Genomic DNA, 144179 nt, shown 5'->3' with positions numbered 1-144179 from the left:
ATCCACTACTATAAAAATCCACTCCAGGCCAGGCGTGGTGGCTCACACCTGTAATCCCAGCACTTTGGGAGGCTAAGACAGGAGGATCACTAGAGTCCAGGAGTTTGAGACCAGCCTGGGCAACATAATGACACCCCTTCTCTACAAAAAAAAAAAAAAAAAAAAAAAAAGAAGACGAAGAACATTAGCCAATGTGGTGGTGTGCACCTGTGGCCTCAACTATTTGGGAAGCTGAGGTGGGAGGATTGCTTGAGCCTGGAAGGTTGAGGCTGTAGTGAACTGTGATCACACCACTGTACTCCAGCCTGGGCAACAGAGCAAGACCCTGTCTCAATGAATAATAAATATTCTGGCCAGATGTGTTGACTCACACGTGTAATACCAGCACTTTGGGAAGCCAAGATGAGTGGATCACTTAAGGTCAGGAGTTTGAGACCAGCCTGGCCAACATGGTTAAACCCCCGACTCTACTAAAAATACAAAAATTAGCTGGGCGGGATGGCGTGTGCCTGTAGTCCCAGCTACTCGGGAGGCTGAGGCACGAGAATTGTTTGAACACTTGAACCAGGGAGGCAGAGGTTGCAGTGAGCCAAGATCATGCCATTGCACTCCAGCCTGGGTGACAGAGTGAGACTCTGTCTCAAAAATAAATAAATAAACAAACAAAAATTAGCTGGTCGTGGTGGTGCACACCTGTAATCCCAACTAGTCAAGAGGCTGTGGCAGGAAAATCACTTGAACCCGAGAAACGGAGGTTGCAGTGAGCCTAGATCGCACCATTGCACTCCAGCCTGGGCAACAGAGTAATACTCTGTCTCCAAAATAAAAAATAAAATAAATAAATATCTGGGGGAAGAATGTTCTAGAGAGAAAAGAACAAACGCAAAGGCCCTGAGGGAGGAGTGTGCTGGAGTTTCCAAAGAAGCCATTTGCCTGGAACAGAGAGAGCAAGAAATGAAAGTTATTCAACAAGAAAGCTCAGGGAGGTAGTAAGGGTCCAGACCTTACACGGCCTAACAAACCACTGTGGCAAATGGTATTGTCCGAAGACAGCCACGACGCCCACTCCCAGTCCATAAGCTTATCTTTGACACTTCTCCAATCAAGAAGTGAGGTCCCTGTCCCCTCCACCTTTAACCAAATAGACTTCTGTGACTGTTTTGACCAACTGAGTATGGTGGAAGTGGTATTATGTGACTTCCAAGGCTAAGTCATAAAAGACAAAGCAGCTTCTGATTTGTTCACTAGGACACTCATTTTGGAAGCCTACAGCTGCCACATGGGGAATCTGACTGCCCCGAGGCCAAGAGGCTGTAAGGAAGTCCCGATTAACCCACATGGAGAAACCACTTAGGGACTTCCTGAGATGACATGGAGAGAGCAGTGCTTTATTCCCTGGGTGTCCCAACTCTAGCCATCTGACTGCACTTGCATGAGATACCTCAAGCCAAAACTATCCAGCTGAGCCCTTCTGAAGTTCCTGAGCCACAGAAGCCATGGGAGAAAATAAAGTGATCGTGGTGGTTTCAAGTAATAATGCAAGTGAGAGAGGATGATGACTTGGGCTTGCATGGTATAGGTGATGAGAATTAGTTGGATTCTGAATACAAATATTCATTTTCTAGAAATAATCTCAAACTTTTAGAAAAGTTGCAAATACAGTACAAAGATTCTTTTTTTCTGAGCCATTTGAGATGCCGCATCATTCTTGAATATTTTCATATATGTTTCCTACAATGACATATTTGCATAACCACAATATAACTTTTAAAATAAGAAAAAATCACATGACTAACATTTAATCAGATCTTATTCAATTTCCCCAAATGTTCCACTAATGTTCTTTATAACAGAAGTTATGAAATCATACAGTAAATTTTAGTTGTGTGATTTTCAAAATCACACATTGCATTCAGTTTCCATGTCTTTATTCTCTTTCAGTTCTCTTTCAAGCTGGAGTAATTCCTTAGTCTTTCCTTGACTTTTATGACCTTGACACTCTTTGTTCATTGTTTTTGTTTTTTTTTTTTTTAACTTCCCATACTATACCGACGTAATGACCTTCACACTCTTGAAGATTATAGGAAGGTTATGTTGTAGAACACCGTCTCTTTATCTGATGTTTTCTCATGATTATATTCAGCTTATTCATCTTTGGTAGAGAAAATTACAGAAGTAGTGCTGTGATTTTGTTATGTTCCATCAGATGGCATATGATTTTAACGTGTTGTATTATTGATGATGCTAACTTTGATCACCTAGTTAAGGTGGTGTCTGCAGGATCTCTCCACTGTAAAGTTACTCTTTTTCCATTTGTAATTAACAGGTATTCTAGGCCCAGCACAGTGGCTCACGCCCGTAATCCCAGCACTTTGGGGGACTGAGGAGGGAGGATTGCTCGAGCTTAGGAGTTTAAGACCAGCTGGGTAACAATTCAAAAAGATTAGCTGGGCATGGTGGCCCAGCCTATATTCTTAGCCTCTCAGGGAGTGGGTTGAGAGGGGTGCTGAGGTGGGAAGATCACTTGAGCCCAGGAGGTTGAGGCTGCAGTGAGCTGTGATCGTACCACTGCATTACAGCCTGGGCAACGGAGTAAGACCCTGTCTTTAAAAAAAAAAAAAAAAAAGTATTCTGTGAGAGGGTAGTTGAATTCAGACTTTGTAAATACCTCGTCTTTCATCAAACTTCTAATTTACTCACTATCTTACATTTATTTATATGGTTTCCTATTTTATTAAACAGGTTGTAAGCCCTTGTCATTATTACTTATTTTGATGTTCAAATCATTTAAGATTTGGCTAATGGCATCTCCTTCATGTCAGCTAGCATCTGTGTCCTTTTGGCATGTCCCCATTACTCTTTGTGCACTTCTTTACTTTCTAGCATAAGAAGGTCCAGGTTCATCTTGTACTTCTAGACCCAGCAACACATTGAGATGGCTGAGATCAACCATTTCTCCCAGAATCCCTGGTTCCCTTTAGTGGAATATGGAATTTAGAAACTCAGGCCTGTGCATTCAGTGTGCTCATTACTATTAATGTGTTGCTGCTTTAAGGCCCTCTCAGAGGACAGAGCTAAGGAACATGTAAATATGTTTGTATTCATTTACATATACGTTTACATCTACATTTATTTCTATGTTTATCTATGTATTATTGAAGCCATGAGTTTACACTGATACCTTCAATTCTGATCTAACATTCTAGGATTCATTTTCATTTTTTCCCTTCCATCCTTCACTACAATCCTAGTCTGGTCTTCTCCTCATACATTGAAGCCACTAATTTTTATTTTATTTTATTTTATTTTTTTAGAGACAGAGTCTTACTCTGTCACCCAGGCTGGAGAGCAGTGGCGTGAGCATACCTCACTGCAGCCTCTACCTCCTGGGCTCACGTGATCCTCCTGCTTCAGCCTCCCAAGTAGCTGGAACTAGAGGCACATGACATCACTCCCAAATAATATTTGTTTGTTTATTTATTTATTTATTTATTTATTATTTTTAGTAGAGACAGGGTCTTGCTGTGTTGCCCGAGTTGGTCTCAAATACCTGGGCTCGAGGGATCCTCCCACCTCAGCTTCTCAAATATTGGGATTACAGGTGTGAACCGCTACATTCAGTCTTCTTTTATTCTTATCTACCTAACACACAGTCACACATTGCTTCTGGATTTTGAGTTAGTGTCTCTAACAGACTCTCATGTCCTTCATGTATCCATATTTATGATCAATCACCCTGTGTATACCCAACCTTCCATCACCACAGCCTACCCTTTCTCCATGCAGATGTCCTCCTCACCCTACTTGGGTTACAGAATTCCCTGCCGACCACTCATCAGCCCGATATGTAGACACTCTTATCTGGCTGGGGCTCTGACACTCTGCTGGACCAGACCACCCCCTCCACAGACATCCTTCTCACCCCTTCTGGGCTCTGATCACAGACCAGGCTGCTTATCGCTATGAGCATTCTACTCACCCTGTGCAGACTCCAAAACCCTGAGCCACACTGTACTGCCCTCTATGTGGAGACATCTTCCTCACTCCAGTCAGACTCTGGTACTTGTGCCGGGCAGCTCTCCTCTGCAGATGCCCTCTTCTTGCATATATTTTAAATGTAGACCATACAGGAGTCCCTGGTGGATTCGATGGATTAAAGTGAAGGATAAAAAGAGATTTCTCCTGAGCTACTGGGAGAATAGAATTGTCATTAACTGAGATTGGGAAGACTATAAGAAAGACAGGTGTGGGTGAAAATATTAGAGTTGTTTTGGAATAAGTCAACTTCAAGATGCCTGCTGGACATCCAGGCAGAGAAAATAAGGAAGCAGGCAGATGTATAAATTTTGACCACAGGGTAGAGGTCCAGGCTGGAGATATAAATTTGAGAGTTGTCAATATGTTTAAATTTATGAGATGGTACAAGCTCACTAGGGAGCAACTTTAGATAGAGAGGAGAAGTCTGAAATCTGAGTTCTGAGGTTCTCCAACATTTTGAGGTTGGAAGATACGGAAGAAACATTGAAAAAGCTTGAAAGAGAGGGAGAGGCCAATTAAGAAGAAAATTGGGTGAGTATGATGTCATGGAAGTCAATTGAAGAAAGTGTTTCAAGAAGAATATGATTAAATGAGTCAAATTCTGCTGATAGGTAGAACTAAGAACTGATTGAAAATTACTTCTAGGCTGGGCACAGTGGCTCATGCCTGTAATCCCAGTACTTTGGGAGGCCAAGGCGGGCAGATCACGAGGTCAGGAGTTTGAGACCAGCCTGGCCAGTATGGTGAAACTCCGTCTCCACTAAAAATACAAAAAATTAGCCAGGCATGGTGGCGCCTGCCTGTAGTCCCAGCTACTTGGGAGGCTGAGGCAGGATAATCACTTGAACCCAGCAGACGGAGGTTGCAGTGAGCCGAGATCGTGCCACTGTACTCCAACCTGGGTGACAGAATAAGACTCCATCTCAAAAAAAAAAAAAAGAAAATTACTTCTAGTTGTCCAAAAACCCCTTATGAAATAAATTACATTTCATTTACAATTTATAGATTTAAAAAATGAGGATAATTTTGCCGCAAATTCCATAACTATTCAGCAGCTAAATTAGTGATTTCAAAATGTACTGGATGCATACAGGAAATGCTTTCTCTGAGGAGAAACTTCTGGGAGTAGAATTCAAATTATCCAGACAAGGGTGTTAAAGAAAAAAGAAAGATAAGGTCTAGACAAAAGTCAAGGAACAGAACAGAGAAGGTCGAACTCAGATACTACAATGTCATATCTGTTAACACTTTGTAAAAGAAACAGAAGAGGGAGCCTTAGAGCTAAGACAATTGTATTAGGACGTTCACTTGGAAGGATAAATAAGAATATCTGAGAAAGCCCTAAGAAAGACGGACAATGAGGAAGCCTGTAGAATAAGAAGATAATATTGACACATATCTTAGTCTATTCTGTGCTGCTATAACAAAATATTGAGACTGGATACTTTATAATGAAAAAGAAACATATTGGCTCACAGTTCTGTAGGCTGAGAAGTCCAAAATCCAAGTGCTAGCATCTGGTGGGAGAGAGAGAGAAAGAGACCATGCCCGAAAGCCCTTCATTAAGGCACTAAACCCACTCAGGAGGGTGCAGCCCCATGGCCCAAATACTTCCCAAAGATCCCACCTCCCAACACTGTCTCAATGGCATAAATTTCAACATAAATTTTGATGGGGATAAATGTTCAAACCCATGGCAGAACATGAATAAAACAGAATAGAAAAGCCAAAAATTTTTTAAAAATAAGAAAACTGAAAAATAAACAATGGCATCAGGAAGTCTAATAAGTGGTAAAGATGCCATCTCAAATCAACAGAGAAAAAGACCTTCTTAATAAATAGTCATATGATAAATGGGTAGCCAGTGGAAGAAGATACAATCTGTCTTAGTCTGTTTTCTGTTGCTATAACTGAATACCTCAGACTGGGTAATTTATAAAGAAAATAAGTTTGTTTAGCTCATGATTCTGGGGCCTGGGAAGTCTAAGAGCAGGGTGCCGGCATCTGGTAAGGGCCTTCCTACTACATCATAATATGACAGAGGGCATCACATGGCAAGAGAGGAAGAGCATGTCAACCTCTCAGGTCTCTCTTCTTCTTATAAAGCCACCAGTCCCATTATGGAGGCCCTACCCTGATGACTTTATCTAATCCTAATTACCTCCCAAAAGCCCCACATGCAAATGCCACCAATCTATAAATTTGGGAGTTACATTTCCAACACATGAAATTAGAAGGGCATGTTCAAACCGGAGCACCACCATATCTGTTTTTCCACTGTAAGATAAATTCCAATGGATCAAATATCTAATTTTTTGAAAGAAGTAAAGCTATATAAATGCTAGAAGAAAATATGATGAAATTTTTCTATAATCAAGAAATTGGGAAAACTTTTCTAACTCTTAATTCAATATCCAGATGCAATAAAGGAAAAGACCAAAATTTGAAGTATACAAAACAACATTTTCACATAGCAAAAGACATCATAAGCAAAATGAAAAGATAAATGACAAACCGGGATATGATTTCCAATGTATGTCATAGGCAATGGGTGAATGTCCAGTGATGTGTTCTTCCCAGGGGTGGGGGTCAGGAGGGTGTTATCGCATTTGCCAATTTCCATGGAGTAAATACTCCCACCATAGCCAATGATAACTTGCCAATGTAACATCAGCTGCACTAATGCTACATCAGCGGGACTGCAAAATTCCTAAAAATTTAACAGTCAGCACTTGCAAGCTGGCACTAGCCAGCTTCAGCACACTGCTGCAAATATTCCTAATATATGATGGGCTTCTAAAGATGGAAAAGGGAAGGAAACCCATCCTATGGAAGATAGGCAAGAGATCCAAACACTTCGCAGTTCACACACATACGCACAAAATGAAAATAAAGGACCTTTAAATATATGAAAAGATGTCAAATCTTACTACCCGTAAAATAAATGCAAATTAAAACTAAAATGAGATACCATTTTTCAAGTATCAGATTGGGAAACATCTCAAAGGTCGACAATATAATGTGTTTACAAGGCGGTGAGGAAGGAGGCACTCATATTTTGCTGGTGGGAATGCAAAAAATGGTACCATCTATAAGGAGGGTGTCAGCCTTAAGAATGAAACTGAGGTAAAATTAGTATAAATCAAAAGTTTATTTGGGCCAAATTCGAGTACTTTAATCTGGGAAATACATGTTCAAGTTGCCCTGAAATATATGCTCCAATTAGCAGAAGTTACAAGTGGGTTTCCAAAGGCAAAAACGGGGTGGTTCCTAAATTGAACATGAACTATTGGTTGGCTATACATTGTTTTTTATATCACTAATGCCAAGAACATGAATATAATGGGTGAGGGTCACATAGTGCAATTTATGATAGAATTTTAGGTAATTCATCAGCTAGTCTGGAAACTACAAGGAAGGAAAGAAAAAACTAAATGCCTTTAAGCAGGCCGGGTGCAGTGGCTCGTGCCTGTAATCCCAGTACTTGGGGAGGCTGAGGCAGATGGATCACTTGAAGGCAGGAGTTTGAGACTAGCCCGGCCAACAAGGTGAAACCCCATCTCTACTAAAAAATACAAAAATTAACCAGGTGTGGTGGTGTGCACCTGTAATTCCAGCTACTTGAGAGTCTGAGGCACAAGAATTGCTTAAACCCAGAAGGCAAAGGTTACAGTGAGCTGAGATAGTGTCACTGCACTCCAGTCTGGGTGACAGAGCAAGACTCCGTATCTAGAAAAAAAGAAAGAGAGAGAGAGAAAGAGAAAGAAAAGAAAGAAAGAAAGAAAGAAAGAAAGAAAAGAAAGAAAGAAAGAAAGAAAGAAAGAAAGAAAGAAAGAAAGAAAGAAAGAAAGAAAGAAAGAAAGAAAGAAAGAAAGAAAGAAAGAAAGAAAGAAAGAAAGAAAGAAAGAAAGAAAGAAAGAAAGAAAGAAAGAAAGAAAGAAAGAAAAAAAGAAAGAGAAAAAAGAAAAGAGAGAGAAAGAGAGGCCGGGCGCGGTGGCTCAAGCCTGTAATCCCAGCACTTTGGGAGGCCGAGACAGGCGGATCACGAGGTCAGGAGATCGAGACCATCCTGGCTAACACGGTGAAACCCCGTCTCTACTAAAAAATACAAAAAACTAGCCGGGCGAGGTGGCGGGCGCCTGTAGTCCCAGCTACTCGGGAGGCTGAGGCAGGAGAATGGTCTAAACCCGGGAGGCGGAGCTTGCAGTGAGCTGAGATCCGGCCACTGCACCCCAGCCTGGGCGACAGAGCAAGACTCTGTCTCAAAAAAAAAAAAAAAGAAAAAAGAAAAGAGAGAGAAAGAGAAAGAAAAGAAAAGAGAGAGAAAGAAAGAAAGAGAAAAATAAATTGCCTTTAAGCAGCTGCCCTGGTGAGGGAGAGGATGACACCTGGGAAGGGGGCGGGGGCAGGCCTGTGATTGAAGACTCATTCTTTTTTTTTTTTTTTTTTTTCTTTTCAAGACAGAGTCTCACTGTGTCACCCAGGCTGGAGTGCACAGGTGCGATCTTGGCTCACTGTAACCTCCGCCGCCCGGGTTCAAGTGATTCTCCTACCTCAGCCTCCAGAGTAGCTGGGATACAGGCACCTGCCACCACACCCGGCTAATTTTTGTATTTTTAGTGAAGACAGAGGTTTCACCATGTTGGCCAGGCTAGTCTTGAACTCCTGACCTCAGGTGATCCACGTGCCTTGGCCTCCCAAAGTGCTGAGATTACAGGCATGAGCCACCATGCCCAGCCTGGTGCAATGGCGCGATCTCGGCTCACTGCAACCTCCGCCTCCTGGCCTAATAAATTTTGCATACCTCACATTCTTCAGACTGCTCTGAGCTACTTTTCTTTCTCAAGGGAAATTTGGCAATATCTAGCAAAATTTTATATACCATTTGTCAATTGATCCATCTATCTCAAAAATACAAAAAGACATATACAGAAAGTTATTCAGTAAGCACTACTTTTAATAGTAAGAGACCAGAAACATCCCCAAAGTTCATTCAGCACAGAATGATTGAATAAACTAAGATTTACTAACATAGTAAAATATGCATTTGTAGAACCCATAAGAAGTATCTCTGTGGCATGATAGCCACTGAATAAAGTAGGGTGGCAAAAAATGAAGGTAATATCCTACCATTTAACTAAAGAGAGAAGAGGATATGAATATATCCTTATATTCACATTTTTTAAAACAGAAGAACAAGCTAGGCAACGTGGCTCATAGCTATAATTCCAGCATTCTGGGAGGCTGAGGTAGGTGGATCACCTGAGCTCACGAGTTGGAGACCAGCCTGGGCAGCATGGTGAAACCCCGTCTCTACCAAAAATACAAAAATTAGCCAGGCATGATGGTGTTCATCTGTAGTCCCAGCTACTCAGGAGGGCGAAGTGGGAGGATGGTTTGAGCCCAGGAGGCAGAGAAATAGAAAAATAAAATGAAAATGAACAGCAAAAAACCCTGATTACCAGGCCGGGCACAGTGGCTCACGCCTGTAATCCCAGCACTTTGGGAGGCTGAGGCAGGCGGATCACCTGAGATTGAGAGTTTGAGACCAGCCTGACCAACATGGAGAAACCCCATCTCTACTAAAAATACAAAAGTAGCCAGGCATGGTGGTGCATGCCTGTAATCCCAGCTACTCAGGAGGCTAAGGCAGGAGAATCGCCTGAACCCAGGAAGTAGAGGTAGCAGTGAACCAAGATCGCACCATTGCACTCCAACCTGGGCAACAAGAGCAAAACTCCATCTCAAAAAACCAAAAACAAACAAACAAACAAAAACCCTGATTACCTCTAGGAGGAGAAGGGAATAGAGCTGAGGCACAGGGATGGAGGCCATGTGTCTCTGAAGATTTCACTTTGTTAATTGCGCAACAAGGTTTCCTCCCTCCTTCCCTTCCCTTCCCTTCCCTTCCTTCCTTCCTTCCTTCCTTCCTTCCTTCCTTCCTTCCTTCCTTCCTTCCTTCCTTCCTTCCTTCCTTCCTTCCTTCCTCTCTCTCTCTTCCTTGCCTGCTTTCATCTCTTTCTCTTTTTCTTTTTCTCTTTCTCTTTCTTTCCCTTCCTCCCTCCCTCCGTTCCTTTCTTTTTCTTTCTTTTTTTTTCTTTTTTTTTTTTTTTTTTTTTTTTTTTTTTTTTTTTGAGAAAGGGTCTCGTTCTGTCACCCAGGCTGGAGTACAGTAGTGCAATCTTGGCTCACTACAGCCTCCACTTCCTGGGCTCAAGTGATCCTCCCACCTCAGCCTCCTGAGTAGCTGGGATTATAGGCACGCACCACCATGCCTGGCTAATTTTTGTATATTTTGTAGAGAAGGAGTCTCACTATGTTGCCTAGGCTAGTCCCAAACTCCTGAGGTCAAGCAATCCACCCCCTTTGGCTTCCCAAAGTGCTGGGATTACAGGTACGAGCCACCTCGTCCGGCCCATTTTCTAAAACATTTTAAAAAGCAACTCCTGAAAGTCAAAGACAAAATAAAACAAATGAACCTGGTTGTGTAATGACTGGTTCTATTTTTATAAATTGTGACTGCTCTCTGATTAGCTCATAGAAATCTAAGTACAGGTAGTAGCTTCCTTTGGAATGGAGGTAACTCATGTTCTGAAGTTTTTTCTCTTGGAATTTTCTACAAATCTCACATATCTATTTTTGGCATTCCTGACATGTCAAATACCGTAACGTTGGCCATACAGCATACTTCCTTGGTTAGTTTCTCTTAGCCTGAGGCATTGCTTGTCCTCTGATATAAAACATCCCCCACCGTAGCACTGACTTCCCTCCAGAAATGAGACATCACTTTATCCTAATAATGTCCCTTTAATTCTGAGGCTGTGGTCCATCCAGGGCATTTCTATCCCAGATCCCAGGTATAATGTGTTAACAGAAAAAAACAAGCTGTAAAAGATTTTAAAGAGGTTTAATCTGAGCTAATATGTGTGACCATGGCCCCTAGAAATACAGTCTCAAAGCAGTCCTGAGGAAGTGAGCCCAAGGTAGTCAGTTATAGTTTGGTTTTAGACATTTCAAGGAGACAGGGGTTACAGGCAAAGACAAACCAATACATGGAAGATACATATTGGTTTGGCCGGAAAAGGTGAGATATCTTGAAGCAGAAGCTTACAGGTCGTAGGCGGACTCAGATATTCTTTAATTTGCAATTGGGCTGGGCACAGTGGCTCATGCTTATAATCCCAGCACTTTGGGAGGCCAAAGCAGGAGGATGGCTTGAGCCCAGGAGTTCAAGACCAGCCTGGGCAATCTAGTGAGACTCCATCTCTACAAAAAATTAAAAAATTAGATTAGTGTGGTGACATGTGCCTGTAGTCCCATCTACTCGGGAGGCTGAAATGGGAGGATCACTTGAGCCTAGGAGGTCAAGGCTGCAGTGATCATACCACTGCACTCTAGTCTAGGTAATGAAATGACCCCTGTCTCAAAAAAAAGAAAAAAGAAAGAAAAAGAAAAAGAAAAATCGGAATTGGTTGAAGGAGTAAAGGTTTGTCTAAAAATTTGAAGTCCACAGAAAGGAACATTTAAGTCAAGATAAGAAAGTCTAGGTCAGAGTGACCTGCAGGGGTTTGTGACTTAACGTCGGGCATAGCCTCAGGTCTTGTTTATAATTTGGTATCTTATTCTCACAGAGTCCCTCTCGTTAAGTCTCATGATCTCTATTTTAACACAAATGCTGAGCATTTGTTTTGTCTAAACTGCAAAAGCAAGGGAGTATAATGAGGCATGCCTGACCTCCCATCCTGTCATGGCCAGGGACTCAGTTTTTCAGATTTCTCTTGGCCAAGAAAGGGTCCAATCCATCAGTTGGGGAGCTTAGGATTTTATTTTTAGTTTACAAAGGTAATCATTTACTCCCATGAGGGTAATCATCCTCCTTGAAATTCAAGGGTTTCCTGGATCACAGGATCTGCAGTTACACACAGCTGAGTTTGGCTTTCACAGGCTGAGTGACCTTGAGCAAAATAATTAACCTATTTTAACTTCACCAGCCTATCTTTATGAAACAGGGGAATGATAATACCTACTCTATGGGGTTGTTGCAAGATTTAAATAAGATTATATACGTGTCAAAGGACAAAATTACAGCAAATTTAAAGATCGCAGCTGGTTTTATTTGTGATTCTAGACTTGGACAACACTTCTTTCTATAAAATAGAATAAGTGTTCCCAGGAGCTGAGAAGGGGCTGGCTTACAGACAGGGTAAGGTGAAGAAAGCAGAGGCAAAGAACGGTGTGTACCAGGCATTGCAAAGCTGCTTTCCTGTGGGGTGGAGATAGAACAATAGAAAAAGAACGGGTTAGTTAACATCAGGTTACTGCAGGCTACTTCTTTTAGGTAGGAATTAAAGCAGAAGGCACTTCATTATCCTGCCAATTGAAGACTGGCCTATTTGGAAAATCAGCTGTTATCTCTTCGGATTTCTAGGAAAGTCAGATAACAACTTAGTTTGGGTTTGGTGACATGGATGTGGAACTTCAGCATTTGGTTTTTAGTCTGGTCTGCTGGGGCCTAGTGCAGAAACAGTCTAAAACAATGACCTCTTATGTTTTTTATTTAGCATGTGTAAAATGCTAGGTACATATTGGTTGCTCCCTCTCTTTTTTTTGCTCTGCTTATCTTGTCTTCTCTCCTTTCTTCCCACCTTCTTTTCAATGTGGTAACAAGTGTTATTTAAAAAAAAAGCAAAGGATAATCTAAATCTGCAGACAATTTTTAAAAATATGAGTATCTCTTTTCAGTCAATATTTGCAACTTCCACCTCATTAAATATTCTCTCACAGCAGAATAAGGTGGCAAAGAAATGAAGTGCAAATTAGCCTAAGGTAGCTGCCTCCTCATCCTGGTTTCATCACTGATTAGCTCTACGGACCTAGGTGAGCACTTGACCTTTCTGATCCACGCTTTTCTCAACAGCACAATGAAGATCATGCCTGTCACAGAGGGGCAGTGAGGTTCCTGTTGCTGGCATGCCCTATCATTATGTAAATAGAGGGCCTGTCTACAAATAATCTCCTCAGGCAAATTGCGTAATTTGACATTGAAGTTATCCTTCTCTTTACCTCTCTCCCCCATCTTCGGCTCCAGGTTTTAAAGACTGCTATTAAAAGACAAATACGTTAGCACATTAAGATATTATCACCTAGCAATAACTTTTTAAAAGTTAATTAATCATATTAGTCATAGCAGACAGCAGAGTCACTATGCTTTGGGCACAGGGAGGTTGGGACTTGGATGGGATTGTAAAGGAATCCGGAATACTTTGGCTCTCGGCTCATGATGCTCTCAAAGAAAACTGTATAGAAAATGGGGGAAGGAGCCTCCAGACAAACCCTGCCCTCTCTGCAGTTTTGTTTCGGGCTTGTAATTCACTTTTCCTGAGAATGTCATGGAATCTGTGGATAAGCAGGTGAAAAACCACTCTTATCAAGTGTGGAGGGAAAAGAAAAGGTTTTGTTTGTTTGTTTGTTTTGAGACAGTCTTGCTCTGTCACCCACGTCAGTGCAAACACGGCTCACTGCAGCCTCAACCCCCTGGGCTCAAGTGATTGATTGTCTCACCTCAGTCTCTCCAGTACCTGGGACCACAGGTGCATGATACCACACCCAGCTAATTTCTAATTTGGTAGCAGTGGCGTCTTGACGTGTTGCCCAGGCTGGTCTCGAACTCCTGAGTTCAAACAGTCTGCCTGCCTTGGGCTCCCAAAGCGTTGGGATTACAGGCGAGAGCCACTGAAAAAAGATACATTTTTTATCAGAGAAATCTGAACCCCTTTACATTATCAGGCCCAGAGAGGCATTGGGATGTAACTGTAGTCACATCTCACTCCTTCTCGAGCTAAATAATGATCTCTTGAAGTCTCTTGCTATGCAGACTCTAAACTAACTGATGCCAATTAGCCATAAAATGCCATACACCCTACAGTTCAACAAAGTCTAGCCAATCACAAACCACTGTTATTTCTGTAAACCAATGAGAATTCCTAATGATCAACTTCGTAAGCGCCCCCTCTCCTGATTCGTCTTATATTCTTTAAAAATTTGAGGCTCTCTTTTTTTTTCTTGGGTGCACTCCCCAAGGCAACTTGAAAGTGTGTCCCAGGCTGCAGTTCTCAACCTTGACCCCAATAAACTCGCTATAGCAATTTTGCCTCAGCTTCTTCCTTTCAGGTCGACACAAGCATTAATTGGCAAGAAGAAAGAAAGAGAGAGAGAGAGAGAAAGAAAGAGAGAGAGAGAAAGAAAGAAAAGTGACTCTGTTAGAAGCTAGGCTGTGTGCAGTGGCTCACGCCTGTAATCCCAGCACTTTGGGAGGCCGAGGCAGGTGGATCACTTGAGGTCAGGAGTTCGAGACCAGCCTGGCCAACATGGTAAAACCCCATCTCTACTAAAAATACAAAAATTAGCTGGGCATGGTGGCGGACACCTGTAATCCCAGCTACTCGGGAGGCTGAGGAAGGAGAATCACTTGAACTCAGGAGGTGGAGGTTGTAGTGAGCCAAGATCACGCCATTGCACTCCAGCCTGGGCAACAAGAGTGAAACGCAAAAAAAAAAAAAAAAAAAAAAAAAAAAAAAAAAAAATGCATCTGGCCTAAATATCTCAGCTGGAGTCTCCTGCAGGAAAGACCCACTGTGACTAATGGAGCCCCGAAGTGGGGATAGAAGGTCGTGGTTGAGAATTCTAAGTTGCTGTGAAGATGCCAGGCCCAGTTGGAGATCAAATTGAGGGGAGGGTGGCACAAATAGAACCAGGAGGAAAGTCATAAAACGACGGACAGGGAGGGGACCTGAAATAGGAGTTAAGCCTGGTGATGCCTGGGTCTCGGACCCCACCCTGGATGAAGGCTGCCTCCAGCGTGTGTTGCAGTTCCTGAGTTGCACAGAAGGGGGCGCCATTCCTGTATTATTTCTCCCAACCTAAATCCGGTAATGCAGCTCTTAGTTGTACCTATCTTAAAAGCTTTCTGCAGTGTTTTTGTTGTTGTTGTTGTTGTTGTTGTTGTTGTTTTGAGACGGAGTCTCACTCTGTCACCCAGGCTGGAGTGCAGTGGCACGATCTGGGCTCACTGCCTTAGCCTCCCAAGTAGATGGGATTACAGGTGCCTGCCACCACGCTCGGCTAATTTTTGCGTTTTTAGTAGGGACGGGGTTTCAACATGTTGGCCAGGCTGGTCTTGAACTCCTGACCTCAGGTGATCCACTCGCCACCGCCTCCCAAAGTGCTGAGATTACAGGCGTGAGCCACTGCGCCCGACACATTTTACAGTTTTGAGAGCACTATCTCATTTCATCCTTGGACCAACCAAGCAATGATTAGGGGTAGGCCCTGTTATCCTTGTTCTACAGATAGAAAACTGAGAGACAGCCAGCTTAAGCGACAGTGTCAGACAATTTGGTAATTCGTTTGGTTCCTGACCAGTGCTTTTCCCACTCTGCTGTCTAGCATAAAACAGGGTTGTCAAGGACAACTGGGAAATGAACACAGACCCCAGAGCTCCCTGACAAAATGAAAGAAGACACACTCCTTTATCCACTCCATACGATAGATGGCCTTGGGTATGCTGCTGCTCTCAGGAGGTTTGGAGATCAAACTGAGTCTGCTCCTAGGTTCCAAACGCAATTAAATTTAGCTTTGTTGGGTCATTCTGTGGTCAGGCTGTAAGTTCAGCTTGGTAAAGGGGAAGGAAGAGAATAAGCAGAAGCTGTGGGTTGGGCACCTGTCCTTTTGCCTGCTCAGTGCCTCTCTTCTTGTGGACGTAAAGACACCCATGTAAGCCCTCGTGGCTACAAGCTGGGAAAACTATAAAATGATTGCCTTTTCAAAATTTTTTAATTGACAAATAAAAATTGTATATATTTATGGTGACCCACATGATATTTGATATACATCTACATTGCGGAATGGCTAAATCAATCTAATTAACATATACATTACCTCACATTTCTTTTTTGTGTGGTGAGAACACTTAAAATTCACTCTTAGCAATGTTCTAGTATACAATACATTGTTACTAACTACAGTCTCCTCTCTTGAACTTCTTCCTCCTGTGACATGAGCCACTATGCCTGGCCTCCTCTTTCCCTTTGTTTCTCTTGTTATTTTCTTTTTTTGAGACAGGGTCTCGCCGTGTCACCCAGGCTGGAGTGCAGTGGTGCGATCTCAGCTCCCTGCAACCTCCACCTCCCAGGTTCAAGCGATTCTCCTGCCTCAGCCTCCCAAGTAACTGGGATTAGGGGTAAGCCACCGCGCCCAGCCTCCCTTTTGTGTCTCTTTTACTTTTCCTTGACCCCCTGCCTCCAACCCTGTCCTTCCCTTAGAAAATGACATCTGATCACCCAAGCCGGATGTCCTGCACCCTCAGCATTGCTGCCAAGAGAGATCTTCCTAAAATGCAGATCTGCTCAAGTCATTCGCCTGCTTAAAAGTTTCTGTATTCCCTGGATCTGTGGGGAGAAAGATAGCTTGGCATTCCAGGCCCTTTGTTTTCCCTTTTTTTTTTTTTTTTTTTTTTTTTTTGAGACAGAGTCTTGCTCTGTCTCCCAGGCTGGAGCACAGTGGTGCAATCTCGACTCACTGCAACCTCTGCTTCCCGGATTCAAGCAATTCTCCTGCCTCAGCCTCCTGAGTAGCTGGGATTACAGGTGCCCACCACCACACCTGGCTAATTTTTGTATTTCTAGTAGAGACAGGATTTTGCCATATGGGACAGGCTGGTCTCGAAACTCCTGACCTCAAGGTAATCCTCCTGCGTTGGCCTCCCAAAGTGTTGGGATAACAGATGTGAGCCACTGTCCCCAGCCCCAGGCCCTTCATTTTCTGACACTCTGCCACATTCTCCTTCCTTCCAGCCTCCCACACTGCTCACAGGGCCCATGGAGTTTCATGCCCTCTTACCTTCCATAGTTTATGCCCTATGTCTGATTCTCCTGCTCCCCTTCTTCATCTCACCAACTTTGATTCATCTAGAGTCTCGCCTTCTGGGAAGCTTGCTCTATTCTTTTCCTTAATCTGATTAGGCATCCCTTCTCTGTGTCCCTAGCGGACCCTGTTCATACTTTGTGGCATTTGCCAAATTACACTGCAATAACAATTCCAGACTGCAAATTCCAGTCTACTTCTCCATCTTTAGTTCCTTTCAACATGTGATTTGTGAACTCCTTGTTTCAGAATCACTTGGGGAGTTTAAACACAAGATCCTGGGACATACCCCAGACCCACCAACTCCGAATCTTTGCAGGGCAGAGCCTAGGAGTCTGCATTTTAAAACTTTCTCAGTCAGGGCAATGGCTCATGCCTGCAATCCCAGCACTTTGGGAGGCTAATATGGGCAGACTGTTGAGCCCAGTGGTTCAACACCAATGTGGGCAACATGACGAAACCCTGTCTCTACAAAACAAAAATTAGGCGTGGTGGCTCCCGCCTGTGGTCCCAGCTACCTGGGAGGCTGAGGCAGGAGGATTACCTGAGCCCACGAGGTCAAGGCTGCAGTGAACCAAGATTGCACCACTGCACTCCAACCTGAGCAAGGTCAAGTTTAAGAACTACCACACTAGACATGAAGTGGCTATATATTCTTAGACCTTTAGCATCTACCATAAGCACACAGAGAATGGATTCTGAATGAAAGAGTCTAGAGCTTGAAAGGGAACTGAAATTTAAAAATAAAAAGTGTGAAATGATGGCTGGGCGCGATGGCTCATGCTTGTAATCTCAGCACTTTGGGAGGCTGAGGTGGGCGGATCACGAGGTCAGGAAATCCGGACCACCCTGGCTAACACGGTGAAACTCCGTCTCTACTAAAAATACAAAAAATTAGCCGGGCGTGGCGGCACGCGCCTGTAATCCCAGATACTCAGGAGGCTGAGGCAGGAGAATCGCTTGAATCTGGGAGGCGGTGGTTGCAGCGAGCCGAGATCGCGCCACTGCACTCCAGCCTGGGAGACAGAGGGAAACTCCGTCTCAAAAAAAAAAAAAAAAAAAAAAAAAAAAAAAAAAAAAAAGCGTGAAATGAGCAGCATAACGTTGGAATGTAAGGTGAATATTTCCTGCTAAGATTCCAGTTGCCATCAGGCGGCGCTGTGTCAACACAAATGCTTTTACCTGAAGGGAGGAGGAAGAAGTTTGGTTGATTTACTGGAATTCAAGCCTCAAATACTGCATAATTGAATTTATTTTTTCTTACTCAGTTTGTCTGCAATTGTCCCACTTGTGTGAATACATTAATCTTTTTTTTTTTTTTTTTTTCTTTTTCACCTAGCCCAGAACAAATCTGAGTAAATTGATTTATTAAGGTATGAAGCCTTAGACAAGAAAAGCTGGGGCAGGAGGCTGGTGGCAGCAGAGAGCTGGGCAGGTAATGAAGGAGAGGAGAAGGAAATTAGCAATGACCCTTATTTCCATCTTCAGTGAGGAAAAGCTGCTCCCTGCCAGCACTGCCTGTTGTGAAATTACCCAAGCATTCAAATGAATATGTCATTTCAGTGAGAGGGTGGAGCCATCCTGTAATTTCTGTTAGTCATCCAGTTTCCTTTACAGGTTGTTAAGTGCCTCATGAGTAACCTTTGAATGTCGTTTCTCTAACAAACCAGTCTGAAAGCCTGAATCTTTCTTCTGGGCTGAGTACTTTATTCTTCTGAGGTGTGGGAAGTGAGGCACAGCAAAGGCCTGGGGCCCTGCACACAACTCCTTCTCCTCCTCCTCCCTCCCCCTCCCTACAGGGCATCCCTGTGTACAGAACTGATAGAGCTGGCCTGGCCACTGGGCAGACTATCAGGCCAGGCCAGAACTGGAGGCTGAGTCGGTTTCCTCCTGGCAGGACAGAGCTTTCAGCCAGAGACCTTCTAGGAGGGAGGCAGGGGGAGGGTTTGCAGTCTTCCCAACTCTGGGTAAACAGAGAAGTGTGGTGGACAGGAAAAAGGACCTGTACTCCCAGCATAGGCCCAATCTCACTGAAGAGGCGCTCTTTAAAGGCATCACACAATTTAAGAACAATGCATAGTCGAAATAACTATTAATTTCTGAATGACCAAGTATAAGTGAAATGGAAGTGCTTAAAAGTAATGAGAGAGAAGTTACAGTTCCTCTTTTCCTTCCTTGAAAACTCAAGTGCAAAAGTCATCAGGGGCGGGGTCAAGCAAGATAGGCAGCTATGAGTAGGGTGGAGGTGAGCTGTGGTGGCCAGAACCTGACCAGGATCAGAAAGCATACATTTAGGGGCAAGTCCAGGCCAGGGTGTCAGAGCAGTGAGGGGTGCCCCAGCAGAGAGGCAGTCTGCCACGGGATGTTGGAGTCCCGGTGGGGAGAGAAAGGTATCTCCAAGGATGTGTATGTAAATATATAATATTAAGGATAATGGGAGCAAAGTTTCTCGCTCTTGGAGAAGAGAGTTAACAAATCATTCCTGTAATCCCACCACATTAAGAGGCTGAGGTGGAAGGACTGTTTGAGACCAGGAGTTTCAGACCAGCCTGGTCAACATAGTGAGATCCCATCTCTACAGAAATGAAAAAAAGTTAGCCAGGTGTGGTGGCATGCACCTGTATGCCATCTCAAGGAAAGAGGCTGAGGTGTGAGGATCACTTGAGCCCAGGAGATTGAGGCTGCACTACAGCCTGGGTAACTGAGCAACAGCCCATCTCAAAAAAATAAACTATGGACAGAAAACTCGAATGAAATCTGTGTTGGGTTGGAATGAGAAGTATTGGTATGAAGTCATGGTTTTCAATAAACAAACTAATAAGATCTATATTTTATTACATATGTAGAGAAATATAAGTGTAAATGCATGTATGATTGTGTGTATGTGTATAATGTGTATACATACATCCTTATATTCCCTACTTCTGTGCCCTGAGAGGGCCTGAGGTCAATGATGCCCAATACTGGTTTCTATTTATTTTATTTTTTAAAAATAGAGATTGAGTCAGGCTGGGCATGGTGGCTCACGTCTGTAATCCCAGCACTTTGGGAAGCCAAGGTGGGCAGATCACGAGGTCAGGAGTTTGAGACCAGCCTGGCTAACATGGTGAAACCCAGTCTCTACTAAAAATACAAAAAATTAGCCGGGAGTGCTGGCGCATGCCTGTAATCCTAGCTACTCAGGAAGCTGAAGCAGGAGAATCACTTGAACCCAGGAGGTGGAGGTTGCAGTGAGTGGAGATCATGCCATTGCACTCCAGCCTGGGCTACAAAGCAAGACTCCGTCTCAAAAAAAAAAAAAAAAAGAGATGGAGTCTTGCTATGTTGGCCAAGTTGGTCTTGAACTCCTGGCCTCAAGCGATCCTCCATCTCAGACTCCCAAAGTGCTGGGATTACAGGCATAAGCCACTGTGCCTGGTCCCAATTCTGGTTTCTGTTTCTATTTTGTTTGTTTGTTTGCTTTTTGAGAAGGAGTCTTACTTTGTCTCCAGGCTGGAGTGCAGTGGCGCGATCTCGGCTCACTGCAAGCTCCACCTCCCAGATTCAAGCGATTCTCCTGCCTTAGCCTCCCGAGTAGCTGGGACTACAGGCACGCACCACCACGCCCAGCTAATTTTTGTATTTGTAGTAAAGACGAGGTTTCATCCTGTTGGCCAGGATGGTCTTGATCCCTTGACCTCGTGATCTGCCCGCCTTGGCCTCCCAAAGTGCTGGGATTACAGGCATGAGCCACCGTGCCCAGTCAGGGTTTCTGGTTTTTGGTTGTGTGGGCTTTTTTTTTTTTTTTTTTTTTTTTTTTTTTTTGCGACAGAGTCTCACTCTCCTGCCTCAGCCTCCCGAGTAGCTGGGATTACAAGTGCCCACCACCATGCCTGGCTAATTTTTGTATTTTTAGTAGAGACAGTGTTTCACCACATTGGCCAGGCTGGTCTCGAACTCCTGACCTCAGGTGTTCCACCCACCTCCGCTTCCCAAAGTGCTGGGATTACAGGCATGAGCCACCATGCCTGGCCCCAGTCCTGCTTTCTAAATATCATTCTTCACTTACAGGAACCAAGACCCCTTAAGAGAACTGGTTGATTCTAGGAGTTAATAAATGAAAAGTAAAAGATGAGTCTGGGATAGCTTCTGGTGTCAGAAAGTAAGAAAGTGCTCAAAGAAGGACACTGAAACCAGCCTGAAATTTCCTGCTGGCCAAATCTGAGACAATCTGAACATCAAACTTAATAATGATAGTAATATAACCCATTGATAGTAATATACCCATTGAATAATTTATAGTTCATGAGTCCCTATTAATATAAAGTGATATAAAGATTAATTTTGAAGAGGAATGGAAAATTTACATATTCTCAAAGTTCTTCCTTACAAAACATCTATTTGTTACAAAGGATAAAAGAGTAACTTTACAGCCAAGAAGCACAGTAGATGCCACCTTAATGAAATGATCAAAGTTAACGTCATTAGTGATAGGACATATTGAAGTGTGAATCCAATGAGAAGAACACACGACTTCTTTTGTATTTCTGTCAAAGATACATAACCTGAATTTAATCATTAGAAAGCATGAGACAGACCCAAGTTGAGAGATATTTTATAAAACAATTAGTCTGTAACTGCAAAAGAGTCAAGAAAATCACAAGAGTCAAGAAAAAAACTGAGGAAATGTTCTCAGTTGAAGGAGACTAAAAGAGCTATGACAAATAAATGTAATGCATGATTCTGAACTGCACTTATTTGCTACAAAGACACTACTGGGACAGTTAGTGAAACCTGAATGAGTTTGAGAATTATACTGTAACAGTGTATCAGTGTTAATTTCCTGATTTTGGTAGGAAGAATGTCCTTGTTTATAAGAGAATGCTAAAGTATTTAGGGGCCACCAACACCATGTTGGCAACTTATTCTCAAACAGATGAGGAGAAAAAAGTCTTTTGCTCTATGGTTTCAAATTTTCTATAAATTGGATATTGTTTGGAGTAAAAATACACCGTTAAGAAAATAAAGAGGAAGAAAGAGTAGGCCATTGGTTGGATGGGAGTTGAAGAAGCATGGAGAGGTGAGACTTGAGTTTGTCAGAAAGGAGCAGAAGCATTTCCGGTGTCAGGGGAGCACCCTGGGAAGAAGCCCTAAAAGAGGAAGAAGAATGGCAGGAATTGGGAGGAAAGTTACCCCTGCTCACCTGGCACAAATGGCTTGTGTTAGAAAGAGGCCAACCATGTAATTTATCATGCAGACGAAGGCACTTTTGATAATGAAAGAGAGCACTATTAATAATTACATGTGGTCTTCAGTGTGACCTCTTAAGAAAAAACAATATAGGCCGGGCGCGGTGGCTCAAGCCTGTAATCCCAGCACTTTGGGAGGCCGAGACGGGCGGATCACGAGGTCAGGAGATCGAGACCATCCTGGCTAACACAATGAAACCCCGTCTCCACTAAAAATACAAAAAAATTAGCCGGGCGTGGTGGCGGCGCCTGTAGTCCCAGCTACTCGGGAGGCTGAGGCAGGAGAATGGCGGGAACCCGGGAGGCGGAGCTTGCAGTGAGTGGAGATCGCGCCACTGCACTCCAGCCTGGGCGACAGAGCGAGACTCCGCCTCAAAAAAAAAAAAAAAAAAAAAAAAAAAGAAAAGAAAAAACAATATATAAAGAGAAAATAAAACTACTTTTAAAAATTACATTTTGACATGAGCACATGACTATTTGGAGAACTGCCCTTAGCAAACTGGGATGTGTGACTCCAGCTAGAATTCAACAAGAGATCAGGTCATTTAGGGGAAATGGAACCAAACTGTAGAAGTTTGAAAATGGTCTTGCCTTCTGATCAGTAGTGAATAAATACATAAATAAAATAAAAATGGCCAAACAGCATGAGCTTTTGTATGTTCTCCTCTTTACTTGACCTCACAGTGGCATTTGGTACAATCATTTTCATGTACTCTTTTCTTGTCTTCAGTGACCCCATATTCTCCAAGTTTTCCTCCCCTTACCCTGGCATTTCTCAGTTTTCTTCACCTATCTATATCCATCTTCCCCTATTCAATCTCAGATGGTTTAGTTCTCCAGGGATCCATTCTGGACCCTCTTCTCTCTTGTCTCTATAATCTTTACCTATTGGTTTTAAAAAAATTATTTATTTATTTTTGTGTTACGTTTACTGGTTTGATTTTTTTTTAATAGAGAACTAGCTCTAATGGTTTGCTTAATTAATTAATTAATTAATTTATAGAGAACAGGTTTCACCATCTTGCTCAGGCTGGTCTTGAACTCCTGAGCTCAAGCAATCCCCCTGTCTCAGCCTCCCAAAGTGCTGGGATTACAGGTGTGAGCCACCACACTTGGCCCTACTACCCTTTGATTTAATGTTCTGTGCTGATTCCCAAATATGTGTCTCAAACCTCTCTCTCATCTGACTGCCTAGCTCCAACATTTTACTGCCTACTTGACAGTGACATTTGGAGGAGTCATAGGTTTCTCAAAGTTAGCATATCAAAACTAGAGCTAGTGAGTTATTGGGGTGGTTGGGGTAGGGCATTGCCCACTATCTAATCCCTCTGCGGTTCTGCAGTGGGTCTAATGTATTTCACTTTAGACTCTTTCATCTTGGGCCCTAATATACTCTCATCTCAGAGGGTGTTGAGGTAGTTAGTCTGCATCCTCAGGTATGATGGTTAATTTTATGTGTCAACTTGACTGGACAACAGGGTGCCCAGATAGTTGGTCAAATATTATCCTGAATGTTTTGGAGAGGGTGTTTTTGGATGAGGTTAACATTTACATTGGGTGTACTGAATAAAACAGATTGCTCATTCTAACATGGGTGGGTCTCATCCAATTAGTTGAAGGCATGAATAGAACCAAAGGCTGACCTTCTCCCAAGTAAGGGGATTCCTTTTTCTGACTACCTTCAAACTAGAACATTAGCTTTTTTCTGCCTTTGACTCGAACTGAAGCATTTGTTCTTCCTGGTAAGTGAGTCTGCCAGCCTTTGAACAGGCACTACATCATCACTTCTCCTGGTTCTCAGGCCTTAGGACTCACACTGGAATTAAACCATTTGCTCTTCTGGATCTCCAGCTTGTTGACTCAGCCTCCAGATATTGGGACTTGCCACCCTCTAGATATTGGGAATTGCATGAGCCAGTTTCTTATGATACATCATATATATTTAAAATATATTTATTATAATCACACACACACACATCCTGTTGGTTCTTTTTCTGAAGGACCCTGACTGATACACTCAGTTCTCTGGTTATAGCAGGGAGCATGGTTTGTCGGAGTCTTGTTGGGGACACACAGGTCACTGATGAAGGCTGATTCACTTTCTCAATACAGGAGACCTGCTCTGGAAGGCGCTGGTCAGGCAGTGGACAGTCAAGTCCCAGATCATCCCAGGAATCATTTTACACTTGGCAATAACTCTTTGATATCCACAGAATTGGCCCATGAGGTTGGGGTGACTCAGAGGAGGTCAGGAAGTAAGCTGTCCTAGTGATGATTGAGGTAAGGAGTCCAAAGGCCAAAGTGTTCATCTTGGGTGGAGTTGGAAGTGTGGTTGCAACAAGAGTGGTGTTGGGTCTTGGTGACCTGCTCCCAGTCAGAGTAGCAGTCAAGAGCATTCTCCCAGGTACCTCCTGTGAGCAGCTTTGTTGCCCTCATGATGAAGGGTCAGACCATAGCTACCTCTGGATGGTGTCAGTGACTAGGGTGGAAGGCACAAAGTAGGAGTGCCTCAGGTGGCAGATGTTCCTGTCTTTGTCCAATGTCTCCTGTCCCAACCCAAGAGAAAGGGCTGCTCTGGACCTGAGGGAGCTGACTCTGTAAGCAGGGGAGCCGAGCTGTCTCTCCTAGCTCCAGATAGCTCTGATGTTCTCTGGCTGGACTGAGCACTTGGCCTCAGAGAATGAGTTTTGCCTGATCTGGGCAGCCTGAGTAATAATGGTAGCAGTGCAGGGAGTAATCTCTCTGTCCAGGAAGTTGAGGGCCTCGCCATGGTGCCTGAGGTGAGAGTAGCCAGCCTGGGACAGGTTCTAGGGGCCACACAACACGTCACAGTCAGGGAGGCAGATCTGCTTCAGCTTGTCCAGGGAGGGCCACCTAGGGGGGTGGGAGGAAAGTCATCCAGCCAGAAGCCCTATTCCCATGGGCAGGCCCTGACCAACAACACTAGACAGGACAGGGTGCCAGGACTCAGCCTCAATATGGCTGTGGACCAGGAGGGGCTGACTTTGCCTCTCTCTGCTCGTAGCAGGGAGAGCAACTTCTCCAGATGTGAGTCAGACCTACCTCTTCCTGTTCGACAGAGCATTGGATGGAGAGGGGTATGGCAATGCTTCCTTTTGGATGAAATTGCTTCCAAGGGACTTCTTAGAATCCCACCCTTCGAACTATGGAAGATGGGGGCTCCCCTCTTTCCATTCCACAGGCAGTCATAAGAGAGGGTGGCCCTGCTAAACTAGGACATCTTCAGGAGAAATCCCCTTCTCCTGTCCCTCCTGCCCAATAATCTGGGGAGGTATTTTGGTCACACCTCTTCCTGCTCTGGAGGGTTGGAACCTCCTGTAAAGCAGCAGAAGACAAATTCGATAGGCCAAGGTCAAAGCTTCTCTAAACGGGGTCCCCAGCTGGGATAAGGATCAACCACTGGCTGCTCAGAGGATTGGGTTCTCTCTGGGAGAGCTGGGCTTAAAGGGAGGGACCGCGGGAACATGCTTCCTTGTGGCCACTACTATCCTTGTGATGCCAGAGCTGGTTCTGCTCCTTATATGGTTGGTTACGTCCAAAAATGGAGCCCTTGATTTTATTTTGTTTTTTATTTTTTTGAGATGGAGTCTCACTCAGTCGCCCATGCTGGAGTGCAGTGGCACAGTCTTGGCTCACTGCAACATCTGCCTCCAACCTCTGCCTCTGGCTGAGGCAGGAGAATTACTGAAGTCCAGATTCAAGTGATTCTCCTGCCTCAGCCTCCCAAGTAGCTGGGTCTACAGGCATGCACCACCACACCTGGCTAATTTTTGTATTTTTAGTAGAGACAGGTTCACCATGTTGGCCAGGCTGGTCTCGAACTCCTAACCTCAGGGTGATCCACCTACCTTGGCCTCCCAAAGTGCTGGGATTACAGGCATAAGCCACTGCACCCTGCGCGGCCTTTGATTATAATTCCCAAATTTCTTCTTCTATTATATTTCTCATCTCAGTAACTAGCACCACCATCTACCCAATTGTTCAAACCAGAAAGCAGGACATGGTCTTTGATTCAGCTTTTTTCCTTACTACCCTCTTGTATCAGATCCATGAGCCAGTTCTATCACTTCTACTTCTTAACTACATCTCTAACATGACCATGTCCCTTCCTCTCCATTGCCATCACCATGATCCAGGCCATTGTCATCTGCTGCTCAGACACAGACAATGGTAGGGTTCTTTTTATTTTTCTCCCCATGTCCTCTTTCAACTCCCTCTAATCTGCACCTCACACAGCAGCCAGAGTAGATAGACTGTCTCTGTGATTCTTGGGCACAGCGCTCTGTTGATGTGCTTCAGAGCACTTGTCACAAGTTAAATATTTATTTTGTTGCTTTTGTTGTTGTTGTTCAATTTTTTTATCTGTCTCCCTCACTAGACTGTAGCACCACGAGGCAGGGAATCTTGTCTGTTAAGGTCACCATTGTATCCTTCCTGCCTAGCACAGTGCCTGGCACAGAGTAGTTAAATCAATAGTTTTTGGGTGAATGGCATTAGGCCAAAGAGTTTTGATTTGAGTCACTAAACAATTTGGAGCTAACACACATTGTGAAGAAAAAAAGGACTGAAAACATAAGGTTACTTTAGAAAGAATAACAAAGGCAGCTGGATGAAGATTAATTCTGGTTCTCCTTTATTAATAGCTTCCCAGTTGATAGGGCCTAAGGTTGTGGCATGAAATTTCAAAGGGAGGGCTGGAATCCTATAGAGGGTTTAAAGAAAGAATCAACAGAATTGCTATCTTCTTTGGCCAGGTGCAGTGTCTCATGCCTGTTATCCCAGCACTTTGGGAGGCTGAGGCGGGTAGATCACTTGCGGTCAGGAGTTTGAGACCATCCTGGCCAACATGGCGGAAACCCGTCTCTACTAAAACAAAATACAAAAAATTAGCCAGGCGTGGTGGTGGGCGCCTGTAGTTCCAGCTACTCAGGAGGCTGAGGCAGGAGAATAGCGTGAACCCAGGAGGCGGAGCTTGCAGTGAGCCGAGATCGCGCCACTGCACTCCAGCCTGGGTGACAGAGCAAGACTCTGTCTCAAAAAAAAAAAAATTAGTTGGGCATGGTGTTGCACGCCTGTAGCCCCAGCTACTCAGGAGGCTGAGGCAAGAGAATCACTTGAACCAGGGAGACAGAAGTTGCACTGAGCCGAGATCACACCATTGCACTCCAACCTGGGTGACAGAGCGAGACTCTGTCTGCCTCCCCCCCCCGAAAAAAAGAATTGCTATCTTCTTTAATATGACTTGTTTATTTATTTCAGAGACAAGGTCTTGCTCTGCCACCCAGGTTGGAGTGCAATGGCACGATCATAACTTACTACTACATCCAACTCCTGCGCTCAAGTTATCCTCCTGTCTCAGTCTCTCAAGTTCCTGGGACTACAGGCGCACACTGCCATTTCCTGCTAATTTGTAATTTTTTTTTTTTTGTAGAGATGGGGGTCTTGCTATGTTGCCCAGGCTGGTCTCCAACTCCTGGTTTCAAGTGATCCTCCTGCCTTGGCCTCCCAAAGTGCTGGGATTACAGGTATAAGCCACCACACCAGGCCCTTGAATATGTTGATAAGAAGAGAGAGAGAGGCATTGATGTTGTGAGTCTGGTGGGCCAGAAAAATAGCATTTCCTGTCCTTCCAAAAAACGGCATGACTGGGAAGAACCTCAAATTTGAGTGGAAGATGAACTCAGTTTTTAAACATGTTGAGTTTGAAATGACCGTAAATATTTTCTATGGGCTGCTGAAAAAAGCCTAGCTGGAAACCTTTTTTGACATTTTGGTCAGCGATGAAACAATCATGGAGTTTATCATTCTTGATTTCTTTGTTTGTAAGTTCAAGAAATTAACATAGATTCTATAATTCTAGCAGAAAGAAGAGAGTTAAATTTCTAAGAATTCTAAATTCTGTTCAACAGAATTTAAGAACACAACCAAAGTAATTTTCAACCTAGTTTAAAAAATTTTTATTTTTAGAAATGGGGCCCCACAGTGTTGCCCAGGCTGGAGTGTAGCAGCTACTCACAGGTATGACCACAGTGCATTACAGCATTGAATTCCTGGGCTCAAGCAACCCTACTGCTCCTGCCTCCTGAGTAGTTGATATTACAGGTTTGTGCCACTGCACCTGGCTCCATTATTATTATTATTTTTACATCAAACATGACAATTAATAAGTATACCATTTTCTATTGGATAATACAAAGAATTTATTGTAAGAGTATCTGCCCTGATTTAATTTCTACTTTTGTATATTTTTCTGTGTTCTCTAAACTTTCTATGATTATGTAGTATTTTTATAAATCAGGAAAAAATAGGACACTTTTTTTTTTAAGAAAAAGAAAAGACTCACTGTGTCAATTTCTGAGTATTTTTGGGTTAAGCTTTTGCCCTACATACACTAAACATATGTAAGCACCGAAGCTACAAAACGTTCCCAGAAATCCCTGGAAATTTCCCTCTAAGAAGTACACACATGTTGATATTTCCTGGAATTCATTGCAGCTGGTTTCCCTTTTCTGGTTTCAGACAGCTTTGGTCCCAAAACTAATTCGGCTGGAATTAATAAGCCCATTGTTCCAATACTTCTCCCTGAAGGGAAAATTCAGAGAATTGTCCTTTTTTTGATTATTACAGTTCCAGACCTAAATATTAGCCACTCTTCTTGATGCGGCTTTGATTTCTTAGACAACTGTCACATGAAAGGTGTTTTTTATGGGTTTGCTTTACTGTGCTAGGGCTTCCATTTTACCAGCAACCAGTTTGGGACGTGGTGGAGTTGGGGGCAGGACAAGGAAGGGAAGTAGAGAACAGCAGAGACCTTTTTTTTTTTTTTTTTGAGATGGAGTCTCACTCTGTCGCCCAGGCTGGAGTGCAGTGGCGCAATCTCGGGCTCGCTGCAACCTCCGCCTCCCGGGTCCAAACGATTCTCCTGCCTCAGCCTCCCAAGTAGCTGGGTTTACAGGCACCCGCCACCACGCCTGGCTAATTTTTTTGTATTTTTAGTAGAGACGGGGTTTCACCGTGTTAGCCAGGATGGTCTCTATCTCCTGACCTCATTATCCATCCGCCTCAGACTCCCAAAGTGCTGATATTAGAGGCATGAGCCAACACGCCCGGCCTCACAGAGCTTTTTTTTTTTTTTTTTTTTTTTTTTTAATCGGACTGAAGAATGGTCTACCAGACTTACAGGTGGACCCCAGGTCAATGACTGGGAAAGACAATGATCTGGAATGACATGGAGGAATAGCATACAAAACCAGGTATATTTCACTAGGATGAGAAGGTGGCGTATTAGGGCTTTATAGCATGAGGGGTTAAGTTTGCTCCCATAATCAATGCATTGCAATATGAGGAAGAAAGAAGTCAACTTGCTATGCAGAAAAACATATTTAAACAGAGATATCAGGAAATGGAGCACAATTCCTCGTGTGCCATAAGCTGTCAATCTGTGGGGGTTTACAATAAGACCCTAGAAGACCACGCTCTGGGTATGGTGTATAGGGGAGCTGTGTGTTGGATAGAGTACTGGGCTTGGTCATCTCCAAGATCCTTCAAGCCCTGAAAACCTATGATTTCATGAATAATTAACAACATAATTGACCTGTAAGCTGATATTAATTCCATAGATCATACATGTTTTTCTCTCAGTTACAGAGTAATAGTTTGGAACTTCTGTGCTGTTTCAAAGATAATACTTTTCCAATGTCTTCAATTGCATCAAAATCTGGGGTCTCCATAATATAGAGCCAAATTAAAGACTCTTCACTTTATTAGTCAAGATAGGCTAGGTTATGTTACACTACCAACCAACCACCAAATTTCAGTAGCTTGAAACAACCTCGGTTCCTTTCTCACTCTGGCTGCTTGTCCTTGGGGAGTTGGTTGTTGCAACATAGTAGTTCCTACTCCAAGACCCAGGCTGATGGAGTAGCTAACTGGAAAAATACTGGTTGCCATGACAAAGGAAAAGAGGAGCTTCAGCATGAAAGTGACACAAGTAACTTCTGCTCACATTTCATTGGTCAAAGCAAAACACATAGTCACACCTAAAATCGGACAGGCAACGTAGTGCATAAGCCTTATTTAAAAGGGCAAATAAAAATACTTATATTATAAATAGCATATAATTTATAATTTTTAAAAATTTAGATGTGAGCCTGGTGCGGTGGCTCACATCTGTAATCCCAGCACTTTGGGAGACTGAGGTGGGCGGATGACTTGAGGTCAGGAGTTTGAAACCAGCCTGGCCAACATGGTGACACCCCATCTCTACTAAAAATACTAAAAATACAAAAAAAAATTAGCCAGACATGGTGGCAGGCGCCTGTAATCCCAGCTACTTGGGAGGCTGAGGCAGGAGAATTACTTAAACCCAGGAGGCGGAAGTTGCAGTGTGCTGAGATCGCGCCACTACACTCCAGCCTGGGCAACAGAGCAACACTCCGTCTCAAATAAAAAGAAAAAAAAAGAGAGAGAGAGAAAAAAACTTAGATGTGAGCAGAACTTTTGAAATGCATCATGGGGCTTGAAAACGATTTGGTCTTTCTCCTCTTAAGTTGTTTCAGTATTACTGCAGTTAGAGGACAAAAGTCCCCAGAGGAAGATGTAGTCCTAACTCAATGTAAGGAAAAGGCATACTTCTGAGATGGACACTAACAAGAATCCATGTATCACGGACCGGGTTGGGTTTCTAATACAGAGATTTGCAACAGGTATGGATTCCAGATGTGTGGAAATATTAAAGGTCTTCTCTTTGGGGTGGTGAGGCAGAGTCGTGGGGTGCTCAGACTCTTGAGCCTACTGTCTTTGGTCATGAGCATCCTCACCCTTCTACCCCAGAGTGCATACAAATATTATTATATTATCTGTGTGGTTGAGAAGCACTGGCCAGAGCAACGGTTTCTATATTCTTCAGACTGATGCTGATCTGTGAACAAGTCTTCACTAGCCTAGAGAAAAATAATAAAAATGTGAACATGTAGTGAGGTTTGCATAAATCTAAATGTATTCAATTCAAAGGGCTGTATTGTACTTTGAAACTATGTCCTTTTTCTTGAGAGAAAAAGTTTTCAGTCAATGAAAAATACACAGAAATCTTGTTTATCACTTGTCAGATTGGCAGCATATGAATGTTAAACAATATACTTTTTTAGTGAGATTGTGGAAAAAGAGGTAATTTCCTATTTTTTAGTGAGACTGTGGAAAAAGAGGTAATTTCCTATGTTGCAGGTGAGAATGCAAAATGATTTGACCTGTACTGTGATGGTTTATTTTGTGTGTCAGCTTGACTGGGTTAATGGATGCCCAGATAACATTATTGGCCAGGCACGGTGGCTCACGCCAGGCATAGTGGCCAGTACTTCGGGATGCTGAGGCAGGCGGATTGCTTGAGCTCAGCAGTTTGAGACCAGCCTGGACAACATGGTGAAACCTCATCTCTACAAAAAATATATATATATATATATTGATAGCTGGGCATAGTGACACATGCCTGTAGACCCAGGAGGTCGAGGCAGCAGTGAGCTGAGATTCTGCCACTGCACTCCAGCATGGGCAACACAGCAAGACCCTGTCTCTACAACAGCAGCATTATTTACGTGTGTCTGTGAGAATGTTTCCAGAAGAGACTAATGTTTGAATTAGTAGACTAAGTAAAGAACATCTCCCTCACCAATGTGGGTGGGCCTCATCCAATGTGCTGAGGACCCAAATAGAACAAAAGGTGACAGGAAAGACACATTTGATCTTTCACTCCTTTAGTTAGGATAACCATCTTCTCCTGCCCTCAGACCTCGGAGCCTACGGCTGTCAAACCTTCAGACTCGGACTAAATTACACCATTGGTTTTTCTGGGACTTTAGCTTGCAGATGGCTTATGGTGGAGGAAGCCATCAAACAAGGAAAGGAATGACCGACCTGAATTCAAAGCTCCCAGGCATGCCATGCCAAGCACATGTGTAAAGTTTTAAAAAATCTAAGAAGACATCCTTCTTTTCTCTCACTCACAGTGCAGTTGTTGAGTCCTCTGAACAGACATTTAATGTGCCATGAGGTGAGGTACAGTGGCTCATGCCTGTAATCTCGGCTACTTGGGAGGCTGAGGCAGGAGGACTGCTTGAGGCCAGGACTTTGAGACCAGCCTGGGCAATATAACAAGATCCGTCTCCAAAAAAATATAACAAGAATTAGCTATGCATGATGGCGTGCGCCTATAGTACAAGCTACTTGGGATCGCTTGAGCCCAGGAGTTTGAGGCTGCAGTGAGTTATCATTATGCCACTGCATTCCAGCCTGGGTGACAGAGCAAGACCCCAGCTCTAAATAAATAAATAAATAAAATTTAGCACAAGCTCAGAGAAGCAGTGGTCTTGCTATATCTAGTCTCCCTAGACAGCACGGAAGAGAAAGGCACTAATAAAATACGCTCAGGACAAAATTTAATCTTATATACTTTATATAAGATCACTGACTTTTATTATCAGTATAACTAATTATCAATATGATACTCTTATTTTGAACATAGCTTTCTTTTGAACATTATTTTGAACTTTATTTTGAACATTCTGTCTTTATTTTGAACTTTCTTTTTTTTTTTTTGAACTTACCTTCTTTTAATCTTTCTTTCTTTGAACACTTTTTCTTTCTTTATTTTGAACTTTCTTTCCTTCTTTTTTTATTTGCCTCAGACTCCCAGGTAGATTACAGGCACCTCCCACCACGCCCGGATAATTGTTGTATTTTTTGTAAGAGACACGGTCTCGCTATGTTGGCCAGGCAGGTCTCGAACTCCTGACCTCAGGTATCTCCCAAAGTGTTGAGAATACAGTTGTGAGCCACCACACCTGGCCTGGCTTTCTTTAAATAGAGAAATATGTCTAAGCCCGGAGGATACTCAGAAGGGTCTTGAAATCCGAAACACGAAAAGGAAAACACATCACTTTCAGCCAGGCATGGTGGCTCACTCCTGTAATCCCAGCACTTTGGGAGGCCGAGGCAGGCAGATCACTTAAGGTCAGGAGTTCGAGACCAGCCTTGCCAATATGGTGAAACTCTGTCTCTACTAAAACAAAAACAAAAACAAAAATTAGCCAGGCATGGTGGCACGTTGCTATAATCCCAACTACTCTAGAGACTGAGGCAGAAGAACTGCTTGAACCCGGGAAAGCAGAGGTTGCAGTGAGCTGAGATTGCACTGCTACACTCCAGCCTCAGTGATGGAGTGAGACTCTGCCTCAAAAAAAAAAAAGGAAAGAAAAAGACATACCTTGCAAATCGCCATGAACATATGTGACAATGACGGTAGGACTTTTATTTTTTATTTTTTATTTTTTTTAGAGACGGAGTCTCACTCTGTCACCCAGGCTGGAGTGCAGTGGCAGGATCTTGGCTCACTGCAAGCTTCACCTCCCGGGTTCACGCCCAGCTAATTTTTTCTATTTTTAAGTAGAGACGGGGTTTCACCGCGTTAGCCAGGATGGTTTCAATCATCCTCATGATCCGCCCGCCTCGGCCTCCCAAAGTGCTGGGATTACAGGTGTGAGCCATCGCGCCTGGCTAGGACTTTTATTTCTAAGGTTGCCAGCTGTGTGGAGGAACCAAAACAATTTCAAACATGTGAATGTTAAACAATATACTTTTTTAGTGAGATTGTGGAAAAAGAGGTAATTTCCTATGTTGTAGGTGAGAATGCAAAATGATTTGACCCGTATTATGATGGTTTATTTTTTGTGTCAGCTTGACTGGGTTAATGGATGCCCAGATAACATTATTGGCCAGGCATGGTGGCTCATGCCCGTAATCCTAGCACTTTGGGACGCTGAGGCAGGCAGATTGCTTGAGCTCAGGAGTTTGAGACCAGCCTAGACAACATGGTGAAACCTCCTCTCTACAAAAAATACAAAAAAAAAAAAAAAAAAATTATTAATAGCTGGGCATAGTGACACATGCCTGTAGTCCCAGGTACTCGGGAGGTTGAGGTGGGAGAATTGCTTGATCCTTTCTTGAAAAGGTAATCCTTTCTCTTTTCTTGAAAATAGGAACTTCTTGACGTAAAGTATATCTAGCATTTGTTCTTTCTTTTTTCCATTATAGTAATGATAAAATATGTAATTTAATACCACATATGTATAAGTCAAATCCAGGATTTCTGTGGCAGTATCAAATGCAGCAAATTTTAAATATGGAAAGCAACCCCATGGTAATGATTTACATCATTAAAGTTTCATTTACTTATTCAATAAATATTTATGTAGCATTTCTTATGTTCCAGTATTAGGCTAGGTATTGTTTTTCTTATTTTATTTTTTAACTTTCAAATCACATTTTTTTTTAAATTGAGATAAAATTCACACAACAGGCTAAGTGTGGTGGCTCACACCTGTAATCCCAGCACTTTGGGAGGCCAAGATGGGCGGATTACTTGAGGTCAGGAGTTTGACACCAGCCTAGCCAACATGGCAAAAAGCACGTCTCTACTAAAAAAAACGTAAAAATTAGCCAGGCACGGTGGTGCATGCCTACAGTCCCACTACTCAGCAGGGTGAGACAGGAGAATCACTTGAACCAGGGAGGTGGAGGTTGCAGTGGGCCAAGATCCCCCTGCTGCACTCCAGCGTGGGTGACAAAAGTGAGACTCCATCTCAAAAAAAAAAAAAAAAAAAAAAATTCACACAACATATAATTCACAATTTTAAACATTTCAAAGTATACAATGGAGTGGAGTTTGTTTTGTTTTTTTCCTAATCCTCAGATGCTGGGATTTTGTTTGTTTGTTTGTTTTTGTGTAGTCACAATGTTGTGCAACAAGGATTACTTTCTTAATTCCAGAACATTTTTGTTACTCCAAAATGAAACTTTGTTGCTCCAATTTCCTCTACACCTACCCCCTGGAATCTTTATAGATATGCCTATTCTGTATTGTTCATATAAATACAATCATTTAATATGTGGCCTTTTGTGTCTGGCTTCTTTCAACTGGTATAATGTTTTCAAGGTCCATCTGTATTGTAGGTATATTAATACTTCATTGTTTTTATGACTGATCTCATTATATGTATATATTACATTTTATTTATCCATTCCTTAGTTTATGGGTATTTGGGTTGTTTCTGCTTTTTGAATGTTATAAATAAGGCTGCTATGAACATTATTGTGTAAGATTTTTTGAGAACGTATGTTTTTTCAAGCTTCTTGGTGTACACCTTAGGAGCAGACTTGCTGGGTCATTTGAAAATTCTAATTTTTACCTTTTAAGAACTGCCATATTTTTTCCAGGGGGCTACACCATTTTACATTTCCTCCAACGATGCATAAAGGTTCCAATTTCTCCATATCATCACCAATGCTTGTTGTTGTTGTTTTTTCTTTCTTTTTTTGAGATGGAGTCTCTCTCTGTCATACAGGCTAGAGTGCAGTGGCACAATCTCAGCTCACTGCAATCTCTGCCTCCCAGGTTCAAGCAATTCTCCTGGTAGTGGTTATAGCATGTCTTGGGTAAGACCCAGTGCTGTGCTGCCTTCAGGTCTGAACCAGCACAGTACCTGTGGTGGGAGAAAGTAAGGGAAGAGAACAAGATTCTCAGCTTGGTAATCCAAAGAATTCTTCCAGATCTTATCCAAAATCATCAGGGTGGTACCTCTACAAGTCTGCAAGAACCATAGCATTACTGGGCTTGGGGTGCCTTCTAATTCGGACATGGCTTAGATCACAACACCCAAGTCCTTTTGATTTTTTTTTTTTTTTTTTTTTTGAGATGGAGTCTTGATCTGTCGCCCAGGCTGGAGTGCAGTGGCATGATCTCAGCTCACTGCAACCTCTGCCTCCTGGGTTCAAGCGATTGAACTCAGCTTCTGGAGTAGCTGGGATTACAAGCATGTGCCACCATGCCCAGCTAATTTTTGTAGTTTTAGTAGAGACAGAGTTTCGCCATGTTGGCCAGGCTGGTCTCAAACTCCTGACCTCAGGTGATCCACCCGCCTCGGCCTCCCAAAGTGTTGGGATTACAGGCGTAAGCCACCGCACCCAGCCCCAAGTCCTCTTGAATACCTGGAAAACCTTCCAAAGAAAGACAAGTACAGCTGGGCACGGTGGCTCTCGCCTGTAATCCCAGCACTGTGGGAGGCCGAGGCGGGTAGATCACCTGAGGTCGGGAGTTCAAGACCAACCTGACCAACATGGAGAAACCCTGTCTTTACTAAAAATACAAAATTGGCCAGGCATGGTGGCACATGCCTATAATCCCAGCTACTAGGGAGGCTGAGGCAGGAGAATTGCTTGAACCTGGGAGGTGCAGTTGCGGTGAGCCGAGATCGTGCCATTGCACTCCAGCCTGGGCAACAAGAGTGAAACTTCGTCTCAAACAAACAAACAAACAAACAAAACAAGTACAAACAAGCCCAGACTATGAAGACTACAATAAACACTTAACTCCTCAATGCCCAGACACAGACGAATATCCACTAGCAACAAGACCATCCAATAAAACATGACTTCACTAAGTGAGCTAAATAAGGTACCAGGGGCCAATCCTGGAGATACGGCATTCCTTTTCACACAGAGACTTCAAAATACCTGTTTTGAGGAAACACAAAGAAATTCAAAATAACACAGAGAAGGAATTCAGAATTCTATCAGATGAATTTTAAAAAGAGATTGAAAATAATTAAAAAGTATCAAGCAGAAATTCTGGAGTTAAAAAAATGCACTTGACACACCATAGAACGCATCACTCTTTTTTTCTTTGAGACAGAGCCTTACTCTGTCGCCCAGGCTGGAGTGTAGTGGCTGTGATCTCAGCTCACTGCAACCTCCACCTCCTGGGTTCAAATGATTCTCCTGCCTCAGCCTCCTGAGTAGCTGGGATTATAGGCATGTGCCACTACACCTGGCTAATTTTTGTATTTTTGGTAGAGATGGAGTTTCACTATGTTGGCCAGGGTGGTCTCGAACTCCTGACCTCAGGTGATCTACCCGCCTTGGCCTCCTAAAGTCCTGGGATTACAGGTGTGAGTCACTGTGCCCAGCCACATCAGACTTTTAATAGCAGAATAGATCAAGCAGAAAAAAGAATTAGTGAGCTTGAAGGCAGGCTATTTGAAAATACATAGAGAAGACAAAAGAAAAAAGAATAAAAAACAATGAGGCACGTCTACAGGATCTAGAAAATAGCCTCAACAGGGCAAATCTAAGAGTTATTGGCCTTAAAGAGGAGACAGAGAAAGAGATAGGGGTAGAAAGTGTATTCAAAGGGATAATAACAGAGAACTTCCCAAACCTACAGAAAGATATCAGTATCAAAGTACAAGAAGGTTATAGAACACCCGGCAGACTTAACCCAAAGAAGACTACCTCAAGGCATTTTATCACACTCTCAAAGGTCAAAGATAAAGAAAGGATCCTAAAAGCAGCAAAAGAAAATAAACAAATAACAAAGAATGGAGCTCCAATACATCTGGCAACAGACTTTTCAGTGGAAACTTTACAGGCCAGGAGACAATGGTATGACATACTTAAAGTGCTGAAGGAAAGAAACTTTCACCCTAGAAGAGTATATATCCAGTGAAAATATCCTTCAAAAATGAAACAGAAATAAAGACTTTCCAGGAAAAACAAAAGCTGAGGATTACATCAACACCAGACCTGTCCTACAGAAGTGCTAAAGGGAGTTCTTCAATCTGAAAGAAAGAATGTTAATGACCAAGAAGAAATTATCTGAAGGTACAAAACTCACTAGTAATAGTAAGCACACAGAAAACCACAGAATATTATAGCACTGTAATTGTGGTGTGTAAACTACTCAAGTAGAAAGAATGATTAACGAATCAAAAATTATAACTACAGCAACTTTTCAAGACATAGACAGCACGATAAGACATAAATAGAAACAACAAAAAGGTGAAAAATGCAGAGATGAGGTTAAAGTATAGAATTCTTATTAGGTTTTTCTGCTTGTTTATGCAAAGTGTTAAGTTGTAATCGCTTAAAATAATGGGTTATAAGACAGTATTTGAAAGCCTCATAGTAACCTCAAATCAAAAAACATACAACAAATATGCAAAAAATAAAAAGCAAGAAATTAAATAATACCACCAGAGAAAATCACCTTCACTAAAATGAAGACAGGAAAGAAGGAAAGAAGGAGGAGAAGACCACAAAACAATCAGAAAACAACAAAATAGCAGGAGTAAGTCTACTTATTAATAATAACATTGAATGTAAATGGACTAAACTCTCCAATCAAAAGACATAGATTGGCTGAATGTATTTAAAAAAAAAAAAAAAAGACCCAAGAATGTATTGCCTATAAGAAACACACTTCTAGTCATAAAAAAGAATGTGTTCATGTCCTTTATAGGGACATGGATGAAGCTGGAAACTATCATTCTCAGCAAATTAACATAGGAACAGAAAACCAAATACTGCATGTTCTCACTCCTAAAGGGGAGTTGAACAATAAGAACACATGGACATAGGGAGGGGAACATCACACATCGGGGCCTGTCGTGGGGTGGGTGGCAAGGGAAGGGAGAGCATTAGAACAAATACCTAACGCATGTGGGGCTTAAAACCCAAATGATGGGTTGATGGATGCAGCAAACCACCATGCACATGTATACATATGTAACAAACCTGCACGTTCTGCACATGTATCCCAGAACTTAAAGTTTAAAAAAAAAAAAAAAAAAGAATCGCACTTCACCTATAAAGACATACATGGACCGAAAATAAAGAGATGGAAAAAAAGATATTCCAAGCTAATGGAAACTGAAAAAAGAGCAGGAATACCTATACTTGTATCAGACAAAATAGACTTCAAAACAAAAACCATAAAAGAGACACAGAAGGTCACTATATAATGACAAAGGGGTGAATTCAGAAAAAGGGTGTAACAATTATAAATATATATGCACCCAACACTGGTACACCCATATATATATACACACCTAATAACATATATCTATCTAATAATATATATATCTTTAATGTATATAATAATATATAACATATAATTCTATATATCTTTATAATAAGAACTAGAAAAGCAAGAGCAAATCAAACCCAAAATTAGTAGAAAAAAAGAAATAATAAAGATCAGAGCAGAAATAAATGAAATTGAAATGAAGAAAACAAACAAAATATCAAAAAAACAAAAAGTTGATGTTTTGAAAAGATAAACAAAATTGACAAACCTTCATCTAGACTAACTAAAAACGAGAGAAGACACAAATAAATCAAATTAGAGATTAAAAAAGAGACATTACCACTGACACTGCAGAAATTCAAAGCATCATTAGTGGCTATGATGAGTAACGATATACCAACAAATTGAAAAATCTAAAAGAAATGGATAAATTCCTGGATACATACACCCTACCAAGACTGAACCATGAAGAAATGCATAACCTGAACAAATCAATAACAAGTAATGATATAGAAGTAATAAAAAGTCTCCCAGCAAAGTAAAGCCCAGGACCTGATGGTTTCACTGCTGAACAAATCAATAACAAGTAATAATATAGAAGTAATAAAAAGTCTAGCAGCAAAGTAAAGCCCAGGACCTGATGGTTTCACTGCTGAATTCTACATTTAAAGAACTAATGCCAATTCTACTCACACTATTCCAAAAAATAGAGAAGCAGGGAATACTTCCAAACTCATTCTATGAGGTCAGTATTCCCCTGATACCAAAACCAGACAAAGACACATCAAATAAAGCAAACTTCAGGCCAATGTTTCTGATGAATACCGATGTAAAAATTCTCAATGAAACTGAATTCAACAACACATTAAAAAGATCATTCATCACGACCAAGTGTGATTCATCCCAGGGATGCAAGGGTGGTTCAACATATGCAATTTAATTAATGTAATACATCATATCAAGAGAATGAAGGACAAAAATGATCAAATGATCATTTCAATTGATGCTGAAAAAGCATTTGATAAAATCCAATATCCCTTCCTCATAAAACTGAAAGCCTTTCCTCTTTTTTTTTTTTTCTTGAGATAGAGTCTTGCTCTGTCACCTAGGCTGGAGTACAGTGGCACGATCTCAGCTTGCTGCAACCTCTGCCTCCCAGATTCAAATGATTCTCATGTCTCAGCCTCACCAGTAGCTGGGATTACAGGTGCATGCTACCACACCCAAGTGAAGTTCCACTATGTTGGCTAGGCTGGTCTCAAACTCCTAGCCTTAGGTGATCTGCCTGCCTTGGTCTCCCAAATGTTAGGGTTATAAGTGTTAGCCACCACATCGGCCGCCTTTCCCCTTAGATTACAACATGACAAGGATTCCCACTTTCACCACTGTTACTCAACACAGTATTGGAAGTTTGTAGCGAGAGCAATCAGACAAGTGAAAGAAATAAAGGGGATTCAAATAGGAAATGAAGAAATCAAATTACCCTTGGGTGTGGGTGGCTCATGCCTATAATCTCAGAACTTTGGCAGGCCGAGGCAGGCAGACTGCTTTGAGACAAGCATGGGCAACATAGTGAAATCTCATCTCTACAAAAAATTAAACAATTAGCTGGGTGTGGTGGAGCATGCCTGTACATGCCTGTAGTCCCAGCTACTAGGGAGGCTGAAGTGGGAGGATCACTTGAGCCTGGGAAGTTGAGGCTTCAGTGAGCCATGATCATGCCACTGCACTCCAGCCTGGGTGACAGAGTGAGATCCTGTCTCAAAAAAAAAAAAACAAAAAAACAAAAAAACAAAAAAAAGGCAAGGGGAAAGAAAAAGAAAGAGAGAAAGAAAGAAAGAAGAAAAAATTGTCCTTGTTTTTAGATGATACAATTTTATATTTGGAAAAACCCAAAGTCCACCAAATAAATATTAGAACTAATAAATTCAGTAAATTTGCAGGATACAAAATTAACGTACAAAAATCAGTAGCATTTCTCTATGCCAACAATGAATAATCTGAAAAAGAAATCAGGAAAGTGTTCCCATTTACAACAGCTAAAAAGAAAATAAAATACCTAGAAATGAACTTAACTAAAGAAGCTAAAGATCTCTACAATGATAACTATAAAATATTGATGTAAGATTTTGAAGAGGTCACAAAAAATAGTAAGATATTTTATGTTTATGGGTTGGAGGAATCAATATTAGTAAAATATCCATACTACCCAAAGCAATCTGTATTAAAATACCAATAATATTCTTCACAGATATAGGAAAAAAATTCTAAAGTTTATATAAAACCACAAAAGACCCAGAATAGCCAAAGCTGTCCTAAGCAAAAATAACAACACTGGAGGAATCACATTACCTGATTTCAAATTATACTACAATAAGCTGGATGTGTTGGTACATGCCTGTAATCTCAGCTACTCAGAAGGCTGAAACATGAGAATCACTTGAACCCAGGCAGTGGAGGTTGCAGTGAGCTGAGATCATGTCCCCCTGTCCCCCACAAAAAAGAAATAAAAATAAAAATAAATTATACTACAGAGCTATAGTAATCAAAATGGCATGGTATTCGCATAAAAACAGACAGATGGACCAATGGAATAGAATAGAGAACCCAGAAAAAAGTCTATAACCCTACAGTGAACTCCTTTTCAATAAAGGTGCCAAGAACATATATGGGGGAAAAGATAATCTCTTCAATAAATGGTGCTGGGAAACCTGGATATCCATATGCAGAAGAATAAAACTAGACCACTTTCTCTTGCCACATACAAAAACCAAATCAAAATGGATTAAAGACTTAAATCTAAGACTTCAAACTATGAAATGGCTACAGAAAATATTGGGGAAAATCTCCAGGACGTTGGTTGGGCAAAATTTTTCTTGATTAATAAACCACAAGCACAGGCAACCAAAGCAAAAATCAACAAAGTGAAGAGACAACCCCAAAGAGTGAGAGAAAATATTTGCAAACTACTCATTTTGAGATATCATCTCATCCCAGTTAAAATGGCTTATTTCCAAAGGACAGGCAATAACAAATGCTGGTGAGGATGTGGAGAAAACGGAACCCTTGTACACTGTTGGAGGGAATGTAAATTAGTGAAACCACTATGGAGAACAGTTTGGAGGTGCCTCAAAAAACTAAAAATAGAGCTACCATATGATCCAGCAATCCCACTGCTGCATATATACCCAAAAGAAAGGAAATCAGCATATCAAAGAAATATCTACACTCCCATGTTTGTTGCAGCACTCTTCACAATAGCTAAAATTTGAAAACAATAAAAGTGTCTATCAACAGATCAATGGATAAAGAAAATGTGATACATGGGCCGGGCGCGGTGGCTCAAGCCTGTAATCCCAGCACTTTGGGAGGCCGAGGCGGGTGGATCACGAGGTCAGGAGATCGAGACCATCCTGGCTAACACGGTGAAACCTCGTCTCTACTAAAAATACAAAAAATTAGCCGGGCGCAGTGGCGGGCGCCTGTAGTCCCAGCTACTCAGGAGGCTGAGGCAGGAGAATGGCGTGAACCCGGGAGGCGGAGCTTGCAGTGAGCTGAGATCTGGCCACTGTACTCCAGCCTGGGCGGCAGAGCAAGACTGTCTCAAAAAAAAAAAAAAAGAAAATGTGATACATACACACAATATAGTATTATTCAGTCATAAAAAAGAATGAAATCCTGTCATTTGCAACAACATGGATGAAACTGGAGATCATTATGTTAAGGGAAATAAGCTAGGCACAGAAAGACAAACATCACATGTTCTCACCTATTTGTGGGATCTAATAATCAAAACAATTTAACTCATGAGGTAGAGAGTAGAAGGATGGTTACCAGAGACTGGAAAACATATAGGCGGTGGGGATGATGGCAGGCAGGTGGGGATAATAAATGTATACAAAAAAATAGGAAGAATGAGTAAGATCTACTATTTGATAGCACAAGGTGACTGTAGTCAATAACAATTTTACATTTTAAAATAACTAAAACAGTATAACTGTTTTGTTTATATAATAACACAAAAAATAAAATGCATGAGGGGATGAGTACCCTATCCTTCATGATATGATTATTACACATTGTATGCCTGTATCAAAACTTCTCGTGTACCTCATATATACATGTACTCTCTAGGTACAAAAATTAAAAATTAAAAAAATTACATGGAACCACAAAAGACCCAGAATAGCTAAACCTGTCCTAAGCAAAAAGAACAAAACTGGAGGAATCACATTACCTGACTTCAAATTATACCACAGAGCTATAGTAAACAAAATGGCATGGTACTGGCATAAAAGCAGACATATAGATCAGTAGAACGGAGCAGAGAACCCAGAGATAAATCCACACATCTACGGTAAACTCATTTTCGACAAAGTTGCCAAGAACATACGTCGGGGAAAGGACAGTCTCTTCATAAATGGTGCTGAGAAAATTGGATATCCATATGCAAAAGAATGAAACTAGATCTCTATCGCTTGCCATTTACAAAAATCAAAGAAAAATGGATTAAAGGCTGGGAGTACTGGCTCATGCCTGTGAGGCTAAGGTGGGCCAATTGCTTGAACTCAGGAGTTTGAGACCAGCCTGGGTAACATGGCAAAAACCCATCTCTATAAAAAATACAAAAATTAGCTGAGCATGGTGGTGCACACCTGTAGTTCCAGCTAATGGGGAGGCTGAGGTTGGAGGATTGCTAGAACTCAGGAAGTTGAGGCTACAGTGAGTCATGAGCATGCCATTACACTCCACTTTATAACACACTGTTTTCTACATAAGGCTAGCTATATCCCTAATCTTATTTAAGCTCCCACCTCTTTCAGACACTATCATACCCAGCCCCCCTTCCCACCCCGAGCACCCCCATGCATTCTGGAACTCATGGTCTGGTGAGTGTTGTCCAAGAATGGCTACAAACCCACATTACTATGATATTGGACTCCTACTTTCGTAGTCATTTGTTAGTTTTTTTTTTTTTTTTTTTGAGACGGAGTCTCGCTGTGTCTCCCAGGCTGGAGTGCAGTGGCGTGATCTCGGCTCACTGCAAGCTCCGCCTCCCGGGTTCACGCCATTCTCCCGCCTCAGCCTCCCAAGTAGCTGAGACTACAGGCGCCCGCCACCACGCCCGGCTAGTTTTTTGTATTTTTAGTAGAGACGGGGTTTCACCATGTTAGCCAGGATAGTCTCGATCTCCTGACCTCGTGATCCACCCGCCTCGGCCTCCCAAAGTGCTGGGATTACAGGCTTGAGCCACCGCGCCCGGCCCATTTGTTAGTTAACTGTAAATTTTAGAAGGTTTTTGAGTAGAGAAGTGAAACAATCCAACGTTTGGGAAGATTTTCTTGCGCAGGACTGGAGGAGGACGGGAAGGAAAATCATTGCGTGTGTGTGCGTGGGAAGTTATTACAACTATCTATCTCGAGGCATGCGAGGTAGGAGGGCCTGAATTGCCATGAAACGCAGTGACGATAAACGAAGGGACCCGTGAGAAAGGGGCAAAGAGGTGTCTCTTAATAAAATAAGCAACGGCCTGCTGTGGGAGGATTCGGGTCTCAGTACAGGCTGCCACTGTCAGCTTTGCAATATTCCTCGACCCTTTCTTCATAAGACAGGATGGCTCTACCTTGCAAGGTTACAGCATGGAGCTGGGGGACTGCGCCGGCAGTGCGCTGAGCAGCATCCTTGCGATAGGGTGAGTGTGCCAACCCTTGTTTTCTCTCTTAGAAAGAAAGAGGAGGGGTAGATAATAGCATCTTCACCCCAGTAGTTGCCGTAAGTAGTGATGCTAAGAATCCGGCACGTCGTAGGCATCAATCTCAGTCCGCCATCTCCCCTTGCTACCACGCCAGGAGGTACCCAAAGGAGACTGCCTTGACTGGCAACTCCCGCGCCGGGGTTCCCGGGCCACCCTCACGCGTTGCCTCCAGCCGCGCGCTGTTGCCAAGGCCCGGGCACCGCCCAGCTCCACTACGGACCAATGGCAGCGCGGCTTGGGCACCGCCCAGCTTCAGCGCGAGCCAATGGAGGCGCGGCGCGGGCACCGCCCTGATCCGGCGCGGGCCAATAGCGGCGTGGCCCGGCGCGGTGGCCGCCCCGGTCGGGCGGGGAGGCGGGGAGGTGGCCACTGGCTCCGCCCCGCTCCCCTCTGACCCGGTGTCTAGTCTCTCCGTCTTCCTGTTCCAAACCACGTGGACGCGTCGGGGCTGCGGGAGGCAGCCCCAGCCGCCGCCGTCGGTGTCGCAGCCACCACCACCGCCGGGGTCACGGGTCCCGCGTCTGTCCGAAGTCGCCGCACTCGGGCTGCTCAGGTCTCTGCGGAGGGCGCGCACATGGCGACTCAGGCGAACTCCCTCAGCTACGCGGGGTGCAACTTCTTGCGCCAACGTCTGGTCCTGTCTACCCTGAGCGGGCGCCCCGTCAAAATCCGAAAGATTCGGGCCAGAGACGACAACCCGGGCCTCCGAGGTAACTTGGTGTGAGCGGCGCGCGGCGTGGGCGCGGGGACTGAGGGGAGACCGAACTGATGCCCTGGGGGCCCGCGCGGCGTTGGTTGGGGGCTCGGCGTCCTGCGAGCGCGTCGGGGAGGGCAGGTGGTGCGTCGCCTCCAAAGCCGAAGGCGCACGAACGGTGGGGGAGGCGGGGTCGGCGCCCGAGGGGAGCGCTCAGCTGCAAGCTGCGCTCTGAGTCTACGGGGCGCTGGTAGTAAACAGCTGCACGTTTTCCAGCTTTACGTGTAGCAACAAATCCCTGGCGTCGCCCCCTCGCTTCCCTTCAGTCCCTCTTGCCCTCGCCATAAACCTCTCAAAGGAGAAAAACAGTTTGTTGGACCAAAATATAGTGAATGAGCCGAGGGAGAGACATTGGGAGAGAAAAGTACCTCGGGTTGGTTCTCTGTCCGTCTCAAAGCAGGTCTCAGAAGCAGCTGCCCCCTTGGACACCGGCTGTTCCTGTCGCCATGATTTCTCGGCTGCCCTCACACTTGTCCTTGGGTGTGGAGAAAGAAATTTTTAAAATTCTATTTGTTTTCAGCCGTGACTGTGATTGATGTGCGCAGGACAAGAGCTTTGAGATAGATTTTTAACAGTCATGGGCCTAATTGCCTTGACTTTAGAAAAAAGGTTGGTGACAAGCGCTAAACTGCAGGCTTCCAAGCTCACTTCTTGCTCTACAATGGTAGGTTAAAAAAAAATAGGCCCATTTAAACCCACATCTCATTAAATGGCGCCGGTTTTCAACTGGCCTTGGTTTACACCTGGCCCCCTGGAATGAGATACATGCATTTAAAAACTTCTGACTGGTGGTTATCCCAAGTTGGGCGAGTCAGTAGTCAGGTGAAAAAGGAAAAACCTGTCTGTAAATTGAAAGAGAGTGTTTGTGGTTGGTCCTGGAAGCTTCCTGGGTGGTGATGATGTGTTTTATTTTGCACTGGCTCTTGTTTTATCTGTCTGAATGCATTTTTTGGATAGTTAGATCTCTGCCTCTACTGGGTGGTGATTGGTTGCACATGAAGGGCGAAGATGCCATGCTATTGATGGAGATAGAAGTTAGGAAGGAAAGAACCAGAATATCCCAGGTACAGTGGTAAAAAACCTAGTGATGGTAGGAAAAACTTGTGTTGGTGGTTCCTGTCCTCTCTCTACTGCTCAAAAACACTGAGAAAGTTAAGGAGAGACCACAAATGGTTTATGGCACGACTTTTCCGTCAACAACTGTTCCACTTAGTTTGACCCTTGGGCAAAGTGTTTGCTTGATTGCTCTGTGGCATTCTCAGCCAGCTCTCCATCCACTTCACCCTCAGGTTAGCTCAGAGAACTTGCCACTAGCTGGATATGGTAAGAAGATGGGCTTCTACTTTGTATAAATACTAGGCCTAACTTTTTTTTTTTTTTTTTTTAAGAGAAATGGAAGTATAGCCTGGAAATCTGGGCTCTCAAATAAATCTAATTCTATTTAGAGTTTTTCTCTTGACAGGTGGCCTCCAATTTAATATTTAATGTTGCAAAGTATGCTTCTCCTTCTCCTCCTCCACTATATGTGAGCATCTCTTCAAAGCATCTCACACATATGAGCTCCCATTTCTTCCAGGAACAGGGCTTGGCCACTTGGTACTTTCTTGAAAGGGTGTCAGACGCTGATACCTGAGGGAGGTAGAACTGGTTGGCAGGTGTGCTGGTGTTTTACGGGGACTGTTACTTTAGAGCATTATGTGCCTTACCTCGTTCATATACCAGGGGAAGAAAGAGACTCCTGATTATTTGTACATCCTTGTGCTGGCTTCAGGGCCTCAGAAACCTTGTAGATGTTTGTCTGCTTAATTTCTTTCTTTCTTTCTTTCTTTTTTTTGAGACAGAGTCTTACTCTGTCTCCTAGGCTGGAGTGCAGTGGTGCAATCTCAGCTCACTGGAACCTCCGCCGCCCGGGTTCAAGCAATTCTCCTGTCTCAGCCTCCTGTGTAGCTGGGATTACAGGTGCCTGCCACCATGCCCAGCTAATTTTTAGTAGAGTATTTTTAGTAGAGATGAGGTTTCACCATGTTGGCCAGGCTGGTATCAAACTGCTGACCTCAGGTGATCCACCTGCCTTGGCCTCCCAAAGTGCTAGGATTACAGGTGTGAGCCACTGCACCTGGCCTGTCTGCTTAATTTCTTACAGAGGGAACTGATAGATATGCATTTGCAGATATACATGTATATGTGTATTTGTATATGTGTACATGTAAGTGTATATACATATACGTACACACATAAATAGATGTAGTCCCTGACACATGACTTCTGGTCATAGTCAAGGGAGTCCTTGGTAGCTTGATTGAAGATGTAGCCGGAAGGCTGTGTTGCCTCTCATCTGTCCCTTTCTGCCTTTTCCTGACTCAGATTCTCAGAGTTGGAAAAAACTCAGAGCATATCCAATAAAATCTTCAGCTCTAATGCAAGAATCGCATCTCTTAAAGGTGCTTGCTTAAGCATCCCTCATGGTGTGGGCTTTGGAGGGTAGGGGTGGTATGGGAGGCTTTCGGCCTCAGGAACATTTATTTAGAAAGTGTTTATTGAGCCCCAGTATGTGCAAGGCTTTGTATGGGAGTGTGTAATATGTGTGAGAAGCTGCTTGCCCCTGCTCTCATGGAGCTTGTCATCTAAGTTGGATGTTACTAAGTTTGAGTAACTTGAAATAGGAAGGATTGAGTATTGTACAGGGGTTCAGAGCAGACTTCCCTGAAAGTTACAAAGGAAGGCAGGTTTTCTGGGTCTGATCTGGAGAGATAGGATTGAGATGGTGGCTGCGGAAATAATTGTTTGCAAAATAAAGTTTTTTTTTTTTTAAAGAAATTTTATTTTAGAATCGGGGGTACATGTGCATGTTTGTTACATGGATATATTGCCAACTGGTGGGGACTGGGCTTCTAGTGTACCCATTATCCAAATAGTGAACATTGTACCCAATAGGTAATTTTTCTTTTCTTTTTTTTTTTTTGAGACGGAGTCTCGCTTTGTCGCCCAGGCTGGAGTGCAGTGGCCGGATCTCAGCTCACTGCAAGCTCCGCCTCCTGGGTTCACGCCATTCTCCTGCCTCGGCCTCCCGAGTAGCTGGGACTACAGGCGCCTGCTACCTCACCCGGTTAGGTTTTTGTATTTTTTAGTGGAGACGGGGTTTCACCATGTTAGCCCATGTTGGGATGGTCTCGATCTCCTGACCTCGTGATCCGCCCGTCTCAGCCTCCCAAAGTGCTGGCATTACAGGCTTGAGCCACTGCGCCCGGCCCCAATAGGTAATTTTTCAACCTCCCTCAATCTTCCTCCTTTTTGAGTCCCCACTGTTTGTTATTTCCATGTTTATGTCCGTGTGTATCCATCATTCAGCTCCCATTTATAAGTAAGAACATGCAGTATTTGATTTTCTGTTTCTGAATTAGTTCTCTTGGGATAATGGCCTCTAACTCCGTGTTGCTGCAAAAGACATTATTTCATTCTTTTTTTCTTTCTTTTTTTTTTTTTTTTTGACAAGGTCTCACTCTGTCATGAGTGCAGTGGTGTGATCATGGCTTATTGTAGCCTCAACCTCTTGGGCTCAGGTGATCCTCTCACCTTAGCTTCCTGAGTAGCTGGGACTACAGATGTGTACCATAGCATCTGGTTGATTTTTAAAATGTTTTTCGTAGAGATGGGGTCTTGTTTATGTTGCCCAGGCTGGTCTTGAACTCCTGGACTCAAGCAGTCCACCTGCCTCAGCCTCCCAGTGCTGGGATTACAGGCATGCATCACCATGCCCAGCCTGATTTCATTCTTTTTTTATGGCTGTGTAGTATTCCGTGGTGTATATATACCACATTTTCTTTATCCAGTCAACCATTGGTGGACACTTAGGTTAGTTCCATCACTTTGGTATTGTGAATAGTGCCGCAATAAACATACAAGTACAGGTGTCTTCTTTGTATAGTGATGTCTTTTCCTCTGGGTAGATACCCAGTAGTGGAATTGCTGGGTCATATGGTAGTTCTCTTTTGAGTTCTTTAAGAAATCTCCATATGAAAGAAACAGTTTTTAAGTCAAAAAGTTCTTTATTTTCTTGATTTTACTGAGGTAAAATCCTTAATTTGTCATGGTCATAATACTTGGCAATTAAGAGCTTGGGCTCAGTATTGGACCTTGGTTTGAGTACGAGTTCTGCCTTTTGCTGTTAGCTCTTGGTCCTTGGGCAAATTCTTTTAACTATTCTCTTCTGAGCCTCAGCTTTTTCACCTGTAAAGTGGGGCCAGTACTACTGACCTTACAAGGTTATTGTGAAGACTAAATGAAATAATACTTCAAAGTGTACTGAACAGTGCCTGGCACATAGGAAGAATAAATGTTAGCTGATTTTATTATTAACTTGAACCCACTTGAACCCACTGGGTATAGGTCTGCTCCCTGGCATGCCAAATCCATTCCTGCTTCTATATGGAAATTTTTCAAATATTTGAAGAGAATTATGCCTTCTGTAAAGTTCTCTTCTTAGGTGGTTGTTTCCATGTATTTGTATGTTATATGTAAAGCACAGTAGTTTTCAACCAGGGGCACTTTTGTTCAGTAGGGGACATCTGGGAGCATTTGGAGATATTTTTGGTTGTCACAGCTTGGCAGAGGGGAATGCGACTGGCCTCTAGTGGTCAGAATCCAAGGATGCTGCTAAATATCCTATAGGACAGCCCCCTACAACAAAGAATTATTGCATTCAAAATGTCAGTAGCGCTGATGTAGGAAAATCCTGGCCTACTTGACATTAGTTATTAAGCCTTTTTTTTCCACGTGTCCCTAGTGATTAGGAATAGCAGCATGTGACACGAAGAAGACTACACAAGGATTTAGAAACAAATGAGACACAGGTCAAACTCTGACTTCAGGCAAATCAGTGAATCTCTTAAAACTGTGCCCTTCCATTGCAAAGGGGTTGTAAATACTGAAAAGGATCTGAACCCCAAAGAAGGATGGTCCCAGGATGGTGGTTATAATTGTCCAGCCACATGTATAATTTATGCTTCAGTTTTGAGGAACATGAACAATTACGTTTATCTCATTGTACTCTTCCTTTCATTGAAGAGGAAGTAAATATTTTTTTCTTGCTGCTGCTGTTTTACTCAAGGTAAAAAAGCCAACACGTAGTTAGGTAAGATAGTTGGTGAAGGCGAATGTGTACTGAGGGACAGAGCTGGAAAGAGAATGTGGCCAGCTCCTGCCTGAAGGGCCTGTTCTCTCTCATTTCACAGCGTGATGGACCTGGGTGTTCCTCATCAGTATTATAAAGCAGCTGTGCAAAGTGTCTCTATCTCTGGATTTCATGAGGGCTGTGTCTTGCAGGGTTCAGTTTAACAGTCTCTGTATAGTGTGAGGTCTAAATGGAAGAGAATCCCACCAGAATAATTGTTTAAAGTTGGAATAGCAGAAATAATGGACTTGAGCAAGAGCAGTGGTATAGGAGTTAGGAGACAGGACTGCTACTACCCAGGATCCTGAGCAGGTCACGGAACTGAGCCTTAGTGTCTTCCCCTGTGAAACAGAGGAGTTACTTGGTCCCATGGGGGAGTGCTCCATATGGCTTAAGCAGATAAGATTCTGAAAAAGAAGAGCTAAGTGGAGTTTTAATCAAAAGGGTCCTCTAAAATGTGTTAAGGAAGCACGCCACAAAGAGGTCCTTTGAAAGGTCAAACATGTTTTGGTAAACCAATGCATTGTTCTGGGAATAAATCTGTCTGTTCCCAAATTGGATCTTTTAAAAGGAGGATGTGCCTATATTTTATTTCAGCCTGGTTTGGGACCCAGAATTCTTGATGGACAACTGGTTTTGGGGCATGGCAGATAACTGTGCTACTAACTGTAGATTGAATATGTCCTGTTAATAAGGAACATACCCTGTTGTGCCTCTTATGGCAAAGTGTGCTTCCAGGAGATGATTTTTGACTGCCCAAAATAAGACTTCTTTTTTTTTTTTTTTTTTTTTTTGACAGACAAATGCCAAGAATCCTAATGACCAATTTTCAGATACAGTGTTGTTTGGAAGCTGTTGTATAAATGCCTTTTCTTTTCTTTACTTTTCTTTCTCTCTCCCCCTCCCTCCCTCCCTCTCTTCTTCACCCTTCCCCCAATCCCCCTCTCTCTCCCTTTCCCCATCTGTCCCTCCCTCCGTCCCCTTCCTCTCCTTCCTCTTTTTCTCCCTTCCTCCCTCTCTTTCTCTTTCTCTTTTTTTCTTTTTCTTTTTCTTGGAGATGGGGGTCTCACTATGTTGATCAGACTGATCTCAAACTATTGGCATCCAGTGATCCTTCTGCCTCCCTGTCCCAAAGTGCTGAGATTACAGGCATGAGCCACAGTGCCTGGCCATAAGAGCTACTTCAGATGGAACTACCTACCATCTTTTTAAAAAAACCAAACTTTATTTTGAGATAATTGTAGATTCACATGCTGTTATAATAAATAATGCAGAAAGATCCTGACTGTACGGCCATCTTTTTTTCATTTAATTGCTTTTGTGCCTTTGTACAAAATCAGTTTAGCATTTTTGTGTGGATCTCTTTCTGGGTTCTCCATTTTGTTGCATTGATTTACATGTCTGTCTCTTGTCAATACCACACAGTCTTTTTTTTTTGAGATGGAGTCTTGCTCTGTTGCCGCTGGAATGCAGTGGTGTGATCTTGGCTCACTGCAGCCTCTGCCTCCCAGGTTCAAGTGATTCTCCTGTCTCAGCCTCCAGAGCAGCTGGAATTATAGGCGTGTGCCACCACGCCTGGCTATTTTTTTTTTTGTATTTATGTAGAGACAGGGTTTCACCGTGTTGGCCAGGCTGGTCTTGAACTTCTGAGCTCAAGTAATCTACCCGCCTTGGGCTGTCAAAGTGCTAGGATTACAGGTGTGAGCCACCGCTCCTGGCCAGTATATCACACAGTCTTGATTACTTACTGTAGCCATATAATGAGTCTTGAAGTTGGTTAGACTGATTCCTCCCAGTTTATTTTTCAAAATCATTTTAGTTATTCCAGTTCCTTTGCCTTTCAATATAAATTTTAGAATAATCTTATCTAATATACAAAAAAGCTTTCCAATATTTTGACAAGAACTATATTATACCTATATGTCCATTTGGGGATAATTGTCGTCTTTATTATGTTGAGGTGTTAATCCATGAACGTGATCTGTCTCTCTACTTACTTAAATCTGTTTCTTTTCCCTAGATGAAATATTATAGGTTTATTTAAAACATAATTCTCATCTTGCGATGAGAAATGTTCATTTGTTCATAAAATGTTCATTTTTCAATGTTTACAAAATGTTCATTTTTTTTTACTTTGTAATTTACAAATATACAGAAGTAGTTTACTGAAATTTATATTACGTATTTATTACGGCAGGTAACTACATGGAAAAAAATTTTGTTCTGTCTTAAGCATACTGGAGAATAAACCATTTGACAAATTGTTGCACATCTGAAACCACAGTGCATAACAAACTTCAAAAAATGGTAAGTTTTTTTGTTTGTTTTTTTTTTGTTTTTTTTAAGACGGAGTCTCGCTCTGTCGCCCAGACTGGAGTGCAGTGGCACGATCTTGGCTCACTGCATCCTCTGCCTCCTGGGTTCACGCCATTCTCCAGCCTCAGCCTCCAGAGTAGCTGGGACTACAGGCGTCGGCCACCACGCCCAGCTAATTTTTTTATTTTTAGTAGAGACGGGGTTTCACTGTGTTAGCCAGGATGGTCTCAATCTCCTGGCCTCGTGATCCGCCTGCCTCGGCCTCCCAAAGTGCTGGAATTACAGGCGTGAGCCACCACGCCTGGCTCTTTTGTTTTTTTAAGACAGGGTCTTGCTCTTTTGCACAGGCTGGGGTGCAGAGGTGTGACCTTAGCCCACTGCAACCTTGAATTCCTGGGCTCAAGCAATCCTCCTGCCTCAGCCTCCTGAGTAGCCAGGACTATAGGTGTGTACCACTACACTTGGGTATTTTTCTTTCTTTTTTTTTTTTTTTTTTTTTTTTTTTTTCAGAGGCAGGGCTCACTGTTTTGTCCAGGCTGATCTAGGAGCTCCTGGGCTCAAGCAGTCCCCCTGAGTTGAGGGGGACTTTAGTCCTCCAAAGTGTTAGGATTACAGGTGTTGAGCCACTACATCTGACCAAAATGTTAAAGACATAAACAAGGCTTATTTACCTTACTTAGATCATAAATGTAGATCAGAAGACAAAAGTAGATTTTCCTTGTCAAAGTATGCAGCGTTTCAGAACTTTGGCTTCTTTGTTTAGTGCTTTTAGAACCAAGACTCACCAAGCACCATTATTTAGGATATTAACACACATTTTCTGTATCTGAATTTCTTCTTCTAACATCATAATAATGATTTTTAGAAGGCAAAGCGAATACAAGGTGATCTTCATGCTTATATTGTATTAAAACACAATTCGGCCGGGCGCGGTGGCTCAAGCCTGTAATCCCAGCACTTTGGGAGGCCGAGACGGGTGGATCACGAGGTCAGGAGATCGAGACCATCCTGGCTAACGCGGTGAAACCCCGTCTCTACTAAAAATACAAAAAACTAGCCGGGCGAGGTGGCGGGCGCCTGTAGTCCCAGCTACTCGGGAGGCTGAGGCAGGAGAATGGCGTAAACCCGGGAGGCGGAGCTTGCAGTGAGCTGAGATCCGGCCACTGCACTCCAGCCTGGGCGACAGAGCGAGACTCCGTCTCAAAAAAAAAAAAATAAATAAAACACAATTCAAGGGAATTTTAGTCTTCCCTCCCCTCAACTTAGGGATTTCATTTATACCCTTATATCCACAACTTCCAGTCACCTGCTTGGTGTTTTCTAAGTCCAGGAATATTCAAGTTGGATTTAGAATTGGAGTGATAGTAGATCCAATCACAGATCCCACCTGTTCTTTGATTTTTATCTTTTGGATTCCTAAGTTTTCTTGATTATTCACTCACAAGTTGACTTAGTTCAGCACTTGACCATGATTGTAGTGCTTCCCAGGTCGACTCCTTGTCTCACTGGAGAGACAGTGTGAAAGGTAAAAAAAAAAAAAGGTACTGAATTCTCTTCTGGCAGTGTGGGTCATATCCACTGTTTGTGATTTAAAAGTGCTTCATGTGGAAGGCAAGGCAGTCTGACCTGGAAAATGCAGGGTTGCACTTCTGGCACTTAAACGGGCTGTTCCCTGTGTGTTGGTGATAGTGACTGGTCAGTTCATCTGAGAGGACAGATTTCCACTCATGGCCATCTCAGGCCCAGTGGTAAGGTTTCTCATCTGTGTAGGTTTGCAGGTGTTTCTTGAGGCGAGAGCTCAAGTTCTGGGGAACTCAGAGTCTATTTCCTTTGTTGCTGTTATATAGTTTTCAGCATACAAGTCCAGTACATGTTTTGTTAGAATTGTTTGTAAATATGTTGGGGTTTTTTTGGAGCAATTTTAAATGGTGTATCATATTTTAAATTTTAGTTTCTGTGTTCATTATTAGTATATAGAAATACCATTGGAGTTTGTGTATGTGTGTGTGTGTGTGTGTGTGTATGTTTATCTGGTATCTTCCAGCATTGCTGAATTTATTTAGTAGGTTTTTTTTCCCTTGTCATTTCCTTGGAATTTATTTTCTATGTAGCTGGTCATGTTTTCTACAAATAGTAACAGTTTGATTTCTTCATTTTTGATATGTATGCCTTTTATTTTCTTCTGCCTTATTGTACTGGCTAGAATTTCTAGCACCATGTTAAGTAAAATGGGTGGGAGGGAACATCCTTGCCTTGTTCCCTATCTTAGGGGGAAAGCATCCCCTTAAGTATGTTAGCTATAAATTTTATGTAGATTTTTAAAAGTCAAGTTGAGAAAGTCATCTTTTATTACAAATTTTCTAAGTTTTTTTTTTTTAAAAACAATGAATGAATGTTGTATTTTGTCCAATGCTTTTTCTGCACCAATTGATGTGACCATGTGATTTTTCTTCTTCAGCCTATAAATATGGTGTATTGTCTTGATTGATATTTAAATATTGAACTAGCCCTGCATTCCTGGAATAGATTCTACTTGAGATATATATATCACATATATGGAAGAAATGCTCTAGTAAAATAGGGATAGAGAGGGATTACTTTCTTCCAATGTGTTCATGAGGAATAGTTTTGAAGAGTTCAGATATAAAGTATATATTCTTTTCTTGTTGGGTGGAGTGCTCTATAAATATTGGTTAGATCCTATTGGTTCATAGTGGTGCTGAGTTCTTCTTTGTCCTTGCTGATTTTTCTGTCTAGTTCTATTGATTATTGAGAAAGGTGTCTCTGACAATAATTGTGAATTTGTCTCTCTTGTTCATTTCTATATATATATATAGATCTATATATCAATATAGATCTATATATATATATCAATCACACATATGTGTACACATACATATATATTGCTGAATTTTATTTCCTAATATTTTGTTAAGGATTTTTGTATGTTCATGAGCAATATTGGTCTGTAGTTTTTTTTTCTGTGCTGCTTTGGTCTGGTTTTGGTATCAGGATAGCACTAGTTTAAAATCAATTGGAAAGTTTCCTGTTTTCTGAAAGAGATTGTGTAGAATTGTTTTTAATTCTTTAAATGTTTGGCAGAATTTCATATGGGCCAAGAGATTTCTTTTTTGGGAGTTTTTAGATTATTTATTTCATTTCCTGAATGTTTATAGGGCTATTCAAGTGATGTATTTTGTATATGTAAGTTGTGGTAGTTTGTGTTTTTTGAAGAAGTGGTCCATTTCATCTAACTTGTTGAATTAATATGTGTAGAGTTTACAGTATTTCCTTATTATCCTTTTGATGTCTACAGGATCTGTAGTGATATCTCCTGTTTTATTCCTGATGTTGCTAATTGTGTCTGTCTGTTGGGGGGCGGGGGTGTCTTTGTTTGTGTCATCACCTTTTTGGTCAGTCTTCCTAGATGATGTCAATTTTATTGATCTTTTTAAAGACCCAGTTCTTTGTTTCACTGGTTTTTCTATCTTGCTTTTCTGTTTTTCGTTTTATTTCTGCTCTTATTTCCTTCTTTCACTTGCTTTGAGTTTGTCTTTCTCTTTTTCTAAGTGTTTGAGGTGGATCATAGATTATTAGGAACTTTTTCTGTTTCCTAGTGTATACATTTAAAGCAATTACATTTTTGTGTCAAGATTGCCTTAGCTGTATCACATAAATTTTGGTATATTTCATTTTAATTTTCATTTAGGTCAATGTAATTTTTATTTTCTTTGAAACTCTTACTCTTTGACCTTTATTTATTTATTTATTTATTTTGGAGATGGAGTTTTACTCTTGTTGTCCAGGTTGGAGTACAATGGCGTGATCTCAGCTCACCGCAACCTCTGCCTCCCAGATTCAAGTGATTCCCCTGCCTCAGCCTCCCGAGTAGCTGGGATTACAGGCATGCACCATCATGCCTGGCTAATTTTTTATTTTTAGTAGAGACAGGGTTTCTCCATATTGGTCAGGTTGGCCTTGAACTCCTGACCTCAGGTGATCTACCCACCTCAGCCTCCCAAAGTGCTGGGATTACAGGCATTAGTCACAGTGCCTGGCAGCTATGGGTCATTTATAAGTGTGTTGTTTAGTTTCCATGTGTTTGGATATTTTCTGCTGTTGATTTTAATTTCATTCCATTGTGGTCAGAAAACATTCTCTGTATGATTTTGGTTCTTTTAAATTCATTGAGGTTTTTTTAATGCCCAAGATATGGTCTATCTTGTATATATAATCTGTAGACACTTAGAACAAGTATGTATTCTTTTCTTGTTGGATGGAGTGCTCTATAAATGTTGATTAGATCTTATTGGTTCATAGTGGTGCTGAGTTCTTTGTCCTTGCTGATTTTTCTGTCTAGTTCTATTGATTATTGAGAAAGGGGTCTCTGACAATAATTGTAGATTTGTCTCTCTTGTTCATTTCTATCAATTTTTCTTTGCATATTTTACAGCTTTGTTTGATACATTTAGGATTGCTACATCCTCTTAGTGCTACATTGACTCTTTTCTTATATAATGTGTCACTCTGTCTCTAGTATTTTTAAATTTTTTATTATTAATTTTAAGACAGGGTCTCTCTTTCATAAACCAGGCTGGAGTGCAATGGTGCGATCTCACCTCATTGCCACCTCCACCTCCTACGCTCAAGTGATCCTCCTGTTTCAGCTCCCCAAGTAGCTGGGACTACAGGCCACTACGCCTGGCTAATTTTTGTATTTTTTATAGGGACAGGTTTTCGCCATGTTACCCAGGCTGGTCTCCGAACTCCTGAGCTCAAGTGATCCACCTGCCTTTGCCTCCCAGTGTGCTGGGATTATAGGCGTGAGCCACTGTCTACTGGTTTTTTAGGGTGGAAGAAATGCTGTAGTAAAATAGGGATAGAGAGAGATTACTTTCTTCCAATGTGTTCATGAGGACTAGTTTTGAAGAGTTTAGATATAAATAAGAAACTTGAAAGGCAGTAAAAACAGCATAAATCAGAGAATTAGGTTGCCCTTGGTTGTGAAAATTATCACAACCAAGGGCAACCTAGATTTTCATATAAGCAAAGCATGATATCTAGAAAACTTTGAAGATGCAGGAGAAATAAGTTTTTGGTTTAATTTTTATATCATAAAAGTAATACATGTTTGTTTGGGGGAACAACTCTTAATGATTCAAAATTGAAAGTAATCTGTGTAGGTTACATCCTTTATTGCCTCTGGCTACATAACTCTTGCTGTGTCACTCACCAGTCATATTCCTAAGAAGCAGTCTTCCAGACCTTTTTCTGTATGTGCACTTTTTTTTTTTTAAAGCACAAGGATATTATCATTATTCCATTGCAGTACACGAGCGTCCTAAGGTGGTGTTTTTTTTTTAATGGCTACAGACTGTTCCATGATACAGACATACCAATTTATTTAGTCATTCCCTTAGCTATAGATACTCAGTAATCTTCAGTGTTTGTCATTAAATAAAGCAGCAGTAAAGTTTTCTTAAGTATATCCTACCATTCTTCTATTTCCATAGGATAGAGTCGTAGATATGAAATTGCTTGTCTAGAGACTATGCTTTTTTGTTTTTTTTTTCTGATGGAGTCTTGCTCTGTCACCAGGCTGTAGTGCAGTGGCGAGATCTCCGCCTCCTGGATTCAAGTGATTCGCCTGCCTCAGCCTTCTGAGTAGCTGGGACTACAGGCATGTGCCTCCATGCCTGGCTAATTTTTTGTATTTTAATAGAGACGGGGTTTCACCAAGTTGGCCAGGTTGGTCTCGATCTCCTGACCTTGTGATCCATGTGCCTCAGCCTCCCAGAGTGCTGGGATTACAGGTGTGAGCCACTGCGCCTGGCCGAGACTATGCTTTTTAAAAAAGAAAAAGAAAAAATAGAAATGCAAGATCGAATCAAAATATATGAAATTCTCTTCATTAACTGGCAAGATAGCCTTTCCCTTAATTGATATTTCTTCCCTGTATTGATATCTTCTCTTACTTTTTTTGAGACACCTTTAATGGCATTTCTGTATCATGAAGTTAGAGATGTGATTGGGATTTTTCCTTTGCTTTTCGTTTTTTTGTTTGTTTTTGAGATGCTGTCTCACTCCATCGCCCAGGCTGGATGCAGTGGCACGATCTTGGCTCACTGCAACATCTGCCTCCTGGGTTCAAGCAATTCTCGTGCCTCAACCTCCCAAGTACCTGGGATTACAGATGTGCACCACTACGCCCAGCTAATTTTTGTATTTTTGGTAAAGACGGGGTTTCACCATGTTGGCCAAGCTAGTCTCGAACTCCTGGCCTCAAGTGATCCTCAAGTGATATGCCTGCCTTGGCCTCCCAAGGTACTAGGGTTAACAGGCCTGAGCCACCGCATCCTGCCGCTTTTCGTATTTTTAAAAGTATTTTTTCTTTCAACTTTGTTTTTCATTTTTTAAAATAAATCTTTACTAAACCATACTGTATACTGAGAAAGTGTGTAACCAATAAATGTACAGTTTGATGAATTATTACTGTGGACATACCCACGTAGCTATTACCCATGAAAAAAAAACAGTATGCCAGCCTCCTCCCATGCTTGTGCCCAGCCACACCATTCCCTCCCACTGCCAAGGTAAGCATTAAATTTTTAACACCATGGATTGACCGGGCACGGTGGCTCATGCCTGAAATCCCGGCACTTTGGGAGGCCAAGGCAGGTGGATCACCTGAGGTAGGGAGTTCAAGACCAGCCTGACCAACATGGGGAAACCCCGGCTGTACCAAAAATACGAAATAGGCGGGCGTGGTGGCGCATGCCTGTAATCCCAGCTACTAGGGAGGCTGAGGCAGGAGAATCACTTGAACCCTGGAGGTAGAGGTTGTAGTGAGCCGAGATCGTGCCACTGCACTCCAGCCTGGGCAACAAGAGCGAAATTCTGTCTTAAAAACAAAAAAACCCACCATGGATTAGGTTTCTAAAATATTAACTATAATTTTCGTAAATGGAATCATATAGTATGTAATTGTTTGTGTGCCGGGCCTCTTTAGCTCTGTGTTTGTGACAGATCTCCGTGTTGGAGTAGCAGTAGTTTGTTGACTTTCTTTACTACGTCATGTTATTCTGATTTTAATGTGCCACAATTTAGTTTTGATGAAAATTTGGCTTGTTTCCATTTTTAACTATTAAGAACAGTGAGGTCAAGAATATTCTTGTACAGTCTTTTGGTGTACATATATATGTATTTCTCTTGCCTGAATGCTGGGTCATAGGGTGTGCCTATGTTTAGTTTTCCCAAGTGATTGTACAAAGTGGTTGTGAGTATATCTGAGGTCTTAGTTACTCTACATCCTATTCAGTGCTTGGTATTGCCAGTCTGTTTAATTTTAACCAATTTTGTAGGTGTGTTGTAGTCGTTCATTGTGGTTTTAATTTATATTCCCCTATGACTAATGAGATTAAGCACCCTTTCTTTTGCTTTGTTTTTAATTATCACAAATAATTGTAGGTATTTAGTATTTATTGGGCACAGTGTGATATTTTGATACATGTCTACAATGTATAATGATAAAATCAGGGTAATTAGCATATCCATCACCTCAAACATTTCTTTGTGCTGAAAACATTCAAAATCTGTTCTAGCTATTTAAAAATATACACCAGCCTGGGCAACATAGCAGACCCCATCTCCGCAAAAATAAAAATAAAAAATTAGCCAGGTGTGGTGGTGCACACCTATAATCCCAGCTACTCAGTAGGCTGAGGTGGGAGGATCATTTGAGCCCAGGAGTTGGAGGTTTTCAGTGAATCATGATCACACCATTGTACTGGGCAATAGAGCAAAACCATGTTTCTTAAAAAATAAAGGAAAAAAAGAAAATATGCAATAAATTATTGTTAATTACAGTCACTCTATAGTGCTATAGAACATTAGAACTTACTTCTTCTATCTACCTGTACTTTTGTATTTGTTAACCAGCCTTTGGCTATCCTTCCTTCTCCCCTCCCTTTCCCTGCCTCTAGTAACCACTGTTCTATCCTCTACTTTCTATGGGATCACCTTTTTTGCTTCCACGAGATATGTGGTATTTATCTTTCCGTGTCTGGCTTATCTTACTTAACATAATGTCCTCCAAAAGCCTCTTCATGTTGCTGCCAGTGACAGAATTTCGTGTTGTTGTTGTTGTTTTTTAATGGCTAAATAGTATTCCACTGTGTGTGTGTTTATGAATAGCGCTTCAATAAACCTAAGAGTGCAGATATCTCATTGACACTGATTTCTTTCCTTTTGGTATATACCTAGTAATGGGATTGCTGGATCATATGGTGGTTCTATTTTTAGTTTTTGAGGAATATCCATACTGTTTCCCATAATGGCTATACTAATTTACATTTCCACCAACAGTGTATGTAAGTTCTTTTTTTTGTATCCTTGCCATCATTTGTTATTTTTTGTCTTTTTGATAATTGCCATTCTAACTGGGGTGAGATGATATCTCATTGTGGCTTTGATTTATATTTCCCTGATAATTAGTGATGCTGAGCACTTTTTCATATACCTGTTGGCCATTTGTATGTGTTTTGAGGGATGTCTATTTGGCTTTTTTGCTGACTTTTAAAATTGGATTGTATTTTTGTGTATGTGCTGTTGAGTTCCTTGTATATTCTGGTTATTAATCCCTTGTTGGTTGGATAGTTTGTATTTTTCTTTCATAGCTTCACTCCAGTGGTTTCCTTTGCTCTGCAGAAGCTTTTTAGTTTGTTGTAATCCCTTTTGCTTTTGCCTAGTTTTTCTTTTGTTGCCTATGATTTTGAGGTCTTCTCCAGAAAATATTTGCCCAGAACAAACGTCCTATAATGTTTCTCTAATGTTTTCTTCTAGTAGTTTCATAGTATTGGACCTTACGTTTACGTCTTTAAGTTCATTTTTTTAAATATGATGAGTGTAGGCATCTAGTTCCTTTCTTCTGCATATGGCTGTAGTTTTCCCAGCACCATTATGTATATTTTTAAATTTTAGAAATAGAGACAAAGTTTCACTATATTGTGCAGGCTGGTCTCAATCTCCTGGGCTCAGATGATCCTCCTGCCTCAGCCTCCTAAAAGGCTGGGATTACAGGCTTTGTAGTATATTTCAGAGGCACATAGTGTAATGCCTCTTGCTTTGTTTTTTTTTTCTCAGAATTGCTTTGGCTGTTAAAGGTCTTTTGTGGCTCCATATGCATATTAGGATTTTTTTTTCTGTTTCCGTAAATAATGTCATTGGTATTTTGATAGGGATTGCATTGAATCTGTAGATAAAGATGGAATGTGTTTCAATTTTTTGTGTGTCCTCAATTTTTTTTTGACCAGGATTTTATAGTTTTCCTTTTAGAGAACTTTCACCTCCTTGGTTAAATTTATTTCTAGGTATTTTATTTTATTTTTTTGGTTCTTGTAAGTGCAATTGCTTATTGATTTCTTTTTTCTGCGAATTCATTGTTAGTGTATAAAAATGTTACTGATTTTTGTGTATCGATTTTGTATCCTACAACTTTACTGAATTTGTTTATCAGTTCTAGGAGTTTATGACAGTATTTTAAGAGTTTTCTATGTATAAGATCATGTTGTCTGCAAACGGGAACAGTTTAACTTCCTCCTTCCCAATTTGGATGCTCTTTATTTCTTTGTCTTGCCTAATTGTTTTGGCTAGGATAGGACTTCCAGTACTATGTTCAGTAGGAGCAGTGATAGTAGGCATCCTTGACTTGTTCCATATCTTAGAGGAAAAGCTTTAAAATTTCCCCCATTCAGTATGTTAGATGTGAGTTTGTCATATACGGCCTTTTTTGTGTTGAGGTGTGTTCTTTCTATACCTAACTTGTTAAGAGTTTTTGTCATGAGGGGGTTTTGAAATTAAAAAAAAATTTTTTTAGAGGTAGAGTCTGACTTTGTTGCCCAGGCTGGAGTGCAGTGATACAATCATAGTTTACTGCAACCTTGAACTCCTGGGCTCAAGCAGTCTTTCCAGCCTGGTCTCCCTACAGGTGTGTGCCACCATGCCCGGCTTTTGTATTTTTTGTAGAGATGGGGGTCTCGCTTTGTTCCCCAAGCTGGTCTCCAACTCCTGGGCACAAGCAATCTTCCTCCTTTGGCTTCCCAAAGTGTTGGGATTCTAGGCATGAGCCACAGTGCTTAGCCTCCTGTCCTTTTAAAAATTGTTTTCTGGTTGATTCGTATATCCTTTTTTTCTTCCTCTCTTATCATTGTAGTTCGATGGTTTTCTATAGTGATAAGATTTGATTTTTTTTCTCTTTGTCCTTTGTGTATTTGTTCTACCAGTGAGTTTTATACTTTTGTGTATTTTCATGATAGTGGTTATCGTTTTTTCATTTCTAGATGTAAGACCTTCTTGAGCATTTCTTGTAAGACCTGGCTAATGGTAATGAATTTCCTCAGTTTTTGCTTGTCTGGGAAAGACCTCATTTCTAAAGGACAGCTTTTTTGGGTATAGTGTTCTTGGTTGACATTTTTTTTTTTCCTTTCAGCATTTTGAATATATCATCTTATTCTCTCATGGTCTGTAAGGTTTCTCCAGAGAAATCTGTTTTAAGTGTAATGGGGATTTCCTTGTATTAACTTGATGCTTTTTTCTCTTGCCTTTTTTAGAATTCTCTTATCTTTCACTTTTGACGGTTTAACTATAATATGCCTTGGGAAGACCCTTTTGGGTTGAATCTATTTCGGAACCTTTGAGCTTCCTGGATCTGTGTGTTCATACCTCTTATCAGACTTGGGAGGTTTTTAGCTATTTCATTTGGCAGGCTTTCTGTGCTTCCTTTTTTCTCCTCCTTCTGGAACTTTCATAACATGAACATTTGTTTGCTTAATGATTTCCTGTAAGTCTTGTAGGTGTTCTCATTTCGTTTTCATTCTCATTTCTTATTTCTTTGAGTAGGTAATTTCAAAAGACTTATCTTCAAGTTAGAGATTTGTGTCTTATGCTTGATCATGTCTGCTATTTTAGTCCTATTATATTTATTTCATTCATTGAAGTCTTAAGCTGCAGGATTTCTGTGTATTTTTAAAAAATGATTTGTATCCCTTTGTTGATTTTTTAAAACACATTGTAAATTTTAAAATTAACCCAGGAAGCATCAAATATGGCCCAGTGGGGTGGGATAGGGGTAGGTGGCTCCATCGTCATTTGGCACCATGCTGAAAGGTACAGTAGCCACTTGAAACTTGGCTTGAGCATGTTGGGCCACTGGTCTAGGGTGTCTGAGTGGTGACTTATCCTCAGGGGAAAAGTGGAGTTTTTGCTACTTGCTGCTGGAGCAAGGCACACTCCAGCCATTGTTCTAATTCCAAGATGGTGTAGCACAGGCCACAGGGAGCTGGGCACAGGGTTGACTCCTTCTCTGTGGGGAGCACAGCTATGCATACTCCAGGCAACTTAGGCCTGTGAGGACTGTAGGATTCCTCAGTGGTGAGGTCTGTAAGTGTCCAAAGTGTTGATACAGATCGCTAGGCTCCTCTTTCTTACCTCCTTGCAGAAGGGAGTAGTCCTTTTGGTTCCCAGCTGATCCTGGTTGGGAATTGGGGTGATAGAAGCTTGGCATTTCCTTCTGCTCTCTATGTGGTCATCTCGAGTTTCTTTTATAAACTCTTCTGATGCACTCTGGCACCCTTCCTCAGTTATTTGTGTTATAGTCTAGTTGTTTATTTGTTGTTTTGGCTGTCTTTTTGAGGGATTTCTAGCCGGCCATCTTGATCTGAGCACCTTTTCTTTGATGTATCGGTCAGTTGGATATCCTCTTTTATGAAGTCTCCATTCAGATATTTTGCTTATTTTTCTGTCTTTTTCTTATTTAACTGTTGATTCATTGGTATATTCTGGATATGTTAAAGGATTGCACATATCTGTGTCTTGTCTTTTGACACTTTCAGTGTAGTCTTTTGATAAATAATAGTTTATAGTTTTAATATCCAATTTATAAATCTTGTCTATCCTTTTACCATGAAGACATTCTCCGTGAACTTTAAAGCCTTCTGTTTTAAAATATAAACCCTTACATTTAACGAACTCATTTGCCATTCTTTTTAAAATAGAATTTTACTGAGGAATAGATACCGAATTTTATCAGGTGCTTTTCCTGGAATAATTAAGCCAGTTAGTTGAATTGTTTCCCCTGTTTATATAATATTATATTTAACTAATGTTGTAGTTTTCGTTGTGCTTTATCTGTAGCCCCTTTTTGGGATGCACCTTTCTTAATCACAGTAGTAATTTTTAAGAATAACATCATTTCTGAGATGTTATTTAAGATTTTTCATCTGTTCTCATTAAATGAGATTAGCTTGTAATTCAGATGGTTTTTAGTGATGTTCTTAACTATGCTACGATAGCCATCTTTACACACTCTTTTTTGTACTTTGGGTAAAATAATAATAATAATTATTGTATAATTGTATATAATAATGCACATATAGAAATAAACATACATATTTATACATACATACATAATTATGTATGTATATAATTATTGTATAATAATTGTATATAATAATGCACATATAGAAATAAACATACATATTTCCAAGTGAGGAGATGTCTTATTATTATTATTATTATTATTTTTGAGATGGAGTCTTGCTGTGTCGCCCAGGCTGGAATGCAGTGGTGCGATCTCAGCTCACTGCAAGCTCCGCCTCCCGGTTTCACGCCATTCTCCTGCCTCAGCCTCCCGAGTAGCTGGGACTACAGGTGCTCGCCACCATGCCTGGCCAATTTTTTTGTATTTTTAGTAGAGACAGAGTTTCACCATGTTAACCAGGATGGTCTTGATCTCCTGACCTCATAATCCGCCTGCCTTGGCCTCCCAAAGTGCTGGGATTACAGGCATGAGCCAGTGTGCTTGGCCAGTAATTATTTTTTTTATTTGAATGTTAGGGGAAAAAACTTCCAGTGACTTAATCAGTGCCCTTTTCTGTTTATTATTTGAAAAAATTTCTTGTTTTCTTTTTAGGTCTTTTTGTGTCTTTTTCATTTATCTGGTTTGTCATTTTTTACATAGCTTCCTGTCTAAATTCCAAATATATTGGTAACTAATGGAGAATCATTTACCATAAAGCTCTTAATCTTTTTTATTAATGATATCTTTTTTATTTTATTCAGTCACATCTTATTTCCTTTTACAAATAAGTGGTTGATTTGTGTTGTATGTTCTCAATTAATTAGCTTGATTTATTTTTTCACCTTTTTTTTTTTTTTTTTGAGACAGGGTCTCGCTCTGTCATCCAGGCTGCAGTGCAGTGGCTCCGTTATGACTCACTTCAGCCTCAACCTCTTGGGATCAAGGGATCCTCCTGCCTCAGCTCTCCCCTGACCATGCCCCCCTGAGTAGCTAGGACTGGGACTATAGGTGTGTGCCACCATGCCTGGCTAATTTTTGTATTTTTTGTAGAGACAAGGTTTTGTCATGTTGCCCATGCTGGTCTCGAACACCTAGGCTCAAGTGATCTGCCCGCCTCAGCCTTCCAAAGTACTGGGATTACAGGTGTGTGCCACCACACCCAACTTTATATTTTATTTTCTTTTTCTCTTCTTTTGAGATTATCACTTTACTGTTTGGCTTGTAATTTTGTGTCATTTCTAAACTCTCAGTTCATTTTGCTCTTGCTTTTCTAATATATATATATATATATATATATTTTTTTTTTTTTTTTTTTTTGAGACAGAATTTGGCTTTTGTTGCCCGGGCTGGAGTGTAGTGGCATAATCTCAGCTCACTGCAACCTCTGCCTCCTGGGTTCAAGCTATTCTCCTGACTCAGCCTCCCAAGTAGCTGAGATTAGTTGCCTACCACCATGCCCAGCTAATTTTTGTATTTTTAGTAGAGACCGAGTTTCACCATGTTGACCAGGCTGGTCTTGAACTCCTGACCTCAGGTGATCCACCTGCCTCAGCCTCCCATAGTGCTGGGATTACAGGCGTGAGCCACCGCACCCAGGCCCAATGTCTAAGGTTTTTAAAGTGATAAATTTTTCTTTGGTAGAGTCTCATATATTCTTTTTTTTTTTTTTTTTTTTTTGAGACGGAGTCTCACGCTGTTGCCCAGGCTGGAGTGCAGTGGCGCGATCTCGGCTCACTGCAAGCTCCGCCTCCCGGGTTCCCGCCATTCTCCTGCCTCAGCCTCCTGAGTAGCTGGGACTACAGGCGCCCGCCACCGCGCCCGGCTATTTTTTTTTGTATTTTTTTAGTAGAGACGGGGTTTCACTGTGGTCTTGATTTCCTGACCTTGTGATCCGCCCGCCTCGGCCTCCCAAAGTGCTGGGATTACAGGCTTGAGCCACCGCGCCCGGCCGAGTCTCATATATTCTGATGAAATTTTTATTTCTATGTAAGATGTTTTATTATGTTCTGCAATTTTTTTTTCTTGACCTCAGTATAATTTAGGAAAGATATTTGGTTCTTTACATTAAAATTTTTTTATCACATTGTATATAATAATGCACATATAGAAATAAACATACATATTTCCAAGTGAGGAGATGTCTTAATTTATTCTGGGAATTGAGTATTTGTTTGTAATGTCTACCTCTTTGGATTTAATGAGGAAAGTAATGACTCCTAATTTTGCACGTTAACAGTTCACTGTCTTGTCTTCTGGTTATTCCCTAAAAAAATTGAAATCGGGCCAGGCATAGTGGCTCATGCCTGTGATCCCAGCACTTTGGGAGGCCGAGGCGGGCGGATCACGAGATCAGGAGATCAAGATCATCCTGGCTAACACAGTGAAACCCCGTGTCTACTAAAAATACAAAACATTAGCTGGGCGTGTTGGCTGGCATCTGTAGTCCCAGCTACTCGGGAGGCTGAGGCAGGAGAATGGTGTGAACCCGGGAGGTAGAGCTTGCAGTGAGCCGAGATCATGCCACTGTACTCCAGCCTGGGCAACAGAGCAAGATTCCGTCTCAAGAAAAAAAAAAAAAAAAAGCTTTCTTAGGGGTACATAGTATTATAAAGATCTGTCATAGGCCATTCAATGCAAACAGTTTTGTTGGCTATTTAAATCATGTTGCAGTACCTTTGTTTTTTTTAATTTAAATTTTATGTATTTTAAGAAGTATGCACATGGCACAAAATTCAAAGGGAATAAAAAGGTTTGTAGAGCAGGGTTCCTCAACCCCAGACAGGGCAGGATTGGTGGAATGGTTGAAGAATGGAACTGTTCCACCTCAGATCATCAGGCGTTAGAGTTTCATAAGGAGCCAGCAGCCTCGATCCCTCGCATGTGCAGTTCACAATAGGGTTCACAGTCCTATGAGGATCCAATGCCATCACTGATCTGATCTACGAAACTGGTTCCTGGTGCCAAAAGGTTGGAGACTGCTGGTTTAGAGAATCTTTGAAGCAAACAGTGTTACTAGTATGTTGTTGTTGTTTTTTTTTTCCCCAGGCTTTTTCTTTTTCATAAATAAGCAAATATATATACATATATGTACACTTCTTCTTTTTCCGCAGAAATGGTCACTGTCAGTGTACACTATCTGGTGATGGGACATTAAAAACACAGACTTTGCTCATGCCTGTATTCCCAGCACTTTGGGAGGTCGAGGTGGGGTGGATCATGAGGTCAGGAGATCGAGACCAACCTGGCCAACACGGTGAAACCCCGTCTCTACTAAAAATACAAAAATTAGCTGGGCATGGTGTCACACGCCTGTAGTCCCAGCTACTGGGGAGGCTGAGGCAGGATAATCACTTGAACCCAGGAGGCGGAGGTTGCAGTGAGCCAGGATCGCGCCACTGCACTCCAGCTTGGGCAACAGAGCGAGACTCCATCTCAAAAAAACAAAACAAAACAAAACACAGACTTTACCAACTTTACCACTACTCAATAGAACCGTGTAATACAACTGCACTTGTGCCCACTAAATTTGTACAAATTAAAATATGCATAAGACATAAAAGTAGTGCATAAGAGATTGTAAAATGAACATCTGTGTGACCCCCAACCACAAAAAGAAATATAAGTTTGCCAACATCTCTACATCTTTTAGCCATTCACAGCTCCTTGCCATGCCTTTTGTGGTAGCCACTATCCTCACCATTATAGCATTGACTTTGATTCTCTTTATAGTTTTATAACCTAATTATGTATTCATAAACAGTGTAGTAAAATTGTGCTTGTTTTTGGATCTTTTCCCTGAACGCTTTTAGATACCTGAAATCTTGTAGCCCCAGGAGCAGTCTTGAAGAAGAGGAGTCAGCAGGGTCTGTGGGAGGTGAATGGGCAAGGAATTCTACACAGGTTGGCCTAGTGAAGTTTGGGGACTTCGATCTCACCATTATTAGGTGGACTTGAGATCTTTTCTTGTACCAGGTGATGGAGCCATATCTTCACAGTTGCCAGGGCTCCAGAACTAGCTCTGAGTCTACTTCTTTGAAGTGCTGCTTCTGCAGCACATGTTTGCTATGATCAGGGATGGTCCTGCCTGGAGTTCTCTTTATGCCCATTCTCTTTCTACTTTGGTTCTGGGGGACATTTCTGGTTTTGTTTGTGTGTAAGAGCCCCTGTGGATTGCAAAAAACAAAATCTAAAAAGTAAAGTCATGGTTTCTTTTTTCTTTTCTAATTTGTAAAATCTATGGGGTTTAATCTTAGGCTTTATTTGTAGATGCTTGTTCCTCTATCCCATTTAGGCACTTAGAAAGTTTGAACAAATCAAGGGCTTTCCTGTTTTCTGCAGAGCACCTTAGATTTTCTATAAACCTAAGTAGAAAGTGGCATTGTGGTAGAGATTGTGCCTGATTTGTAAAGAATGTTAAAAAGATCATAGAAATAATTTCTAATTGAATTTCATCGTTCAGATACTTTCAAACTCCTGTGATGCTACTTACATCACAACCTATTACACATACACATATGTGTAAAACAGACTAAAGTTTCATAAACAGCATCCTTAGTATATACAGTTATTCCAATGTAGTTTATTCTGTTGTATTTTTATTTTTTAAAAAATGTTGATTAGGGATCCATTAAATTAACTATAAGGTCCTTCAAGAGATCAGTGCCTATAGTTGAAGGTGCCATGATTTTCTAGAGGAAGAGATTGGCTCCAAGGAATTAAACTGAACAGAGGCAAACTAGTGTCATGGTGTGGCTGAGTGTGGAACCTTTAGGTTCTGTGCAGTGGCATACGCCTGTAATCCCAGCGTTTGTGAGGCCAAAGTAGGAGGATCACTTGAGGCCAGGAGTTTGAAACCAACCTGGGTAACATAGTGAGATCCTATTTCTTTTTTTTTTTTTTTTTTGAGACGGAGTCTCGCTCTGTAGCCCAGGCTGGAGTGCAGTGGCCGGATCTCAGCTCACTGCAAGCTCCGCCTCCCGGGTTCACGCCATTCTCCTGCCTCAGCCTCCCGAGTAGCTGGGACTACAGGTGCCTGCCACCTCGCCCGGCTATTTTTTTGTATTTCTTAGTAGAGACGGGGTTTCACCGTGTTAGCCAGGATGGTCTTGATCTCCTGACCTCGTGATCTGCCCATCTCGGCCTCCCAAAGTGCTGGGATTACAGGCTTGAGCCACCGCGCCCGGCCCCTATTTCTTTTTAAAAAAAAAAAAAAGAGAGAGAGAGAGAGAGCATGGACTTTGGAGAAGGACAGACTTGGGCTCAAATCCTGGTTTTGCCACTTGCTGGTCACATGATCAGGGCAATCTGTTTGGCATTCTTGGGTCTCAGTGTCATTTGACTAGGGCAATCTAGTTGGCATTCTTGGATCCTAGCCTTCTGTAAAATTAAAATGGCATCTTAATCCATTTTGTGTTGCTATAACAATGTCACAGGCACAGACTGGGTAATTTATAAAAGAAAAGAAATTTATCACAGTCTGGAAGCCAGGAAATCCAATATCAAGGTGCTAGTATCTGGCAAGGGCCTTCTTGCCACAGCTTCCCATGGCAGAAAGTGGAAGAGCAAGAGAGGGACAGCGAGCGTGACTGAGAGAGCTAGACTCATTTCCCCCCGCCCTCCAGAGATGGGCATCTCACTATGTTGTCCAGGCTGGCTTTCAACTCCTGGTCACAAGCAATCCTCCCACCTCAGCCTCCTGAGTGGCCGGGACTATAGATACTGCACCCCTAGCGGGACTCATTTTTACAACAGCCCACTCACGTGATATAATAATAAGTCCACTCCTGTGATAATGGCATTCATCTATTCATGAGGCCAGAACCCTTGCGGCTTAATCACCCTTTAATGTCCCATCTCTTAATGTAGTCATAATGATAGTTCAGTTTCAACATGAATTTTGGAGGGAATATTCAAACCATAGCAAATAGGAATGACACTCCGTGCCTCAGGGATGTGAGGATTAAATGAAAGAATATCTAGTGTAAAGTAAGCATGCAACACACAGCAGCTTTGTTAACCATTGTTATTTGTTTCAGGATTTAATGGAGTTTCTCTGATTTCTAGCCCAATGTCCTTTGTACAAATTGCAGAATCCATTATGACAAGAGTTATGGGACAGTGTTAAGTAACAGACTAGGTGGATGGGAATTGCTTGGTCGATCCACTCACCCTTTGGGATCAGTTTAGGTGACTGCTGGACTGTGTGTCCATAAACTCTGCTGGTTTATTACAGGAGTGAGAATTGTCTAAAAGTGTCAGGCAGTCACAATGTCTTCAGTGGCAGAAGAGTTGGTCTTTCTGTCCTTGTTCATGGGCAGGAAGTTAAAACTAAGGGGTGTGTTTGTGTGTAAGATTAGCTCAGGGGAAGGAAGGCTAGAGGAGTCTTCACTTCTCCTCCCATAATCTTACATTTAATATCTATTCTCTTCCTTTCCCTTTCTTTTTTCCTCTCCCCCTCTCTTTCTCTTTTAAAGAATGATGAGCTTTTGCCCAGGCTTGGTGGCTCATGACTATAATCTCAGCACTTTGGGAGGCTGAGGTGGGAGAATTGTTTGAGGCCAGGAGTTCAAGACCAGCCCGGTCAATATAATGAGACCCCATCTCTACAAATATAAGAAATTAGCCAGGAGTGGTGGTGCACACCTGTGGTCCCAGCTACTTGGGAGGCTGAGGCAGGAGGATCCTTTGAGGCCAGGAGTTCCAGGTTACAGTGAGCCGTGATCATGCCACTACACTCCAGTTTGGGCAACAAACCCTGTCTCTTAAAAATAAACTTTTATTTTTTTTTTTATTTTTATTTTTTTTATTTTTTATTTTTTTTTTTTTTGAGACGGAGTCTCGCAGTGTCGCCCAGACTGGAGTGCAGTGGCGCGATCTCGGCTCACTGCAAGCTCCGCCTCCCGGGTTCACGCCATTCTCCCGCCTCAGCCTCCCGAGTAGCTGGGACTACAGGCGCCCGCCACCACGCCCGGCTAGTTTTTTTTTTTGTATTTTTAGTAGAGACGGGGTTTCACCATGTTAGCCAGGATGGTCTCGATCTCCTGACCTCGTGATCCACCCGCCTCGGCCTCCCAAAGTGCTGGGATTACAGGCTTGAGCCACCGCGCCCGGCCAAAAAATAAACTTTTAATATAAAATTAAATTTATATAAAATCCAATCATTAAGATAAAAACATTTACTAACATTTCACCTTTTTTCTTCCAGTCTTTTCTCATGCACTAAAAAAAAGATGGCAGTAATACTGTACATTCAAACACCCTTTTAATAAAATAAAAAACTGAACTGGTTAGATAGTTATAAATCAGTAAGATGGTAGAGGAAGGGAAAAGAGAGGGACACTTTGCTGAAAGGCAGAGATAGTGATCTCTTACTGTCTCTGAGACTGAAGGGTGGTCCTCAATTTAATCTTTCCTTCCAGGCATTCTGGAGCAGGGAAGAATCTGACTTTAAAATTGTTCCCTACCTTCTACTGTTACCCCGTTATTTGACATGCCCTCCTGAGTTCAGAAGAATAGGTCTCAAGGGTTTTATGCTGCCGATATTAATATCCCATTAGATTGCTGGTAGAGCTGCTATTTTGTGTGTGTGTGTGTGCGTGTGTGTGTGTGTGTGTGTGTGTGTGTGTGCGCGCGCGCGCGCGCGCAGTGCGAAAGCTGAATTGTTTCTAAGTTCTACTAAACATGTATGTACCAGTCAGTGCTTTTCAACTGCCTGAGGTTCCTCAACCCGTGAACCTACCCAGTCCTTTAGGAAAGCGTAGGTGTGATGCAGGAAGTAACCTGCCATCTGCCATAGTACCTGAATCAGGCGTGTGCTCTGGAAATGTTGACCTGACATGAGGCCAGTCTGTCTTCTCTTTTCTTCACAGATTTTTTTTCTCTTCACAGATTTCGAAGCCAGCTTCATAAGACTGTTGGATAAAATAACAAATGGTTCTCGAATTGAAATAAACCAAACAGGTAAGCTCCTTTTACATTCCTAAAAGCACTTCCGTGCACTAAAGCATTCCTGTTTCTCCCTCTTTTTTTTTTCTTTTTTTTTTTTTCAGTCAGTCTCTGCTTATCCATCTCACTCTTTTTAATGGTCTAAATATTATGTTTAAAACTTCACTAATCACTTTGTATTATATAAATCACCATTAAATTAGAATTTTGGGGGGACTTATATGAGGAACTCACCGTATAACTTTGGAGTTATATGAGGAAGCTGTGAATGTAGATCATAATAAAAGCATATCATTCTAGATCATTAAAAAAAATACCGTGTTCCTATGGAAAGACCCAGTTACCTCTCTATGATATGATTTTCCAAAGATGTACATGAAGTCTCCCAATTTGAAGGGCATACATTTGATTTAAGGAAGTTAGAAGACAGAAAATTTCAGATCCATAAGCAAGTCCCTCCTCTTTTTTTTTAGCAATAAATATTTTATACATAATGTTTACATGAAACTTTCTGAAGTCCATTTATTATATTATCACATTAAATTATTTCAACCAACTCTATGAGGTAGTTTATGGGCTGAATTCTATTTATTTTAAAATTTTGTTTGTTAAAATAAGTTCACACGAGTATATGCAAAAGATGTGAACATACCTTCACTTCTTTCCTCTTCCATTCCGCTCTCCAGGGGTAGCCACTGTCACAGCATTTGCTTACATGGACATTTGCATAATGCAGACCATCAACAGCATCATTCTCTTCATATTGTTCTTCAGCCAGCATTTTTTTTTTTTTTTTTTGCTAGTACAAATGTCTCAGAGAACTTGCCCTGCCAGCACATGCAGGTTTTCCTCAATATTTCTGTATGGTATTCCATTGTATGGATGCATGATAATTTATTTAACTACTCCCCACTGATAAACATTTAGGTTGTTTCTAGGTTTTAGTTTTTCTATTAGAAACTTGTGTCTACACTGTATGGAAAACCGTGGCAAACATCCTTTGGCTGACTCCATTAACTCTGTACCTTTCCACACGCATTCCACAAATCTCTGATCTTTTCCCTATCTTGGCTCTCTTAAGGCAAGCTCAGGTTCATATTTGGTCCTGGACCACGTGAGATATTCTGATCTATAGCTGCATTCAGCCGTATCTTATAGAGAACAGGTTTTGGGAATGAGATGCTCACATGTCTTTTGCCAGCTATGAGTCCCTTAATTTCCTTTAGCTTGTTTGCTTTGAAATTGCTGGAGGTTTTTTCAGTAACTTTTTTGGTGATCTGGAAGACAGATATTTCTATTCTTTTTTTTTGTGTGTGTGAGGTAGAGTGTTGCTCTGTCACCTAGGCTAGAGTGCAGTGGTGCGATCTTGGCACACTGCAACTTCTGCCTCCCAGGTTCAAGCAATTCTCCTGCCTCAGCCTCCCTAGTAGCTGGAATTACAGGTGCCTGCCACCATGCCTGGCTAATTTTTTTTTTTTTTTTTTTTTTTTGTATTTTTTAGTAGAGACAGGGTTTCACCGCTTTGGTCAGGCTGGTCTCAAACCCCTGATGTCAGGTGATCCATCCACCTCAGCCTTCCAAAGTGCTGGGATTACAGGCATGAGCCACAGCGCCCGGCCCAATTCTCTTCTTTTCTAGTCATATCTGCAATGTAGATTGAGGAGTAAGACATTTACGTGATTCTGCTCCCACTACATGTCCTTTTAATTTTCCCCATCAGAGTAGTAAAAGCCTTCATTTTGATAATCTGGCCAGTTTCTCATTTGGTTAATTTGTATAAATAAACATACAGATTTGAAGGATGTAGTGAATATATAGTATTTTTTTTGTTTTTTTGATCTAAAGAATGGTTTTGTGACCCTTACAACTATTTCAAATAACGGACCCAGAATCCATTTGAGAAGTGTTCATTACTTTGATAAGAATATGGTCCTGATTGTGATTGTTTGGATTATAGTAAAGCCTAAATTTATTTTATGAAAGTCCCAAGAACTTTTTCCCATTTAAGTGACTGAACATGCCTCCTTCCTCTAATGTTAAATATATTTTTGGTAAATTGTGCCAGAGGGCATTGCAAAATATTTTGTGCAGCAGAAATACCCTGTTCCACCATTTATGTCCTCCTAGATCATTTACAATTTTTTACATTGATATGTAAATCTAGTAAGAAGCTTTTTAGATAGCCAGGCATGGTGGTTGATGCCTGTAATCCCAGCACTTTGGGAAGCTGAGATGGGTGTAAGAAGCTTTTTGGATAGCCAGGCACGGTGATTCATGTGTGTAATCTCAGCACTTTGGGAAGCTGAGCCTAGGAGTTCAAGACTAGCCTGGGCAACATAGTGAGACCCTTTCTCAAAAAAAAAAAAAAAAAGATCAGCTGAGCGTGGTGGCATGTGCCTAGGGTCCCAGCACTTTGGGAGGCTGAGGTGGGAGGATCACTTGAGCCCAAGAGTTCAAGACCATCCTGGGCAACGTAGTGAGACCCTTTCTCTTAAAAAAAAAAAAAAAGAAAGAAAAGAAAAAGAAAAAAGAATTAGCTGGGCATGATCCCAGCTACTCTGGAGGCTGAGGTGGGAGGATTGCTTGGGCTCTGGAAGTCGAGCTGCAGCAAGCTGTGATCATGCCACTGTACTCCAGCTTAGGGGATAGAGCAAGACCCTGTCTCAAAACAAAGCTTTTTGAATGATATGATTTTGTGAAAAGTGAATAAAGATAGTAGTTTCCACTAAAGCCATAACATATTAGGCATTTCCATGTATCAATATTAAATTAAATGAGCTACTATTAATGGCATTGAATGCCATAAAGTACTTGCCTTTTCTTGGCATCATGTTTGGTGAATGAGGTGTATGAGAAATCTCATTTCAGCAGCCCTGGAGGGTGCTGGTTGCTGGTATGATGATTTAAGCATGTCATTTGTAATTCCCCTCTGTGGTCAGCCTAGTGTGCTGTTGGGAGACTAGGGTGCTTATTAGGATCTCTATTCTATGCCCTGCCATGACTTTGGCAACTCAGATGGCTTAGGGAGGGGCTTAATTTATTACTGATTATTAAATTACATTCACAGTTTATTATTGTTACAGGGGCTTGACAGTAGTGAGTCAGCTTTTGGAGTGAAGTGTGGGCTCTTAGCGATGGCATTTCAGGCACTCTTGGATGCCCTTGTCAGACTTTCCCCTTGGAACTCACTGCCTTCATTACCTTTGTGACATTTTAGTTTTTTTCCTGCTGAATGTGGCTCTTTTTCTTCTGGTTTAAGGAACAACCTTATATTATCAGCCTGGCCTCCTGTATGGTGGATCTGTGGAACATGACTGTAGCGTCCTTCGTGGCATTGGCTATTACCTGGAGAGTCTTCTTTGCTTGGCTCCATTTATGAAGCACCCGTTAAAAATAGTTCTACGAGGAGTGACCAATGATCAGGTTGACCCTTCAGTGAGTATTGAGAACAAACCGTGGTGTGGTTTTTGTTTTGTCTCTTGTCACAACCCGACTTGTGAGACAAAAGTTCCTCATAAAGCAGTTTTATTTCAAATGTATATTCCTTTTGTTATTTACCTTGAGATTTAGAGGTTAATCACTCCAGGATGCAGATGAACCAAAACTTAGGGTCATCAAATTCAGGACTATTGTTAACAGTTACCAAGGCGCCTTTTGTTGTTATCTAAGAACCTTCAAAACAGTTGCTTGCAGTCATAGTTGACATGAACTATAGTTCTGTTGGCTGTAGTATGTCAGAGTGGAGTTTTTGTAAGGTCCTGTGGTAGCTGAGGCTAGAGGGCAGCCTATCAAATTTTGGGCAGGAGATCATAGTTCCTTGGCATTGCTACAGCATAATCTTGACTTACCCAGGCTTCAGTCATAAACTCAAGGGCTTTTGTTTTCTGAGAAGAGTTTGCAGATAGAAAAAGGGCATAAAGTCAGGAAAGGAATGTGTGAGATTTGGTAGTTTGTGGGTGTCAGCAAGATTTTCATTTTTACTTTATTTTTTTCACCAAGAGCCATGCCAGAGCAAACTTTTTATTAAACATGCTAATTTTTCTGCAGATATGGAGAGAATGGTTTAATATCAAGCAAAACTTTTTATTATGATCACAACTGTCTTCGTGCCATTCTAGGATGGTGTGTGTGTGTGTGTGTGTGTGTGTGTGTGTGTATGTCAGAGAGATACAGAGAGATTAGAGAAGTCTAGAGAAGTCCTGTCCAGGCCTTCCTCCCTTGTAGGGAGGCGTGGATTCCCTGCTTTTGGATGCTCTGCTGTCAGAGAAGATACCTTAAAACTGATGGCCATGATGCAAAGTCCAGACAGAGGTAGTATGCTTGTCTTTACCATTACAGGCCAAGACCAATGAATGGGTAGCTTCTGAAGCAGAATGTGAATTATGTAGCTTTTCTACTCAGGGAGGACCAATGAGGTGATGCTGTGAGCCCCAAAGTAGAGACTGCTGGTATTCACCAAGATACCTACTAGGGTATAAACGTTGTTAATATGTTCTTAGGCAATAAAAACTTATTCTTCAATTCTTGGAAATTTAGCTGCATAAACTCTTTTTCCTGGGATACTGAGTATAGTACAAGATCTGGAATTCTTAAGCTGTAAAGGAATGTTGCGTAAACTCTTTAGAATATTTAATTAAGTGTTTTTTTATTTTTATTTTTTGCATTTTCTAGAAGACTATAGGAAATGAGTTCTTTGCATAAAAGAATGAGAAGAGGTATAAATACCTTTAGGTTGGAAGAGGGGAAGGTGCCTCAAACAGTGGGAAAAGGCCCTGAAGTATACAGCAGTGTGTGTATCCGTTTTGTACTTTTTTTCTACACTTGCTAATTATCTTAAAAGCTTTTCTCACTGGCAATATTTTAAAAATTTTATATGCTAACATTGACAAAAGATCAGTTGATGAATTTCTCAGAAGTGGTACCCAAAAATCTGTTTTCTTATGCTGTAGGAGTATCTGCTTTTGCCAGCTGCATGACTAAAATGACCTTGGTTGGTATCTGACTCCAGGCCAGAGTAAAATAAATATACCTAATCCTGAATAAAAAGTGACTTCTTCAGCTCATTCCATGGCTCCTTCATTTCTAGCTTCTTCTTTTCTGTGTGGTTTCCTCATTAGTTCATGTCTGCATCTACTCTGCATACAAGGATGAAATGAGTGATTCAGTCCTTAACAAACTCCTAGTCTCTTGGGGTGGACAGCTGGGAACTCATTTAGGGAGATTACAAGGATGAATACCCCTGGGCTCTGATAGAGATAGAAGCAAAGTGCTTAGTGTCAGAAAGGGTTTCTTGAGGAGGGAAAATCAGAGTCAGCCTGGGTTTTAGGAAGGTAATTCTGGAGGTTGAGTGAAAGATGAATGGAGAGGTGATAGACTAGCTTGGGCATTATGGAGACGGAAGGAGAAAGGAAGGAGCAGATAGGACAACTAATTGGAGGTGGAATGAGAGGAAGGGGCCATAGATGACTTCACAATTTCTGTCCTGGTTGCCATAAAGGATCATGATCATAAAGATCATTCCCATTTGACAAAGGGAAGAGGAAAATTGCAGTAGGATAATGGGTGATGCTTTTTATTGTGGTCCTGTTCCCTGGGATGTTGGCAGCCTGACCATATAAGGATTTCCAGTTGGCAGTTAGAAATTATTGTCTGGAGCCTCGGAGACAGGTCATCAGAATCTTACCTGCTGATACTTAAGCCTCTAGGAATATGAGATTGATTAGGCTGAGGCTGAACACTGGTGGGTTTGGCTGAATTCATCTTTCACGTGTTTTTCCTTTGACATGTACAGTGTGGCAGTGGTGGCGGTGGTGGTGGTGGTTGTTGGTGGTGTGTGTATGTATCTGAATTGATTGTTCATGTTTGAAACTCCAGATTTTACATTATAATAGGGCAGTGTGACAATACTGAATGGTGGTTCCTCCACGACAGCCATCAGTTGGAGGTGAGTAGCAGCTGCCTTTTTTGGATAAAGTGTGAGCTTTCAGCTGGACACAGGTCACAGCCGACCTCATCATTCATTTAAGCTTCCTCTCTGCCCTCTATGGGCATTAGAGTTTCTGCCCCGTGGTCCAAGGGACTGAGAATGGAAGAAGGAGAAATGAATGTTTAAGGTGTGAGTGGGAGAAGAGGAGCTAGAGATGGAGTGACTGTGAAGATAGAAGTATTTGGAGAAGCCAAGCAGGAATCAAGTTCTAAGAAGTCAGGGATAATCCACAGAATCACTCTTTGCCGGAGTTGAGTCAGATTCAGCAGTGAGACATTTTTATTGACCTTTGAGAGAACAATATCATTGGAGTATAAGGACAGGAACAGACTGAGGAACGAGTAGGAACTAGAGCTATTGGAAAGTTAGGAGATTCTTCCAGAAGTTCTTTTTTTTTTTTTTTTTTTTTTTTTTTGAGACGGAGTCTCGCTGTGTCGCCCAGGCTGGAGTGCAGTGGCGAGATCTCAGCTCATTGCAAGCTCCGCCTCCCGGGTTTTTACGCCATTCTCCTGCCTCAGCCTCCGGAGTAGCTGGGACTACAGGCGCCCACCACCTCGCCTGGCTAGTTTTTTGTACTTTTTAGTAGAGACGGGGTTTCACCGTGTTAGCCAGGATGGTCTCGAACTCCTGACCTCGTGATCCGCCCATCTCGGCCTCCCAAAGTGCTGGGATTACAGGCTTGAGCCACCGCGCCCGGCCCCAGAAGTTCTTAAGAGCTGAGGTTGGGAATTTTTTTTAGGCTAGGGGAAGTTTGAACTTACTTGTAGGCTGAGGAGAAGCTGTGATGGAAAAGAAAAGAATTCAAAGAGCGGAGAGTCCTTGCCGAAGTCCAGAGGGGATAAGGATTGAAAACAGAGGTGATGGAATGAGCCTTATGAAAAGGAAGAAGACATTTTTTCTTTAGTGGCAAGAGAATAGAAAGTGGGGAGAAATTTTAAAGAGAAGAAAAGTTTTAGGAGGTCTCCTGACTCTTAGTGGTGTGGCACCAGAGCTCCCAGTAATTATTTATTGGTGCCAACAAGCTGCTCCAATGGTGGGTGAAGATTCTATTCTTTTCCACTTCCCTCTTAGAGAAGAAAAAGAAGTACAATAATGTCTACAGTGTACTGGGCATTATTCTAGGTGTACATATGTATGTATGTGTATATCCATATTTAATTCTTCTACCAACCCAGTGAGGCGGGTGTTTCAGACAAGGTAACTGGAGAGCAGTTTTCTCCCCCGCTCTCCCCCCTTTTTTTAAGCATAGATTGATTACATGTTTACCTTTTGATTGATTGACTGCACTGTAATATTAATGCCTTTGCCCTGAGCTGCCACTTAGGTGAGATCTTTGCCTTTTCTCTCTGACCTCAGAGTGGACCAATCAGTTTCCCTTAAGCAGAACTTGCAGGCCACCATCACTCTGCTAAAACTAGAATGTGCAAAGCTGCAGGAGACTGTAGAGTGTTCAGCCCCGCCTCTCATTTTACACAGGAGGAAACTGAGGCCCAGGAGACAGGGAAGTGTCTAGGGTCTCACAGCCAGTGAGAGGCAGAGTAGGTCCCAAGCCCTTATCTGCTTTTCCTGCTCTTGTCCCACTGCACCAAGTTGCTTGTCCTCCATGTCAGATGGAGAGTGATAAGGGGACAGGACTACACCTGGAGTTACCCTTGGGCTTCTGGCTGAACTAAGTAAATTTGGCTTCACCTTTTGTGACTCAAGGTGTAGGAAGGATGAGCCAGAAGAAAGGCTGTGTTTTTTCACCTTTTTTTCCCCTCAGGAGAGCCGGTGGCTGGCCAGAGTAACTGCAGTAAAAGCATCTCCTGCTTTTTCAGAATCTGACTTGGCCTTCTCCCCAGCTGCCCTTAAGCCTCAGCTGTATTCTTCTTTATCTGGCAATGCTAAATGCATATATTAAGTTTTTGAGTGTGCTTAGCTTTATTTTTTTATTTTTAGAGACAGGGTCTCACTGTGTCTCCCAGGCTGGAGTGCAGTGGCATGATCATAGCTCACTGAAGTCTTAAAGTCCTGGGCTCAAGTGATCCTCCCACCAGCCTCTCAAGTAGCTAGGGCCACAGGTGTGCACCATGCCCAGCTAATTTTTTTAGTAGAGATGAGGTCTTACTATGTTGCTCAGGCTGTAGCTTTAATATTTAAAATTAGCTAATCTTTAATGGTTTTCCTAGTTTCCCTTGCCCCACCTGATCCATTCTAAGCATGTTCTTAGGCCTCACAGGTCATTCCTACATCTGGTAATTTTCTGATATCACAATATTTAGTTGCGGCTTCTTAGCCTATTAGAGTTGGTTGCAACTTGGAGGTAGCTGGGCTTGAGCCCCTTGCCTTAGAGATAAGGAAATTCAGATAGTTGTGATTTTCTTGTCTGAGGCAACATAGCTAATTAGAAGCAGAGCTGGAACCAGGACTAGGGCTTTTCCTATGCCTTCTATGTGGTGCCCACCCTCACAGGTCCAGCTGACAGGTCCAAGAAGGGAACAAGTAATGGAGTAATTTTCTTTCCCATGTAGCAGTTGAGGCAGCATTTGCCAACTCGTTAGATAACAGTACATGATTTTAATGTCATCTTTATACCCTTATCAGGAATCCACAAATGGATCAGAAAGACCCCAGACTTCCTAGGAGCTCTGAATGCAGGAGGAGATAACAGTAACACGTGGCAAAGTTTTGCCATTAACTGTGGATGTTGTAATTGTAGTTTTGAGTTTGTGCTGCTTCCTGTAGTTTGAGGCTATCATCACCCTCACTCCCCAACTCCCATGTAAAACCATCACCTTCCCTTTAGCTGCCTGTGTGGTGCTCATCATTGGCATTCTTAGGTGAGCTGCTGAATAGTTCATTTGGTTTGCTTTGACTCGGAATGCTACCAGCTCTAAACATTAAATAACCATACTGGACAAATGTTAATGAAAATATTATTTTCTTCTGTAGCGTTTATATCTATAAGAATGAGTAGGGTTCTCCAGGCTGGGCGTGGTGGCTCACACCTGTAATCCCAGCACTTTGGGAGGTTGAGGTGGGCAGATCACAAGGTCAAGAGATCGAGACCATCCTGGCCAACATGGTGAAACCCCATCTCTACTAAAAATACAAAAATTAGCTGGGTGTGGTGGCGTGCACCTGTAGTCCCAGCTACTCGGGAGGCTGAGCAGGAGGATTGCTTGAACCTGGGAGGCAGAAGTTGCAGTGAGCCGAGATCACATTGCTGCATTCCAACCTGGCGACAGAGCAAGACTCCATCTCAAAAAAAAAAAAAAAAAAAAAAAAAAATGAGTAGGGGGTCTCCATCCATTTGTTTTCTACAACAGTCCAGTCTCTCCATGCATTTTGTATTATGCCTCTGACGCTCATGATGACTGTAAGGTAGGTCTCCATGTCATAAATGAGGAAAGTGCAGCTCAGAGAAGCCCAGTGGCCTGTGAAATCAGTGTTGCTTAGGCAGAGCCAGCCCACTCTCTCAGTTGTATGCCAGCATCCTTTCTGTTTACCACACTGCATCATCTACCTGGTTGCTAAGCCTCACTTGTTTTTTTGACTCTTCTATTCTGCCAAAGGTTTAATTAAACTTTTCTTTTCTGAAATAATTTCATAGGTTGATGTTCTTAAGGTGACAGCACTCCCTTTGTTGAAACAATTTGGGATTGATGATGAATCATTTGAACTGAAGGTAAGAATGTTTGAACTGTTGACCATATGTTCCTGTGGAGAACATTTTCCCACTGACTCATTGGAAGAGCTGTGTGACTCAGTGTATGTGTGTCACATTTGAGGTTACCAGTTATCAGAAGACTCACAGGGCTCATGAAGTAAATGCTACAGACTTAGAACTGCAAGGGACCCTTTAGTAATAACAATCGTAGCTGACAGTTCTGTTGCACTTACTTTGCGGTAGGGGCTGTTCTAAGCAGTTTACAAAGACTAACTCCTTTTCTCCTCGCAACAGCTCCGCCCATGTCCCTCAGCTAGCAAGCAGTGGAGAATAGATTTGGGCCATATTGGCTTTCTGATCTAAATGATCTGGATATAATTTATGTTCAGGGGCTCCCAGCCTGGATGTCCCTGAGAATTTTCAGTATTTCCAAAATCTAGTAGAAGTAGTTTAAGCATCTGTGTATTGTTGAATTATATCAGTCCAATGAGGTAAACCATTTAGCATCTCTGCCTTTTACATTCATGTTTTAAACGGGGGAAATGACTTCATTTTTATTTAATAATGTTTTGGTAGATCAGTTATTTGCATGGGAGGAGAAAAAGGGGTTTCTGATTATTAAGAAATGGGCTCAGATGATGGACTAGGTCAGCTCCATATTTTAAGGATAAAGAAGTGACCTGTTCAGGGTTAAAGAGGTAAGTGGCACAGCCACTTGGGTAATGGACTTGGACTTTGACACACGCTGAGCGTGTACTCTCTAGGAGCCAACATAAGGTGCTGTTGGTCTTGAAGGGAATGACAGATTGAATATGGAAGAGCTATGCCTTGTAAGGAAGCATCTGCTGGTGTAAACCTTCCTGGGCAGGGTGTCAGGGTAATCCATTGCTTTGCTGCATCCTCGCCTCATCTTTCTCACTCTCTGTGTAGATTGTGCGACGGGGAATGCCTCCTGGAGGAGGAGGCGAAGTGGTTTTCTCATGTCCTGTAAGGAAGGTCTTGAAGCCCATTCAACTCACAGATCCAGGAAAAATCAAACGTATTAGAGGAATGGCGTATCCTTTCCATTTATTTGGATTTCTTTTTTTTTTTCTTGCCTCACTAAGATAAGAATGACTAACAGCTTTACTTCTTCCCAACGTTATTTACATTTTAAACTACAACTTTGAAAAGTCTTAACAGTGTAATCATAATTGCTGGCTGAGTTAGGATGTTCTGTTATCTGCCTCACCATGACTAGATTGATTGAGTCATTCTTTTTTTTTTTTTTTAATTTTCCAGTTAACATTTAGGCTCTGATGTATGTGATCCTCTCTCAAGTGCTTTGGTTTGGGGACCATGAATATACTGCAGTTCCTCCCTCAAAAGAGGTCATCATTCAGTGAAGGAGCCAAATATGAAAACACACTGTTCTGATATAACATGCAAAATGATGTGTGCAGTGGGGTGGGGGCCTGGAGTAGACAGTGGTCAATTTTGTCTGGAGGACCTAGGGAGGCGGGAGTAATCATAATGAACAATACCTACTATTAAGTACTTACTCTGCGGTAGTCCCTTTGCATGCTTTTAAGCCTCAGATTGACTCTTGAGTTCACTTACATCCTTTTTTGCAGATGGGGAAACTGAGACTTGAAAAGCTTAAGGAATTTGTTAATAACGTCACACTGCAGAGCTAGGATTTGAACCTTGTCTGTGTGACTCTGAAGTACAGGCATTTAATTTTTACTTTTTCCCATAGAAAGGAGCCTTGAAGAACAGAGGATTGCAAAGTAGAGTGAGAAAGGAGGAGTGCTTCAGGTAGAAAAATGGGCCTGAGCAGAGGTGGCAGCGCACAGTGGTTCTAGCGAATGGCAAGTAATGAAGTGTGACCGGATTTCAGGTTGGTCTATGGCATTTGATGGTAGGATGGGGCATGAAGACAGGCAGGAGCCAGTGAAGAGCTGAAGGTGGCTGGAATCAGATACTGTGCAGAATGCAAAGAAAGGATGGTGGAACCCTGTGAGGCCACCAAACCTTGAAAGCAAGAGTTAAGTAAGGAGGGAAGTAAGAGTGGGGAAGAGGATACACAAAACATAGCTTCCTGGAAGCTCAGGTCAGCACCTTAAAAGGCCCTGACGAGTTAGCATTGGGGTGGGGGAAAAGCTGAGGGACTCAGCAGCAGGCTGCCACTGATACCCTGGGGAAGAGTGCTGGATCTCGATCCTGAGGGGACTAATTCTGGGTTGTGGAGTGAAGGGGATGGAAACGGTGGCTTGTGGGGACCACTGTTTACAGAATCTTGACAGGAAAGAGAAGGAGAAGGAAGGATGAGGTGGTAACTTGATGAAGCGAGAGTGGGGGAGACTCCCTCCCTTTTACAAAAAGATTGGTAAGGATTTGAGTGTTTTTGTAGGTTGTTAATGCCAATGAAGCAAAGTAATGAGCTGATTAAAAGCCCGGGTGCTGGAGTCAGAAAGACGTGGGTGCTGATGCTGACTGTGCTACTCACCAATGGAAGCATTTTGGCCCTAAGCCTTGGTTGCCTATATATCTTGGTCCTGTTATAACTGCTGTGTGGGACTCTCATGAAGGTAAAGTGAGATTATAGTTGCACAGTAGCAGGCACTGGTGTGTAAGTAGCTTTGGGTAAATGGTTGCTACTCTTCTTTTTATTCTTACTTGAGAGGGGATGGATTCAAGGCCACAGGCATACGGTAAGGGTGGCTCCAGGTAGAGCTGTGTGGAGGTGAGTGGAAGGGGGTTGGGGTGAGTTTTTCAGTTGTTACTGAGTTAGGATGGGATTGAGGGTAAGGGGATGGGCAGGGTAGGATAAGAAAGTGTGACAAGGATGGTAAAGATGTGTCTTCACAGTGGGGCATCATAACTGAAGATAAGAAAAAGGCTGTAGAACAGCACGAAGGTCCTGGCCGAAGGTGAAATGTTAACATAGTGCCAGTTGCATGGCCATGTGGCTATGTCCAGTGGCAATTGGCAGCCTAGAGGGAGGAGTAGAGAACGTGGGAGGACCCATTTCATCCAAGGATGGATGCAGGTTGGCAAGGTGGGTGGGTCCTACAGGAGGACAGTTGGAGGGTGGGTGCTGGAGCATCGGGAAGTACATTCCTCACTGAGGATCGTCACAGGGGCTCACCAGCCTGGAGAAAGCAGGTCAAGGGACAAGAAACTTTTAACAGGTTTAAAGATCAGGTCTAGTGGAAATAGATACATGTACTGTGTAGGACAAGAGATTGTGTTTAGGGAGTTTTGTTTTGGGATTTCAGATATTGAAAGTAAAATTCTAGGTGCTGACAGGATCTGAGTGGGGACAGGTGTTGGAGGCCATAGAGCAAGATGGGCTGTGGGATGACTTTCCTGGCGGGGGTGTGACAAGGAGGGGTAGACCAGAAGGCCGGCTTCTCAGGGCTGGAGTGGATCCTTAAGGTCAGGTTTTGTATTTCTCAGGATGTTTGGGGATGGTCTTACTTGGAGGAAGAGAGGTGTAGTGTGGACTTTGTTGTCAGAGGCCTCAAATAGCTTGAACAGTAAGTGGTGAAGGGCAGGGAGTGGGGTGGGCTGCAGAGTCATGGGCAGAGAGTGCTAGTTAAGATAGAAGCTCAAACTTGGGGTCCTGCCTGACGTTCTTTTTAAGGATTATCAAAAGCACAGGAATACATAATAACAAAGCCTTCCTGGATTATGGTCTGTTCTTTGCATGGCTGTCCCCTAGCCCATGTAAGTGTCAAGCCTTGTGTGTACCAGGAGAGAATGGGCAAAAGGAGAAATGTTCCTTTCCTAGGAGCCCTGAGGTTGATGTATAGTTAAATTGCCCAGGCAACTTTCTAAGGTGATGTTCAACTCTAATATCCAAATCAGAGGAGCTGGAATAAGGTTAATGAGGTTAGAAAGAAATGGAAATGCAGTGTAACTAGGGTGTGTTTTTAAAGTCAATGTGCCTTTTCTACTTGAATTCATTCTTATTAACAGATGCATTGTATTCCACCATTGATGCCCCACTGTGAAGGCACATCTTTACCATCCTTGTCACCCAAAATCAAACCCTGTTGATGGCCATTGAGTTGTTTTTTGCTTTTCACCATTGCCAAATACACTGCGGTTAATGGCTTTAACCGCAACATTTTTGGCAATGGTGAAAAAAAGTGCAATAAGTGTACAGGAATACACCTTCCAATACATTCCAATAAGTGTACAGGAATACACTTTCAGTACTATTTTGGGTTTGTCTAGGGGGTGGTTGTTTTTTTTCCTCCTTATTTGAGATGTGTTTCCTTAATGCTGTATTGGCGGCAGTGAACTTTGTTTGGAATCCAGTCTCTGTAGTCTGGAAATGTGATTTCTGGCAGTGTGCTGTGTTTTGACACAATCTTGTCATAACAACATGGGTTTCATCACAGTGGGGTCCCCCTTGTTCTCTCTGGGTGTACAGATGGCTCGTGTCCTTTGATGATGGTGCTGGGAAATGGGGAAGGGTTTTCCAGGGGAGAATATAAAAGTTAAAAGAGCTGCGGTGCCGGGCACCTTGGGTGTAACTTTGTTCCTCCCTGACTTCTCCCTCTAATGTTCTTGGAACCTTCCCTGTGTAGAACCTGAGCCAGGAAGATAATTGTGAGGTCCCAAGTTCTTTCCCTCCCTGGAGGCGGGGGATAGGACACAGAAATCATTCCCAGTATATCTCTGATTGGTAGAGGTTTCCTCCCAGCTCCCCAGGAGAGTTGACACAGTGCTCTTGCTCAGATCCCTGTCTGTAAACCAAATGTTTCAGCCACTGCTCTGCAGAGCTGCCCATTTCACAAACACCTCAAAGGAATGTTGATTTGAATGGAGATCACCCTCTTCTCCAGTTTTGGAGCCTGGGAAAAAAAGAGCTGCCTTTGGAAAAAGCTTGAGTTGGTTTTGTGGTTTTTTTCCTTGCAAGGCTTATTGACTACTGGACTAAGCTTGGAGGTTGTATTTCCCGTAGGAGGGCTCAGATTGGGAGAATGAGGCTCACTCTCTTGTGTGCATTTGTGGTCTTAACTGAATTACTTCCAAAGTATATCTTTTCCCTCTTGCATTCTACAAGATGACCTACCAGCCAGGGCCCAGAGGGAGCCGGTGTTGGTTCCTGCCAGCAGCTGTGACTAGACAGTAGTTACCTTTTATTTAATGCCACCCACTCTGTTTCTCACCCTTGCCTTATGTGGGGCGTAAGAGAAAGGAGCATTCTGTTTCAGTTTTGCAGTGCTATCCTAGGAGCTCATGATTTGGTACATGAGAATTAAGTGAAAAAGCTGGCAGTAAAGGGGGTTAAGTTGGAATTTGTGGGATAATCTAGTTTCTTTTCCTTGACTGTAGGGAAGGTACTTTGAGAATCAAGCTATCTTTCTTTATCTCCACCTACTGTAACACATACACATATCCCTCTTAGCTTTCTCTGACATGGAACATTGGGGAAGGGGAAGAGTGGGAGTCCTATATGGACTGTAGCTATGGACTTGTACATTGGTATTGGTTCTTAATATGGTTTTCATAAATGGGCTTTAGGAGGTTCATAAACCTGAAAATTTTTCTGCAAAATTGTAAGTATATATGTTTCTCAGGAGAGGGTCCATAGCTTTCATCAGATTCCCAGAGAGTTCTCTGATTCCTGAAAGAATAAGAACCTCTGCTTGGGATTTGAATCTTGGATGAGTAATAAGAAAAGCAATAGCTGACATTTGCTGGGCTCCTGCTACACACTAGGCATTAAGAGCTTTACATGCATTTTATTTCATTTGCGCCTCCAAACTCTGTAAGGAATGTGTTATGATTATCTTTCTTTTACTGATTAGGAAATGACGTCAGAGAAGTTAGCACAATTAACCTGGAATGATGCAGCTTGCTGGAGCTGGGACTTGAACAGAGATAATCTCATTCTGGAACTTGGGGGCTCTTAGCCATTCTTTAGTAGGACATGCATACCAAGCCAGTGGTTCTAAGCAACTCGATGTATCTGGCTTTAAAGTTCCTTTGCCTTCTTCATTTCACTGCCTGAGTTCTAATACAGGGTTCTGTTGGCCCTGAATTTGTACTGTGCGGTACCCTTCGTGTTTCCATATTGGGATGGATGAGAGGAGGAAGATGCTTTTTAGGAGTCAGATCTGTTTAATTTTGAGCAAGTGTCTTAGTTTTTTGTCTTAGTTGTCTTTAATGTTAAGTCCTAGAACTCAGAACCATGGCTCTCAACACAGGGTTACTGTGAGCATAAAGTAAGGTGATAATATATGTGAAAGAACTTTGGGAGCCATGAGCTCTGTGGGATTATGTGTTAGGATGGTGACATCTCTTGTGCTTTCCTGGGGAGAGTAGGCAGCCTCAGACTTCGGAAGGACAGCACCCACTTGGTCCAAAGGGTATGAGACCTAGGACTGTTTGTCTAAGCTGTCTGTGGTCAAAAGTACATTCTGGACTGAAGAGATGGTGATGTAACTGGGCTGTGTGTGTATTGAAAAATCCCTCTTTGCTCTTTCCTCATTTCAGGTTTGTCCTTTGAGTCAAGTTAAATATTTATTGAGCGTTTCTGAGTACAAAAGTAGTGTATTAGAGAGTTGGGAGGGATTACAGAAGTAAAGCCCTTGCCCTTATAGAGTGTGTGGTCTTGTTGAAGATCAAGAACAAAATGTGTGTATGTGAAGAGAGATGTATGGTAAGTTCAAGTGGAGCCAACACTTGGGTGCTGGCTGGAGGGTTTCAGGAGAGAGTTTGGGACCTCAGGGCTGGGAGAATGGGGCAGAGCAGCTCAGGTTGAGGAATTTGGGCAATATGGATGGGTTGATGGTGCAGAGCTGAAGATGGACACACTGAGCAGGCTGGGGGTTCTAACAACAAGATATGGGAGGATCAGGAGCCACCGAGAGACTGTCACCAGCATGACGAAGATTGGTCTTTTAGTATGATGTTCAGGATGGGTCAAAAAGGGAGCTAGATGCCAGATCAGGTCATGTATCATCTCTGAGCACTTTGTTTCTGCAGTTCAAATGAAAATTAAATATGTTATTGACAGCAGTTCTTGAACACTCACTGGGCTGGAATGGGCAGATCACATACCTCGTTTTACCTGTTGAACTTGTCACATGGGGTTTGTATCAGGATAGTGGGAAGGTCACATGTTATTTCTCCATTTTTTTAGTTCCAAATATATAGCCATCTCTTGACCATATTGCACATTGAAGTGTTCAATACACACTTATTTTTTCTTTGACATGTGTGGTTGGGGAAAGCCAGCTTCTGTTAAAAGTCTAGTTTTAGGCAATAATTTCCATTTCCTCAAGCACTAGTCTTTTCACTTGAGTTACTGATATCTTCCTCCTTTCTTTTCTGGGGTGCCCTGTTGTAGGAGTGCTAATTATTAACATTTTAACTATAAGGTAGCAGGTGTGAGGAGGCTGTGTTATCCACAAGTGGAGTAATTAATTCTTAAATAGTAGAAAATAGGCCCTGTAAGTTAGAAAAACCTTTTTATATATTTATAAATAGCAGCAACCATGTTCTTTCACTGAACTTTTTCTGCTTCTCCCGTCAGCATACCAGGAGGCGGATTGGGATCGCCCAGGTCCTGTGTGGTGTAGAGACTCATTGGCTACAGCAGTGGGAATGGACAGAGAATAGAAAGTGTTCTTAGGTGTTGTACTTCAAAGGGAGCCTGGATCATGACCCGCAGAGAGGCAGGTGTCTTTATGCCTTCCAAAATTGACTTGAACCATTTCTAGGGGAAGCATGTCTGTTGGAAGTGAGGGGTGGGGTTGAGGACCTCCAGCTTTATACTTTCCACTCTCTTTATTGTTTAGATGTTTTTGCCATGACCTTTTATAATAATGAAAAAAATTAATTACGGTACTAATTCAGTAAATACAGTTGGAAAACAATAGATTTGGAAGTCCTAGTTTGTTACTACAGTTCCACGAATACTTGCCAGCTTTGTAAGTGATTTTTTCTGTTCTGGAGTTCAAGCAGAATGACATCCTTAACTCCAGGCTGCAGGTACTCTGTACGTGTGTCACCTCAGATGGCGAACCGGATTGTGGATTCTGCAAGGAGCATCCTCAACAAATTCATACCTGATATCTATATTTACACAGATCACATGAAAGGAGTCAACTCTGGGAAGTAAGTATCTCTGTTTTTGAAGTCTGTTTCTGCAGCTTTTTCACATGCCTGTTCTAGTTGAAGTTAAAACTGCCAGCTCTGAGGTTGCGCAGCCAGAGGAAGAACAATTTCAGAATTAATTTCCTTCTGACTTCTTGCTGTTGTCACCAACAGGCATTTCTTGAGTGCCTGTCACATGGAAAGCATCCCAGTGACTAGAGCTGGAAGCTGAGGGTCTCGTTCCTAGCCTTGGGGAATTAAAACCTTTATCTATTAACACACAATGCTTTAAGCTTTAAATTCCATCTTCCCTCTGTTCCAACAAAAAAATTAAAGCGAACAGGTTCTTCCACCCTGAGTAAGTAACAGTATAGGGTTAAAATCTTTTGTTATCTAAGTGTAAGTCGACATCTCTCTTCATCAGTGGAAACAACATATTTACATCCCGAGAAAGTTGCTATTGCAGATTTGAATTTGGTTTAGTGAAAACCTTTGCTTTGCTAAAAAATAAAAATTTTAAAAATTAGAAAAACATCCTAAATACGGAAAATAAGTTCTTAAAAAATGATGCTCTATGTAATGAAGATGGCTGTTTTAGGCTTTGCTTGTGTATTTAGCAACTAGGAAGTTAGAGAAGCAATTAAAGCCACTTTCTTGAATTAGGAAAATGTTAAACTTACAGAAAAGATCAAAGAATAGTACAGTGAACACTGAGATATACTTCTGCTGCCTATAGTTAACAGTAAATATTTTGCCAAATTTGCTTTACTTGTTTGTGGGTTTTGTTTGTTTTTGTTTTTTACTGAATCATTTCAGTGTGAATGATGGCATAATTTCACTTCAAATCTGAGGCTTACAGGTTGTGTCTCTTAAAAATAAGAATATTAGAGTCTGGGGTTAACTGTTGTAGGTTAAGAAGTCAACTTCTTCTTAAGTGATACCACAGCTGATTCTTTTCCACAGCTGTTTCACCTGTGGTTTCTTTTAATTTCAGCAAAAAGAGGAAAAGAGAGTAAAGGAGGGGGGTGAGTGTTTTATACAATCTTTGACCTTTATAAGGCCCAATGGAAAGATGAAGGTGGTTTTAGAAATACAGTGGAGGCTCATAGTCCAAAGCAACAAAGCTGGTGGCATCAGATGCTGGGATTGGGAAAGGATTTGTGGGCAAAGCTGGCCTTTCTGGCTTGGAAAAGTCAATGATGTTCCTAAACCTTTGGTTTATATTCTAGTAACAACAGTATTTTCCTCATTTATACATTGAGGATGATGATGCCTATGTTTTGAGATTATTGTAAAGATCACATATATAAGCCGTTACTACCTTGCTTGCCACATAATAGGTCCTACAGAAATGGTAGCTCCTGATGCTGTTCTTTCCTTTACTCTCCCTTGTTGGCCACAGGTCTGGAATTATGTGTCAGCTATTTTCTGGAGAAAGGGGGTTTTCGAGGAATGGGGGAGGACAGATAGCAGCAGAAGCTGTCTAAGTGGCTTCATCTCGATAGTCCCTTCTCTGCTTTGCCTCTCGCTTTATCAGAAAGTGTCCTGGAATGAAGCAGAGCAGGCCTGACGGCCATCCTGCCACCAGCTTATAGTGTGGCTTTTTGTAATACCACTGACTCAGCTGACCCTAGAGTGTGGTCAAGTCCATACTTACTAATGGTGAGTAGAAACCTTACACGTAGATCAAGACACGGACATGATGTAGACTGTGGGTCATCAACTCCAAGCCCCATTTTAAAAATTACATGTAAAACCAATGTGGGATTTAAATTTGTGTTTGTTTTTTTTTTTAATCTCCAGTTACAGATGACTAATAGTGCTCTTCCTTCTCTGTTATTAAAATAATAAAGTCATGGATGGGTATTTCTCTCTTCTGATTCAGTGAAGTATCCAGCAAGTTAGGCTTGTTCAGATGTAAGAGTTTCTGTTGTGGCCATGGCCTAGAACCTTAGCAGACAGCAGTTCTTGGTGGCCTGTGTCAGCGCTTTGGCCAGACTGCACATCAGTCCAGTGTGGTCCCATTTTAACTCTCACAGTAATTATTTTTTTTCTTAATTGGATCCTTTACCAAGGAAAGCTGTGGAGGCTGGCCTTTACAAACTATACCAGTGCAGATCTCTCATGAGGTCACCTGATGACCAGCAGCTTGGTCAGCCTAACTTGAAATAGGCCTGATAACATGTATTTCCCACAAGTTGGGAAGAAAAGTTAGAGTAATTTACGTAGAACCTAGTATATGTTCTTTGTCTTTTCTGAAGTTACTTAAATTGTGTTAAATGGAATAATCCTGATTAAATATAAAGTTTATTGTAATGACAAATGCACCTCAGAAAACTCACAGAGATGGAAGTTCTTGGGAAATGCAGGTAAATGGGGTAAAGCAGCAGTGGCAGCTTGTCTTCTTGCTTTCTCTCCCCTTCATCTTCTACTCTTCACTTTTGCCTGCCACTGCCTAGAGCCACTGCTGGACACCCTCTCACTCCTGCTGGTCCAGTGACTCAAAGGCAGCTTGGGATTATGCTAAAATTTTCTAGGTGTCCCATGATGATAGGTGGATAGCACAGTGTTAGATTGTTAAACATAACTCAGAGTGCCTCCCAGAACCTTTGACGAAAGGGTAACTCACTGCACCCCCTTCCCTTGGCAGGTGTTGTTAACCTTCACCTGCATAGACAAGCAATTTTTTTTTTCCTTAAGAATATAAGGACTGACTAATATAGTTCTTCCATATATAGTGAGCTCATATAGTGCATTTGAAGCATCATTAATTTTATACATAGTTTTACTGAAACAAGTATTTTGACTAGTCTCCTGCCGGACACATAGAAAGTACTGTGTGAACGTGTGTTGAGTTGTGTTAAAGGGGGCAGGTCTGTGTTGTGTTTGCATATGGATTGTACTGCTGGGAAGGCCGCCACACCTTTTCCTGATGGTGTGTCTGCTTAACAGGCATTGGGAAAGTAGAATTGAGCTGTCAAATCTTAAAATTTTGTGGGGAGATGCTTATTTTTGGACTGATTTTCTTTTCTGGTCAGCTAGTAAACTAGTAGCAACTCTATGAGGTTAATGCAGCCAGAAAGAAGCCTTTGAACACAGTGCCGTCCAAAAAAAATGTTTGTCTTCTCTTTCTGTTTGCCGGTGAGTGGAAACCTCACTTGGTTAACCCTACTCAGTGTTTGTGCCTTTGTATCCGCAGGTCTCCAGGCTTTGGGTTGTCACTGGTTGCTGAGACCACCAGTGGCACCTTCCTCAGTGCCGAACTGGCCTCCAACCCCCAGGGCCAGGGAGCAGCAGTACTTCCAGAGGACCTTGGCAGGAACTGTGCCTGGCTGCTGCTGGAGGAAATCTATAGGGTATGTCCACAGCTTCCTCTGATAGAGGAGTGACCAGGAAGCAGTTTGTTTTCTCATTCTCATCCCTTGGCAGATTTCATCCTCTTCCAAGGGCTCAAGCCAAGGAGGTAACCTGTTCCTATGCATTAAGCAGTTCAGCATTAACTAGTTTAATTGATTAGTTGAACTAGTCAGTGAGTAGAGATCTAGCCCCACTGGGTTGAGAGATAGGGCAGGTAAGTTTTAACAGTGAGCCAAGGAAAGAACTGGAACAGTCATAAAGGAAAGGAAAGGTTAAAAAAATGAAGCAGGTAAGGTAAGGTGGTGGCTGACACACTGCCCTAACCAAAGAGAGTACCATCCCGGCACCCCCCAATTGCTGCCATGTAGGAAGGTAGACTCATTCTTTTTAGATCTTTCAAGAGAAGCTAGAAATCTGGATTTGTATGTGACAGCTGATTCATATATAAAACAATGGCAACAGGCTAGATTTTGCAGTGCATTGTAGAGCACAGAATCTCAGTTAACAGATGAGTATCAAAAAAAAAAGAAGAAAAAAATTTTTTTAAAAAAGCACAGAATAACTAGGGAAGGCAGGCCTGCGGAACAGCATGGCAGAAGCTTTGGAAAACCTGAGAACATGGAACAGAAAAGGGGTGAACTGATGTTGAAGACAGACTCAACCGGTTGTCATTTTGCTTCTGCAACTCTGCTGGTGGGACACAGCTCAGACCAATCTGCCCTCTCAGTTGCCACAGTCTTTCTCTGTTGATCCTTTCACGCAGCGGGCACGTATGCGCACACTTCTACCGTTTCCTCAAATAGGTGAGGTGACATAAAGTAAGAGAGAAATTAGGAGGAAAGATGATGGCAGAAAGAGTAAGATACAGTTGTCTAAAAAATATATTCCCCAAGGTCCCCTATACTTGGTTAGAAGAGGATCACAAATCTGGGTCCAAGATTTCTGTTAGTCTGCACTGTCTTTTGCCTTGGTCCCATATCAAGAAGGTGAAACCTTTTCTCTGACACGCAGAGTCCAGGAAAACAGATCCTGGACTGTCAGAAAGGCTCTGAGGGGTGGTCATTTCTCTGCTCTGTGTGTTAGGTCCCAGATTCTTGAACTGAGCATCGGCAGGAACTATACTCTAGGTGATTTGCTGTTGTATGGTGTATAATGTTTGTAAATCATCTTCTTCCCCTAAGGAGCTGAAGAGACTTCTGTCTTTGTATTTCTTCTCAGTTGTCAGGCATCTCTCTGGTCTCCAAGTGAGTTTTCCCGTTTAAGGTAGCAAAAATCACATCTGAGCCAAGTGAAATAAAATCAGTAAAACAGGTAAAGTGGCAATTTAGTTTTTCTTTTAATTCTTCCTTTTGCCACTGGTTCAGTTTATTAATCAGGGTGGTAGAGTAAAGCCTGAATATCCGTAGGTATTGATCCTCAGACCGGCCTCACGGTGGAAAACAGCTTATATTTATAGTCTACTCCCTTGATCCAAGTCAGTGTTCTTGAAAACGTCTCGTTGGTCCAAGATGGAACATGTGAGAATGAGCTGTTTCAGAATTGATTAAAATGTCCAGGTCCTAAATGGCTCTATTTAATGACCATCTAATTAAAAATGGAAGACAGTGGGCCTATGGTTTTATTTTCAGGAGAGTAGCTCCAGCCCCTCTACTCGGCATTCGCCTGGGAAATAGTGGAAGAAGGAGATGAAATCTTCCTGAAGGAGGAGGTATTATTTGACCAGTCTTGCACAGTCACGATCTGGCCTCAGATTTTTTCGTGCTAAATCAGTTTAATTTTTTTATACTAAAATTTAATAATTTTGTGAAAGATGGATAGTAACTAAAAGTTTGGGGTAGATGATCAAGAGGTTGCCCTGCCAGTTACTTAAGTTTGTGATCTACTTATTTGTAGCGGGGGGTGGGAAACAGTGCGTGTGATGTGTCTCCGTGGGTCCCTTGTTGTACAGGATTTCTTTTCCTGGTCCTGTAGTGTCTGGCGGTGGCTGGTCCTATAGTGGCCCTCTCTCTAACTGTGGGGACACTTCCATCTCTTTCTAATAGACCTTAGGAGAATTAGAAGCATCACGTTATACAATAGTCCAGTGGGAGCCATGGGCATAGCTAGAGTGTGAGGTTTGTATCCTTATAAATAGGTTATAAGCCTCAGGGTGAAAGCACAGCCTACTAGTCGACAAGAGGAAAAACATACAGTTTAAATTAGGTTCTTTAATATTTTTCTTTTTCTTCTTCTTTGCTTTTTTTTTTTTTTTTTTGAGACAGAGTCTCACTCTGTTTCCCAGGCTAGTGCAGTGACGCAATCTTGGCTTACTGCAGCCTCTGCCTCCCAGGTTCAAGTGATCCTCCTGCCTTAGCCTCCCACGTAGCTGGAGGCGTACGCCAGCATGCCTGGCTAATTTTGTATATTTAGTAGAGACAGGGTTTCTCCATGTTGGTCAGGCTGGTCTTAAACTCCTGACCTCAGGTGTTCCACCCGCCTCGGCCTCCCAAAGTGCTGGGATTACAGACGTGAGCCACTGTGCCTGGCAATTTTTTTTTTCTTTAGTTGAGATCTACTTTCAGTCTTCCATTGTGCCTGGACCAAGTTTCATTTTCTTTTAGTTATTCAGAAAACTTCCTTTGTGTGTCTGTGATCTTTAATTATTAAAAGGATGGAAATACTTCGTGTTTTTCTGATTAATTTTCTGTAGAGTTGTGATGTGACATGGATTGAATGAGTGGTAAAAAATCCATACCTTTTGAAGGCGCTGTTTATCAAGTTTTAAGCCTCTGATCTAATCCCTCCTATTCCATTTATGCCTCATCGGTTACCAAGCCTTCTTGATTCTGTCCCAGGCTTTCTGGAACTGCCTTTTTGTTCCTCTGCTCTAATCACTGCCTGCCTCCCTGCTCCACCCCACAACTGGATTATGGCTACTGGCTCTCTGCACTTCCAGCGGAGAAGTTCTTTCCAAATCCTAACATCCTTTTCAGTCTAAATCTTCCCCTAAAATCCTGATCTGATCTCTTCGCTCGTGTGCACAGAGACCTTCACTGGCTTCTCACTTTCCTGGAACAAAGTCAGAATTCTCGACCCATTTCAGAAAGCACTGCCTTAGTTGGGCTACCCACCTTTTCTATGCTGTATGTGCTTCTCCGCAGGCAGAAGTGGTGCCTTCCAGGCTGGTCGCCTGGCCGTTCCTTGCTGGCCCTGGCATTTTGTTTTTCCCCATCATTCTGTTCTTCCTTCCTCCCCAAACCCTGCTCATCCCTCCAGGGCTGTCTCAAGTAGTCCTGACTCCTAAAGCCCCCCCTCTCGTATCTGGCAGGTGATACCTCCCTACCCACCCTGGCATAGGTAGGGTGATAGCTCCTACCACTTCCTCCATGATGTCCTGTACAGGGACCTTAGCATATCTCTTGCATTAAAATATTGGTCCAGTGAATGGTGAAATAACAACAGTGATAGGAAGCAGAGACTGAAGAGAACACTTTAATTTTAGGCTGTCTTACGAAAGGGAGCAAGATCTGTAAAACAGTTTCGTTAGTTGTCGTATTTTCCATGGGTCAGGTTTTTCTTTTTGGGTAGAAAAGGAAAATGAACTGTCCTTGTCCTGGAATTTGCTATGTGATATAAATGTTGTTCCCTGTTCTTTATTAGGTAGTTTAGGGACGTGCAATAGATTTTCATAAAGGCTAGCAGTTAAGATCAGTCCTTATTTCCTTCACCATTATTAGGGCTACTAAATGATTTCTGACAGCCAGAGATGCACCTGAAAATGGATTTATTTCCTACCCTACATGCCTTAAAAAGGAGGCGGGGCAGTTGTACCCACATGAACAGCACTGCTGGCCACCTATCCTGTTCAGTCTAGCCTTGGATAGTAACGTGCCTTGGTCAGAGACTGGATTTCTAATTGTGACCTGTGCAAAATATGTAGAAATTCAAGGTCGTCCTTCTTTCACTATGTACAATATGTTTTAAATAAAGTTATTCCTGAAAGAATGATCAGAACACGTTTGTATACTTACGTATGCATCTACTGGAAGCAAAACAGCTAAAATGACTGAGAAAAAAACAAAATTAGAAAGGCAACCTAAGCAGTTGTAACTCAGGAGAAAGTGTTTGAAGAGAAGTCTGTTCTGCCTGTTAATTTGGGAGAAAGGGAAGGAAAAAGGGGTGGAAGGCATAATTTTATACGTAAGTAATAAGAATGAAGGGATCTGACCTTAATGATTCTTCAGTTTTAAGGAACTCAGGAGGAGATAAAGGAGAGAAGTTAATAGAGCATGGCAAGCAGTTTCCTGAATGTATTTGAATAAGTGTAAAAGGAAGGCCATGAAAAGGCCATTTCATGTCAGATAGACTGTGTTGTTCTGTGACAGATTAAATAAATATGAGCGTCATCCACTTAACCCTTGGAATTAACTCTACATCTTGTAGAACTGATTAAACTTTTTTTTTTTTTGCATATACTCAATAAAGATGATGTCCTCCTGCTGCTGCTTTAATTACAAAGGGAAAGTTTCTTTCTTTTTTTTTTACTAGATTCACTTAAGAAGATTTGAATCTGATAGTCTCATTCTGATAGTCTCAACTATTACAGTTGCTCTAATTGTTAGTTTAACCCTCTACAGTCAGTTGATGTAAGGATTACTCTTATAAGACCTGTATTCTGTTTTATTATTGCTTGAACTTTGGATTTTGATATTATGAGTGTATGTTTCTGTATTTTTTTTTCTCCTCTCTTTTGTTGGCTTTCCATTTTCTGGTTTGTACAATTATTAATTTGTGTTTACAGGGTGGATGTGTAGATTCAACCAACCAAAGCCTGGCACTACTACTCATGACCCTTGGACAGCAGGATGTTTCCAAAGTCCTGCTAGGCCCTCTGTCTCCCTACACGTAAGTTATTCTTTTTCAACCTCGTTATTCTGTCCAGTTTAATTTTCTCATTGCCCAAAATGACAAAGGTGTTGTGCTGCACAGAGCCTGCACTATGAACACCTGCTTGTATTTATCCTCAAATCAGCCAGCAGTTGTCACTCTTAACCTGGTGTTTATTTTTACATACAAGGATTTTTGCCTTCTTTCCTTCCTCAGTCCCATGTAACTAAAGTTGCATGATCTCTATTGGACAGTTACTTTGTTCGTGCTTTAGGTTTTGTTTCCAGGTTAGAGGAAACTCCTGGTTTGGTGTAGCTTGGATTTTATTACTAGGTTTTTTTTTAAATCATTCTTTTCCTTAGCTGTCTAACTTACTGTGGGAAAACAGGCTTTTTGTCTAAGATGATGGGGTATGAGCTCACTGGAAAAGATGACAAAAGACAGAGTTTGTATTAATGCTTCCGGACTAGTAGGGAATTGTAGAAGTGAATTTGGACCATTGAATGTTAGCAGAAGTTGACTGCTGTGGTATGAAAGCAAGCACTCTTCAAAAAGAATAGGGTGTCAGAAGACTTGAATTATAAATGACACCGTGAAAGAAGCATTTCCTGTTGATAGTAAATGAGGTTGCGAAAAACAGCCTATTTGAGTACTGACATTTTGTGTGCGTGTGTGTTTTCACGTGCTTGCATACTTAGAGATCATCATATGGGCCATCTGAGGGTGGTGAGCTGGGTGGCGGGGAATATTCAGGTAGATATGAGACTGAACTGTCCTTTTTCGGTTATCATGGTACCGATGCTGTATATCTGAAAGGTACAGTACTGTGATAACTGAAGAATGGTGGTGCCATCACATTGAGAAAGGGTTGGGGACTGTGGTGGAGCTATGCAGCCTTGGGCTGTGGCTTTGGGGGCATGAAAACCAGGAGCTTGAAATAAATTCTTTTGGAGGCTTTTTTTTTTTTTTTTTTGAATTGGTGGTAGGAGGGTTTTTTGGAACAGAAAAATGGAAGAGAATACATTGTGTTAGCAGAGAGGGAAGACTGGTAAACAGGAAACTCGTGAGGACCACATTATCTCCTGATAGCTTGTGTAAAAGTATTTTGCAGGACAGGATACCTAAGATTGAGTAATCCTAAATGGCATGGTAACATCAGTAGTAAACATTGCTAAAATAGACTTGGTAGTTAAGTACTTGGAGAGGAGATGAGGGCTGGGAGAACGACACCCTAGGTACAGAGACTCGCTTCCTATAGAGAGCTCACTGGAGGCGGCTGCCAACTGTGTGACCACCATGGCCCTGCCAGCTTTGTAGCTGGGCTCATAGCTGCCGTTTCCCAGCCCTTGCTTCAGGCCTGGAGAAGTCCTGCTTGCACACACGGTATGGGGTGTGGGGTGTTGTCTTGAGTGTGTGTGGTCCTGGAGCATGGGGTTTGGCAGAACATTCTGTGAAAATGGAATATATATATATATATATATATATATATATATATATTTTTTTTTTTTTTTTTTTTTTTTTTTTTTTCTTGACACTTTTTTCTTTTGCTTTTGGAGATTTTTCAATTTGACCCCAGGACCTGTATAATCTTTTCAAGCTTTGCAGAGATGCTCAAGATGTGACTGGACATTTTTTAAAGTTCCTGTGTCCTCTTCAACACATGTTCTCACCAAACATTAATTGTAGTGTCTTTTCTTCAGAAAACTTGCCTAAAATGACTTTCTCTCCTGGGAAGACAAAGTGTCCTGCTCTGAATGGAGCTTTAAAGGAGTAGCACAAATTGTAAGATGATGTATCTTGAGGCTGGACATTCTGCTGCTTCCCAGAGCTTTGTGCAGAGGGGTCTGCCGGGGTGGGAAAGGGAAGCCTCCTTTCTTTTTGATAAACTAGCATAAGGACGGGTAAGGGAGTCTATTTTCAAGAAAGCTGGATCTGTTTAGTACTCTTTCTGCCCCTAATCACTGTGGACAGCTCCAGCAGCACAAAGAGATGAAGGGCAAAGGCAGGACACAGCAGGCAAAGTTAACATTGTATTTGTGAGTATAGTTGAGGATAAAAAAGGGATGAAATCCATGGTGAGGACCATCATAGTGGGGGAACAGTTTATTCTAGATGGATTCAAGAGCTTTGGAGACCAAACTAACACATTTATTTTTATGTGCAGTTAAAGTCATAGAAACCTGTTTTGTGAAACCTCAGATTTCTAAAGAAAACCAGAAGCAAGACCTTCCTTGGTTTAAAAAAAAAAAAAAAGCATTTCTTCAAGCAGTTTGGACCTGTTTTCATTTGTATAAAATAGATTTTTAAATGTCTATTTAAAGAGCATTGGGATTGCTGTTGGTGGTTTTCTGTGCTACTTGAGAAAGTAAGTCTGTATGTGTGAAACTTTTTTTTTTTTTGAGGCAGAGCTTTGTTCTGTTGCCCAGGCTGGAGTGCAGTGGCGTCTCCGCTCACTGCAAGCTCTGGCTCCTGGGTTCACACCATTCTCCTGCCTCAGCCTCCTGAGTAGCTGGGACTACAGGTGCCCGCCATCACGCCTGGCTAATTTTTTGTATTTTTAGTAGAGATGGAGTTTCACCGTGTTAGCCAGGATGGTCTCGATCTCCTGACCTCGTAACACACCCGCCTCGGCCTCTCAAAGTGCTGGGATTACAGGCGTGAGCCACTGCGTCCAGCCAATGTGAAACTCTTTTAGAAAGGCCCAAGAGACTTTTTTTTCAGTAGAATAAAATATTATTGGATAATCACTGGTATATGAAGATTCTATTTCTGTTAAATTTGAGTTTTAGGTGGCTTACAGTTAGTGACAGTAGTTGCACCCTCCATTCAACAAGCTTAATTTTACAGTTTAGGGAGGGAGGATTTATACTTTTGGATTAACAGCAAGAAAAATAGCAAAAATTAAGATGCATCTTAATTAGCACTTTCAGAAATTGTTTGTGGAATGAGACTGCAGTTACAGAGCTTCTGCATTCTGCCAGTGCACAGGCCTTGGAGTCCAGCCTATTTGGACTTAAGGCTCTGCCACTTGCCACGAGGAGACCATGGAAATGGTGTTTAGCATCTTGGAGCCTTGGTGTCATTTGTAGATAAGGTGCATGGTCCTGAAGTCCTGGACTTGTGGAAATGGAATGAAGCTTAGATGAAGTCAGATGCTTATGCTCCTGGCAATGTGCCTGAGGAGCTGTCAGCGCTGGGTGCTGTGGTTTCTGCCTGGACACCCCCTCACCCTGCTGCAGTCCAGTCCCTTGGTCAGGTCACTTTTTTTTTTATTTTTTAAACTGCTCCTTGAGGAGCAGGACTACCCCATAGGCAGTGTGGCCACAGTAGCCCGGTCAGGTCACTTTGAACCCCAAGAGGCCTGGTAAACTTGCTTTGGGTGATTTTAGGGTTTAAGTCATCTGTAAGTGGTCTGCCCAGCTACCTATAAATCTATATCCATTAATTTTAAATTATGGATTAAAAATTTTTAATTTCTAGTTATTATTTTTATGACTGACTTTCCCTAGTCACATTACTGAGCAAACTACACACATCTTATTGATCCTAAGAATTCTCTAAGGTAGATGTTTATTTAAAAAACACCATGTTTACTGTGTGCAAGATGTTGTTTTAAGTGCTCACACATATTAGCTTATTTGGTTTTCATCATAACTTTATAAGGGCAAAAAAGGCAAGTACTATCATGTGCACCATCTTACAGGTGGTGGGATTGAGACACAGAGAGACACAGAGAGGTCAAGTTACATGCCAAGTTACATCACACAGACAGTAAGTGGGGTTCAGACCTGGACAGTCTCCTCCAGTCACTGCTTCCCTTACCCACTGTGCTTTTGTGTAAGAGCTGGGATTCCATCCATATCACTGGACTCAAAGCACCTTGCCTGAGGCAGGATGCCATGCTACATCTTTTCAGCAAAGTCCTTGTTTCAAATTCTGCTGTAAAATGATCTCTTTCTATCTTTAGTTGGAAATCTAAAATAAACCATGACTTTTTTTTTTTTCTGACTTTAATTAATGACCTTTTTCCGTGACTGTGGAAGTGCTAAGGAGCTAGAAGACACTGTCCTTGTTAAACACAAACTGGGGCTTCCTGGCCCACTCAGTCTAAAGCACAGCCCTCTGAAGAACCCATGAGGAAACCAATGGGGAAACTGGGAACTGCCAGCCAAACCTGCCACTCCTTGGGGTCAGTGGCCTCACTGCATTCCGTGAGCTTGCACAGTACCACTGTGTCTTAGGTTTGTGAAGCATTTAAATACTGTAAAGCCCCATCACCTGATGTTTAAGCCCCAGAACATATTTGGTGTATGGTAAAAGCAAGTGATAGGCTTCCTTCTCAGATAAAAAAGAGGTCAGTGACCTGCTCATGGTGAGATCCTATCTGAACTGGGCCTGGGACCCCGTCTCCTGACAGTGCAGCTAGCCTGATTCTCTGTTTCCTGCTGCCCCAGTAACAATGTAGTAACTTCATTTTTGGAGGAGAGGTCAGCTGGTCTTTGGAAAAGCCACTATTTTGCAGAACAAGCATCAGCAGTATATTTAAAAGCTGCCATGTAATGACTATAGGGACTCCATCCAGCAGATCCTTTTCTTATCTCCAGATTTTTCCCCTCAACTTGCAGAGCATCTCTTTACACCTGAGATGTAGGTACCCCCAGCTCTGTCCCATATCCAGTGGCATAGAAACCAGGTGGCTTGATGGAGCAGGACGCAGGACCCTCTGTTGTGGTTTGTGCCTGTGGGAGCTGCCAGAGAGAGGGCTTACCCCATGATTGCCCTCACCCCATTCTCTCACATGCGTCAAAATAGGGGTCTGGTGGGAGGGGCTGTGTTTAAGGGTGGGATCTGGCAGCCTGTTAAATCCTGGTCACTTGGGATTCAATGGACCTATGACCATGAGCCTCATGGCCTTTCCTGTTGACCAGCAGTGGCAGTGGGAACAACTCACCTTTTGAAAATACATAGGAAGGCCGGGCGCGGTGGCTCACACCTGTAATCCCAGCACTTTGGGAAGCCAAGGCGGGCAGATCATGAGGTTAGGAGTTCAAGACCAGCCTGGTCAACATGGTGAAACCCCGTCTCTACTAAAAATATAAAATTAGCTGGGCGTGGTGGCGCATGCCTGTAATCCCAGCTACTTGGGAGGCTGAGGCAGGAGAATCACTTGAACCTGGGAGGCGGAGGTTGCAGTGAGCTGAGATCGCACCATTGCAACCCAGCCTGGGCGACAGAGCGAGACTCCGTCTCAAAACAAAATTAAAAATAAAAATAAAATAAAATACATAGGAAAAGTTATCTCTGTGCTCCAGAATTCTCTGAAACCTAATTGTCAGATAGACTAGAGGCTTTCGTAGAAAAGTCAGTTGCTTTTTGTTTTCTGAAAATCGTTTTGTCCTAGCGGGGGTGGAAAAGCCTCACTGCAGATAATCACATGTCAGGTGTTAAAATCCTTTACACAGGAGTTGCATAGAGCCCCTGCTGCCCAGAATGGTTCTTCTGAAAAGCTACTATTTGCGCTGTGTGGGTGGTTGCTCATTGAGGGGCAGAGCTGCTCTCGGTGAGCGGTGGGTCTCTCTCTGCCCTGGCTGTGTGGCTCTGTGGTTCTATCTAGGAAGTGTGAATCTCCAGTATAGTGCTGTGGAAGAGAGGGGCAGGGAAATGTGAACTCCAAAGGCAGTGCCTCAGTGCAGCTGCAGCTGTGGAGAGCTAGCTGTTGGGCTGTGGAGAAGGATCAGCACTGGATGAGACTTTGTTAGTGCATGTAGATACAGGGCGAGCTTACACTTCATTTGCTTTTCATTTTCTTAAGGAGGCTGTTTGCTGGGATTTAATATTGTCTGTGGTGAATTTTCAGGTTCTGAGCATTTTTGCTCTTCAATATCCCAGCTACCAGAGACATAGGGAGAATGGGGCTAGAGGTAGGGGAAAGATTCTGAAATGTACCTTAATCCAGTCTCTTACACAGTCTTCCTTGGACAGGCTGAGGGTTTGGCAGAACATTATGTAAAAAGTGGAACTAACTTTGCTTTTTCTAACTGTTCCAAAGGCTACAAATACCCCAAACTTGCAAATACACAAACCTGCACACTTGAGCCTGTGTTCCTCCCATCCTTCTCCAAGGGATCAGAAGCAAGCTGAGGCCCCGTAGAAATTCTGCCAGCTGGGGAGGGTGTCTGGTTTTTCAAGCACAGTTGAGTGATTCAGAGTGAAGTAGGCTGGGTGAGATCCTGGGAGCAGAGCATGCCCCAGGCCTGTATTAGTTTGAGGCAGCAGCAAAGGAGAGACCAATTTGTTTTCTCCTTCAGATGCAGATGAGTGGGTGAGATGGCTGGCCTTTTCCGGGTTGCCGCCAGCTGGAAGCTTTGCCCGCAGATGTGGACTGTTTATCTATGGTTCGATGTGTTTTCTTTTTTCCATAGGACAGGATGGGGGAGATGGTGGGATGGATAGAAAGCAACAATGACAACAAAAGTTTAATTGGTTAGTAAGACAAGAAAGCCAGCAGGGAACGCTGACTTCCCTTAATTGCCAAGAATGTTGAAAGTTGTTTCCCAAAATTACCCCAACTCCTAAATTCTATCCAGTGCCTCTTTACTGAGAACCTCATACAGTGCCTTGTTTGAATAACAGGTTCAGTGATGGAGAAGAACGTTGCCCTTGAGGTGCTTAAATAATTTAATGAGGGGGAAGGGGACAGTTATACATAAGCATTTAATTAGACACCATGAGCAGAGAATGCTATGGAAACCTGGAGGGGTGGGAAAGATCGTTTGGGGTGGGCTTTATGGGCTAGGAAAGGCTTCATAGAAAAGTTGACAAATGTGATGTTATTTTAAAGGTCGAGATAAACTTGCACATTCCTAGATGGAAGGAAAGCAAGGAATTGGGAGATTTTTTTCTGTGAGCATTCAGCACTGACCAGAACTCCTGCTCTCTGGGGTTGTTAATGTTTCATCTCAGCCCCTGATGCACTGGTCACTTCAGTCACAGGGTCAGGAATTGTTCAGGCCCCCTTTTCTCCATATAGCTGTTTCCTTCCTTTGACTAGATCAGTGCTCTTAGCACAGAGGGATGGGAATGGGAGGGAAATTCATCAATTCAGGCTTTATATGTAGTTTGGTATACACCGAGTAGGGGTGAGAACCAGGATCAGTTGTTTTATAACATGGCAAATATGTATTGATTTCTTTACTTTAAAAAGCTTTATTGAGATACAATTCACATACGACACAATTTACCCATTTTAAGTACACAGTTTAAAGACTTGTGTAACCACAGCCACAATCTAATTTTAGAACATTTTTACTACCTCCAGAAAGAAACCCTGTGCCAACTTGCAGTCTCTCCCATTCTTCCCCCTCTCCCCAGCCCCAGGCAACCACAAATCTCCTTTCTGCCTCTGATAGATTTGCCTGTTGTGGCTTTTTCATATTCGGTAGATAGAATCATACACTATATGGTCCTTTGTGACTGGATTCTTTCACTTAGCATAATGTTTTCAGGGTTCATCGATGTAGCATGTATCAGTACTTGATTCCTTTTTTATGACAGAAAAAAAAAATCTCCCATTGAATGGATATACCACACTTTATGCATTCATCAGTTGATAGACATTTGGGTTGCTTCTGCGTTTTGACTCTTGTGAGTAATGCCATTATGAACATTTGTATGCAAGTTTTTGTGTGGGTGTGTTTTCATTTCTCTTCTATATATTCCTAAGAGTAGAATTACCGTATCCTATGGTAACTCCCTGGTTAACATTTTGAGGAACTGCCAGATTGTTTTCCACAGTGGCTGTACCATTTTACATTCCTACCAGCAGTGTATGAGGCTGCTGGTGGTTCTGCCTTCTCACCCACACTTTTGTTATTGTATGTCTTTTTTTATTATGGCCATCCTATTGGATATGAAGTGATATTTCATAGTGGTTTTGATTTTCATTTCCCTAATAACCAATGATGTTGAGCATCTTTTCATGTACTTATTGGATCTTTGTGAGGAAATGTCCATTTAGCTCTCTCATCTTTTTTTTTTTTTTTTCTTTTTTTTTTTTTAGTGAGTCTCACTCTGTTGCCCAGGCAGGAGTGCAGTGGTGCAGTCATAGCTCGAGTAGCTAGGACTACAGGCTCCTGCCATCATGCCTGGCTAATTTTAAAACAATTTCTTGTAGAGATGGGGGTCGTAATAGACTGGTCTTGAATTCCAGGCCCCAAGCGATTTGCGTGCCTTGGCCTCCCAAAGTGTTGGGATTACAGGTATGAAGTACCACGCCTGTACTCTTCCATCGTTTAATTAGGTTATTTGTCTTTTTATTATTGAGTTGTAAGAGTTGTTTATATAGTCGAGATGCCTGACTTTTATCAGAAATATGACTTGCAGATCTTTTCTCCAATCCTGTAGGTTCTTTTTATTTTCTTGATGGTGCGTTTGATGCACAAAGTATTTTAATTTTGATGAAGTCCAGTTAATTTATTTTGTCTCTTATTGCCATCCTTTTGGTGTTGTATTTAAGAAATGGTTAAGAAACTATTGCCTAGCCCAAGGTAATGAATACTCCTGTATTTTTTTTTTTTTTTTGCGAACTTTATAGTTTTAGCTCTTACAGCTACGACTTTGATCTCTTCTGGGTTAAGTTTTCTGTGTGATGTGAGGAAGGGGCCCAACTTCATTCTTTCACCTGTGGATATCCAGTTGTTCCAGCATCTTTGTTGAAATGATTATGCTTTCCTCATTGAGGAAATTAACCATAACTGTGTGGTTTATTTCTTGACTCTCTTTTCCATTGATCTATGTGTTTAGCATCAGTGTTTTTAAAACTCCATAGATGATTCCATGTGCAGTTGAGATTGAGAACCATCTGGCCAGAGTGGGGAGTTTGGCTGGTTTGACTGGGAGACAGTACAGTGCGAGGTTTTTGTAATACTTCACTATAGGTGTGTAAACCATCATTCTTCACTAAGCCAGTGTTCCCTAACCTTGCCCAATGAGAATTGCCAGGGATTCTTGTTAACAATAGATTTCTGGCCTCTATGAACTGGGGAGCACAGGGTCTGGTGGAGGGTAGGAAGGGATCAGCTTTGTGTGTGGCCTATGATTCTGGGTTCTTCCATATGGATATGGACACTTCGTACCAGTTGCAAATTCACGAGAACCTTCAGGAACCTGTGTATTTAATGAACTGTTCAGGTGTGTCTTATGATCAGGCTAGCTGAGTTGATGCTAGGTCTGCCAGGCAAGACCATTAGAAGCCTGTGTACCTGCACTGCGGTTCATCCACAGAATTGCTCTTCCCAAGGTACTCTTGGAGTGATGCCATCACCCTGTGATGATGCCATTGTCCTTGTCATGTTTACTGTGCACACTTCCCCGGCCACCTTATTTAATATTGCCTTCTGCCAAATTTGTACAAATACTGTCATACCCACAGTTCTTCCCCATCTCTGTTGTTTGCTTTGTTTACATTACATAGCACTTTTCAGGAATAATTAATTCATTTATCTTGTCTCTATCTACACCACTAGATTGAAATCCTCATGAGGGAAGGATTTTTATTTTTAATTTTTTTCATTTGAGTGCAATATTCCAAGCACCAACAACAGTGCCTAGCATACAGTACGCACTTGATAAATATTAAGTAAATGCAAAGGTATTATTAGAGAATAATAGAGACTTGTCTATTTCAGCATCAGTAGTCATTGTGCTTGTTTTGTATGTCATGGTGCTGTGAATCATGGAAATAGGTGTTTCTGTCTTTGTATAGGCCACTCAAAAATCATTGCCTAAGCCAGGTATGGTGGCACACCTGTAGTCCCAGGTACTCAGGAGGCTGAGGTGGAGGATTGCTTGAGTCCAGGAGTTTGAGGCCAGCTTGGGCAACATAGTGAGACCTCGTCTCTTTAAAAAGAAAAAGAAAAAGTCATCACCATATTTATGTCCATTTTCTGCTAGGTCTGAACTAAATGACTTATGTGTCATGTGCTAACTTCTAACCTTTCCCCCCTCCCCGGTTTAATTTATCTTGCTGTATTGTGTGTGTCTCTGCAGACTATCTCAATCTTCTTTGGAAACTGGCTGGCTGAAAAGAAGTACTATTTAATCAGATTTGATGAGAAGTTCTTAACTTCAGCTCTCTAGGTCTGGCAAATTAAAACCTTGGATTCTAGATGGTAGAGGATAATTTTTTTTTAATGAATTGCTTTTTATTTATTTATTTATTTATTTCCTTTTTAGGATAGAATTTTTGCGGCATTTGAAGAGCTTTTTCCAGATTATGTTTAAAATTGAAACCAAGCCATGTGGTGAAGAACTCAAGGGCGGGGATAAAGTGCTGATGACCTGTGTTGGCATTGGTTTCTCCAACCTTAGCAAGACCCTCAAGTGATAACCATCACAAGATAAGGCCCCAGTGCCTCCAGACAAAGCAGACACTGCCATGGACACCGATGGGACCAAGTCCAAATGGATTAATGCAGGACAGGATAGCCACGTGCTTAATTTTCTGTGAAGAAATATCAATATACAAATAAAAGACATCTCTGTAGCATGTGTTTCCAGCTGTTTCTCCAGTGGCGTTGCCATTCCCCAGGAGGCCCAGTCACCGTGAGAGCTCCCTTGCCTTACCTGGAGGAAGAATGTGCCTTCAGGCCACAGTCATGCTGCTAGAACAGTCTCATAGCTGCAGTTCAGCTGTGCTTCCTCAGCCTACTATCATAGGCTTCCTTGGCCCTCTGTCATATGGCTGTTTTCCAAACCTGTGGAGTCTGTTACTGTTCTTTCTGCAAGGACTTATCTCCTTGAGCCTCGGTTTTTATTATAGGGATTAAATGAGATAATATGAGTGGCAGCTCTTCATGAGTCCTGCAGTGCTATGCAAATGTCAGAAATTGGTATATTAGACTATTTATCTTTTGTCTTCTGAATGGATTGCTGTCATGGACACAGACACTGATCTTCATCTGGCTAATTGGATGTATATATGAGGGATGGGTGACTGCAGGGGTCCAAGTAAAGTTATTGGGATGTGTTTTATATTCCAGGTGTGCTATACATTCCTGTTTTATTTTCACAATAGCTCTGTGATGTAAATGCTATCTCCATGAGAAAATTCTTAAAGGGTGTTTCGTTCCTTTGAAATGTATAATGTAAAGACATTAAATCTCCTCATTTAAGGATCTAAGTGTAATAGAGTCAGGGATTTTACCCTTGCAAGCTAATAAGTTAGATTATTACTTTTTTGTTGATGCTCCCAAAAGACATGAGGATCCTGGGTCAGAGATAAAGAACTTTGTTACTCAGCATAGCATGAGCTTCATGTCTACATTGGTTTCCCCTGCTCCCCAGGTCTCACAGTGGACACGGAGGGGCCCAGGTAGATGCTATGCATGTTACAAGTTTGCACCATAGCCAAAGAACTTGTATGTTTGGGGACTCCACCTCTTTCATGGCAAGTCTGTTGTTTCACATGCAGACATTACTTCATCCCTTAAGACTGCCTCCTGCAAACACAGTTCTGAGAAAGAACTCAGGTAAAAGCCTGCCCAACAAGAATATGCAGGAATACCCAGGATCCATGGCAGATTTCCCCTGCCAACTAATAGAGTCCACATTTGATATGTGCATGGGCTTGAAGTTTGTAGAAGGGGAAATATGTACTTCTTTCTACTAGAATTCCAAATGGTGTCCTCCCCCGGGGGCGAACTTTGCCTCATCACTCCCTCACAGTACCTTTTTCTTTTTAAGTGAAAAGGGGCTAGAGGAAGACTGTGCTTTGATGTCTAGGGGTGTGGGAGGATGTGTGGAGGTAGAAAGTTAACCTTGAGGAAGGCCAGGACATTCTGGACTATGACATTGTACTGAGAGCTTTACATACTGTATTGGTTATGTGCTCTTGGTATATAACAAGTGCTCACAAACTTAGTAGCTTAAAACAATACCTCTTTATCATTTCACAGTTCTAAAGGTCAGATATCCAGGCAGGTGGATTCTCTGCTTAGAGTCTCATAAGGCTGATATCAGGGTGTCTGTCAACTGGGCTGGGCTCAGCTCTCATCTGAAGGCTCTGGGAAAGAATGTGCTTCCATTCAGGTTGTTGGCAGAATTCAGGGTTGTAGGACTGAAGTCACCTGTTTTCTTCCGATTTTTCTTGCTGGCTGTGAGCTGTGGGCACCTCTTAGCATATAGACAGCCACTGCCCGTATTTCTGTTCACTTGGTCTCCCCTACCTTCAAGCTGGCAAGGGTGCATGGAATCCTGGTACTTTGAATTCACCTTCCTTTTGTGATACCAGCTAGAGAAAACATTGCTTAAAAATGACTCATAGCACAATAGTCCTACCTGGATTATCTCCCTATCTTAAGGTCAACTGACAACAGCAATACTAGATTTGTGTTTAAAAAACCAGGGGCTGGGAATAGTGGATTACCATCCCAGAATTTTGCCTGCCACACATACTGCAGTCCTACCTAGTGCTGCTGACGTTTGAACTCACATCTGCCCATATAGAGCTCAAATCCTGAACTAAGGGGCCACATTGCTTTTGGAATACCACATACCTGCTGTTCCTTGTACAAGCTCTGGAAATGGTGCTGTTGGTCAATGTAGGGTGGCACATAGAGGCCAGGCAAATTACTATAAGCAGTAGAGGGGATGTGTTCTACTGTCCGCTTCAAACCTGGAAACGTCTGGTGTGGTTCCAGCCCTGCATCTGGCAAAGCTGCTTCTGGAGTTGGAACATCTGGCAGGAGAGGTGATGGTATTGCCAAAAAGAGGACCAATTTAATATTTATTTAAACAGCTCACTCCCAGCCCCTTCTCAAATTCCCAAGAAAAGCAATGTACCATTCCTTCAGGCAGAAGTCATCGTTTGCTGTTTGCTGGGACATCTTAGATCAAATCTTTAGTCACTGACAAATCTTTTAGTCTCTGCCTTTTTTCTAGTTTAGCTCCTGGTCGGTCCACTTACTTGCTGGGGTAGCTTGAAGAGAGAGATTCCAGCATTTTGGGGCTTGGTTTTCTATCTTGGTCTGTTTGTTCCTTTCTGCTGATAGAGATAGACCATTCTGAGTTAACGGCAGCAGTTGTTCAATGGGACTGTGAGTTTTTTAGGTAGATAAACCGGTGAACTTGTTGGGGGTCATGGCAGAATCATTCTTTGCCTTGTCATCTACAAGGCCCTGCTTCTGTCTTTCAACACCCTTTAACTACATTTCATGCAAACTCCAGCCAGCCTCCATCATGATGATTTTACCATAGTGGTCAAAACACTTGGTAAGGGGTGGGAGGAAGCCAGCATATTGCAACATGACATATTGATTGGGAAAGAGCAACAGGAGGACCTGCTGAATTCCACATTGGCCTCACTGGGCAGCTAAGCCTCAGGGGTTTTGTTCTTTTTTAAAATAATTTCTTTTTTGAGTCGAGATCTCACCCAGGCTAGAGTGCAGTGGTGCAGTCCTAGCTCACTGTAACCTCAAACTCCTGTGCTCAAGTGATCCTCCTGCCTCAGCCTCCCAAGTAGCTGGGACTGTAGGCATGAGCCACTGTACCCAGCTAATTAAAAATATTTTTTTAGAGATGGTGTCTCACTTTGTTGTCCAGGCTGGAGTTTTTGTGTGTTTTTTTTCCAATTTAATTTTAAGTTCCGGGATACCTGTGCAGGACATGCAGGTTTGTTACATAGGTAAACATGTACCATGGTGGTTTGCTGCACCTATCAACCCATCACCTAGGTATTAAGCCCAGGGTGCATTAGCTATTTATCCTGATGCTCTCCCTTCTGGGTTTTCTTTATTTTAAAAAATCATTTCCAAAAAATGGTAAAGGATAGCTAATCACAGACCCAAATTACAAAAACAAAACTTCAAGTTGTACCATGGTGCCTGTCCTCACACCAAACAGCAGAAGATCATGAGGTGGCCATTTCCTGTTAGATCTTTGTGTTGGGAGGCTGCTAGGTGAGACCAATGCTGGCACTTAGTTTTAAGGCCACTGAGTAGAAGAGTTGAAGGTGCTAGAGGGAGGCAAAGGAAGTAGGCAGGATGGCGTACAAGAGGCTGGAAGCAGTTGATGAAGTCAAAGGTAAATGGGGAAACTGGAGCACCAGGGAAACAGAATTTCCAAAGTTTCGGCAGTGCCTGAGGTGAGGGTGGAGGTCAGCTGGGGGAGGGGGAATCAGAGTGATAAGTGGATTTACTGGGCCTTTGTTCCAGGGTATGAGGATTAGAATGTGGGGTTCCATTGACCTTCCCAGTTGGTAGTGCTGTAGACCTGGGGTGTACAGGTGGCAATTTTAATCTGCAATGAGTGGGAATGCAGCACTGCAGGGCCTGTGCCCACCCAGGATCTCCATTGTCCCTTACCCGGCTCCAGAGTGGACAAGAAGTAGCTTGCACTTGGATTTCCATGTTCAGATGGTGCTGGCCTGTTCTTTAGAAATGACTGAAAGTTAATGGGATTGTCAATAGGCAAGCTGGGCCTTTTTGTACTTTTCTTGGCCACATCTAAGAGGCCATTTGAGTGGAACACTTTATCAGTGTTTGGCATCTAATGAAGCCTGACCCACATCACTCCTTTACTCCAGCAAATGAAAGCTGTCCGGTTGTCACAGGCCTGGGCTGAGAACAGGCCTGGGGTCAGCACCTGTTTTAAAACATCCTAGATATTTCAGATATTCAAGTGCCTCTGAGGGCTCAGGACATTCTTTATTCTGTTTCCTCCTCATTCCCAGCCCTCTGAAGAGCCTGTGTCCAAAAATCCTCAGATTGCTTAATTTGTTAATTTATTTCTGCCACAATTTGGTACATTACATATTTCAAAGGATAGAGAAATCAGAGGCCAACTTAAAGACAACAGATAATGAACAAGCCTGGCTAAAAGATATGTGCTGCCATGTCTGTCCTCGAATACCCTGTTACCATCGCTGCGATAGAGTGCTGGGGCTGCTGCTGGACTCCCTGGGAGCCATCTGGGCAACTGGTCTCCATCTTGGGAAAAAATGATGCCCCAAAGGTAAGGCCAGCTGCTGCTTCCTGCTACATCTGGGGATGTTGAACCATCCTGAAGTTCTTTGTAATCTTCAAGGAAGTAAGTTAGTGTTTGAAATGGTACCTGGCTTCAGTTGTGGCAACCCAACCTTAGGCTGTTGTAGGTGCTGTGTGCAAGCACTTGGTTCCTGGGCCCTCCCACATGCTCCCCTCTTGGCCCTAAGCTCTGTTTTGACCATCCTGCTACTTACCCATTAGACAATGAAAGGCATCGTGCCTAAGATCTATAAGCTTTGAAAGACCTATGAAATGCTTGCAAGAAACCAGGAAAAATAATGCTGGCTATAAATTATGCAAAGAAAAGAGCAAGAAAAATATCTACAAAATGAAACACTATCTTCATTTTTTCAGCATAATTGTTAAAATATTGAGAATAATATAGATGAGAATTTCTTTTTTCACAAGAATTTATAGTTTTAGTATATGTTCTGCCAAAATGAGCATGTCACAAGAAGTGCATGCAGTGGTTGCCAAGGAATCAGAGCTAAGCACGTTAAATTAGTTGCTGATCACCAAGCTGTTTAAAAGGCAAAATTGTAAATAGTCTTTCAGAGATTTGGGATAGGGCTACGTCTTATTTTCTTTCTTTCCTTTCTTAAGTTTTTAAAAAATAGAGGTAGGGTTTTGCTGTGTTCTCAAATTCCTGGGCTCAAATAATCTGCCCACCTCAGCTGCCCAAAGTGTTAGAATTACCGGCATGAGCTACCACACCCAGCTGAGCTACGTTTTAATATGTGTGGTTCGATAATGCTCTCATAAGACACCTAGAAAGTAAAACCCTCTAAGCCTGCGCCTCTCTTGGAGCCACCTCCTCAGTCTTAAAGCCTCAGCTGTTCCTGAGGAAACCCTCTATCCCCACAATACACCCGCTGCTACAAGTTCTCATAGATGCCTCTCCCCGTCCTTACCTTAGTACTCACTGCACCCCGTCATTGCTTAATTTTCCACTCTCTTCACCTATGGTGGTAGGAGCCATCTTTTAAGATTTGGTGTGTCCGTGATCTTAAATTTTTTAAGTCTCTATTAAAAATCAATTACGTTATTCGTGAGAAGTTTTTGGTATCTTTTTTAAATACGTAAAAGAAAGCTGGCTGCCTTCTTGAATTTCAGTAGTGCATTGTGGAAATAACACAGGCTTAGGAATTACACCTATGTTTGAATCCCAACTGTGTTAGTAGCATTGTGCTGGCCCTCTGTCCTGACCCTTAGTTTGCTCATCTGAAAATGGGAATTACCTTGTGCCCACTCTGGGATTGAGAAGATTTATTAAACTTGTGTTTGTGATTAGGATTCTTTTTAGTTGTTTGATCCTTGGTAAAGATTCAAAGCAGATTTCTGCATAACAGGTTAATGTCAGAATGAGTCACAGTGTTTATCTTTAACATCTAGTACTTGGATGTACTCGGCTAGAAGACCAGAGACAAGCTATAGCACCTACATGTGGGTTGAGGTCAAACTGTCCTATGACATACGTCACAAGAGTTAAAGAGAGGGCCTACGGGCATCTTAGTGAGTTCACCGTGTTCCAGTGCGGAGTGCCAGGATCCATCTAGTTGGCACAGAGGAGAAAGCCTAGCTGACCTGGTAGGTCCTGAAGCCACTGTGTACACCAAACCAAACTGAGTCGTAAGGAACTCCATCCTTTCCTCTCCCACCAAGAAAGGAAAAGAATCGTAATCTGTAGTTGCCAATTCTGGAATTTTATGTGTCAGCTTACATTTCCTGTAGCCAACCTGGGGCTGCACGAAACATTACGTAATAGAAAAAGTCAAACAACCCTAAAGCTCTGGTCTTGGGTCTTCTGCCTAAGGCACACCTTTGAGCAAATCATTCAGGTTTTTGAATCTCAGTTTCTTCATTAGGATATGAATAAAACCTACTGCAAAAGACTACGAAGACTAAGCCTGCGTACTGTACAGGCCCTGGCAATACTAGGCATTGAAAAACTGTGAGTTGCCTCCTTGACTGATGGTAGAGCGAAAGATTAGGTTTCATGAGTTCAGAGATACAACAGGAATGTGGAGGTCAGTTTAACTTGGGTGAGTCCTGAGGCTTTGAATTGAATAGAATATAGTTGCAAATAAGAAATGGACTCACACAGCAGAATTTATAGGCTTTTAAACTAAGTTCAGTAGCACATTTAGCTTCAGGTAAAGCTGGATCCAGGGGTTCAAACAATGTCATCAGAATTCAACTCTCAGGCCAACGCAGGAGGATCACTTCAGGCCAGGAGTTCAATAATTCAACTCTCTCCTATTTCTGCTTTCTGTTGTGTTGTCTTCCTTCTCCAGCAGGTATTATTTTTCATATGATGGTTTTTTTGGCAGCCCTTAAGTACTGGATAGAGATTCTCTACTCAATACTGAATCCTAGCTGTGTCAGTAGCATTGAGCTGGGCCTCCATCCTTCTCACCCTTAGTACTCTCATCTGAAAATGGGAAATATCTTACCCACCCTGGGGTTTATTGGGTAGTGATTCTATTCAATACTTAAAAAAAAAAAAACTTTTAAAAAAGCTATCAGAATTGTGTCTCCCTCTGTTGAACACAGAGCACCCCAATTGACCAGATAGATCTGAGTCCTGTTCTCACCCCTGGGGTGGTAATGATGTCAGCCTCACCTAAATTGTATGGACCAAGAGGAAAGGAAGTGTTGATTCTCAAAGGGAAGTCTGAATGCTTTTACAGAAGAGACAGTTGATACTGGATAGGCAGAAGGAGCAGTTGTCTGCTGTAGACTACATTGCCTAATTCCTTGAATATTCTCAGAAAGATGCTCCACAATACTGCCTGCCCACCACCATCTTTCACCATCCAGGTCTTCCAGCATTATGGTATAGAATTGAGTGAACAAGGATGAATTCACCTTAACAAATGATGCCAAACAAAGGCAAGATCATTGGACTCAGAAGGCCAAAGTTATAATGGATGCTTGGCAAATATTTGTTATATTGGCCAGTAGCATTCTTGGGCTAGAAGGGGGAGCAGTACTCTGGATGGTAACCCAGAGGAAGAAGTGGCAATGACCAATTCCAGGTGTGGGAGCATCATGGGTGTTGTGGGCCAAGAGGAGGGGTCGGGGCACTGCGTAAAGAAAAATGTCAGTTGATGCTCTTGCTCTCTATCATGGTCCTGCCTTTTCTTTTATCCTTTTTTTTTTTTTTTTTTTTTTCCCCCTAAGACAGAGTTTCACCAGAGACAAGCTATGGCACCTGCATATGGGTTGAGGTCAAACTATCCCATGACATATGTTACAAGAGTTAAAGAGAGGGCCTACAGGCATCTCGGTGAGTTCACCGTGTAGACATGCTGCCCAGGCTGGCGTGCAGTGGCGTGATCCTGGCTCACTGCAACCTCTGCCTCCCGGGTTCAAGTGATTCTCCTGCCTCAGCCTCCCAAGTAGCTGGGATTATAGGCTCCCACCACGACACCTGGCTAATTTTTGTATTTTTAGTAGAGATGGGGTTTCACCATGTTGGCTAAGCTGGTCTCGAACTCCTAACCTCAGGTGATCTGCCTGCCTTTCAGCCTCCCAAAGTGCTGGGATTACAGGTGTGAGCCACCACATCCGGCCATGGTTCTGCTTTTTCTAACCTCTGGAAAACAGATTCAGGATCTGGGGAGGAAGACCAGGATATTTTGCCCATTGCCAAGAACATGAATTGATGGCAACAATGTCAAGAGCTACCTGTGGAAGAGCAATGAAGACATATTAAACCTGTGACTCCTCCAGTGGACGGGAGTGTGAGAGGTGCTTCTCATTTTCAAATAATTTGCACTTTTTTTGTTGTTTTTTTGGAAGCAGAGTCTCACTCTGTCACCCAGGCTGGAGTGCAGTGGTGCAATCTCGGCTAACTGCAACCTCTGCCTCCTGGGTTCCAGCAATTCTCTGCCTCAGCCTCCTGAGTAGCTGGGATTACAGGTGCCTGCCACTATGCCTGGCTAATTTTTTTGTATTTTTAATAGAGTCAGGGTTTCACCATATTGGCCAGGCTGGTCTTGAACTCCTGACCTCAGGTGATCCACTTGCCTGGGCCTCCCAAAGTGCTGAGATTACAGGCATGAGCCACTGCGCCTGGCCCACACTATTTTTTACAGTTATATGTACACACATATATATTTGTATATGTATACATGTTAGTTTATATTAAGAATCCCAGGTAGAACTCCAGTAATTTTCCATCAGCCTCAAAGCAATAAAGATTAGGAATCCTGGCTGGGCGTGGTGGCTCATGCCTGTAATCCCAGCACTTTGGGAGGCCAAGGCAAGTGGATCACGAGGTCAGGAGTTCAAGACCAGCCTGGCCAACATGGTGAAACCCTGTCTCTACTAAAAAGACAAAAATCAGCCAGGCGTGGTGGCGGATGCCTGTAGTCCCAGCTACTCAGGAGACTGAAGCAGGAGAACCACTTGAACCTGGGAGGTGAAGAGGTTACAGTGAGCTGAGATCACGCCATTGCACTCCAGCCTGGGCAACAGTGAACCTCCTTCTCAAAAAAAAAAGATTAGGAATCCTCTTTGTCTTACTCCTCTGTACCCTCAAAAATCAACAACAACCAAAAACTACATATGCAACTTACCTGTGGCAGAGGCCTCAGAAGAGGCCACAAAAGATGCCTCAGGAGACCTGCTGCAATGCTGGACAAGTGGCTTAGGCCCCTGCACATTACCCATTTTCCAGGGCTGGCTCCAGGATTCTGGGTGAGAGCACTGTGCTCCGCCTCCAAATTAGGGTCTCATTAGGTCCAGTGTAGTGCATCCCAGAGGAGGTTCCACGATACACTAGCATCGTGGGGTGCTTTCCCTGAAAAGGGCTTAATAGAGGTTTTGAAAATGCAACAGTCTCCATCACAGTGTACATTAACAGAGCACACACTACAAGAAGCCTTGCAACTGAAGCTTTGTTTTACCTAGTACTGTTCAAACTCACGTAACCATGGAACTCTCCCTACCCTGGAAGAAAGAGAGAGAGAAAGAGACTATTCGCATTATGTAGTGCTCTTAATCTGCAGATCACACTTTGGGTGTTCCTGGTTTGATAGGATTTATTGGTGAGTACGGAAAGTATAAGCTCTTGCATTCTTTTTTTTTTTTTTTTTTTTTTGAGACAGTCTTGCTCTGTCAGGCTAGAGTACAGTGGCATGACCATAGCTCACTGCAGCCTCAACCTCTCCCAGGCTTAAGTGATGCTCTCACTTCAGCTTCCTGACTAGTAGCTGGGACCACAGGTGTGTACCACCACACCTGGCTAGTTTTTAAAAATCTTTTGTAGAGATGAGGTCTTGCTCTGTTGCCCAGGCTGGTCTCAAACTCCTTAGCTCAAGTGATCCTCCTGCCTTAGCCTCCCAAAGTGCTGAAATTACAGGTGTAAGCCACTGCACCTGGCCAACTCTTGCATTCTTGATTGGGGTATTTGTGAAAAGCCAAGTAGTTGTCAGGAATCTAGGTGGAAAATCTAGACTCATGTCTAACCCTGGCCCCAGCCCTACAGCATTGAACACCCCCACACATGAGTTTCGGATCAGTGGCCATCAGCCCAACTGTCTCTGTGCCATCTTCCCTTATTGTCTGGGCTTCTAGAAATTAGAGGGGCGAGGTATGTGGATAGGGTTGGATTCTGTGGTGTTTATATGATTATTACAAAATCCCCGTTTTCTTGAGAGTTACACAGACTGTTGTTCTTTTCCTCTTAGCTCAGAGGCTCAATATAGCAGGAAAGCTCACTTTAGGTTCTCAGCAAGAAGTTGGAAGAGGTCAGGGAGAAATCCTTGGCGAGGAGGAACCAAGGAGATATGAAAGCTTTCTTGAAGTCCTGTGGTTAGGCCAAGCCTGAACCCTGAAACACCTAGATTTTTAGAGGATTCAGACCAGGACACCACCTGCTATCACTGAGATGCAAAGACATGGTCCTTGAAGCAATGGACCTGGTTGCTCGGAATAGGGAGAGAGCTTGAGCTTTTTAAATAGGATTTTGAAAAGATACTCTTGTACTTAAGCCCCTGCTTGACCTGCTTCTCTGTTAATGGGCTCTCCAGAAAAGAGCTTGGCTAATACTCTCTGAGTGTCTTCTTCAAGATGTAGAGTTAATGTCAGTGCTTTTAAAATCTGTTGAACCTGTGTGCCCAGGATAAACTTTTGCAGCTCTTGACAATCTGAGTGAGTCTATTTGTAGTCCTGAGTTTTGTCTTTGGGAGCATGGAAGGTGAGAGAGACCTTGAATCACCTGGACACCCACCTGAGAAGAAGAGTAAGAAAGGAAGTGGAAAACAACCTCAGTTGGAAGTAGTGTGTTCTGAGTACCTTTGTTAACAATGCTAAGAAAACAGCCTTGGCAAAGTAAGGGGTCCTGTAGGGAGAACAGGAGTGGGTTAGCTGCTCCAGTCCCTCGGGAACTGTCCTACTTGTCTGATCTGTTTGCCAGGGATCTGCGTGCCCCAAGAAGACTGAACGCTTAACACATAATATGCTTTGTACATCTTGTGAGACTATCTTCCCAAATTTTAAGAACCATTTTTATGAATAATATACAAATGCATTTTAAAGCATTATTGAATTCATACTTATTTCATTGTGTACTTTTTGTTTGTCTGAGACAGGGTTGCACTCTGTTGCCCAGGCTGGAGTGCAGTGGCATGATCGCTGCTCACTGCATACTTGAATTCCTGGGCTCCAGCGATCCTCCTGCCTCAGCCTCCCGAGTAGCTAGGACTATAGGCATGTGCCACCACACTTGGCTAATTTTTTAATTTTTTGTAGAAATGGGGTCTCACTATGCTTCCCAGGCTGGTCTTGAATGCCTCACCTCAAGCAGCCCCCTCTCTTCTGCTTCCCAAGGTGCTAGGATTACAGGAATGAGCTACCATGCCTGGCCTGTATTTTCTCAATTAACAGATTCTCTTCTTCTTCTCTTCTTCTCTTCTCTTCTCTTCTGAAACAAGTCTGTGAAAATTTTAGATGCTCAACATTTGTGCTTTCTTGAAAAGGCTGTAATAAGTGTTATATTGTAAAATTGCTTGCCCCCTGGTAGTCATCTCTGGTTGGTTACCTATCTTGGTTATGTAATTATTCTGAAAGGTTCTGGAAAGTTTGAACTTCTTGCCACAAACCTTGACTGTTTGCCTGCATGGAGGGGAGGGTTAGAAGACAGAAGAAGGGGTAAGACTGGAGGACAGCTCACTCATCACTCAGAGGGCTGAAGTTCCATTTAGCATCACTGATCTCCTAATACTAAAACATCCAAGCTGAGCCTCCCTGCTTTGATATAAAGTGCTGCCCCCTTCCCTCAGGATGTTTCCTCCACAAAGCAGCTGACTTCCAATGTGGCAAGAGCTCCTATTTTTCTTGACTGACAATTGCCACTGCCTTACGGATTTCAGAACACAAATGAACATTGTCCCATTTCATCCTCACAGACACTTCTCAGTTTAGGTTTAAAGAAACTACCAGACTTACTTAAGATCACACAATTAGTGGAGAAATTGCAGCAAGAGCACAAAACTTTGGGTTTCAATAGCTCTGAACCATGACATATGAGTGTCTTTAGTAGGTCATACCTTAGTGCCCTTTCAAATGGGTATTATTTAAATGTTTGCTCAATATCTGTTTAAAGATGAGAGGATGAACACCTGTGAAAGAAGGGTAGAAAAGGAAGGTGTGGAGGCAGCACCCAGTTTTTCATGTTTTCCTCAGAAAGACCAAAGCCCAGCAGCTAACCATGGATGAATTATCTTTTATTATCCCTAAGAAATCATATTAGGAATTTTTTTTCTTGAGTGTAAGTGACTAAAAACAACTCAAACAGGCTTAAGCAAATGTATTGACTCATTTAAAGGAAAAGTCCAGGGATGTACCTCACTTCAGGCATAAACTGAGTCCAGGGGTTTGAATGATGTTACCAAGACTCATCACTTTTGATCTGTCCTCTAGTAGGGTCACCCCACTGATGGTAGCAAGAAGTCATCAGAAGTTCTTGGCTTGTATCCTATCCTCTCAGCAGCCCCAATAAAATGAATCTTTCTGACAGTTCCCGAAAATGTCCCCCAAGGGTTGAATATCATGGGATTGACTTAGTTATTTGCCCAACTCTAAATCAGTCACTATAACCAGTAGTGGTTGGTCAGATTGGCCACATCTGGCTGCATGCCAGCTCCAAGAGCCCAGCACACTTGGACCTTCTGTACTGCATGAGCTAAGAATAGGAGAGGCGGTCCCCAAGGAAATATGGCTTCTAGTGCCAAAAGACAAAAAAATGTATGCTGGGCAGGCCAAAGCAATGAATTTGTACTGAAGAAATGTTCCTCTAGCCCCGAACACGTGGCAGCTTACCAAAATACTGCTTTAAACAACATTCCAGACACTCCCTCAGAATTCCAGTCAACACAATTTTCTCTATTCCACTGCATTATAGTTTGGTACTCTGGGCAGCTTCTCAGTTAGATCCCCTTTATTCCAACTCTGTCTTTGCCAAGTGAGGAAGTTGTAGTAGAGGGACTTGGCCCAAGTCACACCACCAGGATAAGGAGGAGTTCAGACCAGATCCTGTTCCCAGACCATTGGCTACTGAAACCAGGAAGCACTGCTGACCCTGCCACTTGGGCCAGCCCAGCAGCACAGCCTTGCTTGTCCCATGACCCAGCCAAGTTCTGTTAGGACCCAAGATTGGTATAGATTATAGCACCAAAAGATCTCCAGGTTCTGGAATTGGTCCATTTTGGCCATTGCTATGGTCTGAATATTCGTATCCTCCTCAGATTCATATGGTGAAATCCTAACCCCCAAGGTGATGGAATTAAGAGGTGGGGCTTTTGAGAGGTGATTAAGTCTGAGAAGCAGAATCTTCATGAATCAGATTAGTGTCCTTATAAGAGACACTTCCCCACTTTCTTTTCCACCTTGAGGACACAGCAAGAAAGCACTGCCTGCAAACCAGGAAATGGGTCCTCACTAGATACTAAATCTGCTGGCACCTTGATCTTGAACTTCCCATCCTCTAGAACTATGAAAAATAGGTTTCTGTTGTTTAGAAACCAGCCAGTCTATGGTCTTTTGTATAGCAGCCTGAACAGACTAAAGCCTTCTGAGGTAATCATACCCTATTTTAGGCTCTGCAGAGGATGCAGATTTAGGTAAAAGGATGTTCTTAAGAGTCTCCGAGGAGTGATCATCTGGAAGGATACACACTGCGTCATTAATAGAAGTAGCATAGGCCTGTGAGATTGGGAAGCGTACTTTCACTTTTTGCTTTATCTATTCTCTGTTGTTGGAATTATTTAGAGGCAGGTACTGAGCCACAGTGGGATATCTGGAAGAATCACACTTGTACCTGAACACAGAGTTTGAGATAGATGGGCAAAGTGTCTCTGATGAGGAGCTCAGGGACAGGGTCGTTAGGGAGAAGACTCCAGACCCAAGCATAAGGCTACCACGTACCCAGAAAAATTAAGATCTTTATTTTTATTTTTTTCAGAAAATGTCTCACTCTGTCACCCAGGCTGGAGTGTAGTGGTATGATCTCAGCCGACTGCAGCCTTGACCTCCTGGGCTCAAGTGATCCTCCCACCTCAGCCTCCTGAGTAGCTGGGACCCCAGGCATGAGCCACTACACTTGGCTATTTTTTTTTTTTTTTTTTTTTTGGAGACAGAGTCTCACTCTGTCACCCAAGCTGGAGTGCAGTGGCACGATCTTGGTTCACTGCAACCGTGGCTAATTTTTAAAAAATTATTGTGTTCAGGCTGGCCTTGTACTCCTGGGCTCAAGCAATCCTCCTGACTCAGCCTCCCAAAGTGCTGGGATTACAGGCGTGAACCACTGTGCCCAGCCAAAAGTTAAGGTCTTTAAACGATGAGGACCTTTTCTTTCAGTGGCACTAACCCTAGTAGGGACTGTCACTTGCTACACTGATCCTAACACCATCAAGACTGTTGACTGGTGGACATGATGGTTACTGGCCTGGCCACTTCCCTTCTGGGCAATCTTACAAGGCATAGGAGAAAAACAGTCACTCAACTGGCCACACTTAGATTTTTTTTTTTCGTCTACACCTCCTCAAAGGAACACACCTATATTTTGACCTAAAAGGAAAATGACTGGCTTATTGTCTAGGCTTCACTCCAAATGACTTTAGATTTTATCATCAAATCTGTCCTGAAATGATAGATTTGCCATTTTGAGGACATCTAGAAGAATAAGTTATATCCTAAAGTCAACAGAGGGTTTCCTAAATTTTTATTAAAAAGGTTTCCTTTGTTAAAATGAGGATTTTGGCAGGGCGCAGTGACTCACGCCTGTAATCCCAGGACTTTTGGAGGCTGAGGCAGGTGGATCACTTGAGGTCAGGAGTTCAAGACCAGCCTGGCCAACGTGGTGAAACCCCATCTCTACTAAAAATACAAAAATCAGCCAGGTGTGGTGGCGGGTGCCTGTAATCCCAGCTACTTGGGAGGCTGAGACAAGAGAATTGCTTCAGCCCGGGAGGCGGAGGTTGCAGTGAGATGAGATTGTGCCACGGCACTCCAGCCTGGGTGACAGAGCAAGACTCTGTTTAAAAACAATAATAAAATAAAATAAAATAAAATAAAATAAAATAAAAGTGGATTTCACTTTTCCAGTTGGTTACTTTGAGGATGATGTTGTTCCTTTGCATGAGACTCCCTTTACGCCATTGACCTGAGAATACCTGGTGGTTCCAACTGTGCTTGGAACTCACCTTCTTGCTCCACTCTCCCCCTGCTGATTCCTTCCCAGAAAGGGCCTGATCCATCCCCACCTTGACGTCATCCCTTCTTCTCTGACACTAAGTGAAATCTCCAGTGACTGGCCTGGTAGTAGCCATGGATGTGTCTTTTTAATCATTAGTAAATCTAAGGACCCCGATAGTTCTGGGCCACTGAGTTTTTTCTTATAGAGTCTACAAGAAAGAAAGAGGTGGTGATGGGAGATAAAATAAACTCACCTTTTCTTTCCTATTTCCCCTTATCCACATAAGCAAAACCTTTTAGAAAACTGAAAATGAGATGTACCTGGAATAAGATGGAACTCTAAACCTTCAAGGGATGGGCACTGGAAGGAGATGTCCAGAGGAGCAGGAATGGGGCACAGGAGTGTGGAGGCAAGCTGCGGACGGGACAGTGCAGCTGGCTAGGAATATACTGCGTGTCCCCTTGGGGGCCTTTTGATTGCATTTCTATTACTCCCTCCCTCTGGCTCTCCAGTTCCCTGCTTACTCTCCTTTAAAGCTCTGCCCCAGCCTGGTTTCAAGATGAAAGACTGGGAACATGATGACCTTTTTCTCTTCTGCATTAAATTGATAGAAATGATAGCGAATATATTTTATAAATTAATTAATGAACTGCAAACATGAAAACACAACAGGGAACTGTCTTGCTGGACCAGAAATAGCAAAGCATTCCTAAGAGAAGGATGCAGACAGGAAACCCAAAGTAAATCAGACTTGAAACCATAAGCCAGGCTGCTCCTGTGTCAAGAAACTGTCTAAGCCCAAGACTTACTCAGAAGAGCACCAAACAAGAATTATCAAACATCTGAGACAATAATACCATGGAAGAAAGACAAACAACTCAGCAAATGAAAGTCCTTCCTAAGGAGGCAGTGTGGGTGGGGAGGTGAGGGCTGAGCCATGCTCTCCCTTAAAGAATCCCGTGCGACCTGGGCATGCCCACTTCCCAGTAGACTGGCTCTTCCCAGCATGGTAACCAGTGGTGGTTGTGCTGAGCAAATGCTTCTGTGATGGGGGAGGTGCTGGCAGGGATGTATGCACACAAAGATGCTGTGGATAGTCTGGATTTCTTGCTAATGTGGGCTGCGGTGTTGGAGCCTTTGGTCCAGGATGCTCCTGGAAGAAGGGTCAGTCTTTGCAGCCCAAACGGTGGAGCTGAACTCCCAAGTTAACACTTGCAAATTCATTTATTGCCTACTAAGCAGTGGGCAGGTTGGCTATCCACTCTTTCTCATCTCTGTGTCTTTAAAGCCATGATTCTTGAGGGAGGGGAGGGAGGGGGAAGCATGCCTTCCAGAGTAAGAGTATCAGGGTCATTTATTCTCTCCCTCTGATCCCAGCAGCTATAAACTCCATCCTGCCCCCTCCTCAATTCTGATATGCTTTCTCTAGGGTATATGTGGTGTCCACCCCCACTGAAGAGACATGTTTTGATATTCAGCTGGGCTGAGGTAGTTAAAAATTTAGAGAGCCACCATTTTTAGGTAAATGTGATTCTTTCCAATTTGTATAAATCACCTATCTGGTACAAACTATCTTCCTTATTCTGATGACCCAAATGCATCTCTCTCACCAGAGCTCTTTAACTGTTTCAGAATTACAGCCCAGCTTTCTCCCCGTTGAAGACCCCACAGGAATGCGAAGGCTAAATGTCCAAAGCAGAGCTCATTTCATCTTGCTTCCAGAGCTGATCCTCAGCCTACATTTGTTTTCTTGGTGGATGACAGCTCAATCCAGAAATCTTGGACTATTTATTTTATTTATTTATATAGAAGATGCAAGGTAAGATCTTGGAGTCCTCTTCTGCTCTACCCTCTCTTATTTCCCAAATTCTACAACCCCTTCCTCCACTGCCCTGCCCCCACCACACACACACCCTTTTTTTCAGAGATAGGGTCTTGCTTGGTTGCCCAGGCTGGAGTGCAGTGATGCAATCATGGCTTCTTGCAATCTCAACCTCCAGGCCTCAAGCAATTCTCCCGCCTCAGCCCCCTGAGTAACTAGGACTATAGGTGTGAGCCACCAGGTCTAATTTTTAAATTTTTAAAGAAATGGGGTCTCACTGTATTGTTTAGGTTGGTCTCAAACTCCTGGCCCCAAGCAGTCTTCCCACTTCAGCCTCCCAAAATGCTGGGTTTACAGATGTGAGCCACCATGCCTGGCTCCCACACCCTTTTCGTCAGCCTCTAGTCATATTAGTTCTAACTCCTTAGTAGTTCTCATCATTATCCCTTTTCTCCACATCCATGGACACTTAACCATTTCATTAATTTTGGCATCTACAGTCTCCTAATTGGTTTCTCTGACTCTAGTCTTGCTCCCTCCAATTCATTTTCCTCTCTGCTCTCCAGATCTATCTCAGTAAAACAAATCTTACCAGGCCACTTCCCTGTTAAAGTCTTCACTGTAAAGGGGAATAGGGAATTTGTATCAGAAGTTCTAAAAATCTTCATAGCCTTTGATGGGTATAATTTCCTTGCTAGAAGTTTATCCTAAGGAAATAATCAGATGTTTGGACAAAGGTTTGAGTACAAAGATGGTCACAGGACAAATCTAACCATTTGATATTAGGAAATTTGTCAAACCGAAGGACATTTATAAGATGAAATCTTATATAGCCATTCTACGTTGTGAGCTACAGAGAATTTAAAAATATGTTGAGGACAGCTTGGACCAGGTGGTGTCTTTGCTGATCCCCATGGAGATGTACCCTTGGCATATCTCCCTCAGGGCATCAGAGGACTTATCCCACTGTGTCTGCCTGTTCTTGGTTCTTCCCCACAGGGTTATAAGGTTCTGGAAGGGACTGTGTTGTATTTGTCTCTTTACCCCCACGTCCTGTAGCAAAGCTGGCATACAGTATGGTGTGGGAGTGGCATGTCCTTAAGGATAATTCTGCTTCAAGATCTGACACACCCTTAAGTGGTATATCCAAAACTGAAATCAATGCTCCTCCCAACCCCCACCCCCCAAAAATCTCAGACCCAGAATTTTATTCCTCCCCTCCATGGCCATCTCCATGAAAGAATCATTTTTGGTGGCCTTGGAGGTACCAACCTTTCTCAGACTGGTGAAGAACATGGTGTGGTGTGATCCTATCCCAGAGCTCCTTAATCTTCCCTATACCCCAGCACCCAGATTTTAAAAAATAGGGCTCAGCCTGGGCTCTGAGGTGAGGGAAGAGGAAAGTGGGGACTAGCCAGGGCCCTGAGGCATGGGTGGGGTGTGGCGTGATGTGGCAAGGGGTGGGAGTGGGCAGGAGACACTGCCTGGGTGAGGCTCGCCTCAGATGGAGAAGCCTGACCTGGATCCACTTGCTGCCTGTAGGAGCTCAGTTGCCAAAACCTGTCTGGCCTAAAGACAGGCACAGTTTGATTTAATACTTGGTACTGACCTCACTTGAACATTAAATCAATAAATGCCAACTTAATGGAGCTGTTGCTGGGAAACTAAGGAGTATCAAGTATCCAATATCTGCACGGAGGAGATTGTTTTGATCTGTTTTGTTTTTCTAAAGCTGTAACTTGCTCCTTGGTGCCCTTTAGATTATTCATTTTTGGTAAGAAAGTGGCTCCCACAGTCTCCTCTCCACCCACCCTTTGGAGAAGCTTGGAAATGCACTCAGCAGCTGCCCCCATGATAAGCTGAAGGGCCTGTCCTGTGCAGGTTGGCAGGTCTTCCCAACAGGCAGAGTGAGGAGTTTGTGAATGAGGGAGGAGACTATGGTGTCTCAGAAGGAAAACTCTAGAGGCAAAACACTTGAGTAACAATGACCGGTTCAACCTCTGGATCTCTCTTGCAGCTCGCTGAGACTCTATTTCCAGCCGAACTGTGTAGCTCTCAGTGTGGGTGCCTTTTATCCATCACTGGTGTCATGCCAGGTCATCTTCATCTTTTCTTAGCTAGCTGAGGACAGTCATCCAAGCTGGGGTCTCCTCTCCTGTGTGTCTCTCCTAGGGATGGAGTTGCCAGGTTTGTGCTTGTTTTTACTTCTTGTCCAGCCTTTCCTTCCCCTCCCTTTCCTGTTCCCTGGGTCGACCATAGCAGAGGTTGTGTTGGAGGAGGGTACTGGCTTTTGGGAAAAAGAGGACAACACGGCTGCCACAAACACTACCCAGACACGGGCTGGGAATGGGGCCTTGGATGCCAGCTGTTGGGTGCCTGCCTTGCAGCCAGCTCAGCCAAAGCATGTGGTTCTGATTGTCTCCTTTCTTCTGCTTCGCAGCCAGTCATAAATGCCATCTTCCTTGGATGTCTGAGTCCCTTGGAAACTGGGCTCTGAACTCGATTCCACTGGGGTTGACCATGGGCTATGCTATCAGAATTTCCACCTAGGCCTCCAGTTTCCTTAGAGCAAAAGGAAAACAAATTGTGAAACGGGAGTAGCAGAGTAGAAAGGTGGTCTAAGGACAGCTGTTCTGATCTGAGTAAAATTACATCCCTGATGGGAGGCAGGAAGTGCAGCACCATCCACACCTGAAACCATCACTTAAATAGTGCTTCATGGTTTGGGGACTGTGACAGTTTCCTACATGCTATAACAGTGTACTATAAACTGGGTGGCTTAAAACAACAGAAATTTATCATCTCACAGTTCTGGAAGCCAGAAGTCCAAAATCAACTTGCTGGCAGTTGGTTCCTTCTGAGAGTTCTGAGGGAGAATCTTTTCCTTGCCTCTCTCTTAGCTTCTGGTAATCCCAGACATTCCTTGGCTTATAGATGCTTATAGATGTTCTTTGAATAGTACATGCAATCCTCCATTTTCGTATGGTGTTCTCTTTGGGTCTCTGTCTTCATGTCTCTCTTCTGTTGAAGATACCAATCATATTGAATTAGAAGTCCACCTACTCCAGTACGACCTCATCTTATCTAATTAAATCTTCAACAACCCTATTTCCAAATCATGTTACATTCTGAGGTTCTGGGGTTAGGACTTCAACATATCTTTTTTTTAGGGGATATATAGTTCAACCCATAATGGAGATCAAAGGCTGAAGGATTTGCCGCAAGCAGATCCAGGTGTTATGTGGGTACCTTGGAAGCCCTGCCAAAACAGTGGTCTTGTTAATTCTACAGAGAAAGCCGTCTGAACTCCAAGATTTCATAAAACTGTATTTGTATGTATTGTATTGGTGAAGTCTTCAGTGGCAAGTCATAGAAATTAACTTAAATCAGTTTAGGTTGCAAATGATGGAAACTCAATTCCAGCTGGTTTATACAAAGCATTAAAAAAAGAAGTTCGGCTGGGCGCAGTAGCTCACACCTATAATCCCAGCACTTTGGGAAGGTGAGGCGGGTGGATCACTTGAAGTCAGGAGTTTGAGAACAGCCTGGCCAACATGGTGAAACTCCATTTCTACTAAAACTACAAAAATTAGTCGGGTGTGGTGGTGGGCACCTGTAATCCCAGCTACTCAGGAGGCTGAGGTAAGAGAATTGCTTGAACCCTGGAGGTGGAGGTTGCAGTGAGCCGAGATCGCACCACTGCACTCCAGTGTGGGCAAAAGAGTAAGACTCCATCTCAAAAAATAAAAATAAAATAAAAAATAAAAAAAAGACAGAAAGAAAGAAAGAAATTCATTGTAATGAATTGTAATTCAATTCGTGTAAAAACCACGATTATTTTTGTACCAGCCTAATACAACCAGAAAAATCTGGGAATGGACCTAGTTTTAGGTAGAGTAGAATCTAAGGCTCAAATTTTGTGTTCAGAAGTGTCTCTCCTCCCTCCTCCCTTCTTTCCTTCTTCTTTCTCTCTCCCACCCTTCCTCCCTCTCTTTTTTCTTCTCTCTGCTCTCTCTTTACCTGTCCTTCTCTTAGATTGGATTGTTTCTGCTTGGTTTCATTCTGCAGGTAGGGTCTCTTCACAAAGAGGGCTTTAAAATGGTGCCTGAACATTCTGAAAACATCATCTCAGTTTAGCTACCCCAGCAGAATGAGAACTTCTCTTCCCAACTCCCTAGATTAATCCTGGGGAAGACATTGATTGGCCTTGCTTGAGTCATGTGCCCATACACAAACCAATCATTGTGGCCAGGGGGATAGGGTGCCTGATTGGCCAGTCTGGATCATGTACTCACCCTCTGGGAGCTAGCCATGACAACTTGTCCTGCTAGATAGGACCTCATGAAAGTAGGTGAAAACCAAAGAAGGGGGAAACAAGTTACTAGACCAACACTATAGCTACTACAGTCCACTATATATTCCAGCTAGCTTAAAGAAAAGGGAGAATTTATCTTAAGGATACAGGGGTATCTTGTGGAATACAAGGGAAGGCATACAGTTGGGTCTTTGGAGAGAACTTGGAAGCTATCAGGACCCTGGCAGCTTCTTTCAGTCTAGATGCTTCATTCTCTCTCTCTGAAATCCTCATTTTTCTGCTTCTTAGTGTACCCAGTGGGAAAAAAGTGGTGTCTCTATAACCTCCTGGTTTTTATCTTCTTCATTCAAGCGACCAGCCTAATTTACATGTCCAAGGAAAGAAAGCTGATTGACCCAGCTTGAGTCAGATTTTCACCCCCTAATCAATTGTGTTTGGTGTGCCTGGGGGAGGGGGCCATACACCAGAAACATAACATACCCAGAGGAGAAGGATCCAATATGTGTCAGTTTTAATCTCCTGCAAGTGTAAAAGGTCCCTAGAATCATCCTAAGGATCATTTTATCCTAAGACTTTCATTTTGCAGATAAATGGAAGTCTCAAAAAGTTAAAGACTTTGAGATCTCACCCGTACACACAGAAGCAAGACAATGACTTAGCTGTAATTAATGCCCGGGTCTCAGGATTTCCTTTCCAGCTCCTTCTACAACTCCATGTTTAGGCTTAATAATTTCCATGGCTCTTGTCTATAGAGAAAAGTAAAAAGCAAGTATAATCACACACAACACACCTATGCACACACATCCACACACACACACACACAAACACACCCACCCCATTGGTGAACAGAAAACCTGTCTTGCTCCTTCATAGCCTTTGCTTCTGCTATCCTTCTGTCTGAGTGGTCCTTCCACCTCTGACATCCAACCCTTGGCTTGGTTAATTCCTATACATCTTTTAAAGCTCAGCTCAGTTATGACTTGCTAAAAGAAGCTCTTCTGAAATCCCAAACTAGGTCAGCCCCTACCCTGTTTTGTGTTTTCCTAGTGTTTCTGGATTTTCCTTCTTTGGTCATTAAGTTACTGAGAATGAAAATTTGTGTAATTTATTCAGTAGGTGCCTCCTCCTGGGTTGCAAGAGCTACAGGGCCAAGACTGTGTAATATCCCTGTGTTGGGCACCATTCTTGCACATGGTAGGTGCTTGGTGAATATTTGTCAGGAAAACCAAAAAGAATGAAACATAAGAGAACAACAAGAAAAAGAGCCTTTACCTTTACACTTTCTCTTGGAGGAATATTTTGCTTCTTATTCTTGTGAATTCTGGGAGATTAGGAAAAAAACTTCTGAAATGAAGTTTATTTCAGAAGTAATTTTTATGGGAGAGCTTTCAGAATTCTTAGCCTCAGTAATGATAATGGCTAACATTTTGGAGCAGCTACTATCTGCCAGGCTTGGCAGTGCTAAGTGCCTTGCCCCTTTTAATCTTCACATGAACTCTTTGGAATAGGTACCATAGGTGCTGAGCCTGGCTCTTCAGAACAATAAGCATCCTGACAAATGACTGGTCCCTTGAAGACAGTACCAGATCTCATTCTTTGCACCTGCCCGGAGACTAGCCAGAGGCTGAGGTGTGCTTAGTAAATGGGGATCATGGCTCAGAGGCCCTTGCAGGAACCTAGAACCTCACTCACTTCCTCTGGTTCCAGAGCAGGGGTTTGTAGAATCTGCAGGGAGACACTGGTGGGTGTTTTCATAGGAGACTGTAATGGCCAAGCAGCTTTAAAAGGGCTAAGGGAATTTTCTGGGATGCTCTAAGATTAGATGAGAGCTGGCTTTGCTTTGGGCCAAAAATCTGTGGGTGGTGGTCAGATCTGCTTCTATGTCCTTGTAAATAAAAAACCTTTGAAATGCACAACCACACAAAAAGCACCATTTATTTGAACTTTTTGAATCTGTTCTTACTAAGTGGGTACTTATGCTTGCCACCAGAAACTGATTGATTTCTTTCTAAACCCCTTGGTATCTGTCTTAGTCTTTTATATATCTGTAACCATATGCAATACCATAAATTGAGTGGCTTATAAGCAATGGAAATTTCTCTTTCACGGTTCTGCAGGATGGAAGGTCCAAGATCAAGGCACTGGCAGATTTGGTGTCTGGTGAGGACTCACTTCCTGGTTTTGTAGATGGAGCCTTCTTGCGGTGTCCTCCTCACATGGTAGAAGGGGTCAGGGGTTCTCTGGGCACCTCCCAGTTTTTTCTTTTAATAAGGATATTCACTAATCTTTTTCTGATGACTCTGCCCCATGACATAATTATCTCCCAAAGGCCCCACCTCCTAATACCACCACCTTGGGGATCAGGTGTCAACATCGGAATTTTGAGGGGATGCAAACATTGAGGCCATTGGATATCAGAGGTGGAAGGACCACTCAGACAGAGGGACGGCAGAAGCAAATGTTTCTGCTGTATCTAATGTCTCACATGATCCTTGCAGGAGCAGTCGCCTGAAGTGAGGGTGGCAAGTATCTGACAGGGCGCCCACAAAGGCAGACAAGGACTCTGAGAACCAACAGGACTTTTCTGGTCGTATTCTGAGGCTAAGACAAAAACTGCACCTGAGCCAGATCTCTCAGCCTGGCAGCTCCAGGACCCCTGGGCCCTGCCACTGGCCCATCTCAATTGCCAGGACCTAGAGCATCATCAAGCTGCAGGTTAAACAGGTTGGTTGGTTCTGACTTGACTGGACCTCTACAAGGACCTATGGTTGCACTTGTTGATACTTTCCCAAGGAGCCACAATGCTGAGCAATGAGGGGAGGAACAGGTGTTAGTTCACTCATTAAGTCTTAAATGTTAACTGAGTACCTACTACATGCCAGGTGCTAAGCCAGGCACCCGAGATACAATGATGAACAAGACACATAAATCTTACCCTCGTTGAGCTTACGCCATGTGAAAGAGAAGTACGAAATAATTACACATTATTATTTTTTTAGTTTTTGAGATGGAGTTTCACTTTTGTCCCCCAGGCTAGAGTGCAGTGGTGTGACCTCAGGTCACTGCAACCTCCGCCTCCCAGGTTCAAGCGATTCTCCTGCCTTAGCCTCCCAAGTAGCTGGGATTACAGGCACCTGCCACCACACTTGGCTAATTTTTGTATTTTTAGTAGAGTCGGGCTTTCACCCTGTTGGTCAGGCTGATCTTGAACTCCTGACCTCAAATGATCCACCCGCCTCGGCCTCCCAAAGTGTTGGGATTACAGGCATGAGCCATGGCGCCTGGCAAATTACACATTATTCAAGTGTAATTGTGAAAGTGATTCTAAGGAAAAAGTACAGAGAGCTGTGGGAAAACATAATAGGAAATATTTGTCATTCTGTCACTATTGTCTATTGGCTGTCACTGTTGTCATTGTCACCCCTACCCTCCCGCAGAGAGTGGTTCCCATTTGCCAGAGCTCATTTATTGTCCTGAACGTCTGTGAAAAGATGACAAAGTAGTGTTGCCTTCTTTCCACTTCCCCAAGTCTCACATGAGCACCCCTAACTGGCAGAACCAGTTCACACCCACAAGCCTAGCTGCAAGGGGAACTGGGAAATGTATTCCCAGCTTTCCAACCTCTCCACCTGGGATATGAAATAGCCAATTTAGGCCAGGTGCAATGGCTCACGCTTATAAAACCAGCACTATGGGAGGCTGAGGAGGGAAGATTACTCAAGCCTGGGAGTTTGAGACCAGCCTGGACAACAGGGCGAGACCATCATCTCTACAAAAAGTACAAAAAAATTAGCTAGGCATGGTGTCCTGTGCCTGTGGTCCCAGCTCCTCAGGAGACTGAGGCAGGAGGATTGCTTGAGATTGAGGCTGCAGTGAGCCATGATTGCACCACTGCACTCCAATCTGGGTGACAACAAGACCCTATCTCAAAAAAGGAGAGAGAGAGAGAGAGAGAAAAGAAAAAGAAAGAGAAGGAAGGAAGGAAGGAAGGAAGGAAGGAAGGAAGGAAGGAAGGAAGGAAGGAAGGAAGGAAGGAAGGAAGGAAGGAAGGAAGGGAGGGAAGGAAGAAAGAAAAAAAAGAAAGAAAGAAAGAAAGAAAGAAAGAAAGAAAGAAAGAAAGAAAGAAAGAAAGAAAGAAAGAAAGAAAGAAAGAAAGAAAGAAAGAAAGAAAGAAAGAAAGAAAGAAAGAAAGAAAGAAAGAAAGAAAGAAAGAAAGAAAGAAAGAAAGAAAGAGGAAGGAAGGAAGGAAGGAAGAGAAAAGAAAAGAAATAAAAGAAAGAGATAGCCAATTTAAGTATCCAGCGCACACGGGGCAAGCCCAAATCTGTATGTTTTCTGCAATCTGTTTTTTAAATGGGGGTATAATTTTCATATAAAAATGCACAGATTTTAGGCATACAGTTTGACAAGTTTTGCAAATGCTCACGTAACTATATCCCAGTCAAGATACAAAACATTTCCATCATGCTAACAAGTTCCTTCCTGCCTCTTTCTAGTTAGTCTCTCTTGTCTCCTGCTCAGAGGTGATGTTCTGATTCTAGCAATTTGTTTTGTCTGATAATCACAAGTCAGTATTGCCTCTTCTAGGACTTTAAATAAATAAAACCATACAATATGTCCCTTTTTGTGTCTGACTCTTTTTGCTCAGACTACTAAGTCAGTCATGCTGTTACATGTATCAATAGTTCAGTCCTTAGCCGGGCATGGTAGTGCGCATCTGTGGTCCCAGCTACTTGGGAGGCTGAGGCAGGAGAATCGCTTGAACCCGGGAGGCGGAGGCTGCAGTGAGCTGAGATGGGGCCACTGCACTCCAGCCTGGGTAATGGAGCGAGACTCAGTCTCAAGAAAAAACAACAACAACAAAAAAAACGGTCCTTTTTTTAATGCTGAGTTGTATTCCATTGTATGAATATATCAAATCCTCTCACCAGCTGATAAATGTCCATATCATTTCCAGTTTGGGGGTATTATAAAAATAACTGCTTAAGTCTGTATTCTTTAAACAAACATCCAGCTAATTCTGATGCAGATGGACCACATGTTGAGAAACACTGCTCTAACACAGAGAATTGAAGCATATTGCCCAAAGCCACATAATCAAGAAGGCTTTGATGCCAGACTTATCATTGGCAGTGGATTCAGGAGCGCATGCTCTTCCTACTTGGACAGTAGATGTCAGAAGGAGGGCCTTGAAGATAAGGCATATGTTTCAGTTGTCAATTGCTGTATGACAAAATTACCAAACTTTGGTTTCAACAACAATGATTTCTTATGATTCTGTCATCCTGGCTGGGTGGTTCTGTGGCAGGCCAGGTCTCACTAACAACTCTTTCAGTGCTGACTGAGTGGTTAAGTTAAATAGTAAAAGCCACTGGCCTTATACAAAGGCTAGGATGTAACAAAAGTCCATCAAGAGTTTTGCCTACGCCTTTTCTGGGCCTTAAGGCATGACAAAATAACAAAAGAATTCTTAACAGGACCCATTTGGGATTAAACAAGTTTTATTGTGGGTCTGAAGAAACTCCCCAGATCTCCACAAACAGGTTTACTGGGGGTCTTAAGGAACTCCTCTAACCTCCGTGATTTAGCACGAGACAAGATAAGGGTAATCACCCCAGTATCTGGACCCATTTAGATTAGGTAGATTTACTGAGGCTCCAGAGGAAGGTCTTCAGGACTCAGATCATAGTTGTAGATTAAAAGAAGTTAATCACTTATGTCTTTAGATGAATGCATACTTACATGTAGACATATAGCTTAGAAGGTATATAAGCTCTGGAAAACTTTGTAATTTTGAGTTGGTCTGGAAATAATTTCCAGGCCTTCTCTCTGTAACTGGTTACAGAAGTAAAAGCTCTCTTCTTCCCCAGTTCATCTGTGTCTCATTATTGGGCCGTGAGAAATAGCAGCCCAACCCTCAGATTGGTCCAGGAACTGTTCTTTTGTTAGTCTTACCTGGACTGTCTCGTGCCACTACATTCAGCAGCCAGGTCCACTGGATGCTGGGTGGAGCAGGGATGGCTGGAGCAGCAGGACCTTTCTTTCCATGATCTTTCATTCTTAAGGAGTCTAGACCAGCCTTCCCTTCATGGCAGTGGCAGTATTCCAAGAAAAGGCTGCAATGCACAAGTGCTTTTCAGGCCTTCACTTGTTTCATGTTTGCTAATGCCTCCCTGGCCAAAACAAGTCACATGGCCAAGCTCAGTTTCAATGTGGGAAGCAACTATTCTAGGGAATGGCATGATTCATTTGGTGCAGGATTCATCTGGAGCCATTAATGTAACAATCTACCATTGCTAGTAAGTTTACGTTTCAGAGGCAGTTGGTAACTGGAGGAGGCAGAGCTAGAAAGAGCCAGGGAATTAAGAGGATTAGAGAAAATTTTGGTGGAGCCAGAAAAGGTCAAAATGATCTATGTTTCCCCTAGTCATCTTTGAAGGAAGGATGTATTCCCTCTAGTCATCTTTGTGGCCCCCACAGCACTAGAGGGGTTTTACATACGGTAGGAGCTCAGGAAATATTTGTGAAGTTGAATCAAAGTGTCAATGATAAGTTGGGGGAGTTTAGGGCCTAGAGGAAGGATGGCTAAATGATAACACACTGAAAGGAGCAAGACCCCTTAAAGCATAGAAGGGTAAGTGCTAACAGAAGAAAAAATTAAAACTGAAATGAAGAGAGACAGATGGGATATAAAATGTAAACAAATGTTTGCTTCACAATTAAACTGTGTGTTCACTCTTTCACCAATGTTTGTTTGCTAGATGCTATGCAAGGGACTAGAGCTGTGTTTCTCAAAATGTAAGTCATCAGAACAATGTGAAATACTCAGGTAGAGGGTTAGAAATGCCTGGTGGAGGTGTCTAGTGGATGGCCCTGAGACAGTGCCCCTGGTTCCATTGTCTTCTTATAACCTGTAGAGAGATCCCAGAAGTCATTGCCTGCCCCAGTCAGGGGCAACAGATATGGTCAGTGCTCTAATCATCTCATCTTGCCCTTAGCACTTCAGTGCAGGACAGAATTTCTGACTGCCAACCCCTGTATGTTCTCCCTAGGGGCTTTCCCTGGCTACGCCTGCTATAGAGGGAGCAGTCCTCAACCAAAGACTGACAGGAGTTGGTGGAGATTTTAAAACCAAGCCAATTATCCATTATAAATCTGGAAGCAAAGAGTGTTCATTATCCTGCTTGCTCAAATACCAGTTCTGCTGAAAAATGCAAAAGGCTAGAGTCTTGCTCATTAAGGACCAAGTCTTTCCTTGTATTTCTGTAGCTGCCTGACAGATGGGCTCCTGGCTTCAATCTTGTTTCCCTTCAACTTATTTTACTGCACTTCTGAGTGACCTTAGAAATGCAAATACATTCTTTAAGCTTTGAGGATGGAGATGTTTCATATTCTCCATTGTATCTTCAGTACCTAGTAAGCACTCAGTAAATATTTATTCACTGGATATTATAGGAGACTCCCAACTCATGAACAGGTTATATCCTAAAATTTCTCATGTAAGGAGGTGATTTTGAATTTAGAATACATTTGACCATCACAATGATAGGTGGTTTTTAGCTTGTCAGGCTAGCTTACAAAAACCAAGTTCAAGCCAGTTACGGTGGCTCATGCCTGTAATCCCAGCACTTTGGGAGGCCGAGGTGGTAGGATCACCTGAGGTTGGGAGTTCGAGACCAGCCTGGTCAACATGGTGAAACCCTGTCTCTACTAAAAATGAAAAAATTAGCCGGGCGTGGTAACGCATGCCTGTAATCCCAGCTACTACTCAGGAGACTGAGGTGGGAGAATCACTTGAACTTGGGTGGCAGAAGTTGTAGTGAGCCGAGATCGTGCCACAGCACTCCAGCCTGTGCAACACAGAGAGACTCTGTCTCAAAAAACAAAACCAAGTTCACCCATGATGTAGCCTAATCTAATCCCAGCTTTCCTGGTGGTCGTGAGCAGGAGACCATAAGGGGAGGGAGGGATGAAGAAGAAGAGGAAAAACAAAGCCATTGGGAATTGGATAATTGGTTAAATATTTCTGTTTTACACTTGGATTTTTGCACTTCTGTGTGCTCTTCTCTGCTCCTGTTCCCTACCATGCCTCATCTCCCACTGGAGCAAGCCTCCACCCCGACTCCAGGCTCCTCTTACCTTCCCCCCTCTGCCAATCACAACTCCTATTCTCTGACTACAAATAAATTCGAGGATTAAGAGGAAGGTGGCCTGATTGAGCAAATTTACACTCCAGATGGATGTTTAACAGTTATTTAATCTTCCTAGAGATATTTCCAATTTTCCAGATTAGTTTAGATTAAATGAATCTCTAGTTAGTGGAATTTACTGTAACAAGATAAAATGGAAAAATGTGATGAGAGATATTTTAGGGCAAGTACTCTCTGATTCTAACTTTTTTTCAGATTCCCCCCCTGAGATTAATAATCTAGATTATTCTGGATTTTTATAACTTTTGGGGTTCTTTAAAGATCCCTCCCTGCTTCTTTTTTTTTTCCCCACAATTACCCCCATAAGCCTGGTTGAGAAGGGGCTATCTGAGTGAGCACAGCCATAGCGCAGGCCTACAGAGTGCGCCCTTCATTGACTTTCCTGATTTGCCTCAGCAAGTGTGCACCTTTAACCTGACCCTGCCTTTGGCGACACTTGAACCAAGCCCAACACCAAAATGTGGTCAGCACTCAAAAAACAAGAACCAGGAAAATTCAAGGGATTTTCTCACTGGACAGTCTGGGGATTTCCAATCCAACATTTGTATTCTCTTTAATTATATGTTATTCAAGTGCACTTCAATTCATCTACCACAAAGAACTCTAGCCAGGGGATTTCTGCTTCTGCAGCTGTAGGAAAGAAATTGGATTAGAAAAGATTAAAGTGATCCTTGCCCAAGGTCACACAGCTAGTTAGAAGAGAGCTCATCTCCTGGTTCCAAATCCTATGTACTTTTGATAAAAACTTAATGCTTCATATTATTTAAAATATAAGGTTTGGTCAAATAAGCTTGAAGATTAGCTTTTCCCTCTTGAGTCAGAGGAAAATAATAAATCTATTTCTGCAGTATTCTTCTATTGGCCTGAGCTAGCATTTCTGAAAGTATGTTGTTCCACTGAATACTATTTTTAAAATCAGCCAGGCACAGCGGCTCATTCCTGTAATCCTAGCACTTTGGGAAGCCAAGGTGGGAGGATCAGCTGAGTCCAGGAGTCTGAGACCAGCCTGGTCAACATAAGGTGACCCCTGTTGCTAAAAAAAAAAAAAAAAAAAAAAAAAAATTAGCCAAGTGTGGAGCCTTGTGCCTATAGTCTCAGCTACTCGGGAGGCTGAGGCAGTGGAGGCTGCAGTGAGCCATAACCACATCCTGCACTCCAGCCTGGGCCACAGAGTTAGACCTTGTCTTTTAAAGAAAACGAAGAAAAACAGTTTCAAATACAAAAGTCTACTCTCTGCCATCTTGGGGACTTACAGTGCACATTAACATAGTAAAGTTTCCAGGAAGTCCTGCAACAATAATTTCATAAAGTTTGTTGAACTCAGCAATCTCCAGACTTAACTTGGTCAAGAGTTATCTCCCTTCCTCCTTCCCTCCCTCCCTCTCTTCCTTCCCTCTCTCCTTTTCATGAAACATCATTACCAAGTAATACACTTTGGGAAATATTGCATTAAGGTAAACCAAATTGAACATCAATCTATAGTAGGCCCACAATTTTCTCGTAAGATTAAGAACTTTCTTATTGTTTTAGCTTTGTTCTCTACTTTGTACATTATTACTAAATGTTAATATTAAGGTATATTTAGTTAATTTGTATCTTTGGGAAGGCTTTGATTTAATTTAGATCACCCATATGACATCCTTTCATGGGTGATCTAAGTTAAATCAAAGCAGTGAAGGCATCATCATGCTTTGGTGTGTGGGGAGCAGGTATACAGATCTCAGTTGCACGCAAGGGAAACCAGCAGATGGGATCTGTTTATGTTGCTTTATAGTAAATCCAAAAATTCAGTAGTTGAAGTCCTCCAACTTTAAATCAACACTCTTTAGAAAAATAGAATCAAGGGACAATACAATGTATTATTCACAATGTTTGCAAAGAATTCAAAATTTCTAGGCATACAAATAAATGGAAAAATGTGATTTCATACTCAAGAAAATAGAGAATCAATGCAGACCAACCTCAAGATGACTCAGATGTTGGATTTAACAGAAAAAGATTGTAAAGATAAAGGTTTCAGCAAATAAAGATTTTATAAGTATTATAACAATTCATGGAGGTAAATAAATATATATGCTCATCACAAAAGAACAAACAGAAAATCTCAGCAGAAAAGTAGAGATTATAAAATAGAACAAGATGGAGATTTAAGAACTAAAACATATAATATCTTAAAGAAAAATTTACTGGAGATCATAACAGCAGAATAGGTATGGCAAAACATGACTGGATATGGTGGTTCATGCGTAGTCTCAGCACTTTCAGAGGATGAGACAGGTGGATTGTCTGAACCCAGGAGATCAAGGTGGCAGTGAGCTATGATTGTATCACTGAACTCTAGCCTGGTGACAGAGCAAGACCCTGTCTCTTAAAAAATAAATAAATAAAATAAAATAAAATAAAATAAAATAAAATAAAATGAACACAGTCACAGGAACCAGTGCAGCAATATCAAAAGGTCTAACATATGTGTAATTGGAGTTCCAGGACAGTAAAGAGAAAATGGGGCATAAAATTTATTTAAAGAAATAAGTGGCCAAAGTGTTTCCCAATTTGCTAAAAGACATATATTTACAGATTCAAGAAGAACCTTAATCAGGGGAAATACAAAGAAAAGCATGTCTAGATACATCATAGTCAAACTTCTGAAAATGAAAAATAAAGAAAAAATATTGAAAGCATCCGGAGGAAAATAACACATCACATATAAGCAAAAAATGATTCAAATGACTGTGAACATCTCGTCAGAAACTGGTGGCCAATGATATTTTTAGGGTGTTGAAAGAAAAAACAACTGTCATCCAAGATGAAGATTTAATACATATGACAATGATATTATTAAGGATAAGGGGGAGGTGAGTAAACATATCAACCTACGAGAGTCATACATTTTATATAAAGTAAAGTAGTGTGATGATAACTCTAAATAGTTAAGAGAATTTCAGGATGTATATTCCTGAGCAATCACTAGGAAAAGATGCAAAGATGTATAGGTAAAATGTCAATAGATGAATTGAAAATCTTAAAAACTATTCAATTAACAAAAAAGAGGGCAAGAATGGAGGAAAAGACGTACGACAAATAGGGCAAACAGAAAATAAATAGTAATATTCATACAATGGAATGCTACTTAGCAATAAAAGGAAAGAGCAACTGATCCATGCACCCAGAGGAATGACTCTCAAGAACCTTAGGCTGAGTGGAGAAATCAAGATGCAAGAGGGTAAATACTGTGATTGCATTTTTTATGAAATTTTAGAACAGTCTAAACCAATCTATAGTGAAAAATCCTCACAACAGTGGTTGCCTCTTGAGTGTTGAGGAGTGAGTTTATTGGGAAAAGACTGGCATAAAGGAGTTTTCTAAGGTAATGGTCATATTCTGTATTACAAGAGGAATTTGGGTTACACAAGTGTATGCATTTGCCAAACTCATCAAATTGTATACTTAAGTTATATACATTTTATTGTATGTAAATTTTACTTCAAAAAAGGAGCTATAAACAAATATTAGACTCTAGTTGAGGATATGCATGCTGAAGTGTTTAGGGGTGAAATGTACTCATTTTTGCAACTTACTCTGAAATCCGTGAATAAATAAGAATGATTGATATGAGACGGGAGCAAATACAATAAAACATTAATTATAGGGTCTAGATGTTGGGCAGATGAACATAAACTGTACAGTTCTTTGAACTTTTCTGTTTACTTGAATTTTTTTAAACAATAAAATGTTGGGAAAAATTAACAGACCCCAAACTGAACTCATTATCACTTCCTACTCCCTTTAAGTCTACTCTTACGCTACTACTATTTGTTTCATTAAACAGCACCAGATTTTACCTAGTTGTACAAGTCACAAACCTGATGCTTGTTCTTTGTTGCTCTTTCCCTCATTCTTCAGTTGCAAATTATCACCAAATATCGTAGATTGCATTTCCTACACTTTTTTTTAGTCAGTGCACTTCTTCCATCATAGCTACCAATCTAGTCCATGCCATCATCATCTGTCACACTGACTACTGTATGAACTTCCTAATGTGGCTTACATCATCAGCTATGGCCCCTTTCTATTCCTTGTCAGAATAATCTGTTTAAAATGCAAATATGTTATCTCATTCCCGCTTGAAATTTTTCTAGGCTATCCCACTGCCATTAGGATAAATCTCCAAAGCCTTCATGTGGCTTCGGAGACACTTGCCTATCTCTTGACTATCAGCTTCATTTAAATCCATTTTCTACTTCATTATCTCAGCCCCAGCTCTGTTGGACTAATTTGAATCCTGCTATGTCTGACACACATGCGTTTCCTCTGCTTGGAATATTCTTCCCCTTCAATTTTCTCTGTCTTCCTCATTCTTCATGTTTCAAATCCTTCCTCATTATTCATATTTCAATTTAAATGGATCTTCCTAGGAAAGCTTAGATCTCCTTCCTATGGTATGAAGTACTCTTTCACAGCACTTATTACATCACCATTATTCACTATACTCTCAGAACTTAGCACAGTAGGCTGGCACATGATATACGCTCCGCAGATATTTGTGCTATGGGTGGTTGAATGGGAGAGGGTATATCATTATACAATGTTGACTTAGATGATTAGTTTGGGAAAATGAGGGCATGTTTTCATACACTTGTGGGGATATGCATCAGTATGTTTTGGATTATAAACATCAGACACCAGAATCAAACTGGTAAACAATGAGATTCATATG

At 42.3% G+C, this 144179-nt stretch overlaps 1 protein-coding gene across 4 annotated transcripts; it reads left to right on the top strand.

The window, feature by feature from the left end:
* The first annotated feature begins 45191 nt into the window (after positions 1–45191).
* RCL1 (RNA terminal phosphate cyclase like 1) lies at positions 45192–110546 on the top strand. Of its 4 annotated transcripts, XM_050761103.1 has the most exons (10): positions 45192–45585; positions 73358–73429; positions 76674–76849; positions 82993–83067; positions 83980–84104; positions 91045–91170; positions 94349–94505; positions 99287–99390; positions 109420–109509; positions 109606–109759. In XM_050761103.1, exons 1-9 carry the CDS (start codon positions 45450–45452, stop codon positions 109469–109471), a joined length of 1023 nt encoding a protein of 340 aa, XP_050617060.1. In that variant the 5' UTR covers positions 45192–45449; the 3' UTR covers positions 109472–109509; positions 109606–109759. The 4 variants fall into 4 exon arrangements, with proteins under 4 accessions (XP_050617060.1, XP_050617059.1, XP_050617063.1 ...); XM_050761102.1 differs by lacking the exon at positions 109420–109509 and having other exon boundaries at positions 109606–110546; XM_050761106.1 differs by lacking the exons at positions 45192–45585; positions 73358–73429; positions 76674–76849; ... (1 more) ...; positions 83980–84104; positions 109420–109509 and adding exons at positions 88787–89710; positions 90587–90728 and having other exon boundaries at positions 91009–91170; positions 109606–110546.
* Positions 110547–144179: the final 33633 nt, after the last annotated feature.

The sequence above is a fragment of the Macaca thibetana genome, chromosome 15 (genome assembly GCF_024542745.1).
Source record: "Macaca thibetana thibetana isolate TM-01 chromosome 15, ASM2454274v1, whole genome shotgun sequence".
NCBI classification, from domain to species: Eukaryota; Metazoa; Chordata; class Mammalia; order Primates; family Cercopithecidae; genus Macaca; species Macaca thibetana.
This window is presented reverse-complemented; position numbering and strand designations above follow the sequence as displayed.

Coding starts and splice junctions, on each gene's coding strand:
- RCL1 (XM_050761102.1), top strand. CDS start 45,450: ATGGCGACTCAGGCGAACTCCCTCAGCTACGCGGGGTGCAACTTCTTG. Junction 91,171..94,348: donor AAAGGAGTCAACTCTGGGAA/GTAAGTATCTCT, acceptor TTGTATCCGCAG/GTCTCCAGGCTTTGGGTTGT. Junction 99,391..109,605: donor GGCCCTCTGTCTCCCTACAC/GTAAGTTATTCT, acceptor TTTCCTTTTTAG/GATAGAATTTTTGCGGCATT.